The 142,500-nt window shown below is 39.4% G+C and overlaps 9 protein-coding genes and 1 pseudogene across 21 annotated transcripts in view; 6 read left to right on the top strand and 4 right to left on the bottom strand.

Annotated features, from left to right (window-relative positions):
• Positions 1–21,037: 21,037 nt before the first annotated feature.
• Positions 21,038–30,946, top strand: LOC149115890 (uncharacterized). Of its 3 annotated transcripts, none has more exons than XM_089285330.1 (10): positions 21,038–21,604; positions 23,589–23,735; positions 24,974–25,052; positions 25,657–25,721; positions 26,922–26,965; positions 27,826–27,901; positions 28,247–28,321; positions 28,742–28,849; positions 29,456–29,535; positions 30,270–30,946. In XM_089285330.1, the coding sequence occupies exons 2-10, from the start codon at positions 23,643–23,645 to the stop codon at positions 30,292–30,294; spliced, it is 645 nt and encodes a 214-aa protein (XP_089141456.1). In that variant the 5' UTR covers positions 21,038–21,604; positions 23,589–23,642; the 3' UTR covers positions 30,295–30,946. The 3 variants fall into 3 exon arrangements, with proteins under 3 accessions (XP_089141456.1, XP_089141455.1, XP_089141457.1); XM_089285329.1 differs by having other exon boundaries at positions 21,040–21,604; positions 23,642–23,735; XM_089285331.1 differs by lacking the exons at positions 21,038–21,604; positions 23,589–23,735 and adding an exon at positions 24,274–24,359.
• Positions 30,947–31,860: 914 nt separating this feature from the next.
• On the top strand, positions 31,861–49,201 carry LOC149115889 (uncharacterized). 6 transcript variants are annotated; one of them, XM_089285324.1, is made up of 13 exons: positions 31,861–32,173; positions 36,216–40,294; positions 40,907–41,032; positions 41,812–41,924; positions 42,178–42,245; positions 42,953–43,095; positions 43,706–43,828; positions 44,137–44,967; positions 45,868–45,981; positions 46,386–46,524; positions 47,167–47,264; positions 47,400–47,477; positions 48,434–49,201. In XM_089285324.1, the coding sequence occupies exons 2-8, from the start codon at positions 36,274–36,276 to the stop codon at positions 44,223–44,225; spliced, it is 4,683 nt and encodes a 1,560-aa protein (XP_089141450.1). In that variant the 5' UTR covers positions 31,861–32,173; positions 36,216–36,273; the 3' UTR covers positions 44,226–44,967; positions 45,868–45,981; positions 46,386–46,524; positions 47,167–47,264; positions 47,400–47,477; positions 48,434–49,201. The 6 variants fall into 6 exon arrangements, with proteins under 6 accessions (XP_089141450.1, XP_089141453.1, XP_089141452.1 ...); XM_089285327.1 differs by lacking the exon at positions 45,868–45,981; XM_089285326.1 differs by having other exon boundaries at positions 44,137–45,981; positions 46,390–46,524.
• Positions 49,202–50,598: 1,397 nt separating this feature from the next.
• On the top strand, positions 50,599–57,655 carry LOC149115888 (uncharacterized). Its single transcript, XM_089285332.1, has 9 exons — positions 50,599–50,692; positions 51,932–52,010; positions 52,602–52,666; positions 53,822–53,865; positions 54,579–54,654; positions 54,998–55,072; positions 55,490–55,597; positions 56,195–56,274; positions 56,979–57,655. Exons 1-9 carry the CDS (start codon positions 50,600–50,602, stop codon positions 57,001–57,003), a joined length of 645 nt encoding a protein of 214 aa, XP_089141458.1. The 5' UTR covers position 50,599; the 3' UTR covers positions 57,004–57,655.
• A 660-nt stretch (positions 57,656–58,315) lies between these two features.
• LOC110053906 (uncharacterized) lies at positions 58,316–73,261 on the top strand. Of its 2 annotated transcripts, none has more exons than XM_089285321.1 (10): positions 58,316–58,672; positions 58,787–58,895; positions 62,854–66,941; positions 67,555–67,680; positions 68,449–68,561; positions 68,818–68,885; positions 69,588–69,730; positions 70,337–70,459; positions 70,786–70,897; positions 71,847–73,261. In XM_089285321.1, exons 3-10 carry the CDS (start codon positions 62,912–62,914, stop codon positions 72,214–72,216), a joined length of 5,085 nt encoding a protein of 1,694 aa, XP_089141447.1. In that variant the 5' UTR covers positions 58,316–58,672; positions 58,787–58,895; positions 62,854–62,911; the 3' UTR covers positions 72,217–73,261. The 2 variants fall into 2 exon arrangements, with proteins under 2 accessions (XP_089141447.1, XP_089141448.1); XM_089285322.1 differs by having other exon boundaries at positions 58,752–58,895.
• A 1,626-nt stretch (positions 73,262–74,887) lies between these two features.
• On the bottom strand, positions 74,888–102,395 carry LOC110053942 (uncharacterized). 3 transcript variants are annotated; one of them, XM_020760260.2, is made up of 20 exons: positions 102,233–102,395; positions 101,910–102,095; positions 98,421–98,744; positions 96,793–96,840; positions 96,115–96,171; positions 93,475–93,573; positions 92,803–92,869; positions 91,695–91,744; positions 90,609–90,665; positions 89,473–90,033; positions 88,687–88,906; positions 87,841–87,890; positions 81,869–86,944; positions 81,069–81,104; positions 80,329–80,397; positions 79,574–79,714; positions 79,426–79,473; positions 78,609–78,698; positions 77,033–77,101; positions 74,888–76,003 (listed from the first exon to the last, which is right to left on the bottom strand). In XM_020760260.2, the coding sequence occupies exons 1-19, from the start codon at positions 102,314–102,316 to the stop codon at positions 77,072–77,074; spliced, it is 7,293 nt and encodes a 2,430-aa protein (XP_020615919.2). In that variant the 5' UTR covers positions 102,317–102,395; the 3' UTR covers positions 74,888–76,003; positions 77,033–77,071. The 3 variants fall into 3 exon arrangements, with proteins under 3 accessions (XP_020615919.2, XP_020615921.2, XP_020615922.2); XM_020760262.2 differs by lacking the exon at positions 77,033–77,101; XM_020760263.2 differs by lacking the exons at positions 98,421–98,744; positions 101,910–102,095; positions 102,233–102,395 and adding an exon at positions 97,023–97,497.
• A 987-nt stretch (positions 102,396–103,382) lies between these two features.
• Positions 103,383–109,285, top strand: LOC110053874 (fimbrin-like). Its single transcript, XM_089285320.1, has 5 exons — positions 103,383–103,876; positions 105,076–105,356; positions 106,380–106,598; positions 107,371–107,718; positions 108,263–109,285. The coding sequence occupies exons 1-5, from the start codon at positions 103,465–103,467 to the stop codon at positions 108,857–108,859; spliced, it is 1,857 nt and encodes a 618-aa protein (XP_089141446.1). The 5' UTR covers positions 103,383–103,464; the 3' UTR covers positions 108,860–109,285.
• Positions 109,286–112,299: 3,014 nt separating this feature from the next.
• Positions 112,300–121,486, top strand: LOC110053939 (tetratricopeptide repeat protein 28-like). 3 transcript variants are annotated; one of them, XR_016206159.1, is made up of 5 exons: positions 112,300–112,330; positions 112,714–112,780; positions 115,876–118,792; positions 119,539–120,424; positions 120,836–121,486. XR_016206159.1 is itself a non-coding variant. In XM_020760256.2 (4 exons), exons 3-4 carry the CDS (start codon positions 115,896–115,898, stop codon positions 119,558–119,560), a joined length of 2,919 nt encoding a protein of 972 aa, XP_020615915.2. In that variant the 5' UTR covers positions 112,300–112,330; positions 112,714–112,780; positions 115,876–115,895; the 3' UTR covers positions 119,561–121,486. The 3 variants fall into 3 exon arrangements, 2 of the variants coding, with proteins under 2 accessions (XP_020615915.2, XP_089141441.1); XM_020760256.2 differs by having other exon boundaries at positions 119,539–121,486; XM_089285315.1 differs by lacking the exons at positions 119,539–120,424; positions 120,836–121,486 and having other exon boundaries at positions 115,876–118,796.
• Positions 121,487–122,940: 1,454 nt separating this feature from the next.
• On the bottom strand, positions 122,941–131,380 carry LOC110065409 (all-trans-retinol 13,14-reductase-like). The gene is made up of 5 exons (XM_089285316.1): positions 130,611–131,380; positions 129,328–129,590; positions 126,692–126,893; positions 125,568–125,768; positions 122,941–124,741 (listed from the first exon to the last, which is right to left on the bottom strand). Exons 1-5 carry the CDS (start codon positions 131,002–131,004, stop codon positions 123,861–123,863), a joined length of 1,941 nt encoding a protein of 646 aa, XP_089141442.1. The 5' UTR covers positions 131,005–131,380; the 3' UTR covers positions 122,941–123,860.
• Positions 131,381–133,907: 2,527 nt separating this feature from the next.
• Positions 133,908–142,500, bottom strand: part of LOC110061687 (ATP-binding cassette sub-family C member 4-like) — a 15,436-nt gene continuing 6,843 nt past the window's right edge. Inside the window, exons 4-8 of the mRNA XM_089285318.1 lie at positions 141,051–142,327; positions 139,867–140,437; positions 139,120–139,256; positions 138,398–138,706; positions 133,908–135,688 (exon numbers count right to left, since the gene is read on the bottom strand). Of these exons, the coding sequence (XP_089141444.1) occupies positions 135,084–135,688; positions 138,398–138,706; positions 139,120–139,256; positions 139,867–140,437; positions 141,051–142,327 (2,899 nt within the window). The 3' untranslated portion in view covers positions 133,908–135,083. The remainder of the gene's footprint in view (positions 135,689–138,397; positions 138,707–139,119; positions 139,257–139,866; positions 140,438–141,050; positions 142,328–142,500) is intronic.
• LOC149115887 (uncharacterized) lies at positions 136,724–138,391 on the bottom strand (annotated as a pseudogene).

Raw genomic sequence — 142,500 nt, 5'->3', positions numbered from 1 at the left:
CTATGTCCGCTGATTTCTGGTCTTTAAAAGGCAGGACAATGCGGTAGATATTCTCTGTTGGAGGCGTCGATCTTGTGTCTGGTGACATCACTGAATTAACGAAACGGGTGATGGTGGAGTTCACAAGAGAATCTGAGTACTTGAGGTTAGAAAAGATCAGTTTAAGGCGTTCGCATTCTGTTGAGAATAGTTCCCATGTTGAGGACAAGCGGTAAGCACGGTTTAACATGGTTTTAACTAAAGATCTTTTTATAGCGGTTGTCGACATGACTTTGGTGGTGTAAGAGGAGACCAGTGTTTGTGGGTTTACGGTAAACACTTGTTACCAGCTTGCAGCCCTTCTTGCATATTTCAATGCCGACAAATGGTAGCTTACCGTTAGATGCGATCTCCATGGTGAAGGATATGGATGGATGACAGTTGTTCAAAGTCTTTAGAAAGGCTTCTGCGGTTGGTATGTCTTTCATTGTGGCTAGTGTATCATCCACGTAGCGTCTGTAGAAGTCTGGCAACTTGTTCTCGTTTTGTAGCTTTTCCTCGATAGAACAAAGAAAAGTATTGGCCATTAGGGGACCCAAGGGAGAGCCCATCGCTACTCCATCAATTTGTTGGTAGAGTTGGCGATCCTTCGATCGATCGCGCTTAACTACATCAAGTGCAAAGCCCCCAAACCACCGAAAGCGCTACAAAGAGCTATTGAGCAACTAAAACGAAGAGATGACATCGTAATCACGAAACCAGATAAAGGTACAGGAGTAGTTGTTATGGATAAGGCAGAATATGTTCGCCTTTTGAGTGAATCTTCCATCAACGATACAGCTAAATTTACCGCCGTAAGTTCGGAGAGACCCAAGACGCGTGGACGACCGCTCAAAAACTACCACCCTTTACTGCAGAAAGAGAAACACCTTGAATCTGTCGTGCGCAAAATTCTCCCAAAACAGATTGCCGACTCAGTTTGCCCGAGAGGATCACGACTCGCCCATCTTTATGGTCTGCCAAAGACTCATAAAGAAAAACTGGCGATGAGGCCCATTCTATCCGCCACAAGTACTTACAACTTCGCCCTCGCGAGATGGCTCGACGATAAACTGAAGCCTCTGTCGATCAACAGCTACACAATATCTGACACATTTTCCTTCGCTGATGAGATTCGCAATCTGAGCCTCAACGAATCTGACATCCTAGTATCTTATGATGTCTCTTCGCTATTTACGAACGTCCCACTACAAGAAACCATCGAGATCCTTGCTGATAGAGCTTTTGTTGACAACTGGTTCAACAAAACACACCATCTAAACATCAGCAAAGCTGATCTAATTGAACTGTTGTCAGTAGCAACAAAGGACCAGCTATTTCAATTTAACGGTCAACTCTACCAACAAATTGATGGAGTAGCGATGGGCTCTCCCTTGGGTCCCCTAATGGCCAATACTTTTCTTTGTTCTATCGAGGAAAAGCTACAAAACGAGAACAAGTTGCCAGACTTCTACAGACGCTACGTGGATGATACACTAGCCACAATGAAAGACATACCAACCGCAGAAGCCTTTCTAAAGACTTTGAACAACTGTCATCCATCCATATCCTTCACCATGGAGATCGCATCTAACGGTAAGCTACCATTTGTCGGCATTGAAATATGCAAGAAGGGCTGCAAGCTGGTAACAAGTGTTTACCGTAAACCCACAAACACTGGTCTCCTCTTACACCACCAAAGTCATGTCGACAACCGCTATAAAAAGATCTTTAGTTAAAACCATGTTAAACCGTGCTTACCGCTTGTCCTCAACATGGGAACTATTCTCAACAGAATGCGAACGCCTTAAACTGATCTTTTCTAACCTCAAGTACTCAGATTCTCTTGTGAACTCCACCATCACCCGTTTCGTTAATTCAGTGATGTCACCAGACACAAGATCGACGCCTCCAACAGAGAATATCTACCGCATTGTCCTGCCTTTTAAAGACCAGAAATCAGCGGACATAGTAAAGAAACATCTCTCGGACTTGAGTAATAAACTTGATCACAAACTACAGCCGGTGTTCAGAAGCCGTAAAATTGGCGATGATCTCAAAGTACAAGAGCCAAAACCACCTTTGATCAATCAACAGTGCGTTGTTTATAACTATATATGTGATCTGTGTGATGCAGAATACGTCTGTTACACTAGCCGTCATCTTTACAAGCTCATTGAGGAACACCGATTTACCGCCATCGGAAAACACCTTCAAAATGAACACCGAGTTGATACAGTTGGTGACCTGACTAACAACTTTAAGATCCTAAAGAAATGTCAGGGAAAGTTCGATTGCTTGATCCACGAAATGTTGTGGATTCGCAAGAAGAAACCGAGCCTTAACACACAGTCAGACTCCATTCGCGCAAAAGTATTTGTTTAGGCTTTGAACAGACACTGAACTCATTACCAGTGTTTGACACCTCATTGGAATGAACATGAACATTGAACAGCTATCTTAATCTTAATTTATTCAATTTCGCACCTCTACCATTGGTATAAATTAGTTTACTTTTCGCACAAATATTTTTAACTTGAAAATGGTGCCAGGATGACACCGAAACGTCGTTGCTCAGTTTTTTCGCTAATCTTTATTGCAATACAAATAATAAATGTTATTGTTATTGTTATTGTTGTTTTTATGGCCAATAATTCTGGTGTCGTCAGAAAAAATGGGAAGGGTAAAAGTCCTATAAACACAAAGTGAGAAATCGACCTCTCAACATCTGCACGCGCTTCGATATGGACGTTTTTTGGAAGGTTTCTTGGTCCCATCTTTTGATTGTCTTCCATTATGTTTTCTATGAAAAACGAACGGCTGATAACGGGAAAGGAAAAGTGAATTTTAGGTCCATGTCTGCTTCCTCCACCCTCATGTATTAGCAACTCCTTATATTTTCCGAGGAAAGGTAGATAAAAATTTAAAAGGCGCAATGATTGTCGTTGTTCGGTCATACTGAAAAGATTCCACTAGTCCAAAAAATTAATGGGTGGCTTTTTCATTATCAATATTGAAATGAGAAAATCTTGCCAAATCTAATGATCGGCGCGTGCGGGGTAGGGGATTTGCCCTCACCCCCCGGTAATTGGCCCGGGGGGGTACTTCCAAAAAAGTTGAGCGGGGCTGTGTGGCCCCCTTCCCAAAACCCTTACCCTCTTTATGACCAAAATCTGCGTTTTTTGCTACCTTATTGATGACCTGACCAAAAATTCGATAGCCTATTTATGACCGTTGCGGCGGACACAGTTGCCCTAAACATACGTTATGGAGGGCTTTTGTTGGAGGTCTTATTGATAATGATAAAAAAGTAGCTTCTGCTAAGAAACATACCCATTTCAAGACTAGAGTGCTAAAACCATACCCAATTTATAACCAAAATGGCCAAAATCGATACCCTATTTATGACCCAAACGGCTGAAAAACCCTACCCTGTGGGGCCCCACATACAGATACCTATATAGCCCCTATACAGTCCATGGGCCAGACAACTTTTCGGTACCAAACCTAAGGACAAGACCTAAGTGTTATCAGCTGATACTACTGCATGAGTTGTTTTCAAATTTGTGTGATGACCTTTTTGAATGAGTAGCTTTGTGTGAGTTTTTTAAATTTAAAATTTCGCAAAAAATAGCTTCAGCATGGAAACGAGGCTTACAAGAAGATCCTCTAAATATATGGTCAAGATCGTTTTATCAGTATTTTAGATATTAAAAAAGAAAAGGAAAACATTTGTATTTCTCCTCGAAGTTGTAAGAAGTAGAAATTTGTGTCAGGATTACACGAAAAACTAAAAAACAACCAACAGTGTCATTCACATTGTATCATGGGTAAATCCAAGATGGCGGCATTCTTGACAGGTGTGTAGGACCAATTTGTGCTAAAATTTTGGTTCCTTATGGAAACGAGAAAAGTCTTCAGGGGATAAATAAACAGTAACCATTTAGGTAAACATTTAGAGAAATCAATTAACTAAATATTAAGCTGATAGTGTCGATTTTTGACAAGAAACTTACAGATCCTCGAAATTGGCGTTCGAGTATATATCATTCGTCATTTTATACGAAAGGTGTAGCAGTAGATGACATAATGAGAGATTTTGAAAAATATGGAGTTTGAAATGCATCAAAAGGAAAATGATATTAAATAATAATTTCATACATTGCTAAAGATGATTTCATTCATATATAGTGACAAAGCTAATTTACAATGACCAGTGCGGATGGTCTTTTGTGCTGCTTTTGTTGTTTATATAAAATCATTTTTGGTGAAGAACGAACACCTAGATAAATAAATACAAACTTCAGCGCTTAAATTAAACCGGTTTTAAAATGGCTTTTTTAAAACCTTTAAGTCTTAATATTGACGTAAAACCTTGCATGACTGAATAGGTGGCACAAAAAGAGGGAAATGTCACGCCTGAAGAACAAAAAACATCGATCAAAAGCGATCACGTTCAGAACAGTCCAGTTGTGCATGCACAATTCACTGTACCGACGATGATACGGAACTAGACCAAAAGATGAGGAGTGCTGAGGCACACTTGTAAGAGGCGAGCAGCTGCTGTTCGTAAACACAAACACCTTGACATTGCTGAGACATTAAATGAAGGAGAAATCCCAACATTTACTATCACAGAAAATGTCGTAGCGTGTTTACCATGAAAAAGCGCTTGGAAACAATTTCAAAGCAACAAGCTGAACTGACGACCAACAACCAACGGCAGCTCAGAGGAACTCGATCCAACAGTCCCCTACCACCAGCACAACTTACGAACATGTCTGCATATTCTGTGAAAAGAAGTATCTTAAGGGAAAAAGAAATCGGTAACCCTTGGAACAATGCTGAGATTTGCGTGCAGATCACTCAATTAGAAAATCCGCCATGAAAAAGAAGGACAGCAGGATTCTCGCAATTGCGTCGCATGAAATCGTAACAGCTGAAGCTTGCTACCACAGGACATGCTACAAGGGCTATACTAGGGCTGAGGCAAGTCCCACTGGAGCTTCCGATGGCTGTGGTGAATCACTAGAAGATGAGTTGCTAATCTCAAGTCAGAGGCTTACCAGATGCTTTTCGATTACATCAGATCGGATGTTCTTGCAGACGAGAAAATAGTAAGATTGACTGAAATGACAGAACTACTTCTATCGTACGTATCTCACGTCTTTGGCTGTTGACGAAATCAGATTTTTTTTTTTTCAGATTTTTTTTTTTTTTTATTAATTGACACTATTTACAGACATATTTCACTATCGCACACTTTTACAAAAAATTTATTAATTAAAATAAAGAAAATATAATAATAATAAAACCAAAACAAAATGTGCTCAATGACCAAAGAAGCATATCAAATCAAGTTATCCACAAGGAAGCACACCAGACGGAATCTCCAGGCAGAATTTGGCGATGTCCTCCTGTTTGAAAATTTGGTAGAAACCACCAGTGTCTTCATATTTCCCGCCAATTTGACAGACTTAATGTAGCCGAATACATAACTACCCTTCTTCTGAAAAAACAGGACAATGCAAGCCAGTTTTTTCGGAGTTCAAATATACACCTGGCTGCTACTGACATTCGCGAAGTTATTTAAGGAACAGAAAACAAGATGTCATAGTCTCCACGCCCTTCAGATCTCGCTAAGAGCGCAATGAATGTTCCCAAAGAGCAGGGTTCGTTCTTGCAAACATGTCTGACTGGAAAAAATAGAGTGGCTAGATAAAAACTGTCATCCAAGAGTGCAGAGGTTGATGAAATCCTTCGCTCAAGATCTGATGTTTGGAGTGAGCAGAGGAAAGATTAAGCCATCCAAACAGATCCCTCTTCCCTATGCTGTGAAGACCCTGACAGATAACGTTGAACTCATCCAAATGCTTAATCGTTGCGGCCACGGAATCGCCTATTCCCAGCTTAAAGAAATCAACATTGCACAGTGCCTTAAGAAAATGACATCAACAAGTAAAATCCCATTGTCAGATAGCACCCAGCCTCCTGTTGGCACTACTTTGGCATGGAATAACATTGACCGCCTAGAGAAACGTTATCGGGTGAAGGAACATCGCATAGCGTAAATGGAATAGTGGTGCAGGCGAGGCATTTCAGACCACAACTTCCCCCGGAACCATCAACGCAGATAGTTCAGACCAAAAAGAGGAGTGTCGAGGCACTGGATGCAGAAAATCTTCCCACTTACAATGCAGAAGATGGTTGCGGTCCTCGTTCTAGAAGATTTCTAGAAGTTACCCGCCAAGAAGCTCTTGAAAACGGGCGAAGAAAAAACCTTTTAAGGGTCTTAGTGCGACTACATGCGGACGCATCCGAACACAAGCTGCAGCAGTGGAGAAAATTCCTTTTGAATCCAAAAAAATAAAAAGGCCTTCTCACAGCTTGTGGTAAAGGGGTGGAGACGGGATTAATACAGAACAAAGTTGACAGGCAAGGTCACTTTTCGTGACATGCGAAAGTGACTGTTACGAGATTAGCTCACCAGCTGCCAATATAGTTGAAGAGCTCAACTCCACACAGGAAGAAGCTGATACCAGGCTTATCCTACATGCAGCTCATGCAGCTAAATCGGACTACAAGGCGGTGGTTGTGGCATCAGAAGATACAGACGTATTCTTGCTTTGCCTGGCGTTTAATTGCTTCATTTGGCATTCATGTATGTCAAGTGTGGAGCGCAGACAAGAACTAGATATGTCAGTATCTCCAGTGTGGTGGCAGCGGTAGGAGTAGAACTTTGCAAATGCCTAATTGGTGTGCATGCTTTCACTGGTTGTGATACAGTGTCTTCGCTGGAAGGCAAAAGATAACAGCCCTAGACTTGTCAAGTAACAGACATCTTACCAAGAAATGTTCAAGCAGCAGGGGATGGAATGGGTTCTATCAGATATGCTTTTTCAGAGCCTTCAAGAGTTTACATGTAAGCTCTACTGCTCTCAACCAGGAACTGATAACATTAATGAGCAAAGCTGCCAAGGGACACGACTCCCATTGGTTTTGGAACAATTTCTTTAAGTTAAATATAAGTTGTTGACATAAGCTCTCGAAACGTTTGAGATTTTTAATAACTAAAAACCAGTGTATGTGACATGACTGTATTTGCATTCGCTTGTATTAGACCGTAGTAATCACATTTGTACCCGTTCTATCTGTTCAGCCCAACCGAGTCATTTGCAATTGATCACGTGATAAGCCTGGTATAGCCACTCATTTGACATGGTTATCATATACCAAACTAAGCAAGAGGAGTCAATGTAGTTTAGAACGAGCGTTCGAAAGTAACTAATGCAAATTACACGAGTACTTTCTTTTTTTTTCACATTTTCCGTCTTATTGTTCATATTTATAATTTGACAAGTGTTGTCATGGAAACCATTCAGGGATAATACCTATAAGTCATATATAAGTCATTGGAATCAGGTCTGAAAACTGCGTTTGAAGTTTGCAATAACCAAAAATCAATGTATGTAACATTTTCAGGTTTGCATTTAACTGTTATTAGGCATCTTTTTACCAATTCTGCTTATTCAGCCAAACCGAGTGACGTCATTTAATCACGTGATAATCCTAGTAAAGCTACTCATTTGGCATGGTTATCATACACCAAAATAATCTAGAGGAATCAATGTTGTTAAAAATAAGTGTTAGAATTTGTCCCTCGTTTTGGTACCAAATGGCTCTTTCCAGGGTCCTGGCCCATGGACTAATAAGGGAATACCACCCTCCCGGGTAATTGGTCACGTTACAACTTGTGTGACATTTTGACGAAGCTGGTGCAGCTTTCGTTGTATAAACGGCCCGATAAACGGATCCGGAAGTTTATTTTATGCGCTGTGCAAGATACTAGAAGACAAGGATCAAGCATAAAACAGAAGTAAAGCCCATCATTCATCGCAAAACATAATTCCATTCAAGCGTGTCGTGTTCATTCAGGTTCATTTCCCAGCGATGCAACCGGCAAGTGTTCGTTGTTGTTGTTTTCCAAATTCGGGCATATAGCCCTCAAGCTCCCAGTAGTCGTGACAGTAGTACAGGAGTCAGTTGCCATTAAACGGTAAATGAAAACTTACGATTTTCTTCTTCTCCTAGTGCTACCTCTGCGGCAGAATTTATTGAAGGGTCAGGACGACGGCTACGGTCTGCCTCTGCAGACTGGCGCCATTACTTACTTTTGGAGTCTCGCAAGTTTTGAGAATTGGTCAACTTTAACGCAACCTTCACCTCAAAACTGGATCTGGAGTGTACACAAGTATTAAAGGAAGCTATTTGCCACTACTCAGAAGGTCAAGAAACGAACCTGAACGGAAGAAGATGTATTTTCACCGGGTGCTAGGGTTATGCAAATGAGCTTTGACACGAGCGATAGCTATGTAAACACGCTGACTGTGGCAGATTTTAATCTGTTCTCGCGTGCAATCCAAGGAGATACCCACTGGTTTGAACTTATAGAACGGTTTATTAAGGTATGAAATTTACTGTGATGCGCTTTTTAGGCTTCATTTAGACTCAACTTTTGAGATTTTCCCCGTCAAATTGGGATAAATTTTAGTAGGTGATCAAAGGCCTCAGAGTAGGGTGTCTTCCGGCCTCGCTGGTAAGCTTAGAATTTTTCGAAAAGTTTCTATATTTCTTCAGTCAAAGTAATGAATGTACCTTAAAACACGTATGAAAACGAAATTACGTGAGCTGTATGTTAGGCGACATAGCACGCTTCACAAAATCGGTGAATTTTACCTTTCTGATCACGGTCGGCAACCTCAGTTCGGCCAAAATTCAATTTTGGCTCGTAGCAAAGCAAAAATAAGGAATTGGAAAATAATAAATTGCTTTTTTATATATATGTGTCAAACCCTTTTCACTGACAAACAATGATGGAAAATTATTTTTGGTCCCGAAGTCGAGTGGACCGCTTTTAGCGGGACTGCCACTTAAAGACTTAGTTTAGGCCAGGACACAGGCCTGTGGAAACAATAGCGAAAAAAAAAGCGTAACGGTCAAAACTGGTCTGTAAGTTAGCGCAAACGCAAAGGGGTAGTGGGTGGGTGGAAGAGAAAATCATTTAGGGTTTTGCATTTAATTTTATGCATTCAGTCTAATCGTCATTAGCGGCTACTTCTTTACAACGGCCAATTTTTTTTGTCCTTACATATCATATTTTTTTTTTCGAGCAAGGTTACCTATATTTTTTATTGTATTTTTCTAAACAGTACTTGATAAGAAAAATTCAGTCAAAGTTTCGAAAACATCGTTCGGCAAATTTATTTTTGAGAAATCGCCTTAAAAGATATTTTTAGTTGTTGGCACATTTATTTTTTTCCTTATTCTCGGCCGACACGTCTCGACTTTTTTTCCAGTATGTTTCCTTGCAAAATTTGATCAGCCAGCATTCACATCGCCGGATTTAACGCTTTAAACATTAACAGGCCATTTCTTTTCCTGGCTGGCAAGCACTGTGACATGTAGAGAGTTGAGAGCGTTTAAATGTAGGAGTTTTGTCTTCTCTACCACCAACGTTTTACCTCTATAATTCATTATGTTTATTTCTTCGTGTACATTCAGAACATCCGGTGTGACGGGGACCAAAGTCCGTGTCCCTCTTGGGTGCAGTGATGTTTTCAAGTTATACTTGCAACGATTCAAACTTTAACCAATATTCCTTGGTGGTGCAATTATCCTTGGTGGATTACGAACCCCTAAGACGGACTCTTCACGAATTAATTTCTGTGAATTGCTTTTTCGAAACGTCGCACAATCAATTTGTTGTTAAGTAGAAATATTTGCTATTCAGATTTTGTCGGCTAGAGATGCAATACCGTTAGAATGCAAGTATCTGAAAATACACAAAGCAATGTGTGAAATGACCTGAAAAGCGACCATACTTCAGACAGAACTTTTAGCCTTTAGTAAGTAGTTAACAACCTCGTATTATTAACTTTCGAGCTTTCAATTTGTTGGTTAAAGAAACTCAGACTAAAGACTACAATTGCTGTTTTGATTTTCACAAAAAGTCTTTGCACCATTGCATCATGAGTAAAAACAGGTCAAACAGGTCAAACGGCACCAGCACTACCTGGCCGTAAACCTTGTAAACTAAAATAATTCACACTTACAGTGCAATTAGATTTGTGCGGTTGGGGAATATTCTCGCTGGAAGATGTATGAAATTGCTCGAGGAAATTTCACTAAAAAACAAAGAAAGCTTTCTAAGACAAAATTGAAATAATAACATTTTGTCTGCTTCATGGCCAAACTTTTATGCCTAATGGGGAAGTTGTCGTTTCGTCTGTGAGTTAAACAACAACAGCAACAACAAATGATTATAGGGAGAGATAGAGATAGGGTAGGAAGAGGGTACAATATGCCTGTTGTGATTTTGAAGTTATTTAACGAAGGAAATTATTTGATTATGATAGTTTTCTGAATTATGGAACAGATGAAATTTTGGACTTAATACATGATAGACACGTGAGAACGAAAAACATACTCTTTTCATGAGCAAGTGGCCTTAACCCTTTCCCCATTCCCATAATTTAAGACAATCTAAAAGGGCATAGATTATAATAGTCAACAAAGACACAACAATTAAACAAACACACCACGAGGTATTCTTACATGAATGTAGTTGTCGTAGGCGCGCATGTAGCAATATCTTCGAGTGATGTCACATTAAGGCAATAGAGCCAGCCTGACGTAAACCAGCATTTAACATCACAATCTAAACGTACAAAACTGGGGTAGCATTAGTTTGGGATGCGTAACATTAAAAAAATAATAATAAAACAAAATAAAAGGAGAGTAAGGTTGTTATTGTTGTTGTCCCTTTCATTGTCAATTGCTGCTGAGAGTAAATATCATGCACACAAAGGATGTCTTGTGTTTCTACTGTGATAAACCTAAGAGCCTACGAGATTACCAGAAAGCGTACGTACAACGTGCCCTTATAATTACTACCGTGCAAGATGACACCCTCCCCACCCTTCTCCCCCACCTATATAACTACGAAGTGTTTCGTAATTACCTTTTTTAGATCATTTTATCTTTCTGAAGACAGAATGATGCCTACTAGAAAGTGGTGTCCACCGCACCCTCCCCGCGCTCTTTTTCTGGTCAATGGTTGAATATGGAGATCAACTGCATTACCAAACTGAGAATTCTTGTTGTAGGGGCTTGTTACTAAGTATTGACGATCAGTTTGAATAGCAATCACTGATGCATTTTCTCATCTGTGCAAAAAAAGTCGCTCATATCTCAAAGAGCATTATGTTTGCTATCATGACGGTGTAATGCATATCGCACATTATAATTATAATAAGTAGAATTATTCTCGCATTTTGATTGGTTCTTACGTCTCATCAATTAGATGACGCCATTAATATTTTTTCTACGTTGTCCCCAGTCCTCAACTTAATTTTGTCAACACTGTCTAGGAATGTGAAAGTTTCGCTACTTTGTGCTGGCTATACAGACGTTATTTTGAAAGTGAAGCAAGTTATTTGTCAAAGATCCTGCCCGACCAATACCTCCTCTCTATCAGAACTTCTGTGTTCTATTGATTGAGAGACAATTTTGCTCATATTTTTCCGTTACTTTTTTTTTTAATAACCGTCAACAGCCCGCTCCGATGGAATGCATTCAACTAAATGAGGACATAGTCTCTTGACCGAACATTGGACCTGTTTATCCTTCGACATTATTAAAACGAAAGCCTTTTCGTTCTTATCACATTTTGACGTTATCTGTGATCAACCTCGTTGACAGGGTTTCTCTTCTTCCCGCCCCTTTCTCTTTCGCGCGCACGCTCCAGGGCGCGGGAAGAAGAGGGATCCTGGGAATAAGATTGATTTGTGATCAATTACTGAACAGACGCACGGTAACATTTGTTAAAGTGATCTGACCTGACGCGGATGAAGTGGGTTCAGACAAGGCGAAGACGCTCCACTTTAGTAGGAGCATAAAGCAAATCATTCTCATGGTGCAAAACACTTTTCTGTCCATAACTCCAAAGCATTCCACATGTACTGCTGAGTCCAAATTCCTGCAGATATAGACAATCTAAGAAGGAAACAAAATGGACTTGTCTATCCGCAGTTTTCAATATAGAATTGTTATTAAGCATACTTAGGGAAAGCGAAGCACTGAGCGTTAGGGACGAGTCAGTGTTCTGGTACATTTTAGTCAGAGGAAAATCTTACAAGATTCTGCCATAGAGGAACGTCTTGCTTTTTGGTGATAAAGAAAAGCTTACATGTAAAAAATCAATCAATATGATTACAAACTAGTGAGAGAACAAACGCTGTCATGACTAATTTTGCATAAACTTAAAACAAAGGCTCTTAACTAAGCAATAACAAAAAACGTCAGAAATCACCAAAAAGAAATCACATTTCTAAAAACGGCAGGGGATTGTTAACAATGGCAAATAAGGAAATGAAACAGTGGAAGAAGATAGAAGGATAGAGAGAAAAGAACTCAGACGTTTTTAACAATCAAAGTCAATAAGTAAGGCCATTCGTCGCTAACTTTCATATTACGAGTAACATGGCAGGACACCACGGATGCCGCGCTTTCGTTTAAGATTGGCTAATGAAAAGTTCACCTCTTCGATGAATGCTCTGCTAAATTATCCTACATACCATCGCTTACGGGTATTTTGTTCTAGACTAACTCTTTAAAATCTGTTCCATTTACGGTTGCTACCATGTCACTCAATAGGGATCGTGTAGGACTGCTAACAAAATTTTAGGCGCAGCTTTTTTGAATTCAATAGGCTCCTAACTTGCTGAATCTTAGTTCCCAGACTTTTGTCATGATCTGCAGGTTACGATAACATTAAGCCATCTGTTGGGCTTATTGTATGTGCCTGGTAATTAGTAGAATGATCTGCTCCCTTTTTGTTTTGATAGGGATGAGAATACTATATACTCGCTGTTGAGCAATGGGCGGTTTTGTTACAATATGGCTTGTCGAACTAATCTGTTGTTTAACTTTGTCTGAGATTCCTTAATTCTTCCATAGATTGCTATCTACTGAAAAGAAAAAGTAATAAAATCTCCTAATGGCTTGTTCTGAAGATTGTATTCTACGAGCGTTTTTGGGAAATAATTCAGTGTGTTACTGGTAAGGGTTTTTTACGGAAACAGAGGAACCCTCTATATAAAAAGGCACGCGCGTTTTTTGTTTTTGTTTTTGTTTTTGTTTTGTTTGTTTTGTTTTGTTTTGTTTTGTTTTGTTTTTCAATTCAATCTAAGTTCAAAACGTGTTCAAAAACGAAAAAGAGCTCGTTGAAATTAATTTTGCATCTCTCTTTCAGCAACCTCAAAATGGGATTTTGATACCCCGGTTCTTTTTGTTTTTTTTTTTAATCAATTATCATATAGATAGCAAAACTGCTACCTACTAAATGTCCAACGAAGAGCAATTGTGAAGGGAACAGAGTGTAATGGCTGAACTTAATTGTTGGTCAGTGGCAGTTTATTATCAACGACATGAAGTGATTGAGTGCAATATGGAAAATGGTATGGCTTTTTTCGGTTTCCGTTGAAAGATTTGAAATCTTTATTCGCGTGTTTTCACAAGGTTGTGGCTGGTTTGTTGAGACAGAAACTAGCTATATATGCGTGATTTATGTTTATTAAGGCATAATTATGCTCAATGCCTACCTCAAAGTTTGCTAAGGTTGTTATGACAAACAAAATGAAACTCCTCTCGAAACATATTGCTTCTACCAATACACTCTTTCATTTTTATAAGAATATCGAGGCTGAAATTTCCGTAATTTTCTGTGTTGAAAGTTTGTAAATACCATAAACGGCAAAACTGGCCTAATAGCAACAAAAACAGCACTAACACATTTCGGCAAGAAGTTATATGCTCGATATATCAGGATTTAATGCCTGCAAGCTGTCTCCAAAATCACTTTAATGCCATCCAGACACCAAATACATTCGTAAACAGAAATTTCGTCAGCTGTAATCTAAGAATATTCACAAGAATATTTTCAGCTAAAATCGGCAGAAAAATAAGACCATGCAGCCTTGGCCGAAAAAGAAATTATATTCTTTTTAAAAAAGAGTGTATATCACGAAATGCACCCTCTCGCAGTCAAGCGATTTCCTACACTGCTCGATCGAGGGAAGTACCATATCGCATTCAAGTGTCTTTTAACAATTTTATCAACCTAACGAACCCATGAAATTGGGGATTCTTTTATCGATTTGTGCAATAGCTAACCAGAGCTTAGGGACTCCTTCTATACGACATTAAATAAGTGAATTGCAACGCTAATATTTGTTTAGCAACGACACTGAAAAATCACATGGGAGAACTTACCTTTTTTGAAGCTGCCAGAAAAAGAAATCACCAGGTTCGTCTTGAATCGAACGGCTAGCAGTGTGAGTTACTAGCAAGAAATGGGAACAAAATAAGTATCACATACTCTGTTAAGAACAATAGCCTTTATCGTGATTGGCAGAAACATATCACCTCCTAGGTGATATGCTTCACCTCCTAGGTGATATGCTTCTGTCATTGGCTATTGCCATATTTAGCTTTTTTTCAGCCATTGCATAACGGGGCTTTTCAAACTAATCATTTTATAATTACTGCTTGAATGTTATAGACTGCTTTCCAGTAAAGAAAGAGGCGGGACTTCATGGATTCGTTCCAGACTGATCAACTAACATGAAATTAAAGTTAATTAAAAATGCACACCTTGAATATGTTATAACTTCCCTACCTCCACTTTCGAGTAATTTGCTCAAGACCACTTCTTTAAAATCTGTTCCGTTTAAAGTCGCCAACATGGCACGACAATTTTGCAACAGTGATTAACCACTCAGCCTTAGGCACAGCGACTTTTTGTTGAAGGTTTTAGCCTTCTTGTTGAATCATAAATGTTAGACTTTTGTCATGGTCGGTTACGTCAACATAAGCCATCTGTTACGCTTTTTGTGTGTGCGTGGTAATTGGTAGAGTTATTTGGTCCCTTCTTCTTGAACTATCAATGACAACGTCATTTACTCGCTGCCGTGCAATGGTCGTCTTTGCGACAATATGGCTTCTCGAATACATGCATCTGTTGCTTAATTCTGTCGCAGACTCCTTAATTCTTTCATAGATTGCAATCAAATCTCTGCATGTTTTAGGTTGTCCTGGTAATTAAGGGCACATTTGAAAAATCCTTTTTTGTTTTGCTGGCAAAGTTTCAAATTTTCTTGAAACAATATAAATAAGATTCATCCGCGCGCTTTCAACCTAATTTTGTTCAAAACTAACTATGCTCAAAAATTGTTCAAAAAGGAGTGAACTTGATGAAATTTATTTATCAGTTCAGTTTTTTTTTTTTTTTTTCCTTTTTTTTTTTTTGCATGCAGTAAAACGCAGGCTAAATTTGTATTAAAAAAACAAAGGTGGTTCAAAACTTATATCCGGGTCAGCTCGCAGTCTCAAAATGGCACATTTTTGGCGCTTCAATGTCGCAAGAAATCTCATTTCACATCCAATTATCATAAAGTTAGCAAAACTGCTAGATACTCTTTGGCCATTAGAGAGTCCGTACTGAGGGCACAGAGCGCAATAATGAACTCAACTGTCATTTGTAGTTTGCTATAAACACCATGGAGTGAGTGGAATGTAGAATTCAAAGCAGACTAATATTTTTCGGTTTCTTTCGAAGACTTGAAATCTTGTTTAGCTTGTTTTTGGCAGACTGTGATTGATTTGTTAAAATAAAAGCTAGCCAGTAAATTTACCTTTACCTTTATGTTTATTTAAGCATATCGGCTTACTATGATTAGGAGGAGAACTTTCGAAACATCGCTTCTACCCGGACTAGATTGCGACTTGCGCACCTCGTATTCGAGCAGTTTCCTGCAGTAACCGATGAGAGAGAAGAAAAAAACTTCCGTTGTGTCTAGATACCCCGCAACCGAGAAGTGGTTTCAAAAACATAGACACTCGGCAGTCTGAAATTCGTATAGACTTTCTAAGAAAATCTGGTCAAAATCTTCTTAGAATAATATATAGATCTTTTCTCTTTTTTTTATGAAATGTTAAGTGATTTCAAGTATACTATTTTGGATTTGTAGTTGGGAGTTCTAAAATCTCGATGCTTCCGACACCAATAGCAGTTGAAGACACTTTGAAATATTCCTGGTCTGACTTACGGAATCAATTCTCACTAATAAAATTAATAAAATTAATATCGGCTCTTATAACTCATCAAATATTTTCGCTCGGGCGCAATTGGTCTAAACGCGTCACGTGACTGAATATTCCCAAATTTTCAAAACTGCGGATGTTGCAAAAAATATTTAAAGGATAATAAACACAATAGCCTTCATTTGACTTTGAAAATATGCTCGAATATTTGTCCTTGGACATTATATCTGTTCCTTAAAGCTCACAGGAGTGGTGTGACATGGCGTGGCGTTGCCAGGTACTGGTTTTCGATTTGATACCAGGCTTCTGCCAGGTTATTAGTCTAGTGGAGAAGGATGAAGTACGTGCAATAGCACAATCTTGGCGCAAATTTACACTTTTCGCGTTGTTGACTTTTCTTTTGACATATTCCTTGCACAATCGTTTTTTCGAAAGTCCCTGATATATTGCGTAGTACATAATTTCTACAATCTTGGTTACCCTTATTGGGAAGAGTTTGTTAAAGTAGAAAAGAGAGTGAAACACTCGCTGAACTCTTACATGCTCACAATTAATTTGTCTTTTCGTTTTTTTGTTTGTTTGTTTGTTTGTTTGTTTCTGATTCCAGAAAAATAAATCTTCGTTTTCTTTTGTGCAATCAGGTAATTGGAGCTAAGTTTTCAAAATTAAAGATGTAATAGTGAACGCTTTTAGTAAAATTCTTGTCATTTGCTGACCAAAGCAATAACATTTTAGAACAATCAAATCGTTACAGCTACATTTTTGGAAAGCAGCAGATCTAATCGTGAATATTTTCTTTAAAAATGTTCTGCAGTCTAAATTATAGCTTTAGGATAGATCTGATAGTGCAAATGACAGTCAAATAATTTGAAAAATCAGACAATTTGACCCACACTTTTAAAAAAAAAGTTATGGTGAGAGTTGCTTGATACCAGACAGAATTTTTTACAGCCTCGCTGGAAGTTGAACAAGAGGATATATTTGGTTACCGATAGATTGTTAAACGTCTAGTCCCCTCCTGTAGAAATAATATAAACCAACTGTTTTCCGTACGGAAATGTATGAAACAATATCAGCCGATAAATCTAGTATTTTCAGCATATCAAGATCTATCCAGAAACCCAATGTCCTCTTTTAGTATAAATCTACTAGCGTTCTATCACAAATGCCATTCTCTGATTGGCTACGCCACTGTGATAGATAATGAGTAGTGTAGTAGTGTCCCTCGTTAACAAAATGACGACCGCTTCTTGGCGTTTTCGAAGTATCTGTGAAGAAGATTTAGATTAAGGTTTGAACGACTAGTAGATTTATACTAGTACTCGATTTCTATCACGTGATAGCTGACTCGGGCTGCGCCCTCGTCAACTATCACGCGATAGAAATCTCGAGCTCATAACCTAATTGTTCAATAGAATTATTTATCGAGGTGGCTCTTCATGCAATTTTATCTTTAGTGCATAAAACCATTAAAAAAAAAAGAAAAACATGATCGAAACAAGGAAGGAAGCGATCAATATGTTGTGCTCAATTTAACAAATATTATCAAATACTTCGGAATTTAACTTGAATGAAGTTGCAAGCTAATTCAAATTTACCAACGAATTATTAAGGATTCCACTTTCTGGAATAATTTTAAAGTGCTTCAAAATTTCAATCGACGTAGAAGAAAGGATAGATATTGTTTGATAGTTGAGTTGAGCTCAATGGCCTTTGTGTGAAAAAAAGTAAAATGTTCTCGCATATTTGACTGCAAAGTGAAGAATCGATCATTAGGACTTTTTTAATTTCTTATGTGAAAATGCCAAGCTTAGATTTGAGAGGTAGAAATAAATTTCAGAAACATAAAGCGTTTAATAGCTTTACCGAGAACAATCAGCCTCAAAAACTGAGACAATTTTCCACGACTAGTCAGTCAATATTGTTTATGAGGAAGGTCATTGCCCTTCAACAGACAATCCACATAATATACTAAAAACCAAGCCTTTAAAAAAAAAATAGAAAAGTCAGGAAAGGTGAAAGGTGAAAGGACGAAAGGTGGCGGCGGTCTTGCCGTCTTTATTCGTGATAACATCGCTGCAACACGTAAGAAAAGCACTGCAACATCAGTGGAATCACTGTTATTCGACCTACACATCGGGCAAAGACGTGCCTACAAGCCTCCCTCTGTTAACAATGGTACTTTCAGAACTGAATTGACGACAGTCCTGGATCAAGCGATATCTTTCTGCGAGAAAGTAATTTGTCTTGGTGATCTAAATTGCGACATAATCAATCCAGTTATGAATAATAATCAGGATAAATGCCTTTTGGATATATGCGACATTTATGACCTCGACACATTAATGAAAGAACCGACGAGAATATCAACAACTAGAGCTTCTTGCCTGGACGTGATCCTTTCAAATGTGCCCATGTTTATGAAAACGTCTGGCGTTATCGAAACAGGAATCTGTGATCATCTGCTAGTTAACACGGTTCTCAAAACTAAAATGCTATATGCTAACGCTGTAGTCACCAAGAAACGGACATTTATGACCTTCAACCAAGATGATTTTCAGAAAGATCTGAGTCGAACTCTTTTTCATATTGCATACGTCTTTGATGATATGGACGATGTCTACTGGTGCTGGGAGATGTTATACAACCAGGTGTTAGACGACCACGCACCAATGCGATCTTTCAAACGACGATCTTCAGTAGAATCGAAGTTTATCACTCCTGAAATTCGGAGAGAGATGGCGGAACGAAATCGGCTAAAGAAAAAATTTAATAGATCACGAAACCAGTATGACTGGGAGAGCTACCGTCTAGTGCGCAACAAAGTAGTTAGCACGAGAAGAAAATCTATACGCCGACATCTTGAGAAGCTGTGTTCGGAAAAATATGCAGATCAAAAAATGTTTTGGCGTGCCATAAAGCCTTAATTTAATTCCAGAAGGAATGTAGACAACAGTGGAATAACATTAAAGGAGGTTTACAAAATCATTATAGGAATCCTCAAGAGGTGGCCGAGACATGAAATAATTTTTTCACAAGCTGTACTCAAAGTACTAAAGAACAAAATCAAATTGATCATCCAGCAGATTTATCGCACATGTCAAATAGCTTAACAAGCAGGACGAATGTGTCGCTAAGCAACACAAATCCAACTTTACGAGGTACTGAGGAAACTTGAACCAAACAAGGCTACTGGATGCGATGGGATTCCTCCACTAGCAGTTAAAGAATCGATGGATGTCTTATGCTATCCTCTTGGTACACTGATAAATCATGTCTTCACTTCAGCTAAAATACCAAAACAGTGGAAATTTGGCGAGGTCACTCCAATCCTCAAAAGAGATTGCAGCCCACTAAAAACCAACTATCGGCCGATAACGATTCTACCAGCTTTCTGGAAGGTTTTCGAAAAAATTGTTCATTGCCAAATAAGCCCGTATTTTGAAGAAATTTATCACAAGTATGTGTTTGCTTATAGGAAATATCACGGCTGCGACTCAGCGCTTCTTAGTTCAACCGAACAATGGAAAAAAGAAATTGATAACAACAAATTGATCGGTCTGGTCTCTATGGACTTGTCCAAGGCGTTCGACACCTTACCTCATGAACTGATTGTTTTGAAATTAAAGGAATATGGAGCAGACGAAGCAACAACTACCCTGATAAAAGATTACTTATCAAATCGATTCCAAGCAATCTATGTCTAATGGTGTACCACAGGGATCTATCCTCGGCCCTTTATTATTTAACATTTTAATGAACGATCTTTCATATGTTATTGAGAAGAGCACTCTGTCCACTTACGCTGACGACACTCAAATCTTTTACGCTGACAATAAACTCTCCAAAGTTGAAGAAACAATCAACAATGATCTTATCAGTGCTGATATATGGTTTGCGCGAAATGGTATGAAGAGGACCAGTTCAAAATACCAGGCGATGGTGTTGTGAAAAAATAAAGAAACTGATAGGCCAGTGTTCAGTGTTCTACCACACTTTAATTATATACTGCTCCGAAACGTCAACCCTGTAATAAGAAGTCAGCTGACAAGTTAGAGATGGTGAACAAACGAGCGCTCCGTTTTGTTTTTTTGTATTTTTTGAGATAAGTCCTCGCCTTATGAGGAACTTTGTAAGCGTATCGGTCTCTCAAGTCTTCGTGAACAGCGATCAGCGAAAATATTGTCCACTGTTTTCAAGATACTGGCCAGCGATGCAGGACCAGCAAGCTTACGTGATCTTATAACAGTAAGGTGCTCTGCTTACAACCTTACGAGCACCACAATACTGGGCCTTTCAAAAGTAAAATCAACAACTTTCGGCTTAAGATCATGGAGATACGCTGCATCGCAATTGTGGAACGCTATACCGGACGAGTCTCGAAAGATACAAACGTACACTACTTTTAAAAACAACTTAAAAACATTAGATCTCACGGGACTCGGAGTGTGAAGTGGATCCATTATCCTTAATCAATTTTTACTGCTTTTAATGATCATATTTTCTTATACATTTTACTTGTGACTACATTGTTAATTCTTATATTTTAATATGAGCTAGTTCTTAGTCTTAATTTATTTAAATTCATATACCTTCATAAGGCTCTTATAATTTCTTTTTTCTGTTTTTCTCGTGGCGTACCTGTAAACTAGCTTTTTAGCTAAGCGTACCGACCACGTGAAATATATTGATTGATTGATTGATTGATTGATTGATTGATTGATTGATTGATTGATTGATTGATTGATTGATTGATTGATTGATCGCTTAGTAACATATTTTCAAACTTTCAGACTTTTGCTTGGTAGTTCCAGGTATCTCGCCAATTTCCCCCAAGGCAGTATTCTAATTTATTATAAGGCAGTGTCTCACAAGGACTGGGAACTACCGAATTCACGAATTTGATTGGCTGAAATCGATTTTGAGCGCGGTCTAGATTTTCCCATCTAGACCGGCATTTCGACCGATTACATTTTGCCGTGAAAAAGTTGCAAACTAAATACACAAATATTGACTATTTTCTTCCAAAATATTTGTTCCAGAAGATAGACTGAGCTATCTGTCGCAACTGGAACTAATCAACCAGTGCAATCAAAATGTAGCTGTTCCCACGGTTAACATCCCAAAGCCAAGTCGTGTTAATAAACAAGGACAATTCCCTCATTTTGGAACGCTTTCTGATGGTGATTTTTGCCGGAGAGGGGAAGGAGAATGGAAAAGAGAGCAAGCCGCAGAGGTTGGGAGATATTTCAGCGACTTCACGCAGTCTATGTCAGTGGTCTCTGTATGGAAGGCTAGAGACCTTATGTAATACCGTATTTTTCAAAATGGCGGCAGAAGTGAGATGAGGGATCGGTTCATATAGATCTGCATGGATGAATACTTCTGCTAAGCTGGAACTCTGGCGTAGAAGTGTTGGACCATGGTATGTTGCATTTTGTTTCTCATTGTAAATGTTCTTTCTTAAACCTGGTTTGCTCTCTAGGCCTGTAAAGTTAGTGTGATTTAGTTGATATTCCGGCGGTCATGGCCGTTCCATTCCCCCCCCCCCCCCCCCCGGATGTGTCGAAAACGAAGACCCAAAAACGAAGACCGAAGACCTAACACCCTGTGGTCTAAAACGAAGACCCACTGGTCTAAAACGAAGACCCACCGGTCTAAAACGAAGACCCACTGGTCTAAAACGAAGACCCACTGGTCTAAAACGAAGACCCACCGGTCTGAAACGAAGACCCACCCGTCTAAAACGAAGACCCCCTGGTCTAAAACGAAGACCCACCGGTCATTTCTGTAGCGCATAAATTAAAATGTCATCTGAGCGCACGGCAAACTTGACAGTTGCTTTATCTCAGTCGGTACAACGTGTCAAATTGTGTAACGCAATAAAATTCCAAAAGTATAGAAATATACGATTTAGTGACGATTTTAGTATAATTTGTCGTCACCAATATTCTATTTTTCAAATGCATTTGAGCAAATTATGATGAGGTGACTTCATTACTTTGCTTTACTGTCCTTATCATATAAAGGTGCAAAGGTTAACTGTGCATGACTCGCAAATTTATTCACCACTTGCTACAAGAATTTGATTTTCCCAGAAAAATTACGTTATCACTCTCGCATGCATCTCTCACTTCTGTAGGGCATAAATTTAAATGTCATCTGAGCGCGCGACAAACTTGACAGTTACTTTATCTCAGCCAGTACAACACGTGTCAAATTTTGTAACGCAATTAAATTCCAACAGTATAGAAATATATGTTTTAGTGACGATTTTAGTATATTTTGTCGTCACCAATATTCTATTTTTCAAATGCATATGAGCAAATTACGATGAGGTGACTTCATTACTTCGCTTTACTGTCCTTATCATATATAGGTGCAAAGGTCAACTGTGCGTGACTCGCAAATTTATTCACCACGTGCTACAAGATTTTGTTTTAGACCAATGGGTCTTTGTTTTAGACCGGTAGGTCTTCGTTTTAGACCGGTGGGTATTCGTTTTAGACTGGTGGGTCTTCGTTTTAGACTGGTGGGTCTTCATTTTAGACCAGGGGGTCTTTGTTTTAGACGGGTGTGTCTTCGTTTTAGACTGGTGGGTCTTCGTTTTAGACAAGTGGGTCTTCGTTTTAGACCACAGGGTCTTAGGTCTTCGGTCTTCATTTTTGGGTCTTCGTTTTCGTCACAGCCCCCGCCCCCGCCCCCTGTTGACGAAATTCTCTGAAAGGGTAGAAGGGAATGTCGAAATTTCTAAAGGTCTTGATCCGTAGACAAAATTTTCTGAGGGGTAAAACGAATAAGTCGAAAATTTCCGTAGTTCATGGGGACGTTTTGAGATTTTCTGAGGGTCAGTATTGCGAAGATCTAAAATTTTGAGAGAGTCACAACATTACCTTGCATTTTTTTCTGAGGTTTCTTGAAAAAATCGTGTCGGCACTTCGATCTTTTTCTTAGGGGGTTGGCAGTCAAATGACCTGGTCAATTGTGGGGGTGGGGAGGTGGATATTAAATGGAATGGCCCTTAGTGTAAAACGCAGACCGTACAGCAGACTGCGGAAGGCAGACCAGGGATAGAAATGAAGACATCAGACTACAGAGTTTTTAACTGAATTGTGTTGCCAAATAATTCAGAGCTATCTGTAAACAGGCTAACCGGAGTGTTATTTAGGCTAAGCTGAGTGATATTCAGGCTAACTGGAGTGATATTCAGTTTAACCAGAGTGATATTCAGGCTAACTGGAGTGTAGAATTTCACTGTGATTAGCCTGGATAACCCTGTTTATGGTCAACACTCGATAATGGAAATAATGCAATATATACTTAAAAAGTCTGTAGTCCATAGTCTATGTTTTAACCAAGTCTGTGGTCTGCAGTCTGCCCTTTACCCTCAGTATGCATTTTACCCCCAGTCTGCAGTCTGCATTTAATACACTGACCGATATTCTGGCATCTTGCAAACCAGGATGTCACAGTTTGAAAGCAATGCCTGCTCCACAAATGACACTGATGAAGGATCTGAAGGTGCTTCCACTTCCAATTGCATCAGGAATTCTCAGGTATAAAAATCCATCTGTATTACACATTTTACTCCACGTTAAGTTGAACATTTGAGGTTTTGTTTTCATCCAGACATAGTCAATTGATAAACCGATAATTGATATCAGTCAGGGCTGTCATTAATTGCTGTAACCCGTAACACGTTAGGCTTAGTTTGCTTGATTTTCCGTTGAAACTACCGGTGAAATTGTCTGTTGTTTATAGAATTCACCCACAAAGTAACAAATTTGCTACATGCGTGGAGAATAAGGCTACAAAAGACTAAAAACTTAAAGATAGCCCTGTCAATTGATAACAATCAATGTCAATCAATATCGAATGCCAATAGTAATCAATAAAAATTGGTGAAGAAAAAAATGTGAGTCCGATTTAATTGTTAGCGATGGCTGGTTAATTAACAACAATTGATTCATCAATGATTGGTATTGATTCTTATCAATCACTATCAGAAATTATTTTTGTCCCAATTGATAAATTGATTATGGGAAATTGCCAGTAAAGATATTTAGGATGCATTCGATAGCATGTGGATGAACGGACATGCCAAGATCCTGCTTTAGAACCCCAGAGGACCTGGAGAAGAGAGTGATTTTAGATCATCAATAAAAATGCCTAAGATAAAGGTTTGTCTCGTGTTGTTTGTATGGGTAATCAAATGGTGATGAGTGAAATTAGGAAATGATTTTACATGCATTTTGTCAAAATTCTTATAATTTCCTGAGCCTTTGGATATTAGGTAAATTGCTAGAAATATTTTGCAAAACATAAGTTAAATGATTTTTTTAATTTCACTCATTGCCGTTTGATTACCTTGTAATATCGTGGACCATGACAAAGAATGCTTACAATTGTGGGTTTTGATTTATTTGTTAATGTATTGAGAAATTTTTCATCAAACATTACCATCATGTGGTAATTTTGTCATTTCACATGTGAAATCAGCTGAAATTTTATGCCAATTTGTCACCCTTGATATTAAAGGTATTATTTTACACAATAACAAAGCCATCATCGAATAGTCCTGAAAAATTGATATATGGTTTATGGTTAAAACTTATTGTCAACTTTTTCAATCGATGACGATTGATATTCCTGAAGATAGGAATTATCAATTTCTGTGAGTGTGATTGTTATCAATTAACTACACCTGGATTTATTCTTGACAGTTTAAATTCGTAAGTTCTGTTGTGTTCCTTTCTTCAATTGGTCTTTTTTTTTTTCTTACTGGATATCCCAGGGTGTGTTTGTCAAGAGGAAACATCAACCTAAGCAGAGAAAGAAAGACAAGACTGACGGCCCACACAACAAGCTCAGATGTGAGTACAACTGCTTTGAAACTATTGTTACAAGTCTGCATATAATCCTGCTTTGCCCTGATATTTAGCTACACAGGAACTAATAAACTTAGCCATGAACATGTAAGTGTAAGAATGATTGAAGTAATTCTTTTCTTCTTAAGCTCACGTATGTTACAGTTTAAACTAATAATACTCCATATGGAGGGGGTAGGTGCTGTTTCAGTCTTGTTGGCACAAGCATAACACCGTGGCCTAAGAAAACCCTTGTTTTCAAGTTCAATAAGTCACCCAAAATCTCATATTAAAGCTGATCAAGGAATTATAAAATTGCTCCACTTATTGAGAAAACCAAAGTTGACTTGCCACCACTCTTTTGCTGCTGAACTGCACTTGAGCCTAATAACTAGTCAACTGCAAGTTTGAATTTTGAAATTTTAAACATTAAACTTCCTATGTCTCAATTTACATGTAATTGTCATTAAAATGAAAACTGCTCCTCCAAATGAATTTAGATTTATCACATGCATCTCTAAAAGAGATTACACCATGAGGTAATTATAAACATGAAGGATTCTTGAATCTTGGCGGAAAGTAGTCTGTTATTTATTCATTAACATTTCAGATGATCCCAGTAATGATGAAAAGATAAAAAGTGATCCACACAGAACCATCTTTGTTGCCCGACTGGTAAGTGACTTCAGAGTAACCTGAAATAGTTACTGTGAGGTTGTGTTTCCATAATTAGGCAGTTTTATGTCCCTTAATCTCAAATGTTTTTGCAAACTCAAGCCATTAAGGTAGGGTTTGAATGGTATGTTCTGACTCAGGTTTGTTCCTAGTCAGGTTTATATTTATCAGGAACTTTCGGCTGAAGGTTTCCTAGACTCATTCATATCTAATTTGCATCAGGATATGTAAACATGAACTGTGTACTGGCAGTTTTAAATCCTTTTGTTACAAATCAAGGCAAGAATTGTAATATGATGACACAATTATAATATTGTGCAACCATGATACATATCCCCATAGCAGATTAATTATCAAACCTGATTTGCACAGTCCATGAGCCCTTAAGTGGGCTAGCCATTAGATTCCTGTAACCATTAAGCCTGGCTCATAGTTAGTGGGCTTGCATCCTTGTCCTGATCAAGTGGTGCAGGTTTGAGCCCTGGTCAGGGACATTGTGTTGTGTTCTTGGGCAAGGCACTTACATGTAACTCTCTCAGTGCCTTTCTCCATCGAGGTGCATAAACAGGTACCAGCAAAGTTGATGCTGGGGATAACCCTGCAATGGACTAGCATACCATCCAGGGGGGTCTAAACATACTCCTAGTTGCTTCATGCTGCTGAAACAGGAGATAAGTGTCAGCCTGATGGGCCACTTGGCTTGTATGGAGACTTTCCATGCCGCACAAGCCGTCCAATCAGCAAGCAACATATAATATCACCATAATGTTCGCCCGGAATGCTACTTGAGGAGGGTCTTGAAAACATTCAGGCCTTTAGGTCAATTTAATTCAAAACAGTTGTTCAAGACAAAAGGTCAACTAACATGGCAGGCTGAGGATCACAAAAACATCTTGTGGTCTGATACATTTAACTGTGCATGTGCACACTACAATTATGTAATAAAATTGTCAGAACACATAATATTACCATATTTGATTTTCAATCTTTGATGTGAAATTAATCCTCCAGTGTCCATCATTTTAATTTTCATGTGGATTTGATACCAACTTGCTTGTCCTAGAGACCATGTACAATGTTACTTTGTACCACATTTAGTGCTATATAATGAATGCTTTCGATACATTTCATTTCATTTATGGTATTCAACTCATAAGGTTTCAAATTATTTATCTAAAAATATGACATTTTTTTCCCCAGGACTTTAACACAACAGAAGAAATGCTGTTTGACACATTTGGAAGGTATTAAAGCAACTTAATACCTTTTGTTTTTTGATGATGATGACGATGACGATAACGATGACGATGACGATGACGATGACGATGAAGATGACAATGGCGATGACGATGACGATGACGATGAAGATGACAATGGCGATGACGATGACGATAACGATGACGATGACGATGACGATGAAGATGACAATGGCGATGACGATGACGATGACGATGACGGTGACGGTGACAATGACGATGATGAACAACAATGAAATGAAAGAAAACTATTGTTTTTTTGTGTCAGTTTCTTAAATCTCAGGTTTCAAACCAACCTTGAAAATGTGAGATTCTAAGAGACATTTGTTGTGAGTCTGATCTTCCAGGACTCTTGTTTAAAGGCCTGTTTACAAGGAGAGAGGGTCACCCAAGCAACCGGGTTACCCTAGCACTCACACGTTTCCTCTTTTTTTCTTTGTTATGTTTACAAGACAGCCAGGGTTACCCGGGTAGGCTGGTTACCCTTTCTGGGTACTAGGGTTACCTTGGCAGGCGGGTTAACTTTTTGCCTTGTAAACACTCCAGGTAGGGTTAACCCGCCTACCCGGGTTATCTTTCTCCTTGTTTCCAGGCCCTTTAAGTGAAACCGCGCATTAAGTTGTCCCAGGTTATACGGTTACCTTACCTGTGAAATTTTGCCTGCAAACGCGGGCTATCTTTTGCCCTCCAGCTAGCATTAACCCGCTTACTAGGGTAACCCTCCATCCTTGTAAACAAGCCCTAAGATACAAAGAGCATTGGCCAGAACTTATCATTTTTGATGAACCTGTTCTATGCTCGATTTCTAAAGTGATTTGAATGTACTGTTACTTCCTTAAATTATACAGATACGGATCAATTGAAAGGCTTCGATTGGTGAAAGATGTGAAAACAGGCAAATCTAAAGGCTATGCCTTTGTTGAGGTAAAAATGATGTGATTTTCAGTTACCTGAATGGATTGTATCCATTCCTCAGACAAGACATGATTTAACCAAACAGCTCTTGTAAATTAAGTTTCCGTGATGGTGTTCAATAATTTTTATCGGGGCAAGTAAATTTCAATATTAAAAAAAATATATGCACTGAATGTTGCTTATCTGAAAGAACTTATTCAGGAGCTAAATTTTATCCCGTACATATTATGTATACAAGTTATGTAGGTGACCAAAAAACAAATTAAAAGGCGTTGGAACATCACAGCTGTGCGTTTGTCCTAGAGCTCCTTACTAGCAAACAAACGTTAAATTCAGTGGTGTTCGTGATATTAGTTTTCAGATGACAGTGAAGCCAAGAGAGCCTTAAGAGAAGTTAAAGATGAAAGGCTTGTGGTTGATGGAAGACAGGTTTGCCTAAAATATCAACTTTCCTCCTTAGAAGTATTACGCAAACTCAAAACTCTAAAGGAAGTTTCTGTCAGTTGAGTCAATTTCCTTATCAATATTTGCCACAACTTATTTTCGGGACTTTACATACGGTGAGTCTCGAATTTGGAGATAAATGTTCGAAATCCAGACACCAAAAATTTTCGCAACTTTATTGTCTAGATCAAGGAAAGGTTGTAAAGAGCCGAAAAGAAAGAAAAAGGAATTTTGCGTTTTAATATTGAGTAGTTGAGAACATGGTATACAGACATACAAACGTCCTTCAGAGATGGCCTGACACATGTAAAAAGGCTCTGTTAGTATCTTCTGAGTACAGTCAAGCCCGTAACCTGGCTGATACCTGACGAATACTTATAATCTACATCACACCTCCTTCTTCAGGTACTGGTTGATCGTGTGCGAGCTGGTGTGATACCGTCTTGGCTACCGCGTAGATTAGGCGGTGGACTGGGACAGAGACAAAAAGGAACACAGAGGTTTGTTTGGAAGGTGAGACTACATGAATGAACCTTCTCAAGGAAGGAACTAAGTGTTCTTGCAGAAAATGTGAGCAGTCTGTCACTGTTAGATTAGTTTCCTCTTTTGGTGGCTCAGATGTATCGTATTGAGTATTTTTTTTTATTGTTTTTCCTTTTTAAATGATGATGATGATGATGATGATGATGATGATGATGATGATGATAGTCATAGTAGTATAAAGCTACAAAAACAAATAAACAAGCAAATTTAACGAAGATGCATAAAATACGCAGCTACCTCCTTCTCCTGATAAGAATGATTAGCGTCATTACTGCACATGCGTTGTACGTTTTTAATTAGTTCTTTACTATGCCGTCCGTTGCAAAATTTACAGAAAAGTGACTGAATTTGTAAAACCTGAACTTAGACAGTGTTTTTCATTTTCTTTGGTAACGTTTTTATCCATCTTTGAAAGTAACATTATGAATTAGTGCAGAGTTCTACTATGGTATGGAGGTACAGGTTGTAGTCTTCCTAAACTAAGCTAATAGAGCGCTTTCTTCACTTAGTTTCAATCAACTTGCTGTTTATATCTACAACAATTCAACCATGCTGTTTCTTGTTTCTTTCTAACAGCTTGCGTATTTTGGTGACGCGTCTCGCGTAAATAGCGCTGAAATACACCGGAAGCAGCAGCTGTGGCTAGAGCACAACAGGTTTGTAAACTTCATTTACAAGAGAATTATCATTCGAGACGATATTTCAAAGGGTTAATTTAAAACGCTATCCATTGCATAAATCACCTTCAAGTCGATAGCACTGCTGATTTTGTTAATACTTTAATACCACTTGGATAATGGATAACTGGGGCCAGGTTAGGCTTTTCTATATTTAGATTGTCACGCAACGCTGGATGAGCACAACGTGACATCGCAAACGGCGGTAGCGAAGGGGCTTAGAACCAGGTGACAAAGACCTTGTATAATTGCGTAGCAACTCGCTGCATCCTGATGACGTCACTAACAACTCGCGGGTTTTCCTCTATTTTGTGATTGAAGAATTTCGTCCGGGACTTGTTTTGCGTGAATTCTTCCCAACCGTTTGACGCCAGGAAATGTCGAAAACTTTGCAGTAAGAGAGCTTGCTACGCCATGAGAGAAAGTTTTTTTTTTTTTTTTTTTTCACTGAATTACATTTTTTCACAGTGGCTGTGAAAGATTTGATCATCTGGGGAAAAACAATTTCTCTACTTAAGGCCACATTCGTTTTAAGGGGTTTTATGCAAAATGTATGAAATCTGGTTACGAAAATTTTCCTTTTGATAAATTGGCTAATGAAAGCTATTCCTAATCTTGTTTAATAACATAATGTCGTTCTCAACTTTACGCCTGTACATAGCTGTAATTGTTTATTTTTCTTTGTCCTTTTTTTTTTTTTTCTTTTTTTACAGGCGTTCTATGAAAATATTTTCCTAAGAGGGGATACAAGTCGAATTATTCTTTGGGGAACCGTACACACGTGCACCTTCATGTAATCACTGTAAAATGTGTCTGTCTTCAAACTCAGTGGCGAGTTGAGATGCTATAGTGCAGTGGCTTAACACGAAGCAAGAATTTCCAATTGAGTAACCAGTGTCTTCAGTTGGGCCATGGTTGTACATTCTCGTCAGCAATGATTACCAAGGCTGTTGTTTGTCTCATCTGCCGAAGTAGCTCAACAGTTCCTCGAGGAAGCAACCTCCCGATCGATTTAAATGAACGATAGCAATATTTATCTTTTTATTTTTCAGACGATAATATATTTTTTAATTGTTTGGTTATCGGTCGAGTGCCCGCTCTCAGTGCCCGCCCAATCTGCAATAACAGGATTTTGCATCTAAAGCAAAACTATCAGTGGCCTTGCATACTTAAGACTTTATCATGGGAACCTTGCTAAAATTAACTATAATTGTTCCCTCAGGCTGTACTCACACTGATATTGACTGTTTACCTTCAACCGGCTCTATGAATTGTAAACAGACGAAATCCTACTCCGTAACTGTTTGAAATCGCCGCGCCAATTAATAGTCTTTGTAAACATATTTTCAGCTGTACCTAATTGATGTTGAAATAAATTCGTGGCCAGACACTGGGGCAGTCCAATTTTAGTGTTTAGCTGATTAAGCCCTGAAGGAATGATACACTATTATTCAAAGAACTTTCTTGATAAAATATCGTCAGAATCTTCAGAAGATGTATGTCCAAGTCTATGTAACGTTTGTTCTTTCACGTAATGTGATTCCACGACTTTCAAAATTGTTGATGAGTTGACTTTTATTTACTATTGATTTTTTAAAGGATTCAATACAATTATTCATGTGGTTGTCAAGAATGGCCTCCAGAGTGAATTGTGTTTGAAGTTTGTTTTGAATTCATCTGCAACTGTAGTGCGTAAAGTGACTTCTAGTAATGATATCAAGCAGTTTTCTTTTGTACAAGGAACTTTACTCTGAAAGTGTGAGCTCCTGGCAGACCCCGCCATTTTGTTACCATTTTCCCTCGCGCACTTTTTGCTCATCACGCTCGACGGACTAAAAAGACACAGGGGTTGCTCTCTAGTCTGGTGGTTGTGTTTACGCTCTAGCCGAAACAGCAATAATAAGTCAGTTTCTCTCAATGATATCAAGTTTTCGACGTCTGCAGATTCAAGCACTTCCCCGCCAGGCTGACTTGGTGGCTTCTGTCCACTTTCATCAGAGCTAAAAAGGGGATTCGGGATCAATAACAACCCCTACAACGCCCCCCCCCCCCCCGTTCCCCTCCCCCCTCTCTACTTCGCTCGCTTTTTCGATCTGTTGTTGTGAAAGAAATCACCGAAAATTCAGTAAGGCCTCAACAGAAGGGCGGATATTTTTTCAAAATGTCTTTAACTGATCGTAATACTTTTTGCAGTACACGTGCGGAGAAAATGAATGTTAATCTGTATGCAAATGTTGAACTGTTGAGTTGTAACTGCACCCAGGTGTGAACAGTATGTCATCGAAAATAGAACAGAAGCTTCCAGTTGTGAAAGTGAAATGACAGTATGCAAATTTACTCAGCGTAGGCCGGTTTGAGGTTCCATAACTTGTAAAGTGCATCGTCGTGTGAACGGTGAAAACACGATAGAGATTTCTTGCTCTCGGATTTATCGCATCCCATATTTCAAAACCATAAAGTGGCTGTTAGTTAGAGGGTCTTTTTATTTCCCAAACGACGGACGAACAGGAACTGAACTGGAGTGTGAGAAGATCTGGCAGAGTTCCACTGGTTTGCCTTGGCGTTGTAAAGACTGAGGTTTCGCTCATCTACAGTGGCACAAGCTTATTACTTACAGGTGCAGTTAGACTTATTTTCTAGTGAAACCAGTCCCTCATTTTTAGTGTACTATAGTTTAGAATAATAGGTTTGTTTAGGTATCAAAGGGCTTTTCATAAGCGGAGTGCAGTTTATTCTTGTTCGCTAATTGATTATAACGGATTACAACGAAGGGCTTCCTCGGAAATTTTCCGGCAAGAGGGTGTTATATATTTCAGCGTTGGAAACAAATGTTTCGGTTCGGTCGTGGAAAAAAATGGCAATTTTGGAGAGTGAAATTTGAACGCTTTGAGGGGTATAGTGAATAACAGGTAGTGTAGAATGGTAAATATTGAGTCGTATGCATCACAGATGGTAAATAAGTACTGATACAGACCGGTGCAGTAAAGGTGATACATGACTTAATGCACTTGTGATTGCTTCATTCGGCGATTTCTACAAAAGCAGTCCTTTGATAATTCAGAGTCGGACAGAACGCGGAAAACCTCCTTGCGATGCTTAATTAAACAGGCTTCAGAGCACACGGGAAACTGCTGAATACAATCAGCACTTTAAGCTTAAGAATAATATCTTTTTTAATTCTGCCTAGAAACTTTACTAGATAAATAAACCGCCTTCTTCACGGAAAAATACTCAAAATAACTTTTGATCTTCGGTTCTGTGTATGGTAAACACGCTAGCGGTTTCCAAAACAAAGAAAATTCACAAAAGCAATTTTCGCGCTGGTACCACAAGCGGCACAATAACTTTCTTGTATCATGCAGCGGGCAAGCAGCTAACTTTAGCAGTTGAACTTTAATATTCACTCACTGCTAAATATGATAGATTAAGGTTGCAATGTCCTTTCATTCGAAACCGAATTGACTGACGTTGCTGTTGCATAAGAACGCAAAGTCCTCGCTTCAATGGTTTCTAGCTGAAATGACAAAATTTTGTTTGATCATACATTAGAATTGAGGGAATGATTCATTATTAATGATCCCTAACAAACTTGAGTGCCGAACAACCATCTGCCTTGTATACTGGAAAGCCGTAGCAAAATCTCAAACCTTATGATTACATAACTGTTTCATTTACATATTTTTCATACGACCAGAGGTTCCCTTCCATACAAGAAGTTTTAGGCCTATACACCTTTCTGTTTTTAGATACAGGTTAACTGCTAAAAATGGCTTTGCAGACCCGACTAAAAAGTTTCCGGGGCTTTCGAGAAACAGGCCCCAGACGTCCTTTGAAATTGCTTTTTGTTTTCAGAGTCTTTTCAGGCCGTTTCACGCACCGTTGGTTTTATTCGCGTGATTAAAAAAAAAGTGATCACATGATGATAAACATTTCTTTGGCGTGGATGGCCAAAGTTTGCAGCACAGCGTTTGCAAATTCCTCAAAAGTTCCAAGTTCGAGGCAAATCTTATCCATGCGATGGATTTTGCATCTTTCGAACTCTTCTCTGTAACATATCTTGGATTACATCTTGTTAGAAAGGGCGAAAATCAACCGAAAACTTACAAACAAACTGTGATCATGAATTCGTCATCACGCGGTCGCTTTTTTTGAATCACGTGAATGAAGCCATTTCAAAGGACGTCTGGGTCGTGTTTTTAATTAAAGGAGCTCAGTTACGGCATTTTGAGTTGCTTTGGCCATGTACAAAATTGCCTTTAAATTGAAGGAAACCGGGAAATAATCTCTTAAATTAAGATAGCAAGACACTAAAGAGATAATAATTAATGAAGGAAAAAGGATGGTTCAAGATGGAGAAGATTGACATGGATTACAAACCACGAACTTGAAAATTTGGGCTGAACTTTTCAGGATACGCTAACAAACCGAGACGAGGCTCCTTTAACATTTGAAAATGATAATTCTCTCCTCTCACTGTCGTGTGTTCGTGCAAGCCTATCAGTATTAGCAAAAGCATATCACCTAGAACTAGGTGATATGCTTCTGGTATTAGCTGTTCGAAGTTGCTTGGGCTTTTACATGACAATAATGATTAAGTTGCCTAGTTCACTGTTGGTACCGGTGCCAGCTTAAAATCGCCCATGTCTTACGTTTCCACAGCACTTTCGGAGTTTACACCTGTTTCGAAACACATGGGCAATGTTATATAAGTCTCTCTTTATTTTTCTTTTCGAACTTAAAACAGCTCCTTATAAACAGATGGATTGAGGTGCAACGAAACAACTAATTTTTATTCTTATTAAAATTACAATTTACTCCACATCATATTTTCTTCTTATTGAGAATTCATGTGAATGACGCAGAAGTTCTAATTGACCATTATCATAATAAAGATTTCAAAAGGTCTTCTCCAATTCTTTAGTCAAGCTAATTCCCACGATTGTTTAGTCGTTCATCATTATCCTCCGTTCGTTTACGCCAGCAATCTTCACGACAAAGAATTGAAATCCGATACTAAGTGAAGGATTTGCAGGTTCTCGGTATGTTTTAAATGCCGAGAAAATTCGAAAGTAATTGCCACTCTAAAAGGAAAAATTAAAAACGCGTTAAAATTTCAAAATTATTACCGGTTCATCATGCACGAAAAATTGATCCTCTGAAAATATCGTCGCATCGAAAGTAGCTGATGACTCCATGGGTAACTTGACTTGCTTTTCAGAAACAAATTCAGGAAATAATAGATAGAGAAACGAACCGTACTACTCTGATCTATTTACATGAGAAGATTATACTCTTCCAAAGGCAGTTTATTATTCTGTTGTGATGTATCAGTGAAAACTTTTTTCAATAAGGTTTAAGTTTTAAATAGCCGAGAGTAGCGATTTCCCGAAAGTTGCTTCCCAACTCTGAGAGTAGCGTCAAGAAGAGGCTTCGGTTGCTTTCGAAACTTTAGGATATGCATTTAAACAAAAAACAAAAACATTTTTCCCCACAGCTATTTGTGTTGTTTTTGAAGGATTACCAATGAAGTTGCTTCGATCAAACTTGTGTATATTTTAGGACACCAGCACTATCGTTAGCATTTCAATTATCTGTCAGTTGTCTTATCAACAGAAACATGGCCACCTGCTTTGCATTAATACTGCGATGAAATTTATACTCGCTTGAATATGAAACACTACCTTAAAATGTTTAATTAAACCACAAAGTTTTAACTTAATCCGCCCACTTAAATTAAGCGGATGTACTAAGAACTCGAAGCGAGTCACATGCGGTCGGTCAGTATTACGCCATTTTTTTTCTCAATTCAAGGTGAGGCCTCATTTTTCAACTACAAATTTAAATTTAATTTTGTTGTTAGTTCTTAACGAATGGATACGTGTGCTTGCTGAAAATAAACTCGCTTTTAAACATCCACGGAAGCTTTGCACACTTTTTAATAGGGGAACTTTAATTGTGTTGTAAGTTTATTCAAAACAAACGCACCTTTGTTCGCACAATATGTGGCAGGGTTTTTTCTAATGGTATTTCTACACTTTGTGTTATTTTTGATATGCAACCTGCGAGCGATACCTCATCGATGGACGAAGGTTCTTTTATGGTGTTTGAAAATTTCGTTTGCCTTGCTTTAATTCAGTATTTCCGTAGAAAGTTATGTGGTGCTATTGAGGCTTTCCAACGTTTATTTTCACGACGAGTAATCGTTTAGGATATACAGAAACGGCTGGAGATGTTTACTACAGCTGTGCGTCGGTAGATTTCCATTTGGCATACATTCTCAAATTACGATAGCTATTAATATGTTGTCTCCTTACTTGAAAGATTGGTGTCAAGTAGACACAACATTGTCAAGAAAATTATTAAGGAAGGGGATATTAACGCTCTTGATGTGACAGTAAATTCTCAGAACGAACATTGAGATAAATTTATGGAAATGTAAAGAAGGTTTTACAGTCAAACTTCTTACCGAAGTACTTTTAAGCTGTCAAAGTCAATCGAAAAAAGGTAGGAGAAGAAAGTTCCAAGATAGTACAGTATAGATACTTCATATATTCCCGATATCTTTGTCGCAAAAAGAGTATTTGTGCTACCAGTGGTGCATGCAAATGCTGTTTGTCTCAGGGTATTGTTTAATATTCTAAATTTATTGCTTGGTGTAGGTCCTAACTGTTTTTCCTGGCCAAGAAACGAACAAGAGTATCAACAGCGCGCTTGAAAATGATGCAATTTCGAGGCCTTCTCCTCTTCATAGTTTTGGTGTCTCCAATTGCTGGGCAGTTCACTCTACCATTTCTTTATATGCCCATTAAGCACCTCTTTCCGACGTTTGGAAGCAATCCTAAACATGACAAAGTCACTACTGAACACGTACGGCTTCTTAATGGTTTGTCTTTGGAAAAAGTATACAATGAAACTATGGTCGGCATCCTCAGTCAATTGTCATCCGCTGGTTTTTTTCTTCCTAGTTTCGATGACGCTGTTCTAGTGGAATTAAGCTATCAGTGGACCTATGAAATTCCAATTAATGACATCAACAACTCTTTTGTCCAACAACGCAATATGTTGACACCAGCGAGTTATCAGGAGGAACTCCTAAAATTCACCGGTGAAAAATTCCATTTCATTGTCAATAACGTCGCATCAAGACTTGGAATTCCAGCCATCAGTCTTTCCCACTCCTACGACCCAGATAACTGGGAGACTGTAGTGCATGCGATGATTGCGGAGAGCACTCTGGCTTTCAGAAAAATTCTTCAGCTTTCCTCGTTGGATTCCTTGGCACAACTAGTGCAGACAGAGCCCCAGGAACTTCTTAATGTCAACCTCAGCACTTTCGAGGGCCTAATATTTCCTTTCCCGCAGAAAAAATATATTCTCGACACAAACAAAACATCCATGATTTTTAATTCATCCGGTGTCGCAGAAGATTCCTATGCCGACAGTACGCTAACAACAGTCTTAGAAAATGCAGAAATTTATCTTTCTCTTCAGCAATTTGCCATTTTGTACAACAAAAGTGACGAACAAGCCAAGACAATCGATCGAACGACGTTGAATCAGATTTATCACATATGTGACATTGCAGTCGAAAGTATCTTAAACATGACTCTGCCCGAGGCGTCTGGAAAAGTTGTTGGATCAGTAAACCAATTGCCACCGTGCCCAGTGTTGATAAACATTAAGGGAAAACCTGTTTCGTCTTTTCAAAGCGACTCTGTGGTGATCACTGAAGATATGACTGTGTTGGAAATTATTTTCGCGGTGAGCAGCCTTCCATGGCGTACAGTCCATTGGGCTTTAGATGCCTCATTGTCTGAATGGGAATATTTGGACGCTGTTACATTACCACAACTTGCTGAAATTGCTGGACATGAAGTAGAAAGTTTGCGTAACGAGTCCGTGAGCGAGTTAGTCAAAGTTATCTTTTCCCTCAGGGAAAATAACACTCTAGACAACAAAACGGAGACCTATCGTGTGTTCATTAAAGGTGTACTAAAGGAGGCATTCAATTTGTCACTAAATGAAGTGGCCATTTTGAACGAAGTACCTGAAGGCTCACTTCAAAATGTCTCGTCGACTGTTTTGTTCAGAAGCTTTCTTAATGCCACTGTCATCCACTTCAAACTAAATTTAAGTGAAATCATTACTGCTGTACAGATGACTGAGGAACAATTGTTCAGCTTACCAAGACAAAAATGGAATAACACGATATCTGTCATCGTTGATGCTATGGTAACGATGGAGGCCGCCAAGCTACAAATGCCCACCCAAAAATTGCTTCAATTGTTAAATGTTACCTCTGATGAGTTGTCTATCACTCAGTTGAAGGAGTTGATAAGAACTAATGTCCAAGACCTGCAGAAAAAGAAAATGAAGTTTGAAAATGATCCTATAAGCTGGTATTTGGCCAACAATTCCATCTCGGATGCTGATTATCTTAACTCTTCAGTTCTTACCCTGTTGTTATCAGCGAGTGGTTTCAATTCCGAAGAACTGGAACTGGTTTACGATCTCAATTCAGATCAAAGTTTTATTCTTGAAGGGATGAGGTTCAGCGACTTACCTCGATTTTGTGGCCTCGACACCTCCGCTACCAAAGACAGGATCGCACACAACATTACAGAAGAGCTGGCTGGGATTAAAGAATCTCGCGCAACCTGTAAGAATACGAGATTTTATGTCGAAGCTCGACACAGAAACATGTCCTATTTGCACTCAGCGTTCAGTATCCTTGCAAATTCAAGCATTTCTTTTGTGAATCTCATTGAAATGGTGACAGAACTTCCATGGCGACAAAATATTTGGGCCTTTGGATTGAAGATGGAGGATTGGACGGTGCTCTTTGCCCTTAACCAAGACACATTCAAGGAGGTTACTGGCATGTCCGTAGATAAGTTCCTATCAAGAACACTCCTACAGATATTTGAAAGTTCCGTACAACTACAGAATGAGAACAATCAAACTCTTCGCGAGAAGGTGAATCAAAATCGATTTCCAACGTTGAACATTCTTTATGAGGAATTCAACACAGATGAAGACGAACTTATCCAGGTTTCTGGGATAAGTAAAGCCCAATATGACGTACTGCCTGTTATTGAAGTCTTCCCATATGTACTTCAATACCTAGTTGCCAAATTTAACGTGTCTTTAAAATCGTTAGAAGCGAATTTGAATTTGGAGCCCGGAAATCTGAAGAGGCTCTCACCAACTGAGTGGACAGAGCTGATACCGTTTGTAAAGGCAGAGGTCATTCGAAGCGGACGACAGCAGCTTGGTGTATCGCTGCCCATTTTCGAAAAGTTGTTGCAAGAAACCAGTGACAGCCTTCAAAGCTTAACATTTGCTCAGATCGAATCAAAATGGGACAACGTCTTTTCCAGAATACTAAAAGGAAAATCAGCTATGGAGAATGAATCGATCCTGCAGATAATAAATTCTATTGGAATTACAACGGAATCTCTGCAGGATGTTACCGTTTTGGAATTCATTGAAAATAGGATCAACCTTAGAAAATCGGACCTCCTGTTGCTCTACAACTTCAGCTCAATCGGAATTGAAGTCCTAGAAAATTACACTTTCATGGAACTTCCAGTCTATTGTGAACTCTTCAACGCTGATCTCTTCAATGAACTGCCACATACAATCACAGTTTCAATGCTGGGACACGACAACGACACGACATGTAGAAAATTTGCACTGGTAGTTGCTGCAGCGACTAAAACTGTCGACGAATTGGCTGCGAAATTCAACTTTGAAGTGAAAAACAACATTTCCATGTTGACGATGTTTCAAGCTCTTTTCCAGCTACCGTGGCCAAAGATTGCGTGGGCTGTAAACGCCTCATTAGTCGACTGGCCTGTCCTTGGTGCAGTATCCCTGAATGATATAGCTCACCTAACATCAGAAACTGCAGACAGCAAAAGGCTTGTCAAATCCTTCAGAGAGGTAATAACAGAGCTATTATTAGCCCTTCCAAGGAATTCATCATTTTTAAATGAATATAGCTCCGAACTCGTAAGCAAAGCATCCAATCTTTTTAACGTCAACGCATCCCTGATCTGCGATGGCTGTAACATTGTGGACATTCTGTGGAATTCACTCATACAGCTCAATTCCCAAATCGATTTTGACCCCAATATGCTTCCCAGTAAATTTAAGGTCTCTCCTTTTGAGTTTAACCTTACCCTTCCATCGCGGTGGTCTTTATTGGTGCTTCCAATAGTTAGCGACGCCTACTCAAAAGCCGCCGGAGCCCTTGGCATGGACCCTCATCGCTTGTCGACTCTCTTAGATGTCTCAACTGAGGTTATAAGAAACATGTCTTTGCAAGGTTTCCAAGATCTTCTAGAACGCTCTATTAGGCCGTTCATCGATGCCAAGACTTCTTTGATGAGTTCGTCTCTACAGGACCTTGCCACTGCCAAAGGGACAAATTTGACATTGCTGCAAAACGAAAGCATATTTGATGTCATTGACTTACTTCTTAGTGTTCCTATACAGAATGTTACCTTTATCTTCAACTGGACAGCACCGCAACAAACCAAGCTCAAGAACTATACTGTGGATGACATGCTTTACTACAGGGGAGGAGGATTACAGGGCCTCGGTGATGAAACCCTTTTCACTTTGGCGAACTTTATCTTGACGGAGACACTGCTTCCACCTACTCCGTCACCTCCAACCCTGGCTCCATGCAAACGAGGATTAACCAGAGTAAGCAAAGACGCAGACTGCACAGGTAACCCTGTTTTTAAGGAGCATCTTGCTGGGCTAACCTAGTATTGTCTAAATATTTATTTTTGAAAAACTGAAATAGGGTTCATAAAATGAAATTCTTTCCTCAGTCATAAAACTGTCAGGGAAAAGGTAACTATTAAGCATTAGTTGGAATAACGCAAGACTGCATTTACCATATCGTCCTTCGACGTACTTAGATTAAAAAAAGGTCCCACTCGCAAAAAATTAGAAAGGGCACTTGTCATAGAGATTGAAATGAACAGAAAGGACAAGACCATACTAAGGACAAACTGATTGGTACCATTTTCAATTTGTAATCACGAGTACACCTTATTAAAGTTATCATAATTCTCTTGCTTCCTAGTGATAACACCTAATCATTTAGTGTCATTAAGTGGCAAGTGGCAATATTCCTTGCTGACTATATGTTATTAAATCAAATTTTAGTTTTGAGAAATTGGTGTCGGATGATATAATCAAGGTAATATCCCCAAGTCGACGATTTTCTTCGGTCTTCCCACCAATGGATGTTGAATGCTGTTGTGAATTTTAGGGCCCAAAGCAGACTGATCATCGAAAGTAACTGTGGGTTTAATATTCTCTGAATTCACAGATATAAACGAGTGCAGTTCTGGACCATGCGGTACAGACAGCCTGTGTCAAAATTACCACGGTGGTTTTGACTGCGAATGCGAAGTTCCTGGCCATTTCAAAGTCAACATCAATGAAACGTGCAAGCGTAAGTTTTGTTGGAGCTCCTAAAACGCACGTGTTATTCGTTATTCTCCTGGTTTCTCTTCCTATTATTACAACATAGCTGTTTTCTTTGTGTACTTTACATCCTTCATATGGTCGTACAATAGCAAGTCCTGGGGATAATGTCAGATCTGTCGTAGTCAGATAACTGATTTTTTAGTATGTCAAAATCTATGCCATGGTAGGTTTTTACAAGACTAGACTGAAACAAACAGTAACTCCTATAGCCTAGAGTCGTATAGTTTAGTGAGTCCAAGACGCCCTTTTGGATTTCACTGACTGGATGATCCTGGAGATCAGATTGAATGTCGCTAACTTTAGTGTTGTAAAAAGTTTCCCTTAGGAAATTGAACTGTCGAGAGACTAATTCTTAATTGATGAGATATACTCAATTGTAACCTGTCTATAAGACGCGAATTTTGTAGAAGCACCAACCCCATGAACATAAGTTGCTCGTCATTGGTAACCATCTTCCAATTCCATCTCTTTGATATTTTTTCAATGGATTATTTTGTCTCAGTATCGAAGGCAATGTGTAAATTGCAAGAAATGACTCAATATGTTACTCATAGCTCCTTTTTAGATCAACCAAAAGACATCATAGACGTTTTAGTTCAATTATAGATTTTACTTAGCTCCCTAACTCAGCTGAACTGACTAACCCACAGACTGAACGAAAACCAGTGCTATCGACGCATTCCTTGTGCTGAGGCTTCACCTCTATATTGCAATTCCTCTCAGTTTCACTCTTTTCATTTTCAGCTTGCAAGACGTTTAGAGGCACTCTGACCATTACAAACAAGATATATCAACTGTCTCATAAGGACAAATCAAAGGAGAGTTTCTTTGATTTCAAAGTGGAATTTGAAACCACGGTAAGTCTTACCACTCTATATGTTACAAGTGTTTGAACACAACTGATTCTCGGCAGCAGATGTCGGACACGAGTTGTGATTTTTCTCGTTTACGCTCTCAGGAATAATATTAATATATTCTTTAACAAGGAAAGGTAGTTATTATCCATGTTTTACGGTAGGTTTTAATGTTTATGCGTTTCATTTGGTTCCGTGTAAGTTGCCCTTTCTAAGTAAAACTTTATTTCTTTTTTTGTCAACTGTTTTATTCAAGGTAAACAAAGAATTCCAGAAATCATCAGTTGGGCAATATTACTATGGATGTAAAGTTAACGAGTTAAGGTAATAGTAATTGTTTTAAACAGGTTTCCAATTTTAAAGTTGACTCTTTTCTGTGTGTAGGGCGCGCTATTCAGCGTCAGGTTTTCCGTTCCGAGAATCACTTGCGCAACTCCGTTACGTGACTTTGTTAAACAAGAAATACGTTTGTGAGGCATGTCACGAGCGCGGGAAAAAGAAAAAAGAGTCCTTGAAGGGGTTCAAATAGCCTGCGAGCAGGCTCACCTTTGAGTCACGCGCGCGAGTTGCGAAGAGCAAAGCGATACGGTGGGAAGAAGTCTGGTGAAGAGGCACCAAGTCACGTTCTCGTCTCGCGGCTTTGCCGCTCGATTTCCCGCTCGCGCCTACGCCGCGCGCGCTTATGCTCCAACGTGAGCCTGTTCGCAGGCTAGGATTCAAACCCATACCCTCCCAGATACCACTACGGTTTTTTGTTATGGAAAAACGTTGTTGAATGGCGATGACTGACCAACTGGCTTTTTGTTTTCCATCGGGTATAAACGGTCTTCTATCTTTTACTGGTAGGTGGTGTTGCAACAAGTTTTGCATTGCATCACCTACGCTTATGAATGTCTAGAACACCTCACTACAGAGGACCTGCTTTTCTTGCTTTTGTCATGCAAGCGAATCACCTTGGACTCTGGGAGAACTGAAGTGTAGCATCTCCGATTCTGATCACCTTTTGTTTGTTTTCCACTTTCTCTTTATAGAAACGGCAGTATCATCGTAGATTACCTCATTTTTACGAGTCCGGAATACACTGGGACGCCTCAGGATTTAAGGAATGCATTGACAGAGAGATTAAATGATTCACGCCTTGGTGTCTTTGCTGTCAAAACGCCAGTAATTGAAGGTAAACTAATAGGTTCTGTCGGTCATACAGTGGAACCGGTCAATAAGAGTACCGGCGGGTCCCATAAACGTGGGGAGGTAGCGGCTGGTCTTTATACTTAATCGTATCTTTTTGATAAGTTATCCAAGTTTCTGAGGGTTGAGGCGACTTCGAGTATTTCTACTCCACCCTGGATAGAATGCTAGCCAAACGCCGGGTTACCCCTCCAGCATTAATTGTCTGCACCTGGGTGGGGAATGGCACTGCAAGGATAAAGCGTCTTGTTCGGCCGAGATCACAACACATGACTCTGGTCAGGCTGGAGCCCGGAAGTCCTGCGAGCTAACCATTGAGACACTGCGCCTCTCTTTGCAGTGAGTGTCGGACAATCCCGACGACAGTTCAGCCCAAGACCTTACGCTTACTCTTTAATTTGCTGTGTCGACGTAACTCATCAAAGAAACTGGCTTACCCTTTGTTCGGATAAAAAAATGGTCTTAGCCAGCAAACCTTTTTCGTATTCAAGTATTGTTTTGGAGCGAGGTTCCATTACAAACTGCTAAAAACTCTTATGTAAGGGACATACTGTTTTGTATTGCCTTATATTAACTCCCTTTTTTTTTTTCCAAAGATTTTAACGAGTGCGAGACTCACCAAGATGACTGCGGTCAACATGTGACTTGCGTGAATACAGAAGGGTCATTTGACTGTGAATGTGACGATGGATACGATGGCGATGGTCGTTCATGCGAAGGTTAATCACTAAGCCTGTGTAATACGGCACAATAGGTGGCTTAACCATAAAACCAACGACTCAGAAATTAAAAATAAACATGCTCCTTCGATGTACAATGGCCTGCGTTCCATAAATTGCACGAAAAGTATGCGCTAATAAGGCGCCATTATTCCACATCTTTTTAAGGGGTGTAGACGTTTCACGCCCTTATTCATGGTTTAACTCGTAATACGGGTTCATATTTTACGCTATTTCTTGATCTGATATGGTAAAATGAGGTAACAGTGTAATAGTAAATTGCTTTTTTTTTTTTTTTTTTTTGACAGCCGGATTTTTGAAAAACATGTGGTGGCACGGAACGAAAAATTGGATTTACTCTAAATTTGATCCTGATCAAAGTCGAGATCAAATATGATCATAGCTTTGATCCAAACTTTGACGTGCGTCAAATGTATGTCAAAACTGTCATGGCTTTGCCGATACATTTGATCCATGACAAAGAAGAGGGCAAATGTGATGTTAACTTTGACTCCACCTTTGACCCACGTCAAAGGAGGGATCAAATATCTTATGGATTTGCTATACATTTGATCCCTGTTAAAGGTGAGGTCAAACATGTCAATAACTTTGACTTAAGTTTTGACGCGCGTTAAAGGCGTTCAAAGACACCACGGCTTTGCATACCTGTGATCTCTTATGTCAAAGGCGTTCAAAGACACCACGGCTTTGCATACCTTTGATCTCTTATGTCAAAGGCGTTCAAAGGCGCCATGGCTTTGTACAACTTTGATCTTACGTCATGTCATGTCAAAGGCGAGGTCAAATATGGCCATATCCTGCGACTCCTCTTTTAACGCCCTAATAGCTTACGTTTTCGTATTTTTTTCTGTTTTAATGATTAAATGAAAGCTTGCTTTCTTGCCAATGTGTATTTTTTTAATAAAAAAGTTTTCACTTGACCTGGAGGTGGCACAAGAAAACAGCTCGAAAACAGCGGGAAAAACGCGGCTGCCAGCGGCTTCCCGCATTTTTGTGGCCAATCAGAGAGAGACTAAAGGTCAACCGAAGTCGGCTGTGAGGAAGGCAGACATTTTTCTTCACTTGGCTTCATTATGGCGGATCTGGTGAAATTTTCATTGTGTTTTGGACCAGGAAAGGTAAGTCTTTGAATTTCGTTCATTTGTTTTCAATGTTCAGAGAATAACGGAGTTGGAAAAGTAAATTAAACGCAGCAATGGCCACATAAAGGAATAAAGAGCTATGAATTGCGTATGTTCATAGTAGGACAGATCCTCGGCGAAAACATTTTGGTCGAAGATTAATTGCACTTGACTGAATCTCATTTCATCGGCAAAGCTCTTCGTTAAGAAAAGACAAGACTTTATTTTCAATTCACATATACTTATTTACAAAAGTTGACAAAGGTAATATTTTTTCCTTACTCAGTCAAGTCTTGTGCATTAAATTGAAGTGTCCGTCATAGCATAGATTTTAGCATGATCAGTGCTTGAAATAATCGTAACTTAATAATTAAGCTTAAACTTGTTGTGCACAATGCCTCTGGTAATTTCTGAGCTTAAGCAATTCCCTTGAAAGAAAGCTCATGTAAATGTAAAGGAAATTTGCATTGAAGGAAAAACTCAGTCAGCCATGCATGACAAACCATCTCGACCTGACTTAATTATTATATTAATTATACCATTGAAAGAGTTGTTGACTCTGAAAATTTAATCTATGGATGAGTTTTTGCTTTTGTCTCTAGTTACCATTCTATTGAAAAAAGCTCTGTTTGTTGCCACAGTTGAAATTATGATGATTTTTGTTCATTGATGTTGATAAATGACTTCACTGGTGTGAATTTAACAAATCAAATGTGGTTTGGCGTGGTTTGCACTCTTATTGACAATGATATGCATCATCACAGTAGCCAAAATGTTGTGGACTTGTGAAACACAGCCGAGTGAGTCCACAACAAATTTTGACCACTGTGATGACAATCAGTTTGCGAGATCAGTTGCAACCGTAGTAAAAATATGTTTTGATATTTGTTGTATCAGGCTTATGGATCAGTCATTTGGAACTCCACTATCTCCTGGCCACCCCCTGCCACGAACTTGCCAGCCATTTGACATTTTGAACTGTCTCCTGGGCAAAGAATGGTATCATACCAGGTGATCAAATGCACCTACCCTGTGACATTTGCAAAACTGAGTAATAGAAATGCAGATTGAGTGTCGATGGAGTGTCGATTGAGTATCGATCAGGTGTTGATCAAGTGTCGATTGAGAGTATCGACCAAGGGTATCGATCGACACTCGACCATGGATGTCTTTAGTACACATAATCCAGCTTATCTTTAGTGGGTGAAATTGTTACAATGTTTGATAAAAATCAAACTTGTCATTAGTTGCAAATTAAAAAGCTGACCTCATAATAATATTATTATGTGACCTCTGTGGACAGTACCAATAGTTTTAGAGTTTCATGTCTTGGTCTTTTGAGCAGTAGACAATTAAATGCCAATTAAAAACTGACTAGTGGAAATTTGCTAATGAATGTTGTTTTTATCCCTCAGCTAGCCATTCTAGGAGAACTGAAGATATTAACAGAATAAATTGGGAGAGGATACAATATGCAACTCTGTAGTTCATAGTCAACTCAGATGCAGTTTAATCATGCAGTGCTCCAAAGTGTGCAAACATCACAACATTTTGGTAAGTAAAAGGCTGGAATATTCATTTGTTATTTCTATATTTTGTAGCATAGACCATCTTATAACTTGTTCAGCCACAACTTTGTATATCTTTTTCCAGCAAAGAAAGTATATAAATAGATTTAAAAAACCTGGCTATAATTTATTAATATTATTTTAATTGATCATTTTTATTATAGTCTCATCACTCTGTGAAAAAAGTTGTTTCTTTTTGGTTCGTTTAAGGACATTGAGTGAGGAAATGTTGTCTTTCTTATGGGACAAATACATCAACTGGCTCACCTGGACGAAAATTAAGAAATTAAAATGTTGTTGAAAACATGCAAGGGATGGGATTTTTTTTGGTAAATGAATCGAAGTTTGCAACCCAGTCTCAGGAAATGTTGGTTTTTGATTGGTAAAAGCTGAGTTTTGCATCTAAATTTTGTGTGGTTGTCTGCAATATCAACTGTTTTGGTTTGGCCATCAGCTTTCCAAACCAAATTTTTTCAAGCAAAATTAATAATATGATTAATTCATAACTATTGATGGGATCAGTAGAGAATTTAAGGTGTAGAGGATTTGATAATAACCTGGTAAAAGTAATTGACAAAGACCTTCATTTGCTTTACTCAATTTAAAATTTTGTTGGCAAATTTGTCAGGATAATGGCCATTTCCCTCTATGAGATGCGGCTGCTGGGAGTCATAGTGGTTGTATTCATCATCTTGCACTGGATTTTTGTTTCAATGAATGTAACAGGTATGCAATTCCATGCAAGCATGTCTCATGTTAAATTATTTAATTTCAGGAATTTTTTTCAGTGGAAAAAAAGTGTACAAGTAGTTGCTAACTGTTGATATGTTTATATGCTCCTTTTCACATATGATCTACAAGGAAAATAAGGAAAAAGATAACACTACTGATCATGAAGAGATCTGTGGAAATTACACAGGAACAGCAATATTCCCAAAGGTGTGTGTATTCCTCATTTCTTGTCACAGTTTATGTCAGATTTGTTGGTTTTTTTGATTGCTATTTTGCAACCATAAAAGATCGTTGTTGTGAGATGTCTGTAAGAGACAGGCAGACAGATGGACTGGTAAACTGGCTTTAAGCTTTTTGTTTATTTGTGCCAAGCTGTGCACTTTTAAAATGACCCCAAGTCTTTATTCTCTTATGAAATTCTAGCTGGGGATAAGCCCTTGTTCAGCCGGTGAAATTAGCTTGTTAAACTGGCTCTTAATGACATATCTGTGTGACCAAATCTCTAGGTAGAATGGAGAGAAATACACAAAAAAGGCTACCAATTGAGTCCCCTCTCCTATCCTTGACTCATGCATTTCTCTGAAAAGTGTTATGCACTCTGATGAAAATATTTGTCCTTAGACAGTACCAGTTCCCAGATTAGCAAACAGTTTTCTTAGAGCAAAGCTCAAGGAAAACCGTGAGCTTTGAGGAGCACATAATGCCAAAGACATATATCCTTACATATTTTTAAAGTCAAAAGATGGAGCTATTGTGTCAATTATCCTCAGTCAAGTATATTATGCAACACACTGGATCTTTTGAAAATGAGGAATATTACTCATATTTTGCCCCGTTTTACCTGGGGCATATTCGGTCACGTTATGCGTTTAGACCAACTGCGTGAGCGAAAATATGTTTATGGACTACAGACAAGACTATTTTCACCGTTCTTTTGTTAGTGGATGGAGTTTAAGATTAAAATTCCAAATCTGCGGTAACATTAAATACATATTTGCTATTGACAGAAGCACAAACTATTCAGAGGAGGAGTAATGATCTGATTGGTCACGTTTCATTAATGTGATATTAGCAAAAACCATGGGTTAACTTTAAGGAATAGAATGCCAAGATTCACCCTTAATATTCATTTCCAACGTTTTTGTCTGTTTGCTTCTGTTTAGACAAATGCGGACAAACAACGGTTGACAGGATGGACTTATCCAGTGAAGATGCATTGATTAATTTCGTCAACGCCTTAGACTTTGTCAAAATGTGTCTTCCCTAGAAAGCATGGGGATTCAGTTGGCATTGACCCCAACAAGGCAGTTTAACCACTTTGATGAGAAAGAAGTGGAAAACGCTGTATTCCATTCCACTTATAATGCAAGAATTAGCAAGTGCAAGCAGCAGAAAAGGAGAATTGCCAAAACATTAGGAGTTCCATGCAACGGACTGTACGTGCCATCTGGAAAGGAGGCTTTTACATTAGTTGACTTTTGTGCAAAGTTTGCCATATCTTTCCCGAAATTTTGCGGTTATCCTCTCTATTGTCTAGTCTGGTCAAGTAAATTTAAGGAACTGAGAATTTAGCCATAGTACTTCAATGTTAGATAAATGCGCTTTATACCATGGAAAATTTGTTGACTGTTGTTTTCACGATAGATAGAACAATGTTTTCCTCATGATCAGTGGCATTACGTGTAGTTTGAAACCAAGCCTGTAACGTGGCTTTTTGAAATATGAAGCCCAATACATTTATGTAAGGTACCTGAAGGTATTTACTCTTGATAAAAACGGAGAAAAAAAAATTAAAACTGAGATGAATTAAGTTGAGTATATTTATTTTCCTAAAATCAGGTGCAATGATCTTTCCGGGCCGCTTTTCCGTTAACATTTGTCAAGAGTTTTGGTACAAAATAACCTTATTAAAGCTGACATAATCTTCAAAACTTGTCAGACATCAAACAAGAGTATGGATATGATTGCATCCTTCGTATGCGGTGCTACAAAGCTAGTGTAGCAAGCAGAAAAATGCGTATAAGATGTGGATCGCGCGAAATGTGATCAACGGTCGCAAATCGCGAAAGAGGAGCGCAAGCGAGAAGTTCGTGCGAGACGCGCGAGCGCGGAACGCGCGGAGTACCTTTGACAAACCTTTGGCCTGCGTCACAGCCATCTTCGACCACGTCTTTACCAAACCTTTGACTTGAATCGCAGACAAATTTGATTACACTTTTGACCCGCCTTTGACAGTGCGCAAAGGCGTATCAAAGGATCACCTTTAACCCTAAAAACACAGGTGTTCATGGAGATACGCTGCATATAAATTGTGGAACGCTATACCGGACGAGTCTCGAAAGATACAAACGTACACTACTTTTAAAAACAACTTAAAAACATTAGATCTCACGGGACTCTGGGTGTGAAGTGGATCCATTATCCTTAATCAATTTTTACTGCTTTCAATGATCATATTTTCTTATGCATTTTACTTGTGACTACATTGTTAATTCTTATATTTTAATATGAGCTAGTTCTTAATCTTAATTTATTTAAATTCATATACTTTCATAAGGCTCTTATAATTTCTTTTTTCTATTTTTCTTATGGCGTACCTGTAAACTAGCTTTTTAGCTAAGCGTACCGACCACGTTAAATATATTGATTGATTGATTGATTGATTGATCGCTTAGTAACATATTTTCAAACTTGAGAGAGTTGAGCAAACTCTAAACATTAACCGGAAGTCCATTTTTGCTTGGTAGTTCCAGGTATCTCGCCAATTTCCCCCAAGGCAGTATTCTAATTTATTATATGGCAGTGTCTCACAAGGACTGGGAACTACCGAATTCACGAATTTGATTGGCTGAAATCGATTTTGAGCGCGGTCTAAATGGAATGGCCCTTAGTGTAAAACGCAGACCATACAGCAGACTGTGGAAGGCAGACCAGGGATAGAAATGCAGACATCAGACTACAGAGTTTTTAACTGAATTGTGTTGCCAAATAATTCAGAGCTATCTGTAAACAGGCTAACTGGAGTGTTATTTAGGCTAAGCTGAGTGATATTCAGGCTAACTGGAGTGATATTAAGTTTAACCAGAGTGATATTCAGGCTAACTGGAGTGTAGAATTTCACTGTGATTAGCCTGGATAACCCTATTTATGGTCAGGACTCGATAATGGAAATAACACAATATATACTTAAAAAGTCTGTAGTCCATAGTCTATGTTTTACCCAAGTCTGTGGTCTGCAGTCTGCCCTTTACCTTCGGTATGCATTTTACCCCCAGTCTGCAGTCTGCATTTAATACACTGACCGATATTCTGGCATCTTGCAAACCAGGATGTCACAGTTTCAAAGCAATGCCTGCTCCACAAATGACACTGATGAAGGATCTGAAGGTGCTTCCACTTCCAATTGCTTCAGGAATTCTCAGGTATAAAAATCCATCTGTATTGCACATTTTACTCCACGTTAAGTTGAACATTTGAGGTTTTGTTTTCATCCAGACATAGTCAATTGATAAACCGATAATTGATATCAGTCAGGGCTGTCATTAATTGCTGTAACCCGTAGCACATGTTAGGCTTAGTTTGCTTGATTTTCCATTGAAATTACCAGTGAAATTGTCTGTTGTTAATAGAATTCACCCACAAAGTTACAACATTTGCTACATGTGTGGAGAATAAGGCTACAAAAGACTAAAAACTTAAAGATAGCCCTGTCAATTGATAACAATCAATGTCAATCAATATCGAATGCCAATAGTAATCAATGAAAATCGATGAAGAAAAAAATGTGTCCGATTTAATTGTTATCGATGGCTGGTTAATTAACAACAATTGATTCATCAATGATTGGTATCAATTCTTATCAATCACTATCAGAAATTATTTTTGTCCCAATTGATAAATTGATTATGGGAAATTGCCAGTAAAGATATTTAGGATGCATTCGATAGCATGTGGATGAACGGACGTGCCAAGATCCTGCTTTAGAACCCCAGAGGACCTGGAGAAGAGAGTGATTTTAGATCATCAATAAAAATGCCTAAGATAAAGGTCTGTCTCGTGTTGTTTGTATGGGTAATCAAATGGTGATGAGTGAAATTAGGAAATGATTTTAAACGCATTTTGTCAAAATTCTTATAATTTCCTGAGCCTTTGGATATTAGGTAAATTGCTAGAAATATTTTGCAAAACATAAGTTAAATGATTTTTTTAATTTCACTCATCGCCATTTGATTACCTTGTAATATCGTGGACCGTGACAAAGAATGCTTACAATTGTGGGTTTTGATTTATTTGTTAATGTATTGAGAAATTTTTCATCAAACATTACCATCATGTGGTAATTTTGTCATTTCACATGTGAAATCAGCTGAAATTTTGTGCCAATTTGTCACCCTTGATATTAAAGGTATTATTTTACACAACAACAAAGCCATCATCGAATAGTCCTGAAAAATTGATATATGGTTTATGGTAAAAACTTATTGTCAACTTTTTCAATCGATGACGATTGATATTCCTGAAGATAGGAATTATCAATTTCTGTGAGTGTGATTGTTATCAATTAACTACACCTGGATTTATTCTTGACAGTTTAAATTCGTAAGTTCTGTTGTGTTCCTTTCTTCAATTGGTCTTTTTTTTTTTCTTACTGGATGTCCCAGGGTGTATTTGTCAAGAGGAAACATCAACCTAAGCAGAGAAAGAAAGACAAGACTGACGGCCCACACAACAAGCTCAGATGTGAGTACAACTGCTTTGAAACTATTGCTACAAGTCTGCATATAATCCTACTTTGCCCTGATATTTAGCTACACTGGAACTAATAAACTTAGCCATGAACATGTAAGTGTAAGAAGGATTGAATTAATTCTTTTCTTCTCAAGCTCACGTATGTTACAGTTTAAACTAATAATACTCCATATGGAGGGGGTAGGTGCTGTTTCAGTCTTGTTGGCACAAGCATAACACCGTGGCCTAAGAAAACTCTTGTTTTCAAGTTCAATAAGTCACCCAAAATCTCATATTAAAGCTGATCAAGGAATTATAAAATTGCTCCACTTCTTGAGAAAACCAAAGTTGCCACCACTCTTTTGCTGCTGAACTGCACTTGAGCCTAATAACTAGTCATCTGCAAGTTTGAATTTTGAAATTTTAAACATTAAACTTCCTATGTCTCAATTTACGTGTAATTGTCATTAAAATGAAAACTGCTCCTTCAAATGAGTTTAGATTTATCACATGCATCTCTAATTACCATGAGGTAATTATAAACATGAAGGATTCTTGAATCTTGGTGGAAAGTAGTCTGTTATTTATTCATTAACATTTCAGATGATCCCAGTAATGATGAAAAGATAACAAGTGATCCACACAGAACCATCTTTGTTGCCCGACTGGTAAGTGACTTCAGAGTAACCTGAAATAGTTACTGTGAGGTTGTGTTTCCATAATTAGGCAGTTTTATGTCCTTAATCTCAAATGCTTTTGCAAACTCAAGCCATTAAGGTAGGGTTTGAATGGTATCTTCTGACTCAGGCTTGTTCCTAGTCAGGTTTGTATTTATCAGGAACTTTCAGCTGAAGGTTTCCTAGACTCATTCACATCTAATTTGCATCAGCATATGTAAACATGAACTGTGTACTGGCAGTTTTAAATGCTTTTGTTAAAAATCAAGGCAAGAATTGTAATATGATGACACAATTATAATATTGTGCAACCATGATATATATCCCCATAGCAGATTAATTATCAAACCTGATTTGCACAGTCCATGAGCCCTTAAGTGGGCTAGCCATTAGATTCCTGTCACCATTAAGCCTGGCTCATAGTTAGTGGGCTCGCATCCTTGTCCTGATCAAGTGGTGCAGGTTTGAGCCCTGGTCAGGGACATTGTGTTGTGTTCTTGGGCAAGGCACTTACATGTAACTCTCTCAGTGCCTTTCTCCATCCAGGTGTATAAACAGGTACCAGCAAAGTTGATGCTGGGGATAACCCTGCAATGGATTAGCATACCATCCAGGGGGGGACTAAACATACTCCTAGTTGCTTCATGCTGGTATGGAGACTTTCCACACCGCACAAGCCATCCAATCAGCAAGCAACATATAATATCACCATAATGTTCGCCCGGAATGCTACTTGAGGAGGGTCTTGAAAACATTCAGTCCTTAAGGTCAATTTAATTCAAGATAGTTGTTCAAGACAACTAACTAACATGGCAGGTCGAGGATCACAAAAACACCTTGTGGTCTGATACATTTAACTGTGCATGTACGCACTACAATTATGTAATAAAATCGTCAGAACACATAATATTACCATATTTGATTTTCAATCTTTCATGTGGAATTAATCCTCCAGTGTCCATCATTTTAATTTTCATGTGGATTTGATACCAACTTGCTTGCCGTAGAGACCATGTGCAATGTTACTTTGAACCACATTCAGTGCTATATAATGAATGCTTTTAATACATTTCATTTCATTTATGGTATTGAACTCATAAGGTTTCAAATTATCTATCTAAAAATGTGACATTTTTTTTTCCCCAGGACTTTAACACAACAGAAGAAGCGCTGTTTGAGACATTTGGAAGGTATTAAAACAACTTAATACCTTTTGTTTTGTTGATGATGATGATGATGACGATGACGATGACAATGACAATGACAATGATGATGATGAACAACAATGAAATGAAAAAAAACTATTGTTTTTTTTTTGTGTCAGTTTCTTTAATCTCAGGTTTCAAACCAACCTTGAAAATATGAGATTCTAAGAGACATTTGTTGTCAGCCTGATCTTCCAAGACTCTTGTTTGAGGGCCTGTTTACAAGGAGAGAGAGTCACCCAAGCAAGCAGGTTACCCTAGCACTCACATGTTTCCTCTGTTTTCTTTGTTATGTTTACAAGGCAGCCAGGGTTACCCGGGTAGGCTGGTTACCCTTTCTGGGTACTAGGGTTACCTTTGCAGGCAGGTTAACTTTTTCCCTTGTAAACACTCCAGGTAGGGTTAACCCGCCTATCCGGGTTATCTTTCTCCTTGTTTCCAGGCCCTTTAAGTGAAACCGCGCATTAAGTTGTCCCAGGTTATACGGTTACCTTACCTGTGAAATTTTGCTTGCAAACGCGGGCTATCTTTTGCCCTCCAGCTAGGGTTAACCCGCTCACTAGGGTAACCCTCCATCCTTGTAAACAGGCCCTAAGAAACAAAGAGCATTGGCCAGAACTTATCATTTTTGATGAACCTGTTCTATGCTCGATTTCTAAAGTGATTTGAATGTACTGTTACTTCCTTAAATTATACAGATACGGATCAATTGAAAGGCTTCGATTGGTGAAAGACGTGAAAACAGGCAAATCTAAAGGCTATGCCTTTGTTGAGGTAAAAATGATGTGATTTTCAGTTACCTGAATGGATTGTATCCATTCCTCAAACAAGACATGATTTAACCAAACAGCTCTTGTAAATTAAGTTTCCGTGATGGTGTTCAATAATTTTTATCTGGGCAAGTAAATTTCAATATGAAAAAAAATGTGCACGGAATGTTGCTTATCTGAAAGAACTTATTCAGGAGCTAAATTTTATCCCATACATATTATGTATACAAGTTATGTAGGTGACCAAAAAACAAATTAACAGGCGTTGAAACATCACAGCTGTGCGTTTGTCCTAGAGCTCCTTACTAGCGAACGAACGTTAAATTCAGTGGTGTTCGTGATATTAGTTTTCAGATGACAGTGAAGCCAAGAGAGCCTTAAGAGAAGTTAAAGATGAAAGGCTTGTGGTTGATGGAAGACAGGTTTGCCTAAAATATCAACTTTACTCCTTAGAAGTATTACGCAAACTCAAAACTCTAAAGGACGTTTCTGTCAGTTGAGGCAATTTCCTTATCAATATTTGCCACAACTCATTTTCGGGACTTTACATACGGTGAGTCTCGAATTTGGAGATAAATGTTCGAAATCCAGACACCAAAAATTTTCGCAACTTTATTGTCTAGATCAAGGAAAGGTTGTAAAGAGCCGAAAAGAAAGAAAAAGGAATTTTGCGTTTTAATATTGAGTAGTTGAGAACATGGTATACAGACATACAAACGTCCTTCAGAGATGGCCTGACACATGTAAAAAGGCTCTGTTAGTATCTTCTGAGTACAGTCAAGCCCGTGACCTGGCTGATACCTGACGAATACTTATAATCTACATCACACCTTCTTCAGGTACTGGTTGATCGTGTGCGAGCTGGTGTGATACAGTCTTGGCTACCGCGTAGATTAGGCGGTGGACTGGGACAGAGACAAAAAGGAACACAGAGGTTTGTTTGGAAGGTGAGACTACATGAATGAACCTTCTCAAGGAAGGAACTAAGTGTTCTTGCTGAAAATGTGAGCAGTCTGTCACTGTTAGATTAGTTTCCTCTTTTGGTGGCTCAGATGTATCGTATTGAGTATTTTTTTTTTTTTTTATTGTTTTTCCTTTTTAAATAATGATGATGATGATGATGATGATGATAGTCATAGTAGTATAAAGCTACAAAAACAAATAAACAAACAAATTTAACGAAGATGCATAAAATACGCAGCTACCTCCTTCTCCTGATAAGAATGATTAGCGTCATTACTGCACATGCGTTGTACGTTTTTAATTAGTTCTTTACTATGCCGTCCGTTGCAAAATTTACAGAAAAGTGACTGAATTTGTAAAACCTGAACTTAGACAGTGTTTTTCATTTTCTTTGGTAACGTTTTTATCCATCTTTGAAAGTAACATTATGAATTAGTGCAAAGTTCTACTATGGTATGGAGGTACAGGTTGTAGTCTTCCTAAACTAAGCTAATAGAGCGCTTTCTTCACTTAGTTTCAATCAACTTGCTGTTTATATCTACAACAATTCAACCATGCTGTTTCTTGTTTTTTTCTAACAGCTTGCGTATTTTGGTGACGCGTCTCGCGTAAATAGCGCTGAAATACACCGGAAGCAGCAGCTGTGGCTAGAGTACAACAGGTTTGTAAACTTCATTTACAAGAGAATTATCATTCGAGACGATATTTCAAAGGGTTAATTTAAAACGCTATCCATTGCATAAATCACCTTCAAGTCGATAGCACTGCTGATTTTGTTAATACTTTAATACCACTTGGATAATGGATAACTGGGGCCGGGTTAGGCTTTTCTATATTTAGATTGTCACGCAACGCTGGATGAGCACAACGTGACATCGCAAACGGCGGTAGCGAAGGGGCTTAGAACCAGGTGACAAAGACCTTGTATAATTGCGTAGCAACTCGCTGCATCCTGATGACATCACTAACAACTCGCGGGTTTTCCTCTATTTTGTGATTGAAGAATTTCGTCCGGGACTTGTTTTGCGTGAATTCTTCCCAACCGTTTGACGCCAGGAAATGTCGAAAACTTTGCAGTAAGAGAGCTTGCTTTAAATCACTGAATTACATTTTTTCACAGTGGCTGTGAAAGATTTGATCATCTGGGGAAAAATAATTTCTCTACTTAAGGCCACATTCGTTTTAAGGGGTTTTATGCAAAATGTATGAAATCTGGTTACGAAAATTTTCCTTTTGATAAATTGGCTAATGAAAGCTATTCCTAATCTTGTTTAATAACATAATGTCGTTCTCAACTTTACGCCTGTACATAGCTGTAATTGTTTATTTTTCTTTGTCCTTTTTTTTTTTTTTCTTTTTTTACAGGCGTTCTATGAAAATATTTTCCTAAGAGGGGATACAAGTCGAATTATTCTTTGGGGAACCGTACACACGTGCACCTTCATGTAATCACTGTAAAATGTGTCTGTCTTCAAACTCAGTGGCGAGTTGAGATGCTATAGTGCAGTGGCTTAACACGAAGCAAGAATTTCCAATTGAGTAACCAGTGTCTTCAGTTGGGCCATGGTTGTACATTCTCGTCAGCAATGATTACCAAGGCTGTTGTTTGTGTCATCTGCCGAAGTAGCTCAACAGTTCCTCGAGGAAGCAACCTCCCGATCGATTTAAATGAACGATAGCAATATTTATCTTTTTATTTTTTAGACGATAATATATTTTTTAATTGTTTGGTTATCGGTCGAGTGCCCGCTCTCAGTGCCCGCCCAATCTGCAATAACAGGATTTTGCATCTAAAGCAAAACTATCAGTGGCCTTGCATACTTAAGACTTTATCATGGGAACCTTGCTAAAATTAACTATAATTGTTCCCTCAGGCTGTACTCACACTGATATTAACTGTTTACCTTCAACCGGCTCTATGAATTGTAAACAGACGAAATCCTACTCCGTAATAGTTTGAAATCGCCACGCCAATTAATAGTCTTTGTAAACATATTTTCAGTTGTACTTGTTTGATGTTGAAATAAATTCGTGGTCAGACACTGGGGCAGTCCAATTTTAGTGTTTAGCTGATTAAGCCCTGAAGGAATGATACATTATTATTCAATGAACTTTCTTGATAAAATATCGTCAGAATCTTCAGAAGATGAATGTCCAAGTCTATGAAACGTTTGTCCTTTCACGTGATGTGATTCCACCACTTTCAAAAGTGTTCATGAGTTAACTTTTATTTACTATTGAATTTTTAAAGGATTCAATACAATTATTCATGTAGTTGTCAGGAATGGCCTCCGGAGTCAATTATGTTTGAAGTTTCTTTTGAATTCACCTGCAACTGTCGTGCTTCAAGTGCCTTCTAGTAATGATATCAAGCGGTTTTTTTGTGTACAAAGAACTTTACTCTGAAAGTGTGAGCTACTGGCAGGCCCAACTTTTTTCTTACCATTTTCCCTCGCGCACTTTTTTCTCATCACGCTCAACGGACTAAGAAAACAGAGGGGTTCCTCGTAGTCTTGTGGATGGGTTTACGCTCCAGCCGAAACAGCAATAATAAGTCAGTTTCTCTCAATGGTATCAAGTCTTTGACGTCTGAAGATTCAAGCACTTGACCGCCAAGCGCAAGAAATTGTGCGATAGATAATGAAACCATTTCTCCCAACTTGGTGGCTTCTGTCTACCTTCATCAGAATTTAAAAAATAGGGGGGGGGGGGGGGGTCGTGATCAGTAACAACCCCCCTCGTTTCCTCCTTTTTAGCTCTCACGAAGGTGAACAGAAATCACCGAAAATTTAGTCAGACCAAAACAGATCGTATAAAGAAATTTCTTTTCAAAATGTCTTTAACCAATCGCAAATTAGTTGTAGTATGTAGAAATTGAATGTTAATCTTTATGCAAATGTTGAACTGTTGAGTTGTAACTGCATCCAGGTGTGAAAAGTATGTCATCGAAAATAGAACAGAAGCTTCCAGTTGTGAAAGTGAAATGACAATATGCAAATTTATTTAGCGTAGGCCGGTTTGAGTCTCCATAACTTGTGGAGTGCATCGTCGTTTGAAAGGTAAAAATACGATAGAGGTTTCTTGCTCTCGGATTTATTGCATTCCATATTTCAAAACCATAAAGTGACTGTTAGTTAGAGGGTCTCTTTATTTCCCAAACGACGGACGAACAGGAACTGAACTGGAGTGTGGGAAGATCTGGCAGAGTTCCACTCGTTTGCCTTGGCGTAGTTAAGACTGAGGTTTCGCTCATCTACAGTGGCACAAGCTTATTACTTGCAGGTGCAGTTAGACTTACTTTTTAGAGAAACCAGTACCTCATTTTTAGTGTACTATAGTTTAGAATAATAGGTTTGTTTAGGTATCAAAGGGCGTTTCATAAGCGGAGTGCAGTTTACTCTTGTTCGCCAATTGATTATAACGGATTACAACGAAGGGCTTCCTTGGAAATTTTCCGACAAAAAGGTGTTATATTTCAGTGTTGGAGACAAATGTTTCGGGTCGGTCGTGAAAAAAATGGCAATTTTGGCGAGTGAAATTTGAACGCTTCGAGGGGTATAGTGAATAACAGGTGGTGTAGAATGGTAAATATTGAGTATTATGGATGGTAAATAAGTACTGATACAGACCGTTGCAGTAAAGGTGATAAATGACTTAATGCACTTGTGATTGCTTAATTCGGCGATTTCTACAAAAGCAGTCCTTTGATAATTCAGTGTCGGACAGAACGCGGAAAACCTCCTTGCGATGCTTGATTAAACATGCCTCAGAGCACGCGGGAAACTGCTTAATACAATCAGCACTTTAAGCTCAAGAATAATATCTTTTTTAATTCTGCCTAGAAACTTTACTAGATAAGTAAAACCGCCTTCTTCACGGAAAAACACCCAAAATAACTTTTGATCTTCGGTTCTGTGTATGATAAACACGCTAGCGGTTTCCAAAACAAAGAAAATTCACAAAAACAATTTTCACGCTGGTACCACAAGCGGCACAACAACTTTCTTGTATCATGCGGGCAAGCAGCTAACTTTAGCAGCTGAACTTTAATATTCACTCACTGCTAAATATGATAAATTAAGGTTGCGATGTCCTTTCATTCGAAACCGAATTGACTGAAGTGGCTCTTGCATAAGACCGCAAAGTCCTCGCTTCAATGGGTTTCTAGCTGAAATGACAAACTTTTATTTGATCATACATTAGAATTGGGGTAACGATTCATTATTAATGATTCTCGTGCTTCCTTTTTCCACGAATATTTTATTTAAGACTCAGTCCACGGAGTTTACACAAACTTGAGTGCCAAACAACCATCTGCTTCAATTGGTTTCTAGCTGAAATGACAAAATTTTGCTTGATCATACATTAGAATTGAGGTAACGATTCATTATTAATGATTCTCGTGCTTCCTTTTCCACGAATATTTTATTCAAGACTCAATCCACGGAGTTTACACAAACTTGAGTGCCCAAACATCATCTGCCTTGTATACTATTAATCCCAGACGTCCTTTGAAATGGCTTTTTTTTAGGCCGTCTCACGCACCGTTGGTCTCATTCAAAAAAGGTGATCACATGGTGACAAACAATTGTTGGCGTGGATGGCCAAAATTTGCAGCACAGCGTTTGCAAATTCCTCAAAATTTCCAAGTTCAAGGTAAATCTTATCCATGCGATGGATTTTGCATCTATTGAACTCTTCTCTGTAACTAATCCTGGATTGCATCTTGTTAGAAAGTGCGAAACTCGACCGAAAACTTACAAACAAACTGTGATCATGAATTCGTCATCACGCGGTCGCTTTTTTTGAATTACGTGAATGAAGCCATTTCAAAGGACGTCTGGATCGTGTTTTTATTTAAAGGAGCTCAGTCACGGCATTTTGAGGTATTTGTGCCATGTACAAAATTGCCTTTAAACTGACGGAAACCTGGAAATAATCTCTTTAACTAAGATACAAAGACACTAAAGAGATAATAATTAACGAAGGAAAAAGGATGGTTAAAGATGGAGAAGAATGACACGGATTACAGAGCACGAACCTGGGCTAAGCTTTTCAGGATACGCTGACAAACCGTGACGAGGCTCCTTTAACATTTGAAAATGATAGTTCTCTCCTCTCATTGTCGTGTGTTCGTGCAGGTCTATCAGCATTAGCTGTTCGAAGTTGCTTGGGCTTTTACATGACAATAATGATTAAGTTGCCTAGTTCACTGTTGGTGCTTAAAATCGCCCATGTCTTACGTTTCCAAGGCACTTTCGGAGTTTAAACCTGTTTCGAAACACATGGGCAATGTTATATAAGTCTCTCTTTATTTTTCTTTTCGAACTTAAAACAGCTCCTTATAAACAGATGGATTGAGGTGCAACGAAACAACTAATTTTTATTCTTATTAAAATTACGATTTACTCCACATCATATTTTCTTCTTATTGAGAATTCATGTGAATGACGCAGAAGTTCTAATTGACCATTATCATAATAAAGATTTCAAAAGGTCTTCTCCAACTCTTTAGTCAAGCTAATTCCCACGATTGTTTAGTCGTCCATCATTATCCTCCGTTCGTTTACGCCAGCAATCTTCACGACAAAGAATTGAAATTCGATGCTAACTGAAAGATTTGCAGGTTCTCGGTATGTTGTAAATGCCGAGAAGATTCGAAAGCAATTGCCACTCTAAAAGGAAAAATTAAAAACGCGTTAAAATTTCAAAATTATTACCGGTTCATCATGCACGAAAAATTGATCCTCTGAAAATATCGCCGCACCGAAAGTAGCTGATGACTCCATGGGTAACTTGACTTGCTTTTCAGAAACAAATTCAGGAAATAATAGATAGAGAAACGAACCGTACTACTCTGATCTATTTACATGAGAAGATTAAACTCTTCCAAAGGCAATTTATTATTCTGTTGTGATGTATCAGTGAAAACTTTTTTCAATAAGGTTTAAGTTTTAAATAACCGAGAGTAGCGATTTCCCGAAAGTTGCTTCCCAACTCTGAGAGTAGCGTCAAGAAGAGGCTTCGGTTGCTTTCGAAACTTTAGGATATGCATTTAAAACAAAAAACAAAAACATTTTTCCCCACAGCTATTTGTGTTGTTTTTGAAGGATTACCAATGAAGTTGCTTCGATCAAACTTGTGTATATTTTAGGACACCAGCACTATCGTTAGCATTTCAATTATCTGTCAGTTGTCTTATCAACAGAAACATGGCCACCTGCTTTGCATTAATACTGCGATGAAATTTATACTCGCTTGAATATGAAACACTACCTTAAAAGTTTAATTAAACCACAAAGTTTTAACTTAATCCGCCCACTTAAATTAAGCGGATGTACTAAGAACTCGAAGCGAGTCACATGCGGTCGGTCAGTATTACGCAATTCAAGGTAAGGCCTCATTTTTGAACTACAAATTTAAATTTAATTTTGTTGTTAGTTCGTAACGAATGGATACGTGTGCTTGCTGAAAATAAACTCGCTTTTAAACATCCACGGAAGCTTTGCACACTTTTTAATAGGGGAACTTTAATTGTGTTGTAAGTTTATTCAAAACAAACGCACCTTTGTTCGCACAATATGTGGTAGGGTTTTTTCTAATGGTATTCCTACACATTGTGTTATTTTTGATATGCAACCTGCGAGCGATACCTCATCGATGGACGAAGGGTCTTTTATGGTGTTTGAAAATTTCGTTTGCCTTGCTTTAATTCAGTATTTCCGTAGAAAGTTATGTGGTGCTACTGAGGCTTTCCAACGTTTATTTTCACGACGAGTAATCGTTTAGGATATACAGAAACGGCTGGAGATGTTTACTACAGCTGTGCGTCGGTAGATTTCCATTTGGCATACATTCTCAAATTACGATAGCTATTAATATGTTGTCTCCTTACTTGAAAGATTGGTGTCAAGTAGACACAACATTGTCAAGAAAATTATTAAGGAAGGGGATATTAACGCTCTTGATGTGACAGTAAATTCTCAGAACGAACATTGAGATAAATTTATGGAAATGTAAAGGAGGTTTTACAGTCAAACTTCTTACCGAAGTACTTTTAAGCCGTCAAAGTCAATCGAAAAAAGGTAGGAGAAGAAAGTTCCAAGATAGTACAGTATAGATATTTCATATATTCCCGATATCTTTGTCGCAAAAAGAGTATTTGTGCTACCAGTGGTGCATGCAAATGCTGTTTGTCTCAGGGTATTGTTTAATATTCTAAATTTATTGCTTGGTGTAGGTCCTAACTGTTTTTCCTGGCCAAGAAACGAACAAGAGTATCAACAGCGCGCTTGAAAATGATGCAATATCGAGGCCTTCTCTTCTTCATAGTTTTGGTGTCTCCAATTGCTGGGCAGTTCACTCTACCATTTCTTTATATGCCCATTAAGCACCTCTTTCCGAACTTTGGAAGCGATCTTAAACATGAGAAAGTCACCGCTGAACACGTAAGGATTCTGAAGGATTGGTCTTTGGAAAAAGCATACTCTGAAACTCTTGGATTTATCTTCAATCAATTAGGATCGACTGGTTTTTATAACTTTGATTTCACTCACGCAAATCTAGAGGACTTGAACTATCAATGGTCTTATGAAATTCCGCTTGATGACATCAACAGCTCTTTCGTAGACCAGCACGCTGTGTTGACGCCAGCGGATTACCAGGAGGAACTTCTAAAGTTCACCAGTGAAAAATTCCATTTCACTGTTAATAACGTTGCATCAAAACTAGGAATTCCGGCCATCAATCTTTCCAACTCCTATGACCCAGGCGACTGGGAGACTGTTGTGCATGCGATGATTGAGGAGAGCACTCCGGCATTCAGAAAAATGCTTCAGCTTCCCTCGTTGGATTCCTTGGCACAACTGGTGCAGAAAGAGCCCCAGGAACTTCTTAATGTCAACCTCAGCACTTTCGAGAGCCTAGTATTTCCTTTCCCTCCGAAAAAAGATATTCTCGACACAAACACAACAGCCCTGATTTTTAATTCATCCGGTGTCACAGAAGATTCCTATGCCGACAGTACGCTAACGAGAGTCTTAGCAAATGCAGAAATTAATCTTTCTCTTCAGCAATTTGCCATTTTGTACAACAAAAGTGACGAACAAGCCAAGACAATCGATCGAACAACGTTGAATCAGATTTATCATATGTGTGACATTTCAGTCGAAAGCATCTTAGACATGACTCTGCCCGAGGCGTCTGGAAAAGTTTTTGGATCAGTAAACCAATCGCCACCATGCCCAGTGTTGATAAATATTAAAGGAAAACCTATTTCATCTTTTCAAAGCGACTCTGTGGTCATCACTGAAGATATGACTGTGTTGGAAATTATTTTCGCGGTGAGCAGCCTTCCATGGCGTACAGTCCATTGGGCTTTAGATGCCTCATTGTCTGAATGGGAATATTTGGACGCTGTTACATTACCCCACCTTGCTGAAATCGCTGGACTTCAAGTAGAAAGTTTGCATAACGAGTCAGTGAGCGAGTCAGTCAAAGTTATCTTTTCCCTCAGGGAAAATAACACTCTAGACAACAAAACGGAGACCTATCGTGTGTTCATTAAAGGTGTACTAAAGGAGGCATTCAATTTGTCACTAAATGAAGTGGCCATTTTGAACGAAGTACCTGAAGGCTCACTTCAAAATGTCACGTCGACTGTTTTGTTCAGAAGCTTTCTTAATGCCACTGTCATCCACTTCAAACTGAATTTAAGTGAAATCATTACTGCTGTACAGATGACCGAGGAACAATTGTTCAGCTTGCCAAGACAAGAATGGAATAACACGATATCTCTCATCGTTGATGCTACCGTAACGATGGAGGCCGCCAAGCTACAAATGCCCATCCAAAAATTGCTTCAGTTGCTAAATGTTACCTCTGATGAGTTGTCTATCACTCAGTTGAAGGAGTTGATAAGAAATTATATCCAAGACCTGAAGCAAAAAAAAATGAAGTTTGAAAATGATCCTATAAGCTGGTATTTGGCCAGCAATTCCATCTCGGATGCTGATTATCTCAACACTTCAGTTCTTAACCTGTTGTTATCAGCGAGTGGTTTCAATTCCGAGGAACTGGAACTGGTTTACGATCTTAATTCAAATCAAATTTTTATTCTTGGACGGATCAGGTTCAGCGACTTACCTCGATTTTGTGGCCTCGACACCTCCGCTAACAAAGACAGGATCGCACACAACATTACAGAAGAGCTGGCTGGGATTAAAGAATCTCGCGCAGCCTGTAAGACTACGAGATTTTATGTCGAAGCTCGACACAGAAACATGTCCTATTTGCACTCAGCTTTCAGTATCCTTGCAAATTCAAGCATTTCTTTTGTGAATCTCATTGAAATGGTGACAGAACTTCCATGGCGACAAAATATTTGGGCCTTTGGACTGAAGATGGAGTATTGGACGGTGCTCTATGTCCTTAACCAAGACACATTCAAGGAGGTTAGTGGCATGTCCGTAGATAAGTTCCTATCAAGAACACTCCTACAGATATTTGAAAGTTCCATACAACTACAGAATGAGAACAATCAAACTCTTCGCGAGAAGGTGAATCAAAATCGAGTTCCAACGTTGAACATTCTTTATGAGGAATTCAACACAGATGAAGACGAACTTATCCAGGTTTCTGGGATAAGTAAAGCCCAATATGACGTACTACCTGTTATTGAAGTCTTCGCATATGTACTTCAATACCTAGTTGCCAAATTTAACGTATCTTTAAAATCGTTAGAAGCGAATTTGAATTTGGAGCCCGGAAATCTAGAGAAGCTCTCACCAACTGAGTGGACAGAGCTGATACCGTTTGTAAAGGCAGAGGTCATTCGAAGCGGACGGCAGCAGCTTGGTGTATCGCTGCCCATTTTTGCAAAGTTGTTGCAAGAAACCAGTGACAGCCTTCAAAGCTTAACACTTGCTCAGATCGAGTTAAAATGGGACAACGTCTTTGCCAGACTACTAAAAGGAAAATCAGCTATGGAGAATGAATCGATCCTGCAGATCACAAATTCTATTGGGATTACAACAGAATCTCTGCAGGATGTTACCGTTTTAGAATTCATTGAAAATAGGATCAACCTTACAAAATCGGACCTCCTGTTGCTCTACAACTTCAGCTCAATCGGAATTGAAGTGCTAGAAAATTACACTTTCATGGAACTTCCAGTCTATTGTGAACTCTTCAACGCTGATCTCTTCAATAAACTGCCACATACAATCACAGTTTCAATGCTGGGACACGACAACGACACGACATGTAGAAAATTTGCACTGGTAGTTGCTGCAGCGACTAAAACTGTCGACGAATTGGCTGCGAAATTCAACTTTGAAGTGAAAAACAACATTTCCATGTTGACGATGTTTCAAGCTCTTTTCCAGCTACCGTGGCCAAAGATTGCGTGGGCTGTAAACGCCTCATTAGTCGACTGGCCTGTCCTTGGTGCAGTATCCCTGAATGATATAGCTAACCTAACCTCAGAAACTGCAGACAGCAAAAGGCTTGTCAAATCCTTCAGAGAGGTAATAACAAAGCTATTAGACCTTCCAAGGAATTCGCCAGCGTTTATATCACTTTTAAATGACTATAGCTCCGAACTCGTAAACAAAGCATCCAGTCTTTTTAACGTCAACGCACCCCTGATCTGCGATGACTGTAACATTCTGGACATTCTGTGGAATTCACTCACGCAGCTCAATTCCCAAATCGATTTTGACCCCAATATGCTTCCCAGTGAATTTAATGTCTCTCCTTTCGAGTTTAACCTAACTCTTCCATCACGGTGGTCTTTATTGGTGCTTCCAATAGTTAGCGACGCCTATTCAAAAGCTGCCGGAGCCCTTGGCATGGACCCTGATCGTTTGTCGACTCTCTTAGATGTCTCAGCTGAGGTTATAAGAAACATGTCTTTGCAAGGTTTCCAAGATCTTCTAGAACGCTCTATTACGCCGTTAATCGATGCCAAGACTTCTTTGATGAGTTCGTCTCTACTGAACCTTGCTACTGCCAAAGGGACAAATTTGACAGTGCTGCAAAACGAAAGCATATTTGATGTCATTGACTTACTTCTTAGTGTTCCTATACAGAATGTTACCTTTATCTTCAACTGGACAGCACAGCAACAAACCAAGCTTAAGAGCTATACTGTGGATGACATGCTTTACTACAGGGGAGGAGGATTACAGGGCCTCGGTGATGAGACCCTTTTCACTTTGGCGAACTTCATCTTGACGGAGACACTGCTCCCACCTACTCCGTCACCCCCAACCCCGGCTCCATGCAAACGAGGATTAACCAGAGTAAGCAAAGACACAGAGTGCACAGGTAACCCTGTTTTTAAGGAGCATCTTGCTGGGCTAACCTAGTATTGTCTAAATATTTATTTTTGAAAACTGAAATAGGGTTTGTAAAATGAAATTCTTTCCTCAGTCATTAAACTGTCAAGGAAAAGGTAGCTATTAAGCATTAGTTGAATAACAGAAGACTTCATTTACCATATCGTCCTTCGACGTACTTAGATTAAAAACGTGTACGTAGCTCACCAGCAAAAAATGAGAAAGGGCGCTTGTCATAGAGTTTGAAATGAACCGAAAGTACAGGACCATGCTAACGGCAAACTGATTGGTACCACTTTCAATTTGTAATCACGAGTACACCTTAGCAAATTTATAATTCTCTTGGTTCCTAGTGATAACACCTAATCATTTACTGTCATTAAGTAGCAAGTGGTAATATTCCTTGCTGACTATATGTTATTAAATCAAATTTTAGTTTTGAGAAATTGGTGTCGGATGATATAATCAAGGTAATACCCCCAAGTCGACGATTTTCTTCGGTCTTCCAACCAATGGATGTTGAATGCTGTTGTGAATTTCAGGGCCCAAAGCAGACTGATCATCGAAAGTAACTGTGGGTTTAATATTCTCTGAATTCACAGATATAAACGAGTGCAGTTCTGGACCATGCGGAACAGAGAGCCTGTGTCAAAATTACCACGGTGGTTTCGACTGCGAATGCGAAGTTCCTGGCCATTTCAAAGTCAACATCAATGAAACGTGCAAGCGTAAGTTTTGTTGGAGCTCCTAAAACCCACGTGTTATTCGTTATTCTCCCGGTATTACAACATAGCTGTTTTCTTTGTGTACTTTACATCCTTCATATGGTCGTACAATAGCAAGTCCTGGGGATGATGTCAGATCTATCGTAGGCAGATAATAAATGATTTTTTAGTACGTCAAAATCTATGCATTGGTAGGTTTTTACAAGACTAGACTGAAACAAACAGTAGTCCCTATAGCCTAGAGTCGTATGGTTTAGTGAGTCCAAGACGCCCTTTTGGATTTCACTGACTGGATGATCCTGGAGATCAGATTGAATGTCGCTAACTTTAGTGTTGTAAAAAGTTTCCCTTAGGAAATTGAACTGTCGAGAGACTAATTCTTAATTGATGAGATATACTTAATTGTAACCTGTCTATAAGACGCGAATTTTGTGGAAGCACCAACCCCATGAACATAAGTTGCTCGTCATTGCTAACCATCTTCCAATTCCACCTCTTTGATATTTTTTAATGGATTATTTTGTCTCGGTATCGAAGGCAATGTGTAAATTGCAAGAAATGACTCAATATGTTACTCATAGCTCCTTTTTAGATCAACCAAAATATATCATAGACGTTTTAGTTCAATTATAGATTTTACTTAGCTACCTAACTCAGCTGAACTGACTAACCCACAGACTGAACGAAAACCAGTGCTACCGACGCATTCCTTGTGCTGAGGCGTCACCTCTATGTTGCAATTGCTCTCAGTTTCACTCTTTTCATTTTCAGCTTGCAAGACGTTTAGAGGCACTCTGACCATTACAAACAAGATATATCAACTGTCTCATAAGGACAAATCAAAGGGGACTTTCTTTGATTTCAAAGTGGAATTTGAAACCACGGTAAGCCTTACCACCCTAGATGTTACAAGTGTTTGAACACAACTGATTCTCGGCAGCAGATGTCGGACACGAGTTGTGTTTTTTCTCGTTTTTTCTCGCTCTCAGGAATAATGTTAATATATTCTTTAACAGGGAAAGGTAGTTATTATCCATGTTTTACGGTAGGTTTTAATGTTTATGCGTTTCATTTGGTTCTGTGTAAGTTGCCCTTTCTAAGTAAAACTTTATTTCTTTTCTGTCAACTGTTTTATTCAAGGTAAACAAAGAATTCCAGAAATCATCAGTTGGGCAATATTACTATGGATGTAAAGTTAACGAGTTAAGGTAATAGTAATTGTTCTAAACAGGTTCCCAATTTTGAAGTTGACTCTTTTCTGTGTGTAGGGGGAACTATTTAGCGTCAGGTTTTCCGTTCCGAGAATCACTTGCACAACTCCGTTTCGTGACTTTGTTAAACAAGAAATACGTTTGTGAGGCATGTCACGAGCGCGGGGAAAAGAAAAAAGAGCCCTAGAAGGGGTTCAAATAGCCTGGCTCACCTTTGAGTCACGCGCGCGAGCGGCGAAGAGCAGAGGGATCCGGCGGGAAGAAGTCTGGTGAAGAGGCGCCAAGTCACTTTCTCGTCTCGCTGCTTCACCGCTCGATTTCCCGCTCGCGCCTACGCCGTGCGCGCTTGTGCTCCAACGTGAGCCTGCTCGCACGCTAGGATTCAAACCCATGCCCTCCCAGATACCACTACGGTTCTTTTGGTATGGAAAAACGTCGTTGAATGGCGATGACTGACCAACTGGCTTTTTGTTTTCCATCGGTTAGAAACGGTCTTCTATCTTTTACTGGTAGGTGGTGTTGCCATCAGTTTTGCATTGCATCACCTACGCTTATGAATGTCTAGAACACCTCACTACAGACGACCTGCTTTTCTTTCCTTTGTCATGCAAGCGAATCACCTTGGACTCTGGGGGAACTGAAGTGTAGCATCTCGGATTCTGATCACCTTTTGTTTGTTTTTCCACTTTCTCTTTATAGAAACGGTAGTATCATCGTAGATTACCTAATTTTTACGAGTCCGGAATACACTGGGACGCCTCAGGATTTAAGGAATGCATTGACAGAGAGATTAAATGATTCACGCCTTGGTGTCTTTGCTGTCAAAACTCCAGTAATCGAAGGTAAACTTATAGGTTCTGTCGGTCATACAGTGGAACCTGTCAATAAGAGCACTGGCGGGTCCCATAAACGTGGGGAGGTAGCGGCTGGTCTTTATACTTAATCGTATCTTTTTGATAAGTTATCCAAGTTTCTGAGGGTTGAGGCGACTTCGAGTATTTCTACTCCACCCTGGATAGAATGCTAGCCAAACGCCGGGTTACCCCTCCAGCATTAATTGTCTGTACCTGGGTGGGGAATGGCACTGCAAGGATAAAGCGTCTTGTTCGGCCGAGATCACAACACATGACTCTGGTCAGGCTGGAGCCCGGAGGTCCTGCGAGCTAACCATTGAGGCACTGCGCTTCTCTTTGCAGTGAGTGTGGGACAATCCTGACGACAGTTGAGCCCAAGACCTTACGCTTACTCTTTAATTTGCTGTGTCGACGTAACTCATCAAAGAAACTAGCTTACCCTTTGTTCGGATAAAAAAATGGTCTTAGCCAGCAAACCTTTTTCGTATTGAAGTATTGTTTTGGAGCGAGGTTCCATTACAAACTACTAAAAACTCTTATGTAAGAGATATATTGTTTTGTATTGTCTTATTTTAACTCCTTTTTTTTCCAAAGATTTTAACGAGTGCGAGACTCACCAAGATGACTGCGGTCAACATGCGACTTGCGTGAATACAGAAGGGTCATTTGACTGTGAATGTGACGATGGATATGATGGCGATGGTCGTTCATGCGAAGGTAATCACTAAGCCTGTGTAATACGGCGGAATCGGCGGCTTAACCATAAAACCAACGACTCAGAAATTAAAAAATAAATAGGCTCCCTTGATGTACAATGGCCTGTGTTGCATAAATTTTGTGAAAAGTATGCGCTAATAAGGCGCCATTCTTCCACATCTGTTTAATTTACGTTTAGGAGTGTAGACGTTTCACGCCCTTAGTCAATAGTTTGACACGTAATGCGGGTTCATATTTGACGCTATTTCTTGATCTGATATGGTAAAATGACGTAACAGTGTAATAATAAATTGTTTTTTTTTTTGTTTTTTGTTTTTTTTTGACAGCCGGATTTTTGAAAACCATGTGGTGGACGGTCATCGTAGCCGCCTTCCTTCTTCTGATAGTCGTCATCATAGTTGTGGTTTTGGTTATAAAGAGACCCAAACCTTCTGGAAGGTAAGACAGCCATCACCCATCAATCAACCATCATGTGACGTGTAACGTCATACTTAATGCTAATTAAGTCTCGACATCAGGTCGAGCTTGCCTACTTAGTCGAGCGTATAAGACTACTCTGGCACACTGCAGCTTATATTATGTTGGATTTCCATAGAGGCCACCAGGGGTGAACCTTTTTATTAACCATTGTCATGAGCAAAGGGAGTCTATACGGTCTACGGTTTTATATATGTGTTTTGGAGATACATATCTGTACTGTACATTTCAATTGTTATTCAACTATTTTTGCCCCTTCCCCTCGCTCTAAATTTAAAAAATGTTGAATGAGCGAACTAACGTAGTTCAATCTTTGTGAAACAAGAATGAATCGGAAGGGAGAAATGAACAGAAATAGTGCCATAACTCTTTTAGGAAGTTTACATTTGCAAAACCTCCGGATTGGAAAGGGGGTTTTTAAGAGCTTTAACACATTCAAAGCATTATGTGAAAGTGTCTTCGTATAAGCAATATCAGACTGGTTGAATGCCTCCTTACCATTATAACTGACATCATCAATACTGTAATGAGCTATAGCAGAAGCATATATGCTTCTGGTTATAGTCAAAGCACAATTGAATAGTAATTCGGCAACAGTTAACAAGGTCAAAGAAAGAGTTGGAAAAGAAACTAAAACAACAGGTGCAAGGAAACTGTCTGTGGTCTCCTGGCAAAGAAGCCTTCCATGGCAATATCGATTTCACCAAAAACAATTTCCACCCAAAAGCAATAACTGACGCAAATATCACAAGCGAACAGATTCACGGGTCTTACCGGGAACATAACACAAACGCTTCGACCACCGAGTTTCGACCTGGACCATCTGATTCGGTGATGGAGACTTCCACGCCTTTAACCACTTCGCTCAAAACTATCTTTCTAATATATAGATACATTTTTTTTTTCATAGGTATGGCCTAGATACAGATGATTCACTACAGCCCAAAGAGCCAAACAGACGGAACAGTGAAGCCAGCAGGATATCGCATCCACAAAGTGGCGATGTTTACTACAGGGAAAAGAACGGCGTGTCGAGGCCAGGGACAGCGCAGGGCCCCCAAGACCAGGAGACAGGGCGACCCCATCCCCCGCATTTTGTTGATGACGAAGACTTTGAGCCAAGCGGCAGTATGAGGGCTAAGACTCCATTTGAATTGGCGGTCGAGAAGAACGCTAGAAATGGTAACGCGTATGAAATGGTTGAGAGCAGCAAGCAGTTTCATTTGTCTGAATTGCCTTCAGGCGCGAGCGGAGAGGTCAATTCCGCGTTTAAGAATTAGAACTAAGAGTTAAAACAGAGTGCCAAAGAGCGATAAAAAGACAACCCAAGTAGGGGTCCCTGTCTTGTGTTCGAGCGAGTGCTCATCGTCGCTTCGGACACCGGTTTCTGAACGACCGAAGGAAATTGCCGGCAGAGATTGAAATCTTAGGTCTTGCCCTTAGTCTGCATCTGTATCTTATATCAGTCGAACATAATCAAAGGGTTGCGAGATTAAACTAAAATGTTGCAAATGCATCAATGTTAATAATTTGTAAACAAAGATCGTTCCCACTGACTTTCAAGAGGTAAAATTCGCCATTTCAATATTTACCTCCAATTTAAATTTCTTTGACCCCGGAAATCGGGAATTTCCCGAAACAATGTACTGTGCACTATCTTTTCCTCGGATTCAAACTGAATAGTTCTACCTTCAATAGTTCCAGTAGGCAAATGGGGAAGAAAGAACCGTTTCTTTGGAAAGAAAGTAAAGCTTTGTAAAGAAAGTTTGAATTGCCCATTTCACGAGTTCGCGTTTTTGTGCGGTGTTACTGTTTTTGCCCGAATTGCACTCCGGGTAGCTTGCTGAGTAGTGCGGATTCTTCTCTAGGATGACGTTAAGATAACAGTTTTCGTAAAATTGAATTGCCCTTGCTAAATTTAGACACCGACTTCTGACAAGAACTCATGAAATTTGCGTGCTCTGTAAAAAGTAAAACTTCAGGCTGGTCTCTCTATAACCAGTAAAAATTAAACACAGGAAACCAATAATTTTCCACAGTGAGATATTTACAGGGTATAAATAATATTTGTTACTTGTAACTACTAACATTGTTACTTAAAATCAAGAAATGGTGAAGGGTCGCACATTAGATAATTTAGATAAAACGATCAACCGTGTGAAGTTATAACCTTGACATATCAAAGAGTAGTGGAAAAACTTTGTGGAAAATTTCAGAAAATTGTATATAATGCAATCTCCAAGTGTGAATTAAGTAGCTATATCCTCCCAATACACGGGCCATGGATATTCTTTTACAATAAACGCCACAAAACCATTAAAACAACTCCTTCATTTTATTAAGACCCTTAAAATTGGACAGTTTTAATTGCCATGAAATTAGAAGATGGATATGGTGGTGAAAGAGGTTGCTGATCATTCTAACTGCGCGGAGTGTCTGGTTGACACGCAAGAGTTCACGCGAGAAATACACTTCAACCCCTGTTTAACGGTCACCCTCGGGGAAATGGAGTACAAACGGCGGTTAAATTTGAATAACCCATATTTATACACCTTAGCCTCACATTCATGTGAAAACGCTTTGTTTAGAAACATGAATGCGACGCTAAGGATGTATAAGTATTGCTATTTATATTTAGATACCATTTATGCAAAGGGTCAAATGAAAAGCCCTCATCGGGACTTTGTTTACTGGCCACCAAACAGGGGTGTCCGTTTAATAGGTGGTCGTTTAGGTTGCCACTCATTGGTAGTCGGCTATCTATTTCGTTCCCCAACTACTAATACGATTTGAACAGAAAACAGAATTGAACGAAAAATTGTTACTTACATTTCTGAAGTGAAACCATCAGAATTACCCCATTTCACAAGAGTAAACAGCTTATTAATTCTACGCTCTGCATTGAAGCTGAACATGGAAGCTCCATTAACACCTTGCAAAATTAAGACTTACACGTAGTTTCTGGCATTAAATTTTTACCATTTCATTAGCTAAACAAGCTCAGTCGATGTGAAAGGTATTGCTTACAGCAGCAATGTTAGGATAAATATCACCAATTTTACCATGTACAAACCTATCCTTAATTCTAAAGGAAACTCCAAAAAGAGCAGTATATCACTAAAGAGGTGACAATAGACTTAAAAGGAACATGGCTATGACTGAGGGAGATTGAGATGGATCGCGAAAAAACGAACTTAAAAAAGTTTGAGCAACGTTTACTTGACGAAGTCACGCAATGCGTCTCTTGCGTGACTATCCCTAACGTAGCTCCTTTAGTTTCTGTCCCAAGTGATTACGATTCAATCTCTCTTTATAATAATAAATGATTAAATTGATTAGAACAAAGAGAATCGTGATGGGAAATCAAATTCAGCGAGGGGAACGTTTACAGTTAGGATTGGAATACTGTACTTTATCTTCGCGCGAAGGGGGAGTGGGCATTTATGTTATATTTGGGCAAGAATAGAACCTTTCCCGCATTCCAACAAACAATGGCGCCAAGTCGAGGCCAGGGTGGACAAAAATACAGCAAATTTATGAAAATGTGCACCCCAACCTAGCTCTGGTACTATTGTTCGTACGCACTGAAGTGGAATGCGGGAAAGGTCTAACGTTTTTCTGATCAAGAATAGCTTTGCCATCCTCCACCCTACCCCCGAAAATCAAGGATGTATTGGCCATCCTTTATTTGTAACATAGTTGAACCTCCGCTGAACTCCGGGCTCCCGTGGGCGTTCACTTATTCATGGTCCCAGCCACGAACAAAGATTACCTTTTTAAGATCTCATAAGAGACACCTCTACTAAGTGAACCCTTTTTTATGGTCCCGGATATAATTCCACTTACGGGTGATTCGATTGCATGAGAATTTTCGAGTGTCTTTGGGGTCTTGTCAGACTTGTCCGACCACGAATAGCATCAGAGTGAATTTTGTTTCAGTTAAAAGCTAGATTTCAAGCTTTCCCCCCTTTATTATTAACTATTCCTGTCAAATTGTGTAAGACATTAGCAGTGAAAACCACCTCCATACAAAATATATTAAAACAACGATTAACTTTTAAACCTGGATTAGTGTTCAACAGCTGCTCCGAGCTGTAATACATAATAAAAATAGCACACCCAGCCCTCAGCGAGGAAACGTATGGGTACAAAGATGATAGAGTGTTAATATACTCAATTAGGAAAAGAAAACATTTCTCATTGTGACCCAAAAGATTCTTAGATGTTGTGAAGGAGTGTTTAAGTCTTCTTCTAAGCAACTCATAAATGGTACACAGCCAAGGACAGACAGGCCGCGCGAGGGGACTGTGAACAGGAGACAATTGCGTTCATTACTGTGTTTGAATAGACTTTTCTGCAGAACTTGGACCAAACATTTTAGAGAGTTGCTTGCATGATAGTGGACGGATTGTTGGCGATTGTTTAGAATAACTGTTATTTTTTTTTTTTTGGTCGTCAACGAAGACATGCGATTAGCAATAGCTTAAAAACGCTTATAAAGTATCGCATTTTATGAAGTGATGACAATCATACCAAAATTATCCAATAACGTATATAAAAGCCTCAATTCAAGGTGGTAAAATGAAACTTGTGTACGACGCTATCATAGCTTTGCCGACAAGGTTTTTTTAAATGTTTCATTAAAATAAACAATGTTCATATCTTCTATCGAATTCTCCATTCCAGACACTAATCGGAAAACCGGGCGCTAGTCTAATGCCATATCGCGTGTCACGTCTTAAATATTCGAATTTACTATTTACACCTCTATGACTACAGAATCTAATGCTTCTTTACAACGCCGATATGAAAACAAGACTTGGTCGAAGCATATTTACTAATTAATTTAAGTAACCTTAAACGCAATACGCCTTTGACCAAAACTTGAATCAGTTTTATATATGAGTACATGAGCGCAATTAAAAAAAAAAAACAAAAAAAAACCGATTCCTATTTAACATTTACACCAGTATAATTGTTTGGTAAGAACATAATCTGACTAAAAACTCTTTCCAAGATAAGAAAAGGCCTTCAGCTCCTTCAGTACCACGAAGACTTTGACTTGACCTAGAAATGAAGGCAAAAGTGAGGTAACAGTTAGAGATGTGTGGTAATTATTCGGTCGGTGGGTCCGTCCGTCATTCCGTCGGTCGGTCGGTCGGTCGGAGGGTCACTCCGTCCGTCGGTCAGTCATGACCTCGAATAAGTGTTGGTTGAATCATCGCTTCCAGTACACTGCAACCTGCTAATTGTAATATTTGCAATAAATATGGTGTATTTTGACAACTTCTTGAACTTATATACCGTGGGAAAACAGTTTGTCTCTATCACGGTGCTCAATAAAGTTACTAAGAAAAATTCTCGGTGATATCAAGCAATGAGCTCAGAGCGTCAAGACAGAAATCAGACCAAAACACGGAAACTGATAACCTGTCTGAATAGCTGAACCCCTGCTTCTAATAAATCATTGTCACTTCCCAAAATGTAAACACTTCATTACTAATAATGAAATAAAAGCGTCGCTCGCAAATCTGGAAAAAATTGTAACAGGTTTATATGATGCGAATGATGAGAACTGGAAAAACAACCCTGAAGTGAATGTTACGGCCAAAGATCGAGTACAACTGTGTTCTGTTAGAGTGAAATGAGGGGTTATTTAACAATTAGACCCGTAGCCCGCAAGGGTCAACAGCCCATGAGGCGAAGCCGAAGGGTCTAAATGTTTTAGTATAACCGAACTAGTCGGACAGAAAAGGCAATAATAAAGTTACCAAATGCAAGTTGAAGAAATATTTATTTGGGAATAAAACGAAACAAAGCGTCACGCTTGATTGCGCCTATTTCGCTACTCGAGGACTATTACTAATAGTCCTCTAGTAGCGTAGCCAATTAAAATGCAGGATTTGCAATAGTCCACTAGTTGGGTGATACTAAAGTAAAGATATTACTCAAGTAAATCATGCAACAGCGATAAGCACTGAAAACACAAGAGCAGTGGCGAATCACAACTGTAGTAAGTAAAATGACGTGGGCTGAAAAGATTGCCATGCATCGATCATGACTGTAACACAACCTCCTAGTTTTATTGATGCTTACGTAGGCATCTTGATCTTGTAGCGTGACAAGACAGGAACGTTACGACCTAAACGGCGATAGGAAGCCACCCTGGAAAGGGCAAAACAATACATCAACTGACGTGACATGTACTCTGTGACAGTGCTGTGCATTGTGTGACAAACTTTCTTCACAACGTCACGCAATGACGCAAATCTGGTGTTTTTCTGCAGCGACCCTACTTCAGCATTTAGCTCATCACAAACATGCTTCACCGTATTGCACCGTGTATCATCATGCAGATCACGCTTTTTAGCAACACTTCTCACTCAACGCGGCATTGTACTAAACTCTACTGACATCACGCACATATCACGGGCACACAATTCACGATCACGCTACAATGAACGAACGCATTATTTTAACGCAACAAAGTCCCACACTTCTTAAAGTTGCACGTTGGTAATTTAGTTTTGACTTTAACCTTTTTAGTGCTTTGAACACCTCTACGGCAATATTCTAGAATTTACATATCTTTTTTTGTTTGTTTGTTTAAAAAAAAGCAACTAAAGATTTTAAGACTTTTTATGCTTCAAGCCAACATGTCTCACTTTATCAACATAAAGCATTTACAAGCCTTCTCTGAGAAAACTTTTACACGGACATTTTACTTACAGAACGACACAAAATAATTCCTCACTGTTTACACACTAAATTATATGAGTAGAATTAACATATAAATATAAATATAGAAGCTCTTAGTCATATGGAAGTCATGGATGTCAAATTCTGAAAATAACTCATTTCACCTAAGTGCTGTTAGTTTCGCATGTTATTCCAGTTTTTGTTTTACGTTGCTAAGCAACACGACATGACTGCTCTGTTACAGAGAGCACATTCAAGATTTAAATTTACGAGAAATAACTGTTTAATCCAAACAAACGATTGGCGATTTAATAGGCAGTGTATTAAAGATCTGCTTTAAATATTACATTTACTATCAGTAAATAACGGGGTTACAGGGGTGTTAAAGCCCAAATTAACCCTTTAAATCAATTTTAATGAAGTAATCCAAAACGTACTTTTGATTTATATGAAACTGTGAACTGTTATTTTAGATAAATACTTAAGTTCTCAGTGTTAAAATGTAATCTCTCCAGTTGCAGTTTTAGCCTTAACACCAGTGCAAAAGGGTGAAATACAAAAGTCAAATTGTATCTTGAGAACAAATAACAAATTTTATGGGTTTTGGTGCAATTTGGAAAGTACCAGGGTTGACTCCTTCAAAGATTTCAAACTGCGTTCGTCTGCTGGGTCTTTCTATACGCAGTATATCATTCCAAATTGCACCTAAAAGCCACAGAAAATGCTACTAAAACGTCCATAAGAAAGAGATACAGTCAAATCCGTTAATACAGACACCTGTAGTCAGAAAAAGGACGACATAAAAATACACATTAAAAAGGTCAATTTACGGGATAATGTAAGAGCCGGGAGCAACAGAACTGTCGGTCATAACGAGGTGTTCATATTAAGCGAGAGTTCCGTACAAAACTGAAGGGTTCTACAGTAAAAAGGTAGGTCATAAACAGTTGCCCTAGTAATAAAGCTAACTCACCTGATTCACTTGTTCGTCCACTTTACGTAGAAGCTCTTTTTGTTGTTTTGGACTGAAACGTAACAGGGCTACCAGCACTTTGGCCATTTGCTATGGGGACAAAGCAACAAGTGATGAATTACCACTAGCAAACTGGGCACATCTTCTCATTTGTTAAGTCAAACACATCACTCGACCAAAGACAAGTTAAAATTAATGGTTTGATTTTAAAGAGCACCGAACAGGGATGAGTAACGACAGAAAGGATGGGAATAAAATACCTGTACAATACGGATAATTTTGAAAAACTTGAAGCTCGTGCTTTCAGCTTTAGCACAGTTTCCGTGACAGTGCTCCTTTTAGAAACGTCTCCGAGACTTTCCAAGGTGACTTTGTGTAACATTTGTTTAGTGCCCCGTTTCACCTTTTACCAATCACAGTGAAGATATAGTGCTTTTAGCCAATCAGATCCTCCAGACTAGGTTCCTTTTCCCACGCTTTTCCTGGAGTTTCCACGTTTTCCCCGCGAGTATTTTGTTTAAGCAACTAGCTGGATTAACGAGAGCAGCGAAGCTGCAAGGAGAATAGGTCTACTCGGCTATCGCCTCGTTGATCCACAGCTACTTTGACAATGTTATGACGAAATTCATGATCAAGAACAGGACAGAAGCTTGAAAAACTGACGTCAATTGGTTAAATTGCTTTTGTGTCTAGGCAACAGGACATTAAAATAAGTCCAACTTATAGTTTCAACAACAAAAATCTTGATAAATTTGTGTTCTGGTAAATTGAAAATTACACCTGAAAAAGTAATAAAATACAGCTTTTGTCTTCTTACCTTTCGTTCTCGACCCATCATGTACTCATACAATATATTTCTAAGATACTGTAGTAAATGAAAAGGAAAAGTCAGTCAGAGAAAGGCATTTCATTATTCACAACAAATGTATAAAACAAGTTTCAATTAATACAGAGATAAACCAAACCTCGAATTCTGTGGGTTCGACTGGAGACTTGGGAACTGGGTCGTAAGGAGCCGGGCTATCCGAGAGAGGATTGGACACCACATTCAGCTGAGGTGGACGATCCGCTCTGCCTTTCATAGGTGATCCACCGAGCTGCTCAATCTACAAACAAACCAACAAGATAATAACTGAATGGGATCTACTGAACAATTCTGATCACCTAAGGGACGGATCACTTTTTTTTTTTGAAGGGGGGCGTGGGGGGGGGGGGGGGGGGAGGTTGGGCAATTTTCTGGGACATAATTTTAAGTTGAACATGATTTTTTCGGTAGGAAATGCCTTGTGGAAGAACTTTTTTAGCATCAAGAATCAAAATAGTGATAGTAGAGAGCACCTGCTCTGCCCATGGCTTCCCTTGCACGAATTATTTTGGAAATTACCCAACCCTTCCCCCTCCTCATCCTCGAAAAAAATAATGGTCCATCCCTCAGAAGGATTTCCTTCCTTACATTCATTCATTTAGTATTTACACCATAAACTACGCATTATCCCAGAAGTGCAGTTCGTATCTGGCTGGGGAATGCGAAGGTACGGAGAGATGGAGGGGGTAGGTTTCAACATGACTCTCACCTTACGTTACATTCTCTTTATCCTTATGTTTTCAAATTGTTAATGAATATAAGTATTGGAAGTTTCTATTTTTTCAAAGGCTGTGCAATGCCGTGCCATAAACGGCTCAGCAGGCTCCACACTGTAAAACCGCAAAAAAGACTTGCCTGTAGTTTGAGAGATTCCTCCCTCTCTTTTAGTGCACCGACTTCTGTTCTCAGCCGCGAGATTTCATCCTGATCGAGTAAGTAACAGAAAAAGAATTTTGTTAAAGAGAATCTTGTGAAAATAATCAAGGGATACACAGCATTGTGTTTAGTGAGATTGCCAAAAGACCCAAGAAAAAACAAAACAATAACAGTGGAGTTCTCTTTGGAACAATGTCAAATGGCGAGCATTAAACTGGATTGAAATGTCTGCTCTGACGTTTGTTTGCCTTTTAGGTCCCGTGTACATTACGCCAGAAAAATTATTTATATCTACTGTTACGTCTATCGTCCACACTAATATGTCACGAAAACGGAGCTTTTGGAAAACGCTCTTCAAACTGGAGGAATTTGAAAACACCAGCTTTTCATTTCCGTGTGGACGGAAAACATGTTAAACACGGAGCTTTCTGAAAACGATGACGTCACGATAATCACGTGATTTCCCTGACCGAGTTTTCCTCAAACACAAATCCAAAATGACCGGTGATTGTTTCTCTGAATTCCCCCGGCGTAGTGTGGACGGAAAACATTTGACGTGTTTTCAGAGCGAAACCCCCGTTTTCAAATTCCTCCGGCGTAGTGTGGACGGGGCATCAAATTGTGAAAGAAGGAGCAAATAATCTTTGCTACATGTCGACGAAGGTCAACAGTTTTCTTGGTGACTAATTTTGTCGCAAGTTTCCAATAACAACTCTCACCTTAAGTGTTGTTTGACTGAAATCCTCGATGGGTTCCTGAGAAAAACAAACGCCAGTGAGAATGAGAACGTTTTCTTACATCATCGAAGTGATTCAATGAAGTGAAAGTGAAACTGCGCCTTGACCAACATTAAGATAGAAAAGTCTTGCAGTGCTGCACGTTAAAGAGCCAGCGATAGAGCTTAATGATTTGGTATGTCTGCACATCAAAACCCGGCGTGTGGAAATAAAATGCCTCTCCGTCACCAATGCAAGGTGTTGTGTAAACTAAAACGTTTTGTCGCGTCAGAAACACGGAAATAAAACGAATATGTATCGTATCGAACACGTAACGCAAAGTGACGTCGTCAGATTGTATAATATAGTGCAACGAAACGCAATAGCAGCTTAATGATGTCGAATGCTGTCCTGACAAACACAAAGTAGGAAAAATAATACGCGCGTTAGTATTAAGTGATAATTTCAACTGTGTTTTGAGAGTGAACTAAAGGTGGTGGCGTTATTAAGTGTTGCATGCACGGATATAAATATAATAAATAGCAAAATAACTGAGTTGATGTTAGAAAATAAGATATAATAGCAAATAAAAAACATAAACAACGCCTAGTCTGTTAAGCCCCTCACTGAAAAAATAACGAAAATAAAATCTGTAACAGCAGTGATCGTTACAGGTAAAATCGTCAAATTAATATGCAGTCAGAGTCAAGTTGTCGTTGGTGTTGATGTAAAAAGTCATAGATAGGCTTAAAAGTGCTTCCTGTTCTGTTCCTGTGTGCTGTTCCTACACTTCCTCGACTTACACTATTGAGAGACGTAGACGACCCCGCTCTCTGGAGTTGCTCAGGCTCGGCGTCAGTCAATACGGCACCCTGTGCTTGAATAAATGATTCCTTCTGATTCAAGAGCTTCTTCATTTCATTCTGGTTTTTCTTCATTTGAGTCTTGAACTTTTTCTCGACAGCAGCCACTTCGGACTTGCGATCTCTCGCCAGTGTCTCCAGCTCGTTCTTGTACCGCTCGTGTACCTCTTCCACTTTCGTGCGGTGGTCTTGGTGCAGGTTTTCCATGTCTGCTTCGTTCTTTCGAACCATCTCTTGTATAGTTTCGTGATGTTCCTTCTCGACGTTTTGCAACGCTTCGGAATGAGTTCTTTTCAATTCTGTTATCTCACTATCTTTCTGTGCTAACTGTTCCTCCATAGATGCTTTCAAGGCAACCATTTCTTCTTCTCTCAGTTTAAGCTCTCTCTGATACTCGTTAATTTCTAGTTTGTACTCGTCGATAATTTTCTGTTCCTCTCTTTGTCCCTTTTCTATTACTTGACCCAGACTTTCTTGAAGTTCTCTTTCCTTCTCGCTGTATTTGATCTGAAACTCTCGCAGAAGCTGTTTGATTTTCGAGTTATAGTCCAACTCTTTGTCGCTCATTTTTGCTTTGAACCTCTTCTCGCATTTCTCCAACTCGCTTGCATGCTCTTTCCGCAAGTTCTCCATTTCCAATTCGCGCTCTTCCTTTAAAGCTGATTCTTGTTCGTGAAGCGCGTCCATTTTCTCGACCAAAAGATTCTCAATGTTTTCAGAGAGCTCTTTGTTCGCTGCTTCAAGGTTGTCCAATTTCTCCCGCATCTCTTTTTCGCGACCTTCAGCTTCATTCTCCTTTGATTGGCGCAACTCTTCAAGTTTCGTTTTCAACTCTTCTTGATGAAGCTGCTTTACACTTTCCATCTCCTCCTCGTGTTTCGCTTCAAGCTCCTTGATTTTATTTTCAGATGAATTCAATGATTCCTTAACGTTGGACAGTTCGGTCTCTTTCTCTACAGTTTGTGTGTTAAGCTGCTTTCTCAAACCCGCAATCTTGCTCTCTGCTTTTTTCTTCATCTCGGTCAGCTTGTTGCGATACTGCTCTGTCAACTCCTCTGCGTGTTTTCCCAGTTGTTGGTCCTTAGCTTCCTCGATTTCCTTGACCTTTTCTTGGTGCTCTTTTTCCTGCGCTTTAAGTTTTGACTCTAAACTTTGCGTCTTGGTCTCCATTTCAGCTTCCAGTGTCTGCACCCGATGTCGCCACTCGGCTTCTTTGTCTGCCAAAGCATCTTGAGCTTCCTGCTTTTCTTTACTCAACTCCGCCAGTTTTTGATCAACAGCTTTGTTGTTACTCTCTCCAGTCAGAATTTTCAGTTGTAACTCCTCCTCGTGTTTGGCAGCCTCTCGGAATTTATTCTTAAAACTTTCTTCTTTCTCAGCAAACTCTTTTTTTAAGGACGACAATGTATCGTGCAGTGCTTTAATCTCCTGATCAGATTTCTCTTGACTCTCTTGCAATTGCTGTATCTCTTGTTGATGTTTTGCTGTCATGTTTTTGATCTTTTCCTTGGCCTTTTTCACCTTCAGCTGCAGCTCTGAAGCGGTGTTCTGCACTTCGCTCAGTTGAGTCTTGGCTCTTTCCTCCAATTCCGCTCGCTCTTCGTTGTTTTTGTTCGTCATTTCCTGCAGAGCTTTCGAATGTTCCTCCGTTAAACTCTTCTTTTCTTCCTCCTGTTGCTGCAGTAGATTCTGTATCTGATTAGAGTATCTCTGGTTAATCTCGTCGCATTTTCCCTTCCATTTTGTATTCAACAACTGCACTTCTTGTTCTCTTTCCTTCTTCATTTGATCAAGCTTCTTCTGGAAATTCGTGGACGTCGCCTCGGATGTTTGTTTTACTTCAGTTTCTACCTTCTGTAGCTCGGCCTTCATTCTTTTTTCTCCCTCTACGAACCTCGCTTTTTCTTCCTGAAGTTCTGTTTCCTTTTTAGCTTGCTCTTTCTTCAAGTTGTTCAATTCTTCGTTCATCTTTTTTTCGATTTCACGATGCTTTGTTTGGGCCTCTGTGGCTTTCAGCGTCAACGATTCAACTTCTTTCTTGAGATTCTCTCTCAACTGTTCAACTTCTTTCTTGAGCTTAGTTTCTTCTACACACTTGGCTTCTAATTCCCCTGATAACCGGCGTATTTCCTCTGCCTGCTGCTTGTACGTTCTGCGCAAAGTATCGATCTCGTCAATCAGCTTTTTCTCCTCGTGATCAAACGCTGTCTTGATCTGCTCAGCTGACAATCTCATTTCGTCCATTTTAATAGCATTGACGGCCTCTGTTTCGCCCAACTTTTCCTCGAGATTGCTAATCTGATCTCTCAACTTCCGCTCTTCCATTTCAAATGCTGTTTTCCTCTCTTCAGCAGATCTGCTCAATTCATCGATTTGTCCTCTCAGTTTCGTCTCTTCAATGCCAAATTTCCTCTCATTCTCTTCAGCAGACTTCTGCAACTCTTCCATTTTGCTACGGTGTTGGGTTTCCGCTTCAGATATCTTGACCTTGAGAAGCTCAAACTGTTCTCTCAGATTCGCCTCGTCGGTGGCAAACTTTTGCCTTCTTTTTTCCGTGGCTCGAGTAAACTCCTCCACTTGCTTGGCACTTTCAACTTCTAACTCCTTTATTCTCATTTTCAGTCGTTCGACTTCTTCAAGGTGCGTTCGCTCCTGATATGCAAATTTACCTTTTTCATCCTCGCCGGTTTTCAGCAGTCCCTCGACTTGCTTCGCATGGCCTTTCCGAAGCTCGTTCAGCTCGATCTCGTGGTACTTCTTGAGCTTCTCCATTTCAATGTTCTGCTTCTCGTAAATCTGCCTCGTTTGTGACAAATCTTGTTGGTAAGTGTTGGTCACTTCCTGCAGCTTCGCTTGAAAACTATTCCGCATCTCCTCGACTTCTGCCCGGTGCCTCTGCAGCGCTTCGTTTAACTGACGTTCAGCCTCCTTTCTGGTTTTCTCCAGGTCACTGTCACGACCCTCTAAAGCACTTTTCTGCTGCTGTGCAAGTTCCTCAATGTCCCTCAAAGACTGGTTCTTAATGTCCTCGATGTCGTGTTCGTGACTTTCGTTCATTTCGCTTATTCTATTTTCCATTTCCAAGTTTAGATTGTCGATTTGTTCTCTTAAACGTTTGTTTTCTTCGGCCAATTCTCTTACCTTCTCCAGGGCAGCGTCCTTCTCTTCTAAGACGCTGTTCACTTTATGCTGTAGCTCCTCCATTTTCACTTGCTGTACCTTCTCTCTTTTGGCGATTTCGTTTCTCAAGTTCACATTCTCCTTGGTCAGATTCTCCTCCTTCTCTCTCGCTTCGTTTAGCAATCTTTCCATGCTCTCTTCGTTCTCTTTTCGTATACTCACAACTTTGTTCTCCCAGCCAAGGTTCAGTTCAGAAATCTCAGCCTGATAGCGTTCTTCAAGCTTCGCCAATTCCTCTTTCCTCATATTTTCCAAGTTAGCCGTTACATCTTTGACTCCCATGTCGTGTTGCTGCGCGATTTCCTTCAGTTTCTCTCTGACAGTATCTTCTTTCTCTTGTAGTTGCTCTTGGAATTCTTTCTCCATTTTGTTCAACAACTCTTTCACTTCCTTTTCTTTTAATTTCACCTCTTCGTCGTGTTGGGCCTTCTGATTTTTCAGCGCTTCTTGTTCGAGTTTCAAACTTTCTTTCAGCTTCCCGATCTTCTCATCTCGCAGGGTAATACTTTGGCTGAGTTCGTCAATATTTCGTTGAGATTGTTCCTTATGTTGATTAAGTTCGCCAGTCAACTTTTCAACTTGTTTATTTAAATCAACAAGCTGTGACTCTTTATCACCAAGATATTTGTCGCTCTCAGCAGATTTACTAGTGAGTTCCGCGCGGACCTTTTCCAACTCCAGTTTCCACTTCTCATCAATAAGCAATTTCTCTTCTTTAAGTTTCAAAACACTTTGTTCGTATTCCTCTTTCAAACTTGCTAACTTTTTCTCGTAATTACTTTTACTCTCCGAGGCGTCTTGAAGACTCTTTTCTTCAACAAGAAGCAACTGTTCCTTGTGCTTTTGAATGTCAGTTTGATATTTCCGTTTAAAATTTTCAAATTGAGTTTTAAATTTCTTTCCAAGAGAGTCTAATTCCTCCTTAAGCTTCTTCTCGCTTTCCGAGGAAGCCTTTAACCTCTCTTTTAGTTCAGTGTTTATTTTTTCGAGTTCGTTCTTTTTAGTTTCTATCTCTTTCACTGCCGTGTGTTCTTTTTCTTTTTCCGACTGAAATACTTTGAATTCTTCCTCGCGTTTGCTGTTAAACCCAGCTTCGAGCTCTTTAATTTTAACAATGGCTCTTTGCTTAACAGCTTCGATTTCTTTGTCTTTCTCGGTTTTCATTTCAAGAAGTTTTTTCTCCAGTTCTTTGGAGTAGTACTCCTTCTCCGTAAGTTTTCCTTTAACATCCACCAGCTCTCTTTCTTTTTCCTTTAGGCGGTTGTCCCTATCTTTTGTCAACTCCTCGATTTCGCTAACTTTTTTACCTTCGCTTTCCTTGACTTTGTTCTGGAGCTCACTGACAGCACTGTCTCTCTGCGCCAACTGCTGGCGTAGATTTTCAGCGAGTTTGTTCGCATCAGCCATTTTCTTTTCAAAATCACTGACACTCGCGCTTTTCTCTGACGCAGTTTCTTGCTGAATCACATTAACTCTCTCCTCAAGTTCCTTTGCTTGGTTTTCCTTCTCAGTTAGCTTTGTCCTTAGTTCCTTGACGACTTTTTTCATGTCATTCGTTTTGCTTTCCATTTTCTTAGACACACGAGCCAGCTCGGACTGTTTGTCGGCCTCGTACTGCCGCTCTTTCTCTTCTAAGTCTTTGGCGTGTTTTTCGTCCACCTCTTTCCGCTGTTTCTCCAGCTCGGCCGCCTTCTGTTCGGATTTCTTTACGCTCTCGGTCATTTCACCGACTTTAGTTTGGTGTAGTTTCTTCAACTTGGCCAAACTCTTTTGGTGTTCGTCCTGTTTTTCTTGCAAAAGATTACTGTGCTGTTGGATCATCTCTGCGATCTTTGCCTGTAACAAAGACATTGGCAAAACATAATACTCTTAGTAAATCGTTTAAACCAAAGAGCGACAGACCTTATTCTCGGGTACAATGTAATCGTCCGGATTAGAAAAAAATGTAAATCTTATTTACAGTGGTCATGCACTTCGCTACACAAGCACTAAGCTTAGCTAGTTTACAGGCATGCCACTGAAACAAAGGAAACAAATATTTCAAATAAACGTAACTTAGTTAAAAATCCCAACTGGCAGGAGGCAGACCAGTTGGCCATTTACAAAGTGTGACCGAGGATTTCAACTCGGAACTACCGAGAAACAAATCTCGCTAGTGGCAGGGTGGAGGCCTTGAACCCGGGACCCCCGGACTACAACACTAGCGCCTTCAACCACTCGGCCACACTGCCTCCAATTGTCGTGAAAAGGGCAGCAAAAATCATCTTCAGCATCGAGTGAAAAGTTATTTTCAATTGGCGTTTCATCTTTTCACTTGATTCGGAAGACGCCCACCGTTTACAGTCTCAACGCTTGAGATGTCAGCTTCACTAACTCCCTACGCTACAGACATGCCGCGCCAAGCGCGGGAAAATTCAGTAGGCCAAGTCCCGGTTTGTCTGATTGGAGGAAAGAAGAGGAAGTTTCCTCTGATTGGTCAGAATGGTCATGTGCCTGCTTGTTATTCCCTTCTGGATCTGAGTTAATGATTGACCAAACACGTTTACTTTCATTGGAGTCCGGTATGTAAGATTCGTTTAAACAATCTTCGGGAAAGTTTCCAAGTCCTGATGTCAAATCTAATTTAAACCGCGTGCGAATCAGAAACTTGCCATGTACATTCGCCACCAGTAGACAGTAAGCTTAGCCAGTTTATCATTTAGACTCATTTCAGAACAACAGCTTAAGCCCACCTGTTCTTGATCCAGTCTCTGCTGAGTTTCTGACAGCTTCGTCTCCAAATCTGAAAAATAATAATGCAAACCTGTTATTACTAACCAAAGCCTCTATTGTGACAATTTATAAGTACCACTATTACAGCTAGTGCATTTTATACTTTGGCTTAATCTGGAGATGAGTATAATTTGTTTTACTACGTAAGATTTTCAACAAAATCCACACGATTCCAATACACCTTTTTTTTTTACCGATAAGGCGGCCATTTTGATTTCTGTTGATTTGAGAGACATTATGGGCAGCTCAGGGGGGTAATTAGTACGTATTTCCCACTCGAATCATCCCGCAATAGCTATTTGAAACAATGGAATTCAAAATGCCGCCGTATCGGTGAAATGGTCTACTGGTTCTTCTATTACTGGCTACTGGCTGATCGGACGGAAATGCTCTTGCCTTGCTTTTGAAAGGGAAACAGTTCTTGATTTATGGCTTTAACATTTGGTAGTTATTAGACTGCAGTCGTTTGAAGTGTCTACTCCATTGTAAAACAAATTGACAGTTCCTAAATCGCTCTCGTCTTCTACGAGCGTGAAGGGTGCCTCGAAGTCTGCAGAGTCACTACGAGTTATTTTTCCTACGTTCAGGTTTTTTCAAATCTCCTGCAGTTAGTACAATGTACTTTCGCTTGCGGTTTCGACGAACTCAAGACAAAATAGGGTCTATGGACAGACAACATGTAGCACGTACCTCGTTGACTATTTCCTAAGAGAAATCTCGACCTATTGTACAAAATGTATGTAGTCTATCTGTGAATAAGATAAAACACAAAGCAAAGTCTTAACGGAACACGTTGTTTCACTTGCCTTTCTTTTCAACAGACACTTTCTGCAGCTCAGCCAGCAGGTTGGACACCTTGCTGGCCTGCTCTTGGCCAGTTCGTGAAGCTTCCGAGTTGCGTTCCTGCAGACTCTGTGATAATGACTCCAGCTGAACCCTCAGGGCTTGTAGCTCCTTCTCCTTCTCCTTCAAGGCAGCTTCCTTCTGCAGCTCTTTCTCGTCAACGGCAATCTCAATCTCCTTCACCTAGTGACCAGTCACAACAATTAGAACTCAGAAATTGTTGGTTTTCACTACAGTAGGGCTGGGAGATAAGCGAACCATCAAACGCGTTTCAAACTCGTTGACAAAAAGAAGTCCAAGCGTCGGTACGTTTTCACGCAACTGGAAACTCGTTTTTCATCAACGCGTTTTTCCTTTGTTATTCATTTTGTCGCCTTCAGTTTGCTTTCTTTATTGCACCTTCTCAACCGAGTCAAAGGAAGCCTCGAGCTGAATTGAAGATGGACGTGAGTGTAAATAATTGCTAGCCGAAAAACACTTGCCACTTAGTAGTGTATTGTGAAATCTGTTTTTCTAGGGCTTGTTCAGCCCATATGTTCATGTTGTGGCCTCAATTTATTTTGGGTTTAAGATTTTTCCTAGCAGTCTGATTTTTATATCGCATTGTTTCAGATTATGACAATAACTGAGAGTATAACACAAAGAAAAACTATAAATCAAACTGGTTTGAAAGCGTACAGAAACTAGCACTGTACACGTAGCTTTGTAGAGACCACAGCGATGTTTCGCATTCATGTACACCAACGTACCTTTTCATTGTATTTTGCTCTCATCTCATCCTCCTTGGCTTGAAGTAACGCCTCCACTTCCTTTGTTTTCTTCGTCAGTGCCTTTTGAAACTCCATCTCCTTGGCGACAAACATTTCCTCCAGCTTTTCATTCTTGTCTTTCTGCATGACCGCCACGACTTCTGCCTTGTCTCTCTTTAACTTCTCCATCATGGCCTTCCTCTCATTCTCCTCCGCAGCCGCAGCAGCCTCGTACTTTGCAGTCATCTCTTGGATTTCTCGCTCCTTCTTCAGCTCGGCAATTTCTCGTCTTTTCTCCGACTCTTCAAGCTGTTTTTCCATCTTGTGGAAGAATTCGTCTTTCTCTTTCTTCATTTCTTCGTTCTGTGCTTCTCGATCCTGTAGAGCTTGCCTCATCTCATTGGTGTTTTTCACTGCCTCGTCTTTCTCGCGCAGAGCCGTTTGCAGGTTGTCCATCATGTCTTGGATAGCAACCTTTTTCTCTTGTTCCAATCTGAGTATCAAGGCTTTGGCTTCCCTCATTTGGTTGGAAATGATCTGGTCTTGCTTTAAAGACTGCTCCTAACGGATACAAGAGATAAATCAAAAATATTTCGAATGTACGCCCTACGGATAATATAAAAGGATGGCAGTTCCTAGTGAAGCAAGACTGGAGGCTGAGTAGTCCATTAAAGGTCCATAATTTGATTGGCCAAAGCGTTCAGGTACACTATAAGACCAAGCTTTGTTTGAGATTACAGTCATTGTGTTGCCTTTTTGTACAACAAACAGAATACACAAAAAAACACACACACGATACAACAAAAGATAACCCAGCACAACAAAACACAACATAACAAAATACGTCATAAAAATACAATACAACACAACGCAACACAACAAAGCACAACAAAACATAACAAGCCACAGCACAACAAAACAAAACAAAACATAATGAAACGAAGCACACAACACAACTCGACAGAGCAAATTCCAAAGTTCTACACAACACAAAAAACACACAATTCAACAACACAACAAAGCAGAGAACAGTAAAACAAAACAAAACAAAACACAGCACAACACAACACAGTGCCACACAGTGTTCACAATAAATCACAACACAACAACACATAACACCACAAAACTGTTCGTACTTTGTGGTTATTCAGTTCCTGAGCTTGTTGATCCACAAGAGCTTGAAGGCCATCAATCTGCGAAGGGATAAATAAATACCAAATGATACTTAATAAAATCAACGCACACAATGGTCCACAATTCTGACGGAGGGTTAAATTCAAGCCAATTCAAGTGACTGAAGATGATACCATACCGTGTGACCATCTAATTTAAAGTTGTTGAGCAGTTTAAAACCTAAAATTTGGGGATTTTTTCCACAATTTTGAACTTCAGGTACTCTTCAGACTTATAGGCTTCATAGTGGTTGCTAGGTAACAAAAAACGCTCTTTGTAACGACTTGCTGATGCCGAAAAAAGTTTAGGCAATCTCAAATGCTTCTGCTGTTTCAATGGCTTACGGCATACGAAACAGAAATACATGGGTTGTTCTGTTTGTAAACTGACAGCAAATACATGGACACAACACAATGTATGATTGCATACTTCAAAACATTCATTACTCTACATTATGCATCCTTACAATGCTTAATTTGATGTTCGCACCTTCAAATTGACGTGCAGAGTAAATCTATTCAATATAATTATAAACCAAGCTATGATGGATAATTTGATGTTGTGTTTGCTAGTCGTGTTTGCTAGTTGTGTTTGCTAGTTGTGTTTTCTAGTTTTGTTTGCTAGTTGTGTTTGCTAGTTGTGTTTGCTACATGTAGTTGTGTTTGCTAGTTGTGTTTGCTAGTTGTGTTTGCTAGTTGTGTTTGCTAGTTTTGTTTGCTAGTTGTGTTTGCTAGTTGTGTTTGCTAGTTGTGTTTGCTAGTTGTGGTTGATAGTTGTGTTTGCTAGTTGTGTTTGCTAGTTGTGTTTAATAAATGTAGTTGTATTTGCTAGTGGTGTCGCTGGTTCTGTTTGCTAGTTGCGTTGCCAGTTCAAGAAGTACATTGAGATTTTCTCCTACTTGCTTTGCAGCTTGTTTAATATACACTGTATGTGTATACAGTACATTGTATGTACACTGAATATCCACTTCCAGTTGACTTCACTTCAAGGAGTATCGTATTGCAATATACAACGTAGATACATGTAAATGTATGTCAGACTTTTCTTACCTTTTCCAACAAACTCTGTTGTTTAAGTTTCTCCTCATCACTTTGCGACCCTTCAACAAAATTCAACAAACAACGAGTGTAAATTACTGCAGCTACACTGCACATGTAGAATCTACAACAGTGATTAGATGAGAGGTGAACTCTTTGGACAAAGTTAAAAAGAACATACATCCAAGCTACAGTTTGTAATAATAATATATTGCACCAGAACTGGGGAAAACCCAAAACAACATCGAGAAGATCGACTGGAGCTCAAGCACGACAAACTGGACTGAGCTAGAACCAACTGGAAAGAGTTGCCAAGGGCAGGGGGCTGGGCAGATCTAGGTGGGGGAAATTCGACCAAACCCCGTTATTAAAAAAAGAAATGAGACATTATAACATGCTGACTGCCGGAAATCCTATTTCTGAGAACCTCAATCAGGGTTTTCATTAGAATTTTTCACAGGTGGCCAATAATGAATACACATACTGTGTAACAGGCAGTGTGAAGTGAGGCTGGAAGGGCCAAGCCAACAGGTCTACACGTAGGGGGGTCTGGAAAATTTTGAAATTGTAGGTTGCCAAATATTCAATTTCATGCATTTTAGAGAGCAAAGTGTTGTATCAAAGCACTTGATGAACTTACGGAAAATGAGCTGTTTATGAGCATAAAATTAGACATGGAACATGTTTTCTGAATCAATAAATAAAATATATAAACTAGCACACAAAAGAAAAATGTCACTATCCAAATGATCACATATATCACAACACTGTGTATCCGGACTAACCAGAGCAGGCAGCTAAATTTGTCTTTACAGCTGGAGGAATTCCACCAGCTGCCGACTTCTACTGAGAACCCTGCTCAATTTTAAAAGTTTTCCTGGGGTTCTTATATGTCCCCACCATCAGAGAACTTCAGGAATCAGGAAGCCTATTCACATGCTAGGGGAGTCCTGATGCTTCCCTAATCCCCTACAGGGGACTGCCTACAGGGTCCATATCTTGAGCCTCCTTCTTTAAATTCCTGTATCCAGCAGGGGAGATGGACATGTGATGATCTATGTTCCAATGGGATTTCAAAGGTTTAAATACATCAGTATTGCACCACTTGTTGTTTGCTTACCTAAACCTGCATCAAGAGTATCAGTGCCTGGCATTACTCGTGACCCTTGCTGCTTAAGGAGATGAACCTGTAAAAAAAATAGCAAGCATCAGCAGTTGAACACATAATGATACACTTGTAAAAGTTATTAAGGTTACCATATGCCTTTAGAACACTTTTAGAGGTGTCTCGCCTCCAACGAATGTACAGTAGTGCATTCAGTTTAAACTGTAGATACTTAAACCCCCATCTCAAATTAACGCTTGTAGAGCTGGCTATCACACTTCATGTATACCAAGCATTTTGAAGTAAAATGAATTGTCAATTTTTCACGACCTATGAATGTCACAAGTGTCCAAATAATCTTCTGGGTCACTTTTTGAAGGCTACAAGTCAAAGAGAATTAGTTTGTTTAGTCTCAAATTTGGACAGTAGCTAGTTTGACATATTAATAGCTGCTACTTTTAAGAGACAACATTCATGAATATGATCAATGGTGAGTATGAAAAAGAATGATAGACAATAAAATTGCCAACTTCATACACTGTACATGAATTAAATGTACAAGTAGACGTACAAGTACAGTGTAGCCCTGAAAGTTGTTCATAGCCCTTCCAGTTTACTGTTAAATATAAAATACATGTACGCGTAACATAAATCAACTGTAATTTGAAAATAGAAAATTTCATGAACCTGAGTCTGAAGTGCTTTGATGATGTCTTCTTTTTCATCAAGCGACAACTGCAGCGTTTCTTCCAAATGCATCTTGGCTTGCTTTTCAAGTTCTATAGTCTACAAATGACAGAAATAATTAACACACAGGTCAGTTTCTGTCTATACACTTAACCAATATTCTGTCAAAGTCTACGGCAGTTTTTAACCCATTGACTTCTGGAGCTTTTTGCTAAAAAAAAAAGGAATTTTTGGACATTATTTTTGGACACGTTCAGCCTGGATGTGAAATTACATGTAGCTGCAGTCTACTCAAAAAGGCATTTACAACGTACATGTAACAGCATACCTTTCTTTCCACAAGCATCGCATTGACAACATTTTTGCCTGGGCATGCGAAGAAATCAAAATTTTGAGATAGCTTTTCCTTTTCCTCCTTTCCTAATCTTTTTGCTGCAGTGATTCACCTTGTACTGCACTTGCTTCAAGTTTAAAACTTCCCGAGAAAGTTTAATCGAGACAGGCACTCAATACCATGGAGTAGCCAAGTGTAGTCAAGGGAAATTTTGCTGTGAGTTTTTCACTCAAGTTTCTGAACATTTTCATGCATGTTTTTATGTACCTGCCAACTTTTTCTGAGTTATAGGGGTAAGATTTTTATCCTGGGAGTGCCAGGTTTTTCAAAGACGACACAAACATATCCAAAGATTTCCGAAGACGTCCGAAAACTCCAGAAGACGAGGTTATCAAAAAAATGCTTTAGCCACACAGACCGAAGATGTTAGTTAATCATGACATCAGCGCTATTCCACTAAGATTGGAAAGTTTTGAACCGACAGTCACATGTATCTCTAAACATGACCTCGCTCCCAGTGTTTTCTATTTGAAGAAGGAAGTATTGTCATTAACACATTGTTTTCGTTTCTCATGTTGGTTTGAGTTTACATATTTTTGGAAGTTGTGTCAAGCAAAGCTGCAACCACTTTAACATTTTTCAGTAGGTGTGAGAATTTGGCCCGTAAGCGTGAGCTGGCGTGAGATTGAAATTTTTCATCTACAGGCGCGAGACTCACCCTTAAAGGAGCTCAGTCACGGTTTGCACACATTGAAAAGTTTAGCCTCAATTTTTTCATATTTGTCCTTTGTAATCCATGTTAATCTTCTCCATCCTTGGCCATCCTTGTTCCTTTATGGTTTATCATTATCTCTTTGGTGTTTTTCTATCTTATTAAACTGTTATTTTCAGGTTTCCTGTCATTGAAAGGTAATTTTGTATGTGGCCAAAATAACTCAAAATACCAGGACTGAGCTCCTTTAAGGCATGAGAGTTGGCAGGTATATACTGTACATGTATGTTTCAGGCTTCATTGACCCAATTGCTCTGATCTGGGTATCATTGGAAAAATCTTTTCCTCCTGCACAACTCAAGTATAGATGAGGCCAATTTTGGTCAAATGTGATGCCAAGAAGTGGAACAAAGGCTAATGTTCGTCATGGCCAGTTACTGCTGGCACAGGTGTCAAAAATTGAGTGCCCATACACAGGGGTTTCACTAACATTCTCAGCAGGAGGGCAACTGGTTTTCATGGACAGACAAACTTTTTGAACTGAACTTCTTTAACGCAATTCCTCTGAAATAAAAGTGACAATAGATTTTTGTTCAAACTTTGTCCACTGAATATTTGTCATATGATAACTTCAATTTTGAAATAAAAAACGGGGGTGCCCATGCTCATTAAGGAGCAGTGAGGCATTGAAAATGCCCCATTTTGGCATTATTTAATGCTTATTATGAGAATGTATTCCCAGTAATTGTAACATCTTTGTGAGCTCGGACTCATAAAAACATGCATTAAACTACAGTCAATACATTGTGTCGGACACAAATAAATGTTTTAAGTTTGATTCAGACAGAAAGCTAAAACCTTGATTAGAAATTTGAACCAAATTTCTTGATGTGGTTACCGACTGCAAAATAGAAAAGACCACAGTGTACCTGCTATTTTTCTTATTTATTCAATTTTCAGCAATAGAAATTAGATGAGTCTTTTCTCATGCAAAGCTTATGATTAGTTGATTACAATGACTGGAAAAAAAACTGAGGTGCCCGTGCTCGTTGGTGAGCTAGAGCCATTTTTCAACTGACTGAGCTCAATATCAAGGCAAATCCATCATGTTTTCAATGTGCGCGTACACGAGCACGCGCTAATGATGACGCCATAAATTATGCGCAGTAAGGATGTGCAGTGCAAATGTGAGGAATGACTTTAAGTAAGAAAAACTCTCCTCTAGATGATCAAACCAGGCAGGCAAAATAATATTGTCTGCACAGCTGGTCAATTTGCCCGGTGCATGGTGATTAATTTCATGAAAACACTGCATACTGTACAAACTGGTCAACCATGGCTGCATCATTCTTTTGACCCCAAAAACCATCACCACCAATAAACAAATAAACATTGAACCAATAAAATGCAAAATTCTGCCCATTGTACAGCCTACTCTGTCTCAGCTCTTGAGTCACCAGCACATGCATAAAATTACAAGTATGCTTCATCTTTAGCTTTTTTTTCTAGAAATACATTATAGCAGACACACACATTGTTTAACATACATGTAAAAGTACAATGCCAACTGTTGAAGCATGAAAGTAAAGGTTACCTCTTTCATTTCTGATATTCTTCTGAGAGCCTTGTCCTGGCTTTGAGTGAGATTGTTCTGCAAATAAATAAAAACATGAGGCATAAAGTGTACATGTGCATGTATTAAAGACTGTAAACATATACAGCAGTAAGTACAGTAAGAACAAAATGTATACAGTACTAATCACACTTTGATTTATGTACACGAACATGCAAAGTAAATTAGAGCGTGATTACGACAGATGACGAACTGATCAACTCCAGATCTGATGTGGCATTTCATTTCTACAGTACTTAGTTTCGTACTACACAACTTGTGTGCAGCACTCATCAGATAAAACTGCTAAATGCAAATTTACATTGTTACACTGATATGAAATACACACATCTGATGTGACCGATGGAAAAAGTGAATGCTTTTACAAGACAATGGAAAGTGCTTAAGTAAGCTCTGTTACTATTACATGACAAGAGAAGCTTTAACATTTAGCACTTTTCAGGAGCAATTCAATGTTTGCATGTCTACATGAAGTTATCAATTCATTCTGTTTGTTCAGAGAGGCTACATGTAACTCCGGTTTACAAATAATAAAGTGTACAATACATACATGTATAAATTTACATATCTGTGAATTATCAACAGGATTTTACAAACAAAACAGATATTTCATGAACAGTTTCATGTCAAGTACTGTACCTGCAATTTTTCATTTTCCTTCTGAAGATTCTTGTATGCCTCAACAACCTGGAAAATACAAATCCAGGTTCTTAAAATTTTTGCTTCCTTTTCTCACTTTCAAACTTAGCCTACCGTGATCATAATATTTTTGAATTTAAAATATGTTGCCATTGTCATACAACCCACTTTGTAATGTTTCAGTCTCTTCACTGTTACAATATCAACTTCATTTTCATTGTACAGAGTACCTTTGTAAGGGCCTTTCTCTCCCTGTCTCCCATATCAAGCTGGCTTCCCATACAAGAAAACATGTTGAGACCATTGTTACCAGAATTAATATCTCAGATGTTTAAAACTTCAGTGAATGGTAAGAATTGAAGAATGTCTTCACAAGCAAAATAATTCTTGACGTTCCAGAGCTGAATATGAGCTTTGGTGCCTCTAAACACATTTCTCAGAGTACAGAGAAAAAAGATGTGATAATGTAGTCAAGGTCAGTGATACAATAAGATGATCGCCATTAAGCCAAGTAAAAATGCTTTGTCTTCCGAGCAAACAATCTTGCACATTTTGTCCCTTTACAGATACTGTAAGGAGATCTTTTAAAATGTAGAATACAGAAGAAAACTGTCACATGTATGAGAACAGAAAGAAAGGAAAATGATATTCCTTGCTGTAAAACATGTCATTTCATGGCAGCCTTATATTGTGTGTGTTCTTGGTTTATTCTAGTTAAGACTCATTTGCATAGAAGAATATGCAAAAATTACTGAATTGTTTCAAGTGTCATATCTGTCTGACCACAAGATCAACTGACATCATTGTTTGTGGGACATTCTGTCTCACCTCATTCAATTCCTAGGCAACCATTAACAAATTAAAATTATGCTTTTATTCTTTTGGTGAATACAATTTCTGATGGAAAAAGAAAAACTCTATTCACTCTTTTACAGCTCTATAAGCCCTTTTTTCACCTACATGTACTGCACTGTACATGTACTTCCAAACAAAAAAATAACGATAAACTCAAAAAAGAGAGAAATTTAAAAACTTATGCTGTTAAGTCTTTGTCTAACACAAAATCATTTACTGCATATTAATTTAATAACACATGAATTCTGAAGTTCAAAACCTAACTAACAAGGGGTTAGTGTGTTTTTTGGTACCATCAATCATAATTACATGACAAGCACTCCATGTACTGTACATGTACTTCAGATTTTCAAACAAAAGAGACAAACAAAACTCATCAAAATCTACCAATCACAACCCACAAATCTATGTGAACTTTTGAAACACAGTGAAAGTGGAAGGTTTTTACTTGGTTGTGCAAACACCACATTCATTTCCAAGGACTTGAAAATAAAAAAATCTGTACTTGGGAACATTTTGGGCATAAACATCCTTAATAAAACTGACTTGGAAAGATGAAAGTGGTGACAATGGCAAAGTTAAACTTGTCTGACTACAAACATGCATACAGGTACACATAATGTATGCAGATTGTGAAAGTGCTCAACTTCCTACATACATACATGTAGATGCACATGTACATGCAGTGTACATGCTGTATTGAAACATATTCACTGCCAGCAAAAACAAACAAACAACAAACCAAAACAAGAACACAGTGAAACAGTTACTACCTCCGAAAATCTGGTCTTGTAACGGGTCAAGACTCGTTCTTGTTTCTTAAGCATGGCCACCATCTCTTCCTTTGTTGCTCCTTCAAGCCGTGCAGCTGTTCCAGTACTACCTTGCTCTGCATCAGACTCAGTATCAGACCTCCCGCCAACAGAACTGGGACTGGCTGGAGGAAGTGAGCTCTGGTGTTCTAGAGCTCTCTTGGGAGTTTCAGTGTCACTTATGCTGTCCTGTGACAGTGATTTGCTGGGAGTGCTTGTGCTCTTAGGAGGAGTTGTTTCGCCTGACCGTGGCTTTTCTCCATTTCTTGAGTCTGATTGTCCTGGCTAAAGAACAATATTTATTAACAACATTAATAAACAATAGTCAAGTTACTAGATAATGAGTTCCTTGTTATTAAAGCATGTGACAAGAAATATTATAAATGTAATGTCAATCGACATTTTGATGCATCAAGCATCTTTCTAAAGATTGAGGTAGTTACACTGTAACATCAATGTCAAAGTTACATGTATTATTTAAGAGTTGAGTTTAAAATGGATTGCATTCCAGTATGCGTGAAGTAACACTAATCATCAGAGAATAACTTTGTGTGGATCAAGTCAGACTGCACATTGAGTGATGGTTCTAGATCTCTTATGAATAGCATTTCATAAAAAAATGCAGTAATCAAAAGTTTATTCCGACACTTTTTTCTGGATAGAGAAATTATCTGTAACATTTGGTTTTTCGACTCTGTGTTGTACATGTATGTAGTTTCATGTCCTTTTCAATCGAAGATCTTGAGTTGGCGTGCTTGTTAATGCATTGGTGAGGGTGTCGATTTGTAAATTCCAACATAGTCCATTTTGCATAGACCACATTTAAAGTAATCAACAAGTCGTCATTCATTAATCAATGACACTTGGTTTTGGTTCATTGGTTTTGATGACATTGATGACTTTCTTTCCTGTGCAAACAAGTTGTAAAGACACACCAGTTTCTGATCTGAGACTTTGTAGCTGTAGTAATCAAGTTGAACGCAAAATGTAACTTCCTTGTTTTCTTATTACAGAAATCTACAGTGTACATATAAAATCATCTAATACACAAAAAAGTTAAAACTCCACACATTACTACAGTATGACTGGGCCATTTTTCCTCGAGGAGGGAGGGGGGGTGGGAGAGACTCACATGGGAAAAGATTGAGGTTGCTCTTGCCTCGCTTAGGGGTGTAAATCATGATTTTAGTCTCATTAAGGTTGTTTGGGATGAAACGCCACTATTTTTATCTATCAAGGTGTATTTTAGGGTGCACTAAAAGTAATAATTTTAAAAAAAGCTCTCATTTCCATTTTAAGTGGTCATAAAAGATAACAGATGGCAGAAGAGTGACTAATCAGTTTGTACATACTATGTTTGACTTTACATGGCATTGTCACCGCAAATATACCGGTACCCAAAAACAAAACTTCACCCTGTATACTTAAAAACATTCAGACGTGAAATTTGATGGTTTGTTTACCATGATGATGACTGGACACAGAACCAAAAATTGTTACCCATGAAATTTGAAATCCTTGGGCTTAATATTTTAAATCCAGTCAATAAGGCCCGATAGCCACCCCAAAAATGTACAGCCAGCAACTAGCCAATCTTTCAGAATATCACTCTACCATTAATTTTGAATAGAAATTAAAATTCATGAAAAGATCCCATCCATACATGTATCAAACTTCTGAGTCAAGGTGGAGATGCATTTCAAGAGTTTAAATTGTGTTTAACCTTTCCGGCCCCACACAAATGGAAGATCAAAGGCTTGTGAAACACTTGGGACATTTTTGCAGTACTGAATCCAGGCTTCCAGATGTGCCAAAATGGCATCTACACTGAAGAAATTGAGGCAGTCGTTACTGAGTATGATTTTTCATTCAGCCAAATTAGCAGAACAAAGGTTAGTACCGTGTAATTATAAACTGAAAAGATTTTCTGATTGAGACCGTTGAGATTTTGAGTAAAAGAACGGTTATTGTAAAACATAATTTAACATGGTAAATAAAATAGGTTTGAATGTTATTTCGGCCCAAAGACTGACTGGGAACTGCTGAAAATAGGATTCCAAGCATTTAAATTTTGAAATTTTCTGGGGGAGGGGTCATGCCCCCAGGCCCACCTAGGAGGCCCACGCCTTTGACACTCCAAACACAGACTACTGCCTACTTTCACATGTTAGGACATCAACATCAAAATTTATTGGCAGCCCTGCACTGTACATTATCATTAAGGCATTTTCCTTCTGTTTGATATTTTCTTGCTATAAATCAAATGAATGCAAAAGGGAGCAGTACCTGCTTTCTCAAGCTGAGGATAAATTGGGGAAAAATATTACGTTGACAAAAAAGCTACAAAGATAATTACTTTTAATGATGAGTACGCCCACGAGACCGGCCACTATCCTATCTGGAATGAGGTCAGGTTTATTGATCGAGATTCTCGCTGGTACATATGTAGGGTCAAGGAAGCTATTCACATAAGACTTCACCCTAATAACATCAACAGGGATAGTGGAATTGAAATTCCTGAAGCATGGACGTCCACAACCAAAATACACAACAACAGGAGAATGTTAAAACAGCAGACCACTGAGGGAACAGCTACTCGCCGGAACAATGGAACAATAGGGGGATCGAAATGCACCAATCACAGCCGCCCTTAGTGATATAAATGATACTGTGCAATCAGTCGACCTTATCGCCTGAAGAAGACTAGCAGTAAGCAGTTGAAATGTCATGATCTACAACTCAAGTGACTACATCGTGAGACAAACGATAATACACTTTATTATTGCATCTACCACGATGAATAACAACAACCTTTTCCTCAACATAATTCCTTTTTACATGGATGTCAAATAAAAAATTCATTGATACAAGTATGTGCCCATAGAAGATAGTGCACATCATCTGAAAAAAATCCAACACTTTTGACACAAACAACAATTTGGCATATCAAATAATTGCACATGTAAGGTACAACTCCTAACAAGCAAGAATACATTTACCAACACTTAAAATTCAGTAAATATTTTTCAGACCAGTTTTGTTGTTATTCTCAATTGTCTTATATATGTTATCAAATTCTGAAACAATGGGAAGAAATAAAACTGGTATGAAAATGTGATAAATTAAAATACATGTAACAACATTAAGCTGGCATACATAAACACAATATTCCATACGCGAAAGATCAATTAAAATAATTACTGTGTGACCATACACAATTCTACAGTTCCACCAAACAAGCCGAAACTGAGAAAAAATTAAACACTATGATGCATGTAAATATACAGCTTTCAGAGACTGCCTCGAGATCAAATAAAAAATACAGGTGTTTCAATTAATACTGTTAATATTGAATTGCTCTGACCAACTGACCATATCACACGAGCACAATTTTTGATAGCATCTGATATGGCCGTCGGAAGGCCTGACAGAGAGTTATTTAAGCCATACCTTGGCGTCAAGAAGATTATACACACGATCAAGAACTTCCCGTGGTGTGGATTTCGATTTAGTCGTCGGTGTGTTAGAGGTCGCCAATGGAGAACTTGCGATACTTCCTCGGGAACTTCCACGATCACTTTCCTCGTTCGACGGAGTTTCAGTGGTACTTCCATTGCTCTCTGGTCCTTTGACGGACTAAATTATTAAACACAAGGTGCAAGTTAATCTTCCTGCGCTCGATAAAGTACACGTAACATAAAAAGTTGACAAGGCATTGTTTCTTCAACAACACTTCACACAAGGGAAGCATTCGCGCGTGTAGCTTATCAAACCTGTGTCTCGCCTGGAGCTTGCCTCCGAGGGCTTTGCTCTCCGTCTGATTCCTCCGCTAATTTTTGTTTTAACTTCTTAAACATTTTTCACAAAATGCATTCGCTCAATACCACTAACACTCCGCCATATTGGATTTTTCCGTGTGCACCAACTGCGCATGCGCTCTCTGAAAACTTCGACATGCGCAATAAGACCTTGACACGTCAGCGACAGCGGATAAAAATATATGGGAGGGCGGGCAAGGTTGTTTTTGGACTAGAGAAAAATTTGAAACAGGGTGGAAAGGAACAGATATGAAGGCAATCCATATAAACAATACAACCTCTATAGGGATAAATTGAATTTTTTCTTCTTTTTTTTTTTCTTTTTGTTCTTTTGAGGTCGCAGAGAAAAACAGTCTTAAAGCTGAGTGGATTGAACAACGCGTAAATATGATTTCATGCGCACGCATGCCGTTGACAGATCAAACGTTTTTTTTTTTTTTTTTTTTTCTTTTACAAGAACTGTCTAATTTCTCGCGCGCTGATCGGCTTATTTTTATCATCAATAAGAGTACGGACGAATAAAATTTTAATTTATGCAAGCTTTCAAGTCCAAATTTCAGCTGTCAAACTGTCAACTTTTTAACCAATGAGATTTTATGGACTTTTTCAAGTAGCCAATCAAAAAGCGAGAAAAGCTATTGACAATGTTCACGTCATTTTGAATAAGATCCACTTATCTTTGTTTACGGTAAGTTTACGTGTCTTTTCCCTCAGTTATTCCCGGCATTTGACCATTTTGGGATCTTGTTATTGTAAAAAACAAATTGACATCAGTTTTTTATGCGTCTGTCCTCTTATTGATGATAAATTTCGTCATAACATTGTCAAAGTTTACTACGTTCCACAGCCACTTTGACAATGTTATGCCGCAATTTATCATCAATAAGAGGACAGACGCATAAAAAACTGACGTCAATTTGTTAAATCAATCTTGTTACCAATCTCGTGTTGATCCTACGTTGGCAGCGTTTATCGTATGCGGTCCCTTGAGTCCCTTGCAGTTTCTGGTTTCTCGTTACCAGAGCCCACGTGTCTTTTGGTCAGCGCTAAGACACGGAGGTTTTATGTGACGACATGATTGTGACGTCATAGTCGGCCAGTCAACATCAGTTTGGTCACTTTGCAAAAAGATCACCTTTGTATTGAAAAAAGTCTTGATACTTACAGAGGTTGCAGTCTTTTTCACTATGGCGGCACTCACGCCCATGTTTTCAAGTAACCGTATGGCAGAATTAAAAGAAAACTTCGACAAGTACGCCGAAGGAAATTCGCTAAAATGCGAAGACTTTGGAAAAGTAATGAAAGACTGTGGCGAAAATGTAGCCGGCTACCAACTGAGAAAGATTATCGAAGACACGCAAGCGGAAAAGGGTGGAGTGATAAGCTTCGACGAGTTCACAAGATTGTTTTCCAAGATATCTTCCAAAGCAACTGGTGGCATTTACAGGCAGGCCGTTGACAGTCGGAAAGGTGTACAAGAGGTTGGTGGCTCGTCGACGGCTTCGGCTGAAGGAACAAGACATTCGTTTTCTGATGACGAGCAAATTGGCTTTAGTGACTGGATAAACTCCGTTTTGGAAGATGATCCTGAGTTAAAAGGTACTAAGTCAGTAAGCGTAGGGAAAACCTAGAAAAAGACAAACTTGTGAAGTGAAGTAAATTTTTGGTCAATACAAAGTCACCTTCAAGCTTGAGTATAACTCGACCAGATTATCAAATCTTAACTAACTTAGGATTAAACTCACCGAATTTTCAATGAAATGAGAAGAGGATCGGTTTTAATATATTAATCAGTGCTTATAAATAACAAAAAAAGGGTGAAAAAACATCGAAGTTTTTCACGGCGACTGTCCAAGATGGCGAAACAAAGTCACCGAATTGAGAAGCCATTTCATTGCGGACAATTGACAAGTGAGGTCGCAATGGCACGAAAACTTTCCTGTGGCTTATTTTTGGAGGTTAACCGTCGTCCAAGTGACATTTGTCTAATTCAGACCAGATTAAGTTAAAAACTACTCTAATTTTATTTTTTTGTGATGCTTGATTTAAAGAAATTAGCAGGGGCTGGAAAAACTTTAGCCGAGATTGGGGCTTCAGAAAAAATAAGCTTAGATATCTCTCTGATAGTTTTTAGACTTAAATAAAAGGTGGGAACCCAGTAAAAGAAAGCGAAGCGATAAAAAAATTTAAAAAAAACGGATTATTTTGTTGCCAGGGGCCGGATCCAGGCCATCATCTCCATGCCTTGATCTGTGAGGTCTGTGATAGTAAAATCCCGCTCTGCCATAGACCTTTTCACGGCTTCTGACGCCACCTTGCTTTGCGGCGGGCAAAAACAGCAAAAATCACAGTAAATGTCTGGGGAAAATAAAGAATGTAATGTCTAGCAACTCACCGTGGGAAATTCGAGTTCTGAAGTATTTACTTGTCTGTAAAACCGAGTCACAGCTGTATGCCTGACAGCAAATCTACGTTCTTCAAACTTGGAAGAAGAAACAATCTGCTGAGTATCTTTCCTTGTAACTCATTAAATACTCAGAACCTCAACTTATTGGGCATCACACTTTTAATTTTTCCCATACATTTACTACAATTTTATACCGTGTTTGCCCCGCAAGTAACATGGCGTCAGAAACCGTGAAAAGGTCTATAGCGCCTAGACTAACTGGCTGAAAACTTCAGCTATCCCATATACACTGGCACATCGGCGACAGTGTTGATCGAATTTGATCAGAACTTTAAAACTGATACATGTATTTATTTTCAATTTTCAATTTTATTTTACGTGATTTTCGCAGGAAAGTACCTTCCAATTAAGGAAGAGGAAAAAGATGCTCTCTTCAAAGCCATGAAAGATGGCATTGTGATGTGCAAGCTAATAAACTGGGCTTGCCCCGGCACAGTGGATGAACGAGCCATCAACAAGACCAAGTTGAATGTGTACAATATTCACGAAAATCAAACGCTTGTGTTGAACTCCGCCATGGCTATCGGCTGTAACATTGTCAACATTGGTGCGCAGGATTTGATTGAAGGAAAACCTCATCTGGTGCTCGGTTTACTGTGGCAAATTATTCGGGTATGGTAGAGTTTAGAGAAGTGTTATTTTTTTAAAACCCAGTACCTTCTGGTAGTTTCATTACAGAGAGGATAAAAAATATCCAAATAAGCTTATGTTCGTTGTATCACCATAATTATTAGGAAACAAATGGCAAAACTAAGTTGAAAAATAGTAATATTTTGGCACGAACTATACCATATCAGACTAAGATATGCATGACGATGTTGGTCTTGAATAGTAGAATCGAAACAAGAAGGAATGATCACGGGAAAAGGCCAAGTTTTCGCCCTTCTGGTGTTCAGCTCCTTGATGGCAAACTCGGGAAAACGTGTAATCTGATAAAGTGGAAAAACTATGAAATGCTGGAAAAAAAATAATGTTACCGGTGTAAGGGCATGAGCATGTATCATGCGAACAAATTAACGAGAAACTGATCTGGCCAGTGCCAAGCGCGAGAAAACATGTAGCCAGTGCCAAGCGCGGGCAAACATGTAACCAGTGCCAAGTGCGGGAAAACATGTAGCCAGTGCCAAGCGCGGGAAAACATTAAACCGGTTCCAAGCGCGGGGAAACATGCAACCAGTGCCAAGCGCGGGAAAACATGTAACCAGTGCCAAGCGCGGGAAACATGTAACCAGTTCCAAGCGCGGGAAAACATGCGACCAGTACAGTGCCAAGCGTGGGAAAACATGTAGTCAGTGCTAAGCGTGGGAAAACATGTAACCAGTGCCAAGCGTGGGAAAACATGTAGCCAGCGCCAAGCGTGGAAAAACATGTAACCAGCACCAAGCGCGGGTAAACATGTAGCCAGCGCCAAGCGCGGTAAAACATGCAGCCAGTGCCAACTCCTACGATACCAATGGGAAGCGTGGGTAAACATAGGCTCGACTACTAGCCGCTGTACGGGAAAGGAGCCCTCGACCGGACTCGAGAGAGCGGCGGATATCGAGCTTAGGGTAAACATGTAAAGCTTTCAAACGTGGGGGGTTAAAAAAATTAGGGTTTGGTTTTAACCATAGGCTTGCTTTATTTTGCTCACAGATAGGATTGTTCGCTCAGTTGACCATACAGAGGTGTCCTGGACTTGTTCGCTTGGTTGAGGATGACGAAACTATTGAAGAACTCCTCCGCCTTCCTCCAGAAGCCATCCTGCTTCGCTGGTTCAACTACCACCTTAAGGAGGCGGGCCATGTTCGAACAGTTTCCAACTTCTCAACTGATATATCTGATGCGGAAAACTACAGCGTTCTACTTCACCAGGTACAACGTTTAAGAAGGGCTTGTTCATAATGCTATTAAATAGCCCATTTCCGAGTTGACCTAGTCCACCACCATTCAAATAAAATTGACTTTCCAAAAGGTCTAGATAGCAGCAGACATGTAAAGATTTTAAGGAAAACGACCAATTTTTTAAGTTTGCAAGACATGTTTCGACAGAGCTTCTGTCATCTTCAGTTGAATGAATGATTACAAAGCAAGTTGAATAATAAGTAGGCAAAAATGCTAATTAAGACAAATAGTAACAACAGAACGTTCTGTTGTTACTATTTGTCTTAATTAGCATTTTTGCCTACTTAGTATTCAACTTGCTTTGTAATCATTCATAGTTCATATATCTCAATTTACTACCAGGCCTCGTAAACGGCAAGAGATGACGAATTCACATGACGCCTGCAACATTAACAAGAGAAAATGCTGCATTACAGTTGTCAAGCAATAAAATTGATCTTTTTTGCCAGTCCGACGACGACATTGTTACGCACCAAATTTTGCTGACAAAGCAGATCATGATCAAATGTTGTGAATCCAGTTATGCGACTTAACATTCCCCTCGGCGCTTAAACTTTATGGCTGAAAAAAAAAAAGAAAAAAAAAAAAAAAAAGAGATTTACATGCAAGAAGGGAGAACAAAAAACCAAATAAACGGGTTGAGACACTTTACGAATATTCAGCAGGATTCCTCAAATAGTTGCCTGGTCCCCGTGAGACATCTTTGTTAGTTAACTCTGATCGGAATCTGTGCTTCTGCCAGATCGCCCCTTCTCACCTGGGAGTTGATCAACCACACTTGAGCGAATCTGACCCTACGAAACTTGCCGAACTCGTGCTGGCCAACGCTGTCAAGATGAAATGCCGCAAATTCGTTCGCGCCAAAGATATCGTCAAAGGGAACGCCAAACTAAACCTTGCCTTTGTCTGCAACCTGTTCAACAACTTCCCAGCCCTGGAGCCGGCGGAGGAGGAATTACCAAACCTTGAAGAGACACGCGAGGAGAAGACATTCCGTAACTGGATGAACAGCATGGGTGTCAAGCCGTTTGTACAAAATTTGTTCCTAGATTTGGATGACGGATGCGTTCTCCTTCAGCTCTTTGAGCTGGTAAAGTACTCATTATTAGCAATCGTTACACCTTCTCATACTCACTTAGGGAGTGCACCTGTGTCTTTTGGGGTAAATGTTCTTAAAAGCGCCCGCACACGTTTTCGATTGTTGTAAAGTAAGCTAAAAATTGGGTGCATGAGCACTGGACTGCGCTCTCTACCAACAAGATATCGGACTTACAATGTACTACTCGATCGTTCCATAAATAGTATGCTATCGATAATCCCATCAAAAATTGTCAAGAATTCACCGTTACTTTCCTGGGAAGAGATGTATGTAAAGGTACCCAGTTAAATCCTAAATCCGACTATTTGAATTAAGCCAAAGTCAACTGCTTGAAGCTCAGTGTGTGATGTTTAGCGCACTGTAAACAGTTTTCAACACCTCACCTAAGATCCACTGGTTTCTTCTGGTTCCCAGAATCGCTCATCAGAAAGGCATATCGGTCCTGATTGCTAAAATTTCTACTGGGAGAAATAACAATTTCGATAAGTTCAGCAATCTTTGGAACCCACAGGTAACTTTCCTTCTGTTTACACAGGTGAAGAACGGCGTAGTGGACTGGAGCAAGGTGAACATGCCACCTTACAAGAAGATTAGCGAGAAGATGAAGAAGCTAGAAAACTGCAATTATGTTATCGAGGTCGCTAAAACACTGGAATTCTCTCTGGTAGGGATCGGGGGCAAAGACATCTTGGACATGAACAAGAAGCTGATCTTGGGTATCCTGTACCAGGCCATGCGCGCCTATACATTGGTCATCCTGCAAAAATGCGCGGAGAGCGACAAGCCAATCAAAGACGAGGAAATCATCGCGTGGGTCAACGAGAAGCTGGATGAAAACCAGAAAGATACCAGAATAACGGGTTTCAAGGACTCCAGCATCGCAAGCAGTCGATGTGTGATCGATCTAATCGATGGTATGAAGCCTGGCTTTATACGTTACAACATGGTGTCTGATGGGGAAACCGACGAAGACAAGCTATCAAACGCCAAATACGCCATCTCCATGGCGCGAAAGATTGGCGCCAGATTGTACGCGCTGCCTGAGGACCTGGTGGAAGTGAAGGCCAAGATGGTACTGACTGTGTTTGCTTGTATGATGGCTGTGGATCATGCGCTCTCTGCCACCAAATAGTATTGTCCCGGATGAAACTACAACAGGATTTTCTTAGACATGTCAAAAGTTTCTCTATCAAACTCTGTAAATTGAAATACTGTTTACGAGGGCAAAAATAAATCTTGGACATTAAGTCTTCTTTTCCCGGTTAAAATTCATATCTGGATAGGACTGAAAAGAGAGCAACTAAATCTTTTTAAAATCACCAAGAACAAACTTTCACTTTCCATAAGAGGTTACAATGAGTTTCCCATCGATTGTTACCACGCTGGGTTAAAGATGAAAACCTAGTTCGTTACACAAGTGCAAAAGGGAAAGCAATGGCGATATGTTGTAATTTCACTTTGGTTGTGAATGACTTGTAATGACCAAAGGATGCTTTCACACCTTTCTACTGGCTAGCCTGTATTTTGCACATCTTTGGAGGATTAAACAGTTGATCTTTCGAATCTTAAAACTAAACTTGCAGTCCGTCTTTCTATTGGAGGCTTAAGAAATGCAAACATCAACCGTCAAAAAGCGAAATGTTATACCGTCCGTCCCAACACGCCTCTCCCCCTCCCCCCCCCACCCCCCCCCCCCCCACCCGCGCCCCATTGCTTTGTAAGATTAAGGACGTTCGCGGGAAAATTTTCCAACATTGATTTTTTTTGGAGAATTTTAATACTGTAAGATGATGATTTAGCTATGACAGAAATGTAAAAAACAACAAGTGGGGGGTCACCGACTTCGTTTTGGAGAGAACATGCCCGGAAGAACACCCTAAAAAAAATGAACACTCGGTTCATTTTTGGTCAATGTGGAGATAATTGTAAATAGAATCTGTTTCTGGAAAGAAAGGTAGGAGTCACCGAACGTCCAAGATCGTTAAATCCAGGCAAAGCTATAGCAATGGCCATCTGCCCTATCATGGCTCATGTTATTACTTAGCGTGCGCTCTCATGCATGACGTGCGTGTGAATTTGCGTCCGCAGTAAGGATGCGCAGAACCAATTAGCGCGAACGTCCTTAATCGCCCGCCGATATGGATGTTACTAAAACTAGTAACGGGGAACGGGGAACGGGGAACGGGGAACGGAGAACGGTGAACGGGGAACCGGGAACCGGGAACCAGGAACCGGGAACCAGGAACCGGGAACCGGGAACGGGAGATTGGGAACGAGTGTACAGCGGTAAACCGCCTGAGAATTCAAAATAGCGGAAAAAGAGAAAGAAAAGGAAACAATTTGGGGGAAATGTGAGGAAATGTGAGGTTGTAAACGTGTATCTCTACCAGCTGTGCCCCCAGATGACCACACTACGTTCTTGTTAGAGCAGTCCGATTGGTACCGGGATAAACAAAGCATAAAATAAAATGGCGCCTGGGGAGAAAATGAAATCGGTATTATCACATATGCTACCCGAATCGGTCAGGCCACAGTCGTTCTTAAATGGCATTCCAAGCCTTCATAGTCTTCTCATATCTTCCCACTTTGTGCGCGAGCTGTCATGACATCAATACACGCAATATGATATCGAGGACAAGTGATATAACACATGACCATCTTTGAACATGGGTCGTCCCTATGGAGTTCCATTCAGTAGGTGAGCTCAGTGGAGACAAACTTTAACTGTCCTGCCCCTCCCTCCAATCATTTTTCTGGAATCTGCAAAAATCTAGCAGACACGTGACCAGCTGCAACCAGGGTACTCTCTCGAGGGAGGAAGAGAGAGGACCCTGGGAACGAGGTTGAAACCAACTTTGAGAAATTGAACATGGCGTCATGGTGAACATATTTACGTCATCAGCAATAACAATGTTCATTGCTAAACACGGATATTGACACGTAACATTTCATGCTGAATTATCAACTTGAAAGTCGAATTCTCAAGTTGAATTTTGGCGGGATTGGTGCGCCTTTGGTGACTCAACATTCGACTTGGAGATTCAAACTTCATCTTTCGCTGACAGCCCATGTGTCAAGATCATTGTTGACATGTTAACATGAATGTTGATGGATAAAGTTGAACGTTGAACTGTCACTTTGAAAGTTGATTTTTAAAGTTTCAATGATTGTGATACAAAGTACAAAGTTGATGAGTGAAATGTGATGTCGATGTTTGCCAAGTTAATTGTTAGACTGTCAAGTTGAATGTTGTGATCAACTTTGATTTTTGGCGGGGACGGAACTCCATACGTCCACTGCCTTCGCATTCGGCAGCATGCATACGGCGGCCTTTCGGAGATCGGCAAGTCAGTTAGAAATCAGTTGGGCAGCGGATAACTAACCTGTGGCCTGGCCGCTTTGTTAAATAAATAAATAAATAAATAAATAAATAAATAAATAAATAAATAAATACAACTGATATGCGAAGAAACGAGCAAGGAATATTCCACAATAATGCTAATGAGCGTGAAAGATGGCCGCGGAAAAGCGACTGCGTGACACTCGGTATGTTTTTAGATGACATGTTGTCACGTATCAGACGAGAAACAGGCTATTCTCAGTCTGCGTTTTGTACTTGGTCTGCTTTTTGTACACAGCCTACAGTTTGCAGTCTGCATTTTGTACTGACCGATTGGGGTAGCTTATGTGATAATACCGATTTGATTTTCTCCCCAGGCGCCATTTCATGCTTTGTTTGTCTCAGTACCATTCGGACTCTGCTCTACCACTCTGTGGGCACATCGGGCAGAAAGTCACGTTTACTGTCCGCCATTTTGAATTCTCAGGCGAGTTACAGCTGTACACTCGTTCTCAGACTCCCATTCCAGGTTTCCCGTTTCCTGTTTCCCATTTCCCATTTCCCGTTTCCCGTTTCCCGTTTCCCGTTTCCCGTTTCCCGTTCCCCGTTCTCAGTTTTAGTAACACCCCGCCGATATTTCCATTTAACAAAATGAAATTTCCTGAAATTTCGGGTGCATAGATTCATGTACTGAATGACACATGCAAAGCCAAACGAAACGTTTGTTTTTTGGAGAAAACGTACTGAAATTATGGAATGCGTTTTTTTTAAAAGATAGTCTTTCATTCCGACTGCTAGCTATATTCCATTCCTTCTATGAGGCGCGCGCGCAATGAATCATGATAGATTTGTGCAATGTCGCGCGCCAAGTCTCGAAGATGTCGTGGGCGTACATGATACATACAAACCATGATTGTCTGCGTGCAAGTCTCGTAGAGGGAATAGCCCATAGCCAGGAGTCGTCGGAAAATTCTTTACCACTTATTCCTGATTTCGCCCATCTTTAGTTTACTATGGGGGAACAATTACCGCATACCGAATTTTAAATGTGCAATGGTTTTAAGTGCCATCTATTTCTGTATGTTGGCTGATTTTGGAAAAACAAAATGGTTTAATACCATATTGCAACGACCAACCCAACCGGCCCCGGCGCTACCAATCAAAATGCATGACGCAATATGATGACCTTCATTGTAGCTTTTTTCTCGGAATGCTGGGAAACCCCTAAGCCTTTCGAAACCGAGGTTGCCCGATTTCGCCGTGGTAAGTACACAGTTATCCTTTAGCTATTTGGTCTCTAGATTCATGAATATTTACCCGTTTAGAATTAATAGCTCGATTTCTTTGGAACCTACGATATTTACAGAACACAAGGAGGAAACTGATTGCAAAGGCGACCGCTAAATAAAAAAGCTTTCTAGTTCCTACGGAAAAGCGGAAGAATGAAATCTATCATATTATGAGAAAAAATAAATTCAGATGATAAGTTCAAGGTCTTTCGTGCTTTATAAGATCATTTCTCTTGCCAGCTGTATGAAACAAAGGATATTTTTAGTTAAGTATGTATAACACACTTCAGCAAAGTTCACTTTGTATATTGTTGCAATGAGTTTGAATTCGAACATTGTCAATTTTGCATTTTGCAGATTAAGCCCTATTTCTACGCCATTCATTTTGATCAATACTGTTGGATCAACAAACACTTAGGTCTTGGTAAGTCTTTAAAACATAACTCTTCGAAAAGTCATTAAAATAATGAATAACTCAGTGATGCTATTTCATAACCGTGGTGTTAGATTTGTGTGACTTGCGTGACTGATTTTCGTTGGCTTTTGAAAGCGAAAAGCATTGAGATTATGTGAAAAAAAAAAGTCACGAAATGGATTTTGTTCCTTTAAGAAGTTAAGACTTAATATAAAGTTAAAGCTTCAAATTATAAGAACCGAAATATGTTAAAAAATACTTTAATACCATAATACAAAGGTCACTTTTACTGAATAATTGGTTACTAAATAAACTGCATGACGTTAATATAAATATTCTGTTTTCTCGGAATGTCGGGAACCCCCGAGTGTTTCACGGTTTCACTTTCGAGACTCGGGGTAGTTCGCTGTGGTAAGCACAATCATCCTTTCACTGTCTAGCCAAGCCTCTAAATTCGCCAGTTTAGAATGGATAGTTTGATTTCTTTGTAAGATACGATATTTACAAAAGGCAATATGGCAACTGATCGCGAAACCGATGGCTTCCTTTCAAATAGAAAAGCTGTATGGTTTTGTAAACAGGCGGAAGAATCAATTAAGTCGATCAGATCGTGAAATATACGTTACGAAATGAACCCGAATAGTAACTTCTTTTTCGTGCTCTCTCCTGCCAGAATCAAACGTTAACAAAGAATAGTCAGCAAAGGACGTATAGCATACTTCAGAGGAAGTTTCTTCTATTATACTTTTGCACTGAGTTTGAACTTTGTCAATTTGCATTTTGCTCCCCTTTTTTTGGAAGATAAAGATTATTTCCATGCCATTCATTTTGATCAGTACTCTGGATCGGAAAAAAAAAATAGAACTTGGTAAGTCTTTGAAACGTAGGTATCCGTGGTAATTATTGAAATCAAGAAGAACAGGTGCTATTTCAAAATCATGGTGCTAGATTTGCGTGACTTGCGTGACTAATCAGTACTTGGGTCAAGCGAAAAATAGAAGTCACGGAATGGAAACATGCTATACGCAGTTGCCCCCGACAATTTTCCGATGGCATGCTAAAATTAACTAATGCTGAAAAGCAGGATATAATCTATTGTGCAAAGCTATTGTACACAATAAAAATAGTTTTATTGGACACACCGAAAATGTGTTAAAAATTTAAAATTAGGATAAAGCTACATCAAAAGTGAAAACGGGATGAGACTTGTTCGAAGCTTATAGTTTTCACACTATTCGCTTTTTAGAACAGAAAAGTAATTTTCAAAGACAAATATCTGAGCAGCATACTTCGCCCCAAATGGTGGCTAGTTCTTATACCGCCTCCTTATATAGAGGCTAGTTAAATCTAACAGTTTCACTGTAAATGTAAGAAGCTTCAACGACGCCTCATTGTAATCTTCCATTGCCTTGTCTTAGTTATTGCGAAAAGAGTTTTCTAGTACTGAAAAAACTAGCTCTGATGCAGCAGAAGAGAGTTGAGTTAGCAAAACCTGTTGGCATGGGCTATGTAGCCAAGTGACTGGTGCTCAGGTTTCTCCTGGCATGCCCAAGGCCCTCGGCTGTCAGCCAGTTTTCGTTACTATTATGCCGGCATGATGCTTGATTCTTACCCCGGCATTATAAGGTCAAAATAAGGCCAGGATAATGTGTTAAAGCCTAAGTGTGTCCCGCAGTTTCACAAAGCTGTTTCGAAGTCTCGATTTCTTGCAAGATTGAGGAAGTCTCGAAATCCCGATTTGTTTGTTTGTCTCTATAAATGACGTCTGAACGTCTTAGAGTCTGTAAGTCGCCCACTCGACTTTAAAACACTTTGAAGAGTCGGTTTTGCAATTTGAAGAAACCAAAATTATCTCGGGATCGGAACAAAAAAGAAAAAACGCTCGTGTTGTTATTTCCCAAAGTCTCGCATTTATTACGCATTTATTCATCACCCCTACTGTTCAACTGCGTCTGTTGTATTATTTTCAAGGTAACGCCTCAGCTGTGAGAACAGGTTGATCCAATCGCTTTATTCCTATTTGGACGTCTTCAAGAACAGTAATTGAGCTTAATTTAAGTTTTGTTCAAAACCAGTTCACTTGATTAAATTTGTTTGTTTCAGTAAAGTTGCATCAGAGCTGTAAAACGAGTGGAAGCCTTAAAGGAGTTCAGTCGTGGTATTTTTAGTTACTTTACAGTTACTTTGACCGCGAACAAACCTGAAAATAGTAGTTTGCTAAGGTGGAAAAACACAAAGGGATAGTAATAAGCCATACATGGTTCAAGGCTGGAGAAGATTGACATGACTTATAAACGACGAACTTTAAAAAATTAGGCTTAACTTTTTAAGATGCGCAAACCGTGACGTAGCTCCTTCAATGATCATCAAGGTTGTCATTTTTGTGGCTTTTGTTCAAGCCTTAAAAAGACAGACCTATTTTCCCGGTACCACCACACGTCATCAGTTTCGTAAAGCAAGATATTTCTGGTTAAAACTTATCAACTGTGAAAGAGCTAGTTTGCTCTATGTTGCAAAGATGTGTGATTACACATAAGCAGTGATAGTTTTATTTCACATTTACGATTATCCATAACATAGCGTGCTTTTGCTTGCTTCTCGTTGTAAAAAAAAAAAAAAAGGAAAGAAAAAGAAAAAAAACCGCACAAAAACACAAAAACATTTAACGAGGTAATTATCAGCATTGGTACACATCTTCAATTCAACAAAATCAGGGCCGCAACCAGAAAAAAGTGTGACTGAGACAATGTCGGCCATGGTTTATTTATCTTTCAAGGTATTAGGGGTGTTCATGATTACTAAAAGCAACAAACACGAAAACAATGACAATGACAATGACTCGGTTTGCCTCTTACTAGCTGAAGACCCTAAAAATAATCGAAGCCATCTTCTTCCCTTACAAGCTATTGTCTTATTTCATAACAGGATTACATAAAGAGTAGTTCATAGGTGCATAGGCTTCTTGTCACGCCCTTTCAATATTCTCAGATGATGGTTCTGTAGCTCAAACAATAAGTGAATGAAGTAATGAGGCTAATAGTGTAAACAAAGATTCCCCTTTGCAACGATTTCATCAGTTCTTTTCTTTTCTTATCTATTTTAAGAGTTCAGAGAACAAGACGTCATGGACAACACAGAAAACGTTCTTAAATCCATCTGCATAGGACTGCTTGTTGCCAATTTCCTTCTCAAGACCGGTCGTGGTCTAAAAGCCATCGAGTTGTGCAAAGAATGTGTGATTTCTCTGAATAAGAAAGTGGTGCAGAGAGAAGAGCCGTATTTCAAACTAATTAACTATTTAACCCGTCGAACAATGTTTAAGGCGTACCGTGTTATCCGTGATTACACAAATGTGATAGAATGCGGCAGAAAACTTCTTTTGATACACCGCGAACGTGGCGAAACAGCGGAAGAAAGAGAGCTTACCATAGTACTAGCAGGAATATCTGAACGTCAGTATAAACATGCAGAGGCAAAAGTGTTTTATGAACAAGCGATCAGAATCATGATGGAAACTAACGACAGAAAGGGATTAGCGGACGCATATGAAAAATTTGCGAATTTGTCTTATTGTCTCAGTGAATATGCCAAAGCCCAAGAATACTTCAACAAAGCACTTGCCATCAGAGTGAAAATTGGTGATAGAAAAGGAGAAGCATCAGATTACGCGAATCTAGGAACTGTATTTCAATCTCTTGGAAATTATGTGGAGGCCAAAGAATTTCAAGATAAAGCACTTGCGATCAGCATAGAAATTTGTGACCGGTACATAGAAGCAAGAGCTCACGGAAACCTAGGAACTGTGTTTCAATATCTTGGTGAATATGGCAAAGCTAAAGAATATTATGGGAGAGCACTTACGATCACAATGGAAATTGGTGACAGAAAAGGAGAAGCAAAAGCTTACGGAAACTTAGGAACTGTGTTTAATTCCCTCGGGGAATATGTCAAAGCTAAAGAATATCTAGAAAAGGCACTTGCCATCAACATAGAAATCGGTGACAGGAAGGCAGAAGCAGTATCCTACGCGAACCTAGGAAATGTGTTTCATTTTCTTGGTGAATATTTCAAAGCCAAAGAATGTCACGGGAAAGCGCTTCCGATCTGGATAGAAATTGGTGATAGAGACGGAGAAGCGACAGATTACGCGAATTTAGGTGCTGTGTGTCAATCTCTCGGTGAATATGTCAAGGCTAAAGAATATCTAGAAAAGGCACTTGAGATCAAAATAGAAATTGGTGAGAGAAATGGAGAAGCAGGATGCTACGGACACTTAGGATTGGTGTTTCGATCTCTCGGTGAATATGTCAAGGCCAAAGATTATCTAGAAAAGGCACTTGCAATCAAAATAAAAATTGGTGACAGAAGTGGAGAAGCAACAGATTACGGAAACCTAGGAAATGTGTTACGATGTCTTGGTGAATATACCAAGGCTACAGAATGTCTTAAAAAATCTCTTTTGATGACTCAAGATATTGGACTTGGCGAGAAAGAGTTTCAATGTCTATCTCAACTCGCGTTAGTAAAGCTAGACGAAGGAAAGATCCGGGAAGCAGTTCACTATTTGCAATTGAGCATTAAAAAAAGCGAAAATTTGCGAGGTTTTCTACACGGCAACGATCAATTTAAGATATCGTTTTCAGACGTGTGCCTGTTTTCGTACCAGCAGCTCAGTGCATTATTTGCTTCTGGTGGAAATCCTAACGATGCCCTTTATGTTGAAGAACTTGAACGGGCTAGAGCTTTAGCAGACTTGATGGCACATCAGTACTCTCTTGAAAACAAGCAAATTTCAGCTAATCCGCAGTCATGGATCGGCATTGAAAACATTATGACAAAACAAAGGAACTGTGCGTGTCTGTACATTACCTATTATGCTCAATCGCAAGTTGTGTTTCTTTGGATTCTCAAGGCAAGCGGGGTCATTCACTTCCGTCAAATAACAGCAAATGAAGACATATTTTGTGACGGATTAGTTCCTAAATTGGATGACTTTTTTACCAAAAGCTTCCGTAGCTTTGGCATTTTACCCGACAAGGATTGCGAAGATCGATCATTCAATAATGTGGAACCAAAACTAAAATCATCACAGGAAGGGAGTGATGCAGCTCTGCGACTTGTTGAGGAAGACGCCGAGGAAGGCCAACATTACGAATCGAGCCTTTCGTCGTGTTACCGAATGCTCATCAACCCTGTGGCTGACTTACTTGGCAATGAGGAGCCTGAAATTATCATTGTTCCCCATCGCTTCTTGTACAAAGTTCCATTTGCGGCATTACAGGACGCAAATGGGAAGTATTTATCAGAGACTTTAAGGCTCCGCATCGTTCCTTCGTTGACAACTCTAAAGCTCATCCAGGACAGTCCAACCGACTATCACAGTGACACTGGTGCACTGATTGTGGGTGATCCCATGGTTGGTCGGGTGTTTTACAGGGGAAGAGTTGAAAACTTCAAACCATTGGAATTTGCAAGAGCGGAAGCAAGGATGGTTGGACAACTGATGGGCGTTCAACCTCTGCTAGGAGAACAGGCAACAAAACAAGCTGTTCTTGACATGATACACGGCGTGAGTCTGGTACACTTTGCTGCACATGGTAATGCTGAAAGAGGAGAGATTGTCCTTGCGCCAACTGCGACAACTGTTACTGAGCTTCCTGACGAAAAAGATTACCTATTGACCATGTCCGACATTTCCCGAGTTCAACTACGAGCGAAGCTGGTGGTACTTAGCTGCTGTCACAGTGGAGGCGGGCAGATCAGGGCTGAGGGAGTTGTTGGAATTGCTCGAGCTTTTTTAGGATCCGGAGCACGTTCAGTGCTGGTGGCACGCTGGGCGCTAGGAGACAAAGCAACAGAACAGCTTATGGGGTGTTTCTACAAGCACCTTGCTGAAGGGGAAAGTGCTAGTGAATCTCTTCACGAGGCCATGAAGTGGATGAGAGGCAACGGCTTTCCCGAGGTTGCCGACTGGGCACCGTTTATGCTGATTGGAGATAACGTGACACTTCAGTTTGGAAAGTAAGTGGAAATTTATTTTTTAGTACAGATTTTGCCATAAGGTACGAATCGACATCAAGGAGCTGGTCAGGCGACAGCTTGCAGCACTTCTCCAAAAGCTATACTCTAACGGATAAATAAAACCTCTGTTTCTCAAGTAATGCTTCAATATTGGTATCACAGAGATGCTTGATTACTTGGTAAACCAATAATCGTAATCGTTTTGGAATAATAGGGTACCATAGCAACAGTAGTAGAATCTGTTGAAAGCACCCTTAGTTCTTATAACTAAACAACGAGCTCGGTGATTCCCATCTTATTATTTTCGAATTGTGATAAGCATTGCATAATGGAAAGTTTGGAAATGTTTAAAAAAGTCTCAGGAGGGGTTTCAAAGCCATTTTTTAAATTTATTTATTTAGGTGCTAAAGTGTTTAGCACTGCTGTACTAATTGTGGATACCGAAAATAAGTAAGCAAATATTGTAAAATCCGTTTTCCTTGATGTTTTTTCGCTGCCGGTAGGAACGATCTTCGGAAGTTGATTTTCACTTCAAACGCGTACATTTATATACTCTTTCCAGGGTGGAGACACTTTGACAACGGACAAGCCCTATCGTATCGGTGTAGATGATAGACGAAAGTCATTCACAATTCACGCATGAGTGCGGACGGGGCATCGATTATGAGATCAGTGACAACAGCAAGTGTCGTTTTTAAGCTAATCCTCCTAACGCATGTTTGTTTGTTTGTTTGCTTTTACTTTAGCGTCGGAAGTCAAGTTGACTGAAATTGGAAAAGAGACCGAGAATTGGTGTTAAGAGCCTGTGAGAGGACTTGATAGAGGCTGCCAACAATGGGAGGCATTGCCTTAAAATTGACTTTGAACACAATTTGTATATAATTAATTTTTAAGTTTAATTTTTTTTCCAAACCTAGTTTGCCTTTATTTGTTTGCTTGTTTGTTTTGTCAAGCCATTGTAAGAGCGAGCAGAAATTTCACAATTTCTGGCAAGTACAAAACATAAATCAAGGCTTTATTTCAGTGATGAAATGATGAAATGTCCAGGACAATTCTAAAAGAAAAGGCTTTTCGCTTTGCCAGCTGTTAGACAAGCGATTCAGCGATTCAAGGATTTTTCTACAGTTGTTTCATTTCCATTTCATTTCTCTCTATGAAAAAAAAAAAAACAATTCAGTTAAGCCAGTTTCAATGACGTTTCTTGTGAAGAACAAATCGTCCATGCAAGCGTTTCTTGATCGGCAATACCACTCCGGTGAGCAGAGGTTAGGTGTATCACGTCTATTTCGGCCAATCAGTTCAACAGAAAAAATCATGGTGGATTATGGCATTATATAAGTGAAGATTGTTACTTGAATCGTGTTCCGAAAGTACGAAGAATCAAGCTGTTATAACTGATATCGAACTGTTGGACTCCATAAGTTGAGGTCGCAAATTGCAAAAAATAATAATTTTAATCATTCTTAGCATTTATTGTTGAAAAATAGTTTTTAGTAAGGTGTCCCTACTGTAATTAATTGACAGTTATCTCTCGATTTCGCGTTTTCCAGACGTTCACATTTTTAAATGTGTAGTAACCTAAAAGTTACTCTTAGATCTAATGACTAATTCAAGTACCAGTACTTATCTTAGGCCCAGTTCAGACGCCGAACTTTTCATGAGCCGAACCAAATACATTGAATTAAGTACATGAAAAGTTCGGCGTCTAAATCAGTTAAGAACGGCTATTTGAATTTGGAACGGCCCAGCCGTTCTTCCCGCCTAGCTCAGCCGGGAATTTCGGCTTTGGAACGGCTTTGATTCAGACGTCGAACTTTTCATGAGCCGAACCTAATGTATAAATTATTATAACGTATTTTACAAGCAGTTTTTACTTTGCCTGAAAATCGCTGACATTTCGATGTGTTTTGGTTTAAACTAAATAAAGTTCGGCGAATTAAGTTCGACGTCTGAATCAACAGGTGTACTTTTGATAATTTGGGTCGGTCCAAATTCGAATTAAGTTCGGCTCATGAAAAGTTCGGCGTCTGAACTGGGCCTTAGACACGGGTCCCGGGGGAAGAGTTCCTTATAAAAAGGACGGGGTTGCTCGTCGAACCTTTTAGTGGTAAAAAAAAAAGCGACCTTGGTACCTCTTAGGGTGATCAGCCTTAAGGTGTCTCCATAGGGTAATCATTTATGGCGTTGCGCGCGCAAGTGTTATGTTTTGAATGCTGTTTTTGCATTCGCTTTCACACCTAGTCCTCTCAAACTTATTACATGTAATAAGCAATGATAAAATAGTATTTTGCTATCATCTCTGTTAAAATCTGGGGATGTGGTCTTGAATTATAAATGCCCAAACAAATGTGTTTTTTACTGTTTTTATGGCTTTATTTGTGATTTTCATGAATTTCCTTCAGTGAAATCTTCCAAAATTGTTACATCACATCGCTTCCAGTGGGATACGAATTTTAAACACGAAAAAAACAGGGTTTGTAAGGCAGTTTTTTCGATATTTTCAAATTCATGTGTTTTACCCCTGCAAAAAATCTGGTCTTATAGATTTCCCTGAAAAACGAGCTCCGACTTAACTAAAATATTTACTACCAATCTGCCAAATTTAACGGAATTTCACCGAAGGAAACGCGAGAAAATTCAATGTCAGTTTTGCTTTTTTGTGCTCATGTTGACGTAATAAAATATCAAAAAACACTGACGTTTTCCTTTGAGCGCGCGCAGATTACCTTCTCAGCGCGCGTGCGGTCGTAAAACTATAGGGAGCCACCTTAAACGATCTAGAGCGAGAGCTTTTGCGGTACCTTTTAGAGTTTTGAGCCCCATAAAAGATGACAGGAGATAATATGCTGTTTTAGAATTGGTACCTGTACGTTAGGGTGAACAAAAATTCAAGCCACGTCTACAAAACAAGACCTTGGTACCTCTTAGGGGTTCTTCTCGAAATCTTCGCCGATCACCCCTGCTCTTTTTGCATGGAAGTCCCCGCGGGAGAGGAGTACTGCGACAGCGTGCATTAAACAGCATTGCATTTAGAATTTACTTTTTTTTCAGATAATGTAAAAGCCTATAAAAAGCTAGCACAAATACCCCCATAGGTCGAGACGTCTTTAATCTTACACCATATATAAACCAAAGTTTCCATTTATCGCGAAAATATGCTCGGATATTTGTCCGGAGACATTATATCGCTTCTTGGTGATTTGCTTCTGATTTCGGTAAGTGAACAGTTCTTGAGAGCGCAGCACGAGACAAATTGTGAGCTTTGAGGAACAGCAGGAGCCCATCCTGGGAATAATGTCCAAGGACAAATATCAGAGCTTATAATCCATCAAATATTTTCGCTCGCGTGCGATTGGTCTAGACGCATCACGTGACCGAGTTTTTCCTTATCTAAAACTGGGAATATCCGAGGATATCTCTCAATTTTCAAAACTGCGCGTGTTGCGAAAAATATTTGAAGGATAATAAACACAATAGCCTCAATTTGGCGCAAAAATATGCTTGGATATCTGTCCTTGGAAATTATCTGTTCCTCAAATCTGTTTTCCCACACTCTCGGAAACCTGTTCGCTTCTCGGAACAGATAATGTCCGCGGACAAATATCCAAGCATATTTTCGCGCCAAAAGGAGGTTACCGTTTATATATTTGTGGGACAAAGTTCTCGATGATGTTTGTATGTCCAGAGCAAGTGAAGAATAAATCGGCCCTGCAAGCGTTTCTCGATCGTTTGGCAATATCACCACGGAAGGTGGAGGCTAGGTGTATCGCGTCACCTATTTCCGAAAATAGTATTTTTCATTTGGTAAAGCAGTCATTGCGGAAGTAGTTGCATGTAATATACTATAGTTGGCTAGAAGCAGGATTTCCCAAGTCAAAATTTAGAATGGTCTTCGACTGTTTTGGCAGTCTTGTTGGGAAAGTACAAATAACCAAGCTGCTATATATTAATGCTCCGCTGTTGAACTTCATCTCTTGACCAAGAAACATTGATTTCAATAAGAAGAGGACGCACACTGTAAAAAGGCCAGAGTTAATTTAGAACTGACCCATTCTTAATGTTGTACTTTCGTTTTCAGATAATCGTATAAAAGCATAACAGCTACCATAATTACTCTCGTGTGGAAACGCACGTAATTCTAGGCCATATTGCACGACAGAACCCTGATTTTAATGTGCACACACGCAGTGCACTTGCTAAAACTAACCCCTGTAATCAGCAAATACATGTACGCAACTTTGCAACGCACCAGTTCAAGATATATTTGAACGTTTATAGTGAGAGGCACGAATAAACTTAGCTTGCTAGTAAGCTCTCTTTGGAAGGTTTATTATGCTCTGGTGGTTTACGCAAATTTTCTGTGCCGCTTTACGGGTACTTTCACATTTATCTGGCGGTTTACGTATAAGAGATAATAGAGAGATTAAGCATGACGTTACGTCAAACGGAAAACGTGAGCTGTCTATACAGTAGAGTGAAAATATCTGTATTTGCGGTGAATAGGAGAAATTTTTCAATTTTTGTGTGATTTAGTTAAGGATTAGCAGAAAAGAACACAAATTTAGAGGTATTCTTTCCCGTTTGCCGTCTGCTGTAAACGTCATGCTTTTTAAAATATATATTCTTGTTTTACCCAAGTCCCGCCACCACTGCTTCAGTCTGTTTTCCCGACGGTTAAATTAAAATTGACATGGTTTTTTCTCATACATTTTGTCAAAAATCCTTTTAAGAAGAATCCATAATAGTTTCCATAATCTAGGCTATTTTGTTTTCAACAATGTCAGAGAGGAATGAAATTATACAGACCGCCATCACTGTAGGCGATTTCCGCGTTTCCTCTTGCCTCAAACGAGTCTTCCTGTTTTCCAGTCAAACGAAAATGCGTTTGATTTACCCATAAGTCTGAACATGTAAGTGAAAGATAGTTTCTTAAACGAAGTTCCGCACGAGGACTCGTTTTGGCACAAAGGTGAGGGCAATTCGGAAATGACTCACTGTTGTGTAAAGATGGATAAAAGTTAATAATAGCTGAGGTCCTACAGCAAAAACAAGTTTTCAGTTGTGCGTTTTAAACCGACCCATTCCGTACGGCCTCGTTCTGTACCTTTCCACCCATCGTCGCTTTCTTCTTTTTCAAAGCCTTCTGCAAGTGACTCATATCGGCAAACAGGTTTCTTCCGAGGACAGCCGAGGCAGTGATCATACCACTGAACATTGCTCCGGCGAACCCGCAGCTAAGGATATCTTGCCCGGTGAGATACAGCCCTGGGATGGACGTTTCCGGTCGGAGCTTTACAGCAGCCTGGGGACTGAACCGGTCCACGTGATGGTCAATCCCGTAGATCTCCCCTCGGGGCGCCGCGATGTAGTACTTGTTACTCAGCGGGCTGCCGACATCGAAGAAATCGACGCGGTCACGCACCTGAGGGAAGAACTTGCAGGTCTGTTCCCAGATGCGCTTACCGATACGGTTTTTGATCTCCTCGTACTCCTCGCCTCGCTTCATAACCCGCTCGTTCTCCCAGCGTTCAAACCACTCATACGGGGATAAGGTAATGATCGTACAAGTCGTCTTGCCCGGGTAGCGAGTCTCCCACTCGGGGTCCTTGGTGGATGGGAAGGAAATGAACAACAACGGGATGTCTTTAGTGCCGGCGGCATCGGCTCCTAATTGAAGGAACTCCCTGGTGATTTTATCGAGGTCGTTGCCGGTGAAGGCCCATAAATTGGAGGCTTTGAGTCCGAACTCTTCTTTGGTTCCCTTGAGGCCCACGTAGACTGACATTGCTCCAAAGCCATGACGAACAGCTTTGGTTTTCAACAGGGCCTTCTCCGGTATGGCTTCATTTTCAAGCAAGAGCTTCTCAAAAGTGTTGTAGATGCCTGCAGCTGATATCACTACCGGGGCATGAACATCCACCTCACTGCCGCCCTTCTCAACCCGAACCCCTGAAAATAGCAGAAGAAGTGGTCAAAAACTAATTCCTAAGTTCTACTCTTTCACTACCGTCAATCAAATTCAGTGCTAAACCAACCACATGTACAATGCTCTGTGCTTTTGCGATGGTTGAATTTGGATCCTAACCCCCCACCCCCCCCCCCCCCCCCCAACTCAACTCCGAAACAAGAAAGACCAAAAGGTACAACGTTGGTTTTTCTTTCTTTCTTTCTTTTTTTCCCCTTCTATTGGGGTGGGGGTTAGGGGATGGGGGAATGACTTGCCTTTGACTTGACCTTGCATCAAAATCCCTAGGGGGTAATGGGTCGGGCAGGAGGGTGAAGTAAGGAAATATTATAGGATACATAAGTGAGGCTCTGTTGTTGAAAGGCTGGACTATGCTGTCCACTGGATAGCTATATCCAGCCCTTCACAGAGCATATTACAAAGAGAGGATGAAGAGTATAAGAAAGCTGATCCCCTGATGGGCCTGATACCCAAGGTTTTTTTTAGAGATGGTGCCCAGTTCTTACCATGAGCATTGCTTGGATATTGCTTGTTTTCGTGCATGATGAAAATGTGTATAAAGTTGCTTTGCCTCTTGAGGTCAGCAAAATTTACATCACAGGATTGGGTAATTCAAGACCCTCCTGGGATTTCCAAAACTAGCCTGAGTGATGGCAAAATATGTTTTAATTAAAAGTATAACTGAAAAAAAAAAATCTTTGGGGGGATTACCCTGGGAATAAGGCCATTATGTGCTTTCATCTTCTCTTGATTTTTCTTATTAGAAAGTGACAAATAAATATAAAAAGACGTTTTACTACTGCATCTTACCTTTAACTTTACCAGAGTTTTCATCAACAAGAATCTTGGAGACTGGTGCTCTTACTAGCACCTTTCCGCCTGCTTTCTCAATAACAGGGATGATATGGAAAGCAATCTCGCTGGCTCCACCACGTGGATATGATGCTCCAAATAAGTAGTGGTTAGCAAGTATAGCATGCATGGCAAAGCTACCTTCTCCAGGCATAGTTCCTACAGAGGACAAGAAAACAGTAAAGATATAGAACTTTCCCAGATTTATGAAATTGTATGATGAGAGTATGTAGAAACTGGTCCACAATGAAAGAGGAATTCTGATTGGTCTTCTTTGCAGTTAAAATTAATTTGGCCTGTGCAGTGTAACATTGTGTACACTATTTTTCCTCCTAAAAACAATGTTTGCAAGTACACCATCTTTACCAAATGTAGGACAGTGGCTGACAATTTGGGTTAAGAATCTTGCATGTATCTGTGGAGTTTCTGATAAATTCAAGTGTCAATAAGGAATTCTTATGGGCCAGTACATGTTCAGTTGTTGAACAACACCTTGGTGACACAACAACAATTAAAAAAAGAAAGCACAGACTTCAAAATAACTGTGTCCCTGTCTTTGTGCATTTCCATAGCAAAGCCAACAGAGCTTGAAGGGGAAGATGTAAGTGGGGGTGGGGGAGTCACACTATCCTTGGGACTAGTGCTCCAATGATGCATTCCATTTAACAATACTTACTGAATGTATGTGTAATTTATAGTGACCTTCACGTTTGAGAATTGTTTTACTTAAAACTGCAGGACATTGCATGACAGAAGGTTTGAATCTCCAGGGGATCACATTCCCAGAGTCACACCCATATTTAGCCATACATGTATTGCCACTTCAGTGATATTAAACCAAATCAATGCAACAATTACTCAGTGGCAATCATTGAGTTCCCTCTGAGCAACAAAATAACATCGCATTTTCATTTAAGAAGACAAGGACTGCAGAGCTCTATAGTTCACCCACTGAAGACTGCAGTTTAGGCAGTCAAAAGTTCGACATGTGTTTTACATGTATTTATTTATTTATTTATTTATTTTTCAAAGCAAAAGAACATTCTAAATTTTAATAATGAAAGCATTTTATGTACTCATACCGTAGTCTCCAAAATTGTAGGCCAGAACAGTTTGTAAATCCTTATTGTCTGTGAGCTCTTCCAACACCTCAGACACTGATCGTTTGGAATGCTTAAAAAACTTGGTCATCCAGTCAGCTATTCCAGTTTTGAACAGAAAAGTTGCAAGCCATTCAGGCATCAGTTTGAATGCCACAAAACCAGTCATTGATTTACGAACTTCCTAAAAGCACAACATGGAATACAAGTCAAGACAATATATCTTGTTGGTAAGACAATATAAAAATAAACAGCATGCAATGCATGCAGAAGCAATGACATTTAAAAATTGTTCCTAGAAGATTGAACATAAGCAGACAAACTGATTCTTAAACTTTAGTGTTAGAAATTTTAGGGGTTTACAGTTAGAGTAGTCCATTGGTGGTTCATTCAAGTAAATCATGTACCAGGTCCATCTTGTTAGTCCATGTGCTAGGGGGTCAGCGAAATGTACCAACCCAAAAGAAAGATTAAATAACTAAAATAAAAAGCACTCCGCTGAATAGTTCCTCTCTCTGAAATCAACACCTTATTATCTTTAAAGATATTTGGCAAAGCTAATTACCTCACCAGAAATTAATTTGTTGTTTTAACCATATACTTGTCCAAGAGAAAATCATTTTCTCCTGACTTGTCATATCGCGTGTGCGACCCACTTGTCTATCTAAAATTGTATGTATTGAAGATATGTTATTATGAGTTTGCCTGTGAGTGCAAATTTATCCAACACTGTACATGTATAAACCAAAATCCACCCCAAATCTTCATTTAAAAGCTGAAATTAAAAGCACTCTGCTGATCCTACAAACAGCAAAGGAAAGCTGCAAAGGAACTCCCAGAGTGTATTTTGCTTCCACAGGGGGATAAATCATGCGCGACATAAGTGCACAGACATACTGTAAGCGCCACGAAACTATGCGAAATCACTATCCAAAGGAATGCATGCATGCCAGCATAAAGTGATGACGTCACACAATACGTCATTGCTTAATAATTAGGAGAATTCTACTAGTATACTAATGCAAATGCTGTAATCTGATTGGCTGAGCCATTGAACACTATCAGCCATTAGTGTGCAGTGGCTGAGGTCGTCTAGGCAAAGGCGACCTTTGTGTCGTTTTTCCAAAGTTTTGGAGGAAAATTTTGATGCAAAATTTATGGATAATTAAATTCCTGAGAAGTTTCAACAAAGGACATTTACAGTTTCTTGACTTTAACAAAGTTGAAATTATTAGAAAAACTGATGCACGCGTGCTCACTACAATTTTAAATGACAATTCAATCTGATCGATCTTTTTCAAATGCAAAGTTTATTAATATGTCAAGAAATAATTGGAAACCATTATTTGAAGTAAATTTTAGTTAGAATTCTACTAAAAGAATTAGATTATTCGCTCTCATAGAAATCTCGAGCTCATCATCTAATTGTTAATTAGTAGCCTAGAGTAGAGTATTCTGCATTTTACTGGGTACAAGATGGATGTTTGTTTGTTTGTTTAAATTGTTTTTGTCTGATTGACCATACAGATTGACAATACTGACAGACAATTGTACAGTGCTTCCAGGGTCATCACAAAGTTATGGTGATTTTCAAGCAAGCAGCATCTTTTCCTGAATAATCACAAAAATGAACCACCAGAAATAACCTGTTGAGATCATGAAGTGCACAATGATTTTCACTGACAGGCAGCCAACCATTTTTGACAAAGCTCCATAATTCGAAATAATTATTTATCTAGCCCAATTATGGTTGACTTAAATGTACAGTGTACCTCTTGAGAGCTTGCCCTGTGAAAGATATTCAGAGATTGTTTCTTAAATACAACTTACTAAGAGTGGTAAGAGAGAGCTAAATGTGCAATACAGCACATGTATACTGACCTTAAAAATCCTCTACCTAATGGCCCTACATGTATTGTCCCAGAGGAGAGCCAGGACTAATTATAAACCATAGAAAACCTACATGCTTATTTTTTAACTACTGAGGCTAATGTGCAGTGCCATAAAAAATCCATACTCCCCCCACAGAAGTGATTGGAATTTCTTGGGGAGTGGGGGATTCTCGAAGACCAAAACATTTAAAGAAATGTATGAAGCTTAACTGGAATTTCCAGAAGGGTGGGGAGGTCTCAGAACAAATCCCTTCCGTGAGGAAGGTATGTATATGTTCTGGAACTGCACAATATTTTTTAAGCATTAGAAACTGTTAATATATTGAATAAATAGGCAAGGGTGGAAGAAAACAAGATTAGGAAATTTGGTTGGCCACAACAAATGTGAAATGCGATAGCGACACACATGCACAGGAGAATTGTGAAATACAGTACATGTACTTAATAAGGAGTTGTGAAATGTTGAAAAAAAAAAAACATCAATCGAAATCTGAGCAAAAATTGCATTCTCGAATGGCAATTCATCTGACGTGACTGTTGCTGATTCCAGATGACATCAGGAAAGTTCAACAATTTCTGTTATTTTAATTCTGTTCTAGATGTAGAATATTATCCTTGTGTGTTTACAATTAATACACGTGTTGGTTTTCTATGGCCTCACAATTGCTTCATAGGCCACTTTCAAACCCCACTGCATTCCTGCATGATCACAAACTCAAGACTTACTTTGAGAAAGTTCAAACACTGATCAATGGCTTTCTTCTCTTTGGGAAAACTCTTGTACAACGCCTTCTTATATTCATCTTGTCGCCCACCACAGACTGGGTATCTTCTGGCATTCTCTGCATCTCCAATAACCACAGTGTCATACTCCTTTTCAAGAGGAACCCATTGCAGTTGACCCTCTGTTAACTGGTCGGAGAGTAGTCGCATTGATCCATCACAGTCCATCTCACCAATGTAATGAATACCAGTGTCAAACTCATAACCTGCATCACAAACAAAGAGTACAGAACCAACTCAGTGCCTGGCAACAAAATGTAGATTTTCTACTGCAGGTGGGTAGTTTTGCCAGGGGGTAGTCCCCCATGGGCATGTTCAAAACACACAAGGGTGAAAAAGCAATATGGCCAGCCTAAATAGTGTTCCAGTTACAACTGTATTCTAAACACTCAGGTTAGCCTAAATTAAAATATTGCTGCCATGGCAGTGGTCGGCTCTCAATAATTGTAAGGGTTAACCCTTACAGCCACCCATATCCCACATCGACTAGAGATACCCACAATGCTTAATTTCATCGTTCTGCCATTTCTTGATTTAAACACACACATCCTGCAAGAGGTTAGTCCATTATGTATGACAGGTTCTTTTACACCACCTGTTTTTGCTTGAATATGAACGAACAATAATTATACCTTTTTCATAGGCATGTAGCTATTGTCATGTATACTGTAACTGTGTGTTTTGTAACTCTAGCACACTAAGAATCGATCTTTTTCCATTTGATATTTGATTGGAAATTGGAACTTTATAAGTTCTATGCATCATGGTTATCAAAAGAAGGAAATATTATAAAAACCCAGCCACCTCATGCTTATTTTAATTTGTGGCAGGGGAAGGGATGGGAGGTAGGAATGGAGTCAGACCTCTGGAAAAATGTGAATGGGTCCCAACTAGATGTGGTCGGAACCACAAGAAATATATATATATATATAAAAAAAAAAAAAAAAAAAAAAAAGAAATTGTAAAATCGTGCAATGAGGAAGTTGTCACCACAAGAAAGGTGGAAAATAGAACCCTCCCCCTCCCCCCGTGAGACACTCCTTTCCCTTATTTACTTGTGTCGCACTGCTGTTTTTTTTTTTCTAGAACGAAGTATCATGCGCGCACTGTGTGAATAAGGAAATTTTGCTACTCCTGTTTGGTTGACAACAAAGGTATACGCCGAAGAGGCTAGGTATCTTGTACGTGACGCAAGAAGTTAAGTTAAGATTACAAACAGGCTTTACCTTTGTCGATAAACGAATGGCAACAGCCTCCCGCTTGATCGTGTTGTTCTAAAACCAACACCTTCTTCCCGGCCTTTGCCAGAAGGGCTGCAGTGGATAGACCTCCGATACCGCTTCCGATGACGATGGCATCGAGATTCTCGGGAACTTTCCGCGACACGAACCCTTGCTTGAGGACTTTGTCACGCTGTGCCTGGTCCAACACTAGTGGCTCCGCCGACCTACGACAGTCGAAGGCAAGAGGGTTTTCCCCGCGGTTGCTAACCTTTGAACGAATTCTAAAGATGATCAGCGGTATTATCACTGCAACAAAGATTGTCAAGGCTATAGAACTGTAGGATAAATTTGCTATAAAAGACACAAGAAACTCCACAAATTTTTCAACGAGAGCCATATTCTTCGTGGGTTACTCAATCTCGGGACCGCGGGGAATCATGGGCGGGTAAAGAAAAACCCACTTCCAGCATTGCTGACACGAAATTTGGAACGAGACCCGAGACGAGTATTCTACGGAGCCGGGAAGTAAAATTACTATGAATAAAATATTTTTATTTATTTCCAATAACTCTATTTCATAGTTTGATAAGTTTTCCTCCCTTAGGTTTGGTTGTCAGCTTAATTTGGACAAATAAAGTTGTTGTAACAAAATAACAATATTTTCTTCTGAGTCAATTTACTTCTCTGTTCGACGTTCCGCTGAATAATAGTTTCGGGTTTCATTCCAAATGGAATGTTTTTCCGCGTCAGGACGGTGGGAAGTGCAGAGAGAATTTTAAGTTCTTTCCTGTTGGAACTCTCTTTGCAACTTGTGAATATTATTTTAATGCATTTTAAGTTAAGTTGTTCAGGAGCCCATCACCTGAACAAAATTTTTATAATGTATATATTGTTTTTTCTTCAAACTCATTTTTGGTCTGGTTTCATTCCAAATTTAAAATTTCGGCGTCAGGGCGATGGGAAGTGCGGTCAAAATTTTAAGCTCTTCCCTGTTGACATCATCTTTACAAACTTGTGAATATCATTATTTATTACAAATAAAGCCAATTACGTCATCGCAGACCCAGACCTCTCCATCGAGCCCAAGTTCACCGTGAGTGAAAATGAGGTCGCTGAAAGAGAGATTTTGTTACTGAACAGAGTAACGAAATGAAGAGTAATGACTGACGAAGTAACGAGAAACTGAGAAACGGGGAAAAAATTCCGTACTGCGGCGGATCACCGACCATGGGAAGTTATCATCTTCGTCAGATCTATCATCTGACGGTCAGCAATGGTTGAATAACTTAACCCCGTCTTCAGAGCAGACATCAACCTACGATAAAGTGAAGAAACAAGTCTTTTCGGCTGTTTCCAGGGTTACTATTTTGAGAAATCATATATTTCACCTGTCAGGCCGGAAGGTCTCGCACTACTTCTTGACTGAGTGAAAAGAACTTTAAATATAGCCAATCCAAACTATGAATAAGTTTAAGTGTTTTACATAGAACTTATCAGAGAATTTTTCTCACGTTGTTTCAGTCGCAGAAAGATTTCTCTACATGAAAAAAATACCACCAAGCGCAGGCGCAACGGACTAGTATTCCATCCAGTTTAGGGAGGGGGTGGGGTGGGTGTAGTAGCCACACTACTTGACACTTGTGCTTGAAACGCTTCATCTGTCATAAGTTTAGTTTTTAATTGCTAAGTCCAGGAGCCTTATACCTTGTGCCTTTGAAAGAAATAAAGAATTGCTGAAACGAATATGTAATATCCCCGGTCATGCGCAGTCTCGTCGACAGCCAGTCTCGCTTTTCTTTTTTCTTGCCAAAGCTCACATAGAATTTTTCTATCGTGCATAGATACGCCGTGTAAAAATATCCTTATATACATGTACCATCATGGATGCTTGTGTAACATCAAATCGCTTTGGCCGAAAGTCGAGCGATTTGACTTCGTGGGATTCTCCGTTCGCCGGACTACGTGTGTCTAACACTTGTGGTAACGGCATGTCTCCATCTCCCGTTTTAAGTGTGATGCGGCCAAAAGCGAGATAAAAAAAAAAATGCACCAGGATATTTAGAAACTAACGCCAAGGGAATTAAGAGGCAATCAGTGGTCTCTGAAGTAATATTTTGCGTGTTACGTAAACGATGCAATGAAAACTTTATTACGCTGATTTGGTTCTTTACAAAACTTATTATTAATTCCTTGCTATGCGCGAGAAATTCATACATTTGATAATGAAATTCAAAATTAACGACGCAGTTTCCTTTGTCCATGCGCACCTTAGCCAAATTACATTTTCAAATTTCTCAACCGACGTTTAGTTCAATTTGAGCTGTATCCACTTCGCGTCAGGTTTGCTGACCTTTACCAATGCGAGCGAAGATTTAAAAGGATACTGCGAGATTTGGTTAGACATTGAGCAAGATCGCCATTTCACGTGAACAAGTTTCTTGAAGCCATAAGACTGAAAGATCGCTTGAGAAGATGGCAACGTTCCTTCAAACGGTTTGATTCAAGCATTACTGGGCTCTGTGGTTCTCACCACTCAGGACATTTCAGAACTGTACTGTACCGAAATCTTTTGTGGCAACCGAAAAACAGGATAAACGGTGCTGAACGATGTAATACGCCTTACAATTCCTTCTTCACCGTTGCTTGTGAGACATTTAGATACAGTTACCATGTTGAAGTATGCGGAGACAAATAAGAGAGGAATGCAATTTGAGAAAACATTCAAGTGGGGTGGCAAGCGGAAAAGTCTTTCCTGAGAACAACCCGGCTGTGAACAATTCGGGTAACGATAGGACAAGTAAATAAGGACATAGGTATCGACTTGTTTCTTAGAAAAATCCGAGATCTGCGCTAAAACAAGATAATAAAACGTCTATTTTGAAATCGGAATGATCGCAAACGGCAATCACGCATTCCTAAGCTGGGTGGAGAGTTTCGCGCGCTCCTCTTAGTGCTTGTTTTACTTTCACGTCCAGAGGTGTGGTTTCAGTCGAGAAGTCGACTAGTCATTCCGTGCTCGCAAGTTGGAAACCTATCCTGTTGGACACAGCACGCAGGTATCACAACTTTCATCTACGTGTGAGCAAAAGCCCATAGGCAAAATACTTCATATTTACACAAGCGAACCGCGTGAACCGCCAAAATGGCCGCTCTCAACTTTCGAGGTCTTCGAGAAACTCGTACCCAGGCTCTCTATGTAATAGGCCAAAAGTTTACATCTCCACATTTGCATTATTCTGCCCCATAACAATCGTCGTGTCTACGCTTCGCGTATCCACGACTAAAAATGAACGCGACAAAGGACTTTTTAAAATTTTAATTCAAAGGTACATTTTCATTCACCATTCGTCCCCTCGTGCACTTTTCAATTGGCGTCTTCAGTCAAATATAAATTATTTTGAACTGAAGAACCTCGCGTTTGGTTTACATCTGAGTAAGTGACACACTTGCATATTCTGCCCCAAACAATCGTCATTTCTACGCTTCGCGTATCCACGACTACAAATGACGCGACAAACAATTTTTTTTTTAATTTTAACCCTTTGAATACCAAACTCTGCCAAAAATACCGTTTTCAACCGTTTAGTCAGGTTTTTTGGCTACCATGACGCTAAATAAGCCTAAGTTTTGCTAAGACAGCTTTTTTTACCAAAAGGAGAGAATTTTCGATCGAGGATTAGGTACAAACTTGAGGAATCTTTCAATTCCGGGCAGCGCATAAGCCAAAATTTTGACTTCGATTGTAGGCATAGTGGACTATTTTACCACCGTTTTTGCACCAAAATTGCTGATAACGTTGTTTTTCGATTTGCGACGTCGGAATGTCGTCGATATGTAAACCTAACCATTGTACGGAAAGACCTAGCCCAGTACTACTATCTGCTTATCAAGAATATCTGATGACATTTAAATTGATGACGTAATAGGCGGTACAAAGAGCACGACCATTAATTACGCATATATGCGTAATTGGGGCTGAAAGGGTTAATTTAAAGGCACATTTTCAATCTGTGAGAAAATTTAACAGTAACGAACAGAAGCCATCCGTCACCATTCGTCCCCTCGCGCACTTTTCAATTGGTGTCTTCAGTCAAATATAAATCATTTTGGACTGAAAAACATCGCTTTTGGTGAAAATAAATTTCCAATGCTGTGTTTGACTTGCTTTGATATGAGTTTTAGTTACACCGAATTTCTCGAATAAGCGTCGCACGCGAGCCACGCCGCTTATTTGGGACCAGCGTTTATTAACTTTTTTATCCCAAATGCGGCCCTTATTCGGGAGCGGGCTTAAATCCGGGGCGGCGCTTATTCGAGTAAATACGGTACCCAACAACAGCGCCTTTCTGACAGGATAATTTATGGATCCCTCGGGAGGGAAAAACCACCATCTGTCGGACAAAACTGAGGGTCGCTGAGCTTTTGAGATATTTACAAATTTTCACCGTCTTCAACTCTACTAGCGTCGTTTAAAACTCAAATGGTGACTTGCTGAAGTCGACACAACTCTGCAAATTTTCCCGCTTCGTTTTTCAAAAGTAGCTCCGGTTTATCAAACTCCACCACCTTACCCCCCTCAAGCACCAAGACGCGGTCATAATCTAAGATTGTATCTACTCTGTGAGCAATGGTTATCACAGTGCAGCTATGAAATCTGTTGCGAATTGTCTCCTGTATCAATCTGTCTGTGGCGAAATCCACGTTGGCCGTGGCCTCATCAAGAATAATAACCTTATTCTTTTGTAATAATGCTCGAGCAAGACACAGTAGCTGCTTCTCTCCCACGCTGAAGTTTGTTCCTCCTTCAGAGATTTTGCAATTCAGCTTCCCGTCCTGGTTTTGAATTAACGATTTGAGTTGCACTGCTTCTAATGCGCTCCAAATTTGGACATCTTCAAACTCGGTTCCAGGGTCCAGATTGAGTCGCAACGGGCAGCTGAAAAGGACAGGATCCTGGGGAATTACAGAGATTCTCGAGCGATAATTCGGCAATGAAAGATTTTGGATGTCTTGGCCATCAATGAATATTTGGCCGTTAGGTTCAGGCATGCGCATCAAAGAGGCTACAAATGATGATTTTCCTGTAAAAGATTAACAAAAGAAAAAGGTGAAGGCTTTTTATGGTAAAATTGCTTCATTCATGTTTAAAAAACCACACAATGTTTTCTGACATTGTTGACGTTACCTAAAACACAGTTTCTTTGTTTAATTATTATTTATTTATTTATCTATTTATTTTTTGTTGTCGTTTTTCTTTTCTTTTCTTTTCTTTTCTTTTTTTTTCACAAGTAGACCTCTTTAAACAACCCCATTTTTTAAGATCAGTATAAATATCCGACGAGTCACTTGAATTTTGCCGGTATACACAAGAGACTTAAGGCGAGTGTGTATACTAAGAAAATACATGTGACAAGAGGGATATTCCACGATCGAGAGAGCGTCGCAAACTATTTTATTCCTCGCATTAGGATAATACCGTTGAATATACAACGGCCCTCCAATATTCTGATTCGCTGTATTTTCTATGGCATGCTAGAAGCATTTAATAGCATGACCTGTAGTGGTATTTGGCAATAATACCGCCAAAATTATCCAAAATACCACGAACGGCGAAACTCCGAGTGGTATGTGGATAATTTAGAAGCCGGGAATTTTCGGTAACGCACAAGAGACTTAAATTTCGTTTCGGTTGAGAAAACAAAGGCGCGCGTTTGCATTCGTAGCAATCACTCGAAACAAACCATTGAAGGCAAACAACACAGCTCAATAGTTCAATGAAAGTCATTTTCATATCATGTGTTTTGCAGTCATTGCAGCGGTGAGGCGACACCACAAATCAAGTTAGGGCACAAGTAAGCTTCCTCCAGTATCTAATTGTTGTTTTGTTGAGAAACACCAACGCCAGCTCCGTAATTTATCGTCACTTTGGAGCCATGAAAGTGCTGGAACTGCTGCTTGACAGGCTGGAGTCGCTGTGCGGTCGTGCTGAATGAGCAAACTAGAAAAAAAACTGGACGGAAATTCTGAACCTGTTGGCAGACAGGAGAACTAATGATGGATGAGATCTGTCGCTGTTCTACTTCATGCTAGCGACTTCGACACGTTAATAAAGTTCTTATCTTATCTTATCTTATCTTATCTTATCTTATCTTATCTTATCTTATCTTATCTTATCTTATCTTATCTTATCTTATCTTATCTTATCTTATCTTATCTTATCTTATCTTATCTTATCTTATCTTATCTTATCTTATCTTATCTTATCTTATCTTATCTTATCTTATCGCCTTCCTCGTAGTCTGCCAGTGAACGCTCGCTAGTGTGGCCTATTACACCGTTGATAGCTCTTCTTGACTGATTCGAAGCCTTCAGCTTCTTCACAAGCGTTTTTCTTAACGGATGGCTGGTTAACGTTCGTCCCCCTACAACCAATTCCGCTTCCAAGGCCATATTTTGCATGAAGGCGTCGATCTTATCGACACCCATCCTCTTTTATTTTTACCACACTTCGGATTCCTGTTTGCAATAATGGCAGGATAAAATGGGCTACTGTTTTGCGTTTCTTCAGGTCTATGGGCAAGACATATTTTGAAGAACTGGACTGGACAACGGGGACCTCCAGTGGCAAACAGTTTTGACTGGATGGCTGTTCCTTTCTTTCTGAGACGGCCTTGCCGGATCTTTGTTGGGTTTTCTTCGAATGTTACGCACTCTGTGCCTTGATCGTCCTTTTTCACGCTGATTTCTTCGACAAACATTTCATGATGCTCTTGGTATCCTCAAAGACCAAAACAAAGGGCGAGCAGATATTACCACGTAGTGTAAAGGAGTGACTTTGGATTTTGTTTGCCAAGTACACGATTTTTCTATAGCTGCTTTTCATCTTAGACGGTAAGTCCTTTTATTGCATTTGGTTGTTTTTCGTGGCCTTTCTCGTTAAGAGCTCTCGCTCTTCCTTCCAGGACCTGTTTGCACTTGACGAATTCTTGGTCTCGTTCGCTATGGAAGTTTTGCTTTCGTTCTGTCTGAGGTGTCTGTCGAGGACAGCCAATGAACACTGATAACCCTTAGACTGTCCGGCTTATAGTCGGAGCCATCGCTTTTGCGAATGTCGGCAAAGAATCGTGAGAGACATTCGTCTCGTTCTTTGGCGTCGCATTTCACAATGTCGACGTTAAGACCCTTGCTTTCTGCCAAAAATTTCCAGTAGTCCAGCACCTCTTCCAGACCTGTATTTTCTTTGTTTCTGGTAACCTGTAGCTTGCTTCTATTGTTTCAAGAGATAGGGGACATTTATCCACGTCTTAGTAGTTTAGACTGTATTTTTGTTTACTGCCTTTTCGGCGAACTTTTGTATTTCCTCCCGGAAAATTTCCGAGAATCTTGCCGCCATTTTTTTGAAAACAAAAGAAAAACCGTAATTGTGTTCAGTGTTGTCATGGTAACCTTGCTGTACCATCCATTTCTGCTGTTATACCACTATTACGAGGAAATAGTGGAATAGTATCAACCAATCAAATCTGCAAAATTTCTGGGCTTATATTACATATAGACCTCGTATTAGATCGCATTAGTCTGTCAATACAGACGCCTCTCATCGCTCTCGGTCCCTGAACAGGAAAAAAAGAGATCTTTGCCCAAATCAAGGCATTTTGACCTCACGTATCGTCAAAAACCCACGCCATTTTCCTCAGTTACGAGGAATTTACAACAGTTTGCAAGAAGAATCGGACCCTTAAGTTCGATACAAAACTGAAGCAAGTGAAACGCAATTCAACTTTCCTACTGACCTGCTCCTGTACGACCTGCGATGCCAATTTTCTCCGCTGGCGCAAATGAGAGGCTCAGATCTCTCAACACTGCAGGCCCGCCTTTGTAGTACACAAGGGAAACATCTTTTACCTCGATTCGACCCTCTGCTGGCCAATCTCTCGGCGGCTTCTTCTGTAGGCTGTAGCCTGGTTCTGGTTTTAGATTTGTGTACGATATCACTCTTTCAACGGACGTCATCATGTTCTCAACTTCAAGGCACTGGCGAATAGTAAAGTCCAGACTTTCTAATAGGTCCATGCAGTAGATTATCGCTAAACCGGTCAGACCTGTTTAAGAAACAAATTAAAAAGAATCGAGACTCGTGGTAAGAGAATGTGTCACTTCATCAGTGCCCACTAGATCTCTCTATGAAACGTGGAAATGGAAGCTAGTGCTTGAACGTTATTCCTACGCGCACTCATTCAGGTGCATTGCGTTTCTACAAAACAAAAACAACAAAAACAATAACAGCAAAAAAAAAAAAGCAGTGTAGAAGACATGGTGACACTTCCTTGGGTGTCAGTCTTCATTCTCTGTTTTGGCTCCCCATTTATCTTGACACCTTTAATTTCCGCGCGTAATGTTATGTTTCCATTAATTAAGATTTCCGACGACCAATCACATTTCTCGTGCCTCCCATGTCGTTTGTCCATTTCAGCTGCATGCAGCTACCGGCGTCTAAACCAATAATCGTTCTCACCTGCGTGTTGTGAAGTCATCACGGCTATTGCAGTCACCACCGTTAGAAACAAAGATGTGATGCAATCCATCCGGAAATGGAGACAGCGGACCACGGCGATTGAGGTGAACCACGTCTTACTCAAGTTGTCTTGATGTCTGATGGAATGAAGACAAGGAAAGTTAAAATTGTTATCTGAAGAAGTAAATTTTAGTCTTCCAGAGTCAATTCTAACTCAGTGAAATTTCTACACAGGTACTGGATGTGATTTTTTTATTGTTATTATTTTGTACAATCGTGCATGCCTGATTGGAATTACACCACTTTTGTTTTGGTTGCAACATAACAAATACGACAGACTGTGTTGTACCACATTTCCAAATACCTAGAAAGTTAAAAACACGAGGCAGAGCCGAGTACTTTTGACGAACTTCGAGGTGCCAAAAGATAAAAACGGAGAAAAATAAAATAAAAAATTTTGTAATTATTATGCTTATTAAGATAAGATTTCCAAACACTGTCACGGTCATGATTTCCTTTTTTTCACACTTGATGAAATATTTCTGGGTGCGTAAAGTCTATAAAAGGTTAAACGAACAGCCCTAAAATCAAAAGAAAAAAAAAAAACAGATAAGAAAGTAATAATAATCACCTTCGAAACTCAATGATAAAATACTTAATAACGTGTAACTATTATCCACGCCTTTGCGGCGACACCTTATATAGCCAAATTCTTTAGAAATTAAAAGAATATACCCCATAAATCACCTGAAAAATTCCTGAACAAAGTGTTCCTGCTGTTGATAAGTTCTTATGTTTACAATACCCTCGAGGGTAAGGGAAAAGTGCGAGTACACGGGACTTCGATTGATGGCTTCAAGTCGTGACACTTCTCTGGAAATTTTCAAACAGTATAGCCCATAATAAATCACCAGTGCGGCGAGAGGAACGGCAGCGATTATGACCCAAAAATTAGACACCGAAGGAATTCCAACTGAAAGGAGCGTTCCCCAAAAGATGTCTAAAAGATCGAAGAACGCAGAAAATAACGTCTCGTCCATCAGTCCAATGTCTTTGGAGAATCGGTTGCAGATCCTTCCAGATGGATTCGTGTCGAAGAAATGCACCGTTGCCCTGACAACTGCTTCGAGCATATTTCTGTGAAGATTCCTTGAGGAGTTAATGGTTGCTTGGTAGCAGGAGAACGCTGACAAATACAGTAAAAGTGTTGATCCCAGGGCCAGACCAGTATATAAATAAACATCAAAACGATCACTGGAAGAACTCCATGATATATCATTCCACTGGGCCATCAACCAATCAGGAAAGACCTGTGACACTGCACACCAAAACCAATAACAACGTCACCATCAGAAAAAATAACAGTGACAACATGAAAAATTTACCCGTGGATATTATTTCTCGCATCCTTTTTATTTTTTGTGGAAGTCTGCCATCTACCTATTTGAGATTACAATTTGCTGTTGATAAATCACTAAATCACACTGATCTTGGACTGTGGTAATCTCTTGTTTTGAGCAATGGGCCCGAACTCCGTACAGGTTAAAACCTATATAGGGTTTTCAAGAGACTCCCAAGTAACAGAGAATTCAAGTTCTATACGTGAAATTAAAGCTACAAATGAAAACAAGTTTGGTGAACTATCGCCAAACCTCCGAGTGTTAAAGGTTACCTCCACACACACCTCGTGTGTCCACTTTCGGAGAGTTCAAACGTGACTGCATATTTCTCAGTATTTGGTTTGAAATTCATTGAACCAACACAAAACAAACTGCTTGAAATATCCTTAAATTCTTAAATGCTAAGTTCAAGGAGAAAAAAAGCTCTGAAATCTCAAATCCAAGAAATGGCTAGAAAGTGGTGAAGGAAAATTAAAGTGCATCTTTAATATACTTTTAGTTTGACATCATGATAAGATACAACATACTCACCTAAGGCACCGTTAGATAACAAAACAAGTAGAATCATCATGTACACAGGTAGGCCAGCTCTGAAGTATTTCCAGTAGGTTCTGTAAGACACAACTCCAAAGTTACGATCTTCCTTAGGAATTGTCAAACTTGTTTCTTTTAAGATCTCACATTCGCGCTTTTCTCGGCGGAGTAAATCTCTGTCAGCACTCTTGTGAAAATTCTCTTCGTCTTCGAAGATGTTCTCCAGTCCAGGAATTACATTCTTCATATTAACTATGTCCACATAACTTCCTTGGCAGCCAATGGAACCTTCACTCATTACAATAATGTGATCTGCATGTTTCAAGTAACATGGCTGATGCGTCACGAAGATACACAGCCTGTCCCTCAATGCATTGCAAATATACTTCTCAAAAATATGACTCCCAACTAGGGCATCAACGCTGCTTAATGGGTCGTCCAGTAGATATATGTCGGCATCGGAGTAAAGTGCCCGTGCCATACTGACACGTGCCTTCTGACCACCGCTTAGTACAACGCCACGTTCGCCAATTGTTGTCAGGTCCCCATCAGGAAATTGTTCTATGTCTTTTCTGAGGGCGCAAGCCTCCACGGTTGTTTGAAACTTTGTGGCATCAAACGATCTGTGAAAGGTAATATTGTCACGGAGTGTTCCTGAGAATACCCAAGGTGACTGCCCAACGAATGCCATTTTTCCTTTGCTTTCGAGAATTCCTTTAAAGATAGATAGCTCTCTAAGAATAGCGAGAAGCAACGAAGATTTGCCACTGCCAACTGGGCCGGTAATCATAACATTTTGTGGTCCGTCTATCCGTATGCTGACATTTTTTAGTAGCTGCTTTTCGTCATCCTCGTTGTATTTGCAACAAACATCGGTTAAAGAAACCAGCAGCTTCAGTTGCTGACTCCGTGCATATCCATTCCAGGGCGCAAAACATTCCTGTTCATCGAAACACTCCCCTATTTTTCCAGTTGTGGTGTTTAAACTACTATCTGAACTAGATCTTTCCACTGTTTCCAAAAATGTCTGAATCCTTCCAACGGACATGTTGCAGTCTAGGAAAGGACCCAATCGTTTCCCGAGGTACTTGGTAAACAGACCCAAAACCTTTGCATAAGCGAAAACAGCAAATACGGACGTAGGCGTCAAAGTATGGCCAGCCAAGAGATAGGCGACAAAGATCAGAAGTGATGTTAATCTTGGTGTAGCAGAGACCATGATTATAATGCTTGCTTGAAAAGCGCTAATTTTCCGAATGACACTGATTTCCTTCCTGAAAAAAGAAAGAGATGAAATATAGAGCTCTTCCATCACCATGGAATTTAAAACTGATGGCACAAATATGTATGAAATCAACGAAGAAGAGTTAGACATGATATATAAGAGGATTTTGAAAGAATAGGGAAAATATTATTCAGTAAAAACGTTTGAAATAACACACATAAG

This window comes from Orbicella faveolata, unplaced genomic scaffold (assembly GCF_042242905.1).
Source record: "Orbicella faveolata isolate gen_17 unplaced genomic scaffold, um_ofav_v1 contig_13, whole genome shotgun sequence".
In the NCBI taxonomy this organism is placed as follows: domain Eukaryota; kingdom Metazoa; phylum Cnidaria; class Anthozoa; order Scleractinia; family Merulinidae; genus Orbicella; species Orbicella faveolata.
This window is presented reverse-complemented; position numbering and strand designations above follow the sequence as displayed.

Bases quoted from the DNA above. Each gene is read 5' to 3' on its own strand.
- LOC149115889 (XM_089285327.1), top strand. From the start codon at position 36,274: ATGATGCAATTTCGAGGCCTTCTCCTCTTCATAGTTTTGGTGTCTCCA. The intron at 40,295-40,906 runs GTAACCCTGTTT...CTGAATTCACAG, and splicing joins CAAAGACGCAGACTGCACAG to ATATAAACGAGTGCAGTTCT. The intron at 42,246-42,952 runs GTAATAGTAATT...TTCTCTTTATAG, and splicing joins TGTAAAGTTAACGAGTTAAG to AAACGGCAGTATCATCGTAG.
- LOC110053939 (XM_020760256.2), top strand. From the start codon at position 115,896: ATGGACAACACAGAAAACGTTCTTAAATCCATCTGCATAGGACTGCTT. The intron at 118,793-119,538 runs GTAAGTGGAAAT...CTTTTACTTTAG, and splicing joins GTGACACTTCAGTTTGGAAA to CGTCGGAAGTCAAGTTGACT.
- LOC110053942 (XM_020760260.2), bottom strand. From the start codon at position 102,316: ATGTTTAAGAAGTTAAAACAAAAATTAGCGGAGGAATCAGACGGAGAG. The intron at 88,907-89,472 runs GTACGTTGGTGT...ACTGGTCACTAG, and splicing joins GAGCAAAATACAATGAAAAG to GTGAAGGAGATTGAGATTGC. The intron at 86,945-87,840 runs GTGGGCTTAAGC...TCTTTGTTACAG, and splicing joins AGAGACTGGATCAAGAACAG to GCAAAGATCGCAGAGATGAT.
- LOC110065409 (XM_089285316.1), bottom strand. From the start codon at position 131,004: ATGGCTCTCGTTGAAAAATTTGTGGAGTTTCTTGTGTCTTTTATAGCA. The intron at 129,591-130,610 runs GTAAAGCCTGTT...TTTGTGATGCAG, and splicing joins CCATTCGTTTATCGACAAAG to GTTATGAGTTTGACACTGGT. The intron at 125,769-126,691 runs GTATGAGTACAT...TGTCCTCTGTAG, and splicing joins CTACAATTTTGGAGACTACG to GAACTATGCCTGGAGAAGGT.
- LOC149115888 (XM_089285332.1), top strand. From the start codon at position 50,600: ATGTCACAGTTTCAAAGCAATGCCTGCTCCACAAATGACACTGATGAA. The intron at 50,693-51,931 runs GTATAAAAATCC...TGGATGTCCCAG, and splicing joins ATTGCTTCAGGAATTCTCAG to GGTGTATTTGTCAAGAGGAA. The intron at 54,655-54,997 runs GTAAAAATGATG...TCGTGATATTAG, and splicing joins AAGGCTATGCCTTTGTTGAG to TTTTCAGATGACAGTGAAGC.
- LOC110053906 (XM_089285321.1), top strand. From the start codon at position 62,912: ATGATGCAATATCGAGGCCTTCTCTTCTTCATAGTTTTGGTGTCTCCA. The intron at 68,886-69,587 runs GTAATAGTAATT...TTCTCTTTATAG, and splicing joins TGTAAAGTTAACGAGTTAAG to AAACGGTAGTATCATCGTAG. The intron at 70,460-70,785 runs GTAATCACTAAG...TTTTTTTGACAG, and splicing joins CGATGGTCGTTCATGCGAAG to CCGGATTTTTGAAAACCATG.
- LOC149115890 (XM_089285329.1), top strand. From the start codon at position 21,555: ATGAATACTTCTGCTAAGCTGGAACTCTGGCGTAGAAGTGTTGGACCA. The intron at 25,053-25,656 runs GTGAGTACAACT...TTAACATTTCAG, and splicing joins CCCACACAACAAGCTCAGAT to ATGATCCCAGTAATGATGAA. The intron at 29,536-30,269 runs GTTTGTAAACTT...CTTTTTTTACAG, and splicing joins CTGTGGCTAGAGCACAACAG to GCGTTCTATGAAAATATTTT.
- LOC110053874 (XM_089285320.1), top strand. From the start codon at position 103,465: ATGGCGGCACTCACGCCCATGTTTTCAAGTAACCGTATGGCAGAATTA. The intron at 106,599-107,370 runs GTACAACGTTTA...TGCTTCTGCCAG, and splicing joins ACAGCGTTCTACTTCACCAG to ATCGCCCCTTCTCACCTGGG. The intron at 107,719-108,262 runs GTAAAGTACTCA...CTGTTTACACAG, and splicing joins TCCTTCAGCTCTTTGAGCTG to GTGAAGAACGGCGTAGTGGA.